The sequence below is a fragment of the Rattus norvegicus genome, chromosome X (genome assembly GCF_021556685.1).
Source record: "Rattus norvegicus strain SHRSP/BbbUtx chromosome X, alternate assembly SHRSP_T2T, whole genome shotgun sequence".
NCBI classification, from domain to species: domain Eukaryota; kingdom Metazoa; phylum Chordata; class Mammalia; order Rodentia; family Muridae; genus Rattus; species Rattus norvegicus.
The window spans coordinates 111465149-111609327 of NC_141554.1; the positions used below are offsets into that span (position 1 = coordinate 111465149).

Here is a 144179-nt window from a genome sequence, read left to right on the forward strand (position 1 = left end):
TCCCTCTCCCCTTCTATAAGGGTGTTCCCATCCCCATCAACCCCCGCTTATTGCCACCCTCCCCCATATTCTCCTATATTGGGGGGTCCAACCTTGGCAGGACCAAGGGCTTCCCCTTCCACTGGTGCTCTTACCAGGCTATTCTCTGCTACATATGCATTTGGAGCCCTGGGTCAGTCCATGTATAGTCTTTAGGTAGTGGCTTAGTCCCTGGAAGCTCTGGTGGTTTTTATAGGGTTGCAAGCCCTTAAGTCATTGTTTGATTGAACATATAAAAATCGTATGTGTGTGGGGGGGGCTACCTAGACATAGGCTTGTTTTTATTATTATTAAAGTTATGATTTCTACAAAGTTTGTACTTACTCATTTTATGGTTATTTCTTTTGTCCCTCTGTGTTCAATATCTAGAAAAAATTGTCAAGAGAAATTACCAAGTAGATCAATCCTGTTTGTTGGGAGACACCAGATAGGCCACAGTCTGACAAAGGATCTGTACACAGAATATATAAAGATTTCCTACACATGAACCAAACTTATATTGTCACTGGCAAATAAACCCGTGACTAACTTTTTAAAAAGTAAAGGGAAATGGCCAATAAATAAAGCAAACACACTCCTATCTCTCTCATTTGTAAGCAGAGAATTACAGATTCAAACATAGACATGTCATTTTACACCCATTGGCTTGGCAACAATTTTAAAGTTTGACATTAGCAAGTGTTGGGGATGTAGAACATGGGGGGGGGCGGGGGACTCTAACATAACACATGGAACTGGGAATTAGTACAACCTCTTTGAAAGTCCACTGGACCCAGCAATACTGCTAGCTTCCATGTCCTGAATCCAACAGTCCTATACCTGACATCTACCCTGAAGTTTGCTTTCATACCAGGGAATTGGATTTATTCTTTTTTGAAGATCTCATACTGTCCCATTTATTTTTCCATTTATTGAAAATACATTTTTTCTTATGTAATAATCCTGATTATGGTTTCCCCTCCCTCTACTCCTCCCAGTTTCTCCCCACCCTTCCTCCCATCTGGATCCACTCCATTTCTGTGTCTCAATAAAAAAATAACAAATAGGCTCCCAAGAGATATAATATAATACAACATAAAATAATATAATATAAAACAAAAAAAACCCCTAATACATCAGAATAGGATAAGACAAACAAGCAGAAGAAAAAGAGACCAAGAAGAGGCACAAGAAAAAGACATAGGGGGTTGGAGATTTAGCTCAGTGGTAGAGCACTTGCCTAGCAACCGCAAGGCCCTGGGTTCGGTCCCCAGCTCTGGAAAAAAAAAAGAAAGAAAAAGAAAAAGACATAGACTTAGAGACCCACAGACGTAGCCTTTCTAGGCCAGGTTGCTGGTTCACATCTGTAATCCCCACAGTTTCAATCATGAATGAAGAGGGTTACTGTGACTTCTAAATTAGCTTGTGCTTCATAGTATGTTCCAGGGAAGCTTGGCTTGCACAGAAAGACATTTATAGCTATAGCTATGGCTATAGCAAAAAAAAAAAAATTAACTTCAGGTAATGTTCTGACATTGTTAACTCTTAAGGTACATATTACATCTGCACATATTTTATTAAGGAATGAACTTGTACAATGAATAAGTGGCAGACCTAAGAAATGTGTAGTGGCTATAATCAAATATGTCAACATCTTCTCATATGGTTCACTTCCAACATAAAAAAATAGTAATGACCTAATATGGATAGTCTCCTACCTACTTAACCATCATGATTATGCTTACTAGTCTCCTGAAAATTTCTATTTAAATGTTTTCTTACATTAAAATTTACTAATGTGAAAAAATGAAATTTTGTTTCTGGATTTTGATTGGCTAATAATTGCATAATCTCTGGGGGTTTTAATCTGGTATGTTGTAATATTTAGTGACATGGGCCATACAATACACTTTCCATACATTTTTAGGTAATTACTTGAATTTCAGACAACTTCAAGAGAGAGAGAGAGAGACAGAGACAGAGACAGAGACAGAGACAGAGACAGAGACAGAGAGAGATTTTGCATCTCTGTGACTCTAGAGAACTACAATAAAATGAAAACAGAGAGAGGGAAGTTTTAAGATAAAAAACGTGCACACCAACGTCAGAATAAAAATATCAAGGACAAAATGGAAAACATCCCCCAATGGCTGGTCAGAACCACAAGATTAGTGTTCCTTTCAGTCTGCTCTCCCTCAGTCTCAAGTAACTCATTTTTCTTACATTTATCTTGAATTTAACAATTGACTCCTGTGCAATGGTCTGGGAAAATCTGAATCTCGGAAACTTTGTTTATTCTATTTTATTTTGATTCTAAGGCTCTCTTATGTCTTTTTGTCCCATGATGCCAGCCCTTGTCATGCAGATTGTGACAGGTACCCAAAACCACGTAGGTAGGTGTGCAAAATAGACATGCACCGATTGAATTATTAAAGTGATTAAGCATGTGAGAAATGAGGAGAATTGACTGACTTATTGGATATAAGACATAAATATATCATTGTCTTACTGTATCTAAGACATATAGGTCTAGACATGACCCTTGATTAAATATCTTGACAATAACTGTTGTATTTAAACATCAGAATTTCTTAGGGATTCTGCTTATAAATCTCTAAGAAGTTTTTAAATCTTTCCACAGGGTATAGCAATAGATATAATTAACAATCAAAATAATATTCCCTTGAAATGAAATCTTATATATCTATTTGCAAATGTTAGTGTACCTTTCTGTGTTCATTAATAAGAACATATTTCTATCTATTCCAACAAACACAGCAAGCACTGAAATATATGTATACGAATAACTTTAGCTATATAAAATTAATCTAGGATAAATTGATTTTCTCTTTCTGATTTGGTATTCTTCACAACATATAAAAAGATTGGAGAATTTTAGTACACTGAACCTAATTATAAAATATAGAACACAAAAAGTATGCTGAAGTATTTTTATTTGTCTTTTCATAAGGAGAGAGATTTTTAAATTAATTTCTAGCCATCTGGAAACTGGCAAAGATATTTCACATGTAAGCAAACACCTTGATAATTTTACGATTCTAAATTTGGGTCAGATCAGAAGGAAGAGAATAAGAGAGATTATTAAAGGAAAGTGACTACTCAAATAATGTGAACACAGACAACATAGAGAATAGACTAGATGTTTATGGCCGTATCACCCTGAATGTGCCTGACCCTGGAAGCTGAGCAGTGCTGGCCCTGGCTAGTAATCAGATGGGAGAAAGGAGCAGTTTTATTTGTGGCCTGTGGTGACAATATGAAGATAAACGTGACAGAATGAAGCACAAAAACAAAATTTTAACTTTTTGTGAAATGAATCTATTTGCATATGTTAACATTAAAGGATATATGTTAAATTTGGTACATTTAAAATTTAAACACATGGAAGAGGTCAAATATTTCATCCATTAAGATGAGAAAAAGAAAAATAAATATGATCTCATGAGAATAAATTATATATTCTAAGATTATTTTCACTTTAATTTGAACCCTCTTATCCCATTGTCATTAAAATATATTTTACATTACCTTATTAATGTATTGAAACATATAGACATATAAACACAGACACACTTAAGTACAGGTTTAAATAAATTTCAATTAATTTATTTGTATGTGTATGGGTGTTTTGCCTGCATGTATGTCTGTGCATCATGGGCATGCATGGAAGCCAGGAGAGAGTACCTGTCTCCTGTGATTAAAGTCAAAGATAATTGTGAGCCACCATGACGGTGCTGGGAACTGAACCTCAATCTTCCAGAAGAAAAATAACTGCTCTTAAATACCAAGCCATCTCTCTAGCCCCTAAATATAAATATTAAGCTATTATTATCTTAATATAGAAGACAATACATATAAAATAATGATTTTAACTTGGGCTTCTAAAAGGAAATGCTGTTAATAAAGGTGTATGTATGATTGTTTCTATGTGACTCAATATACTTGATGCTATGTGTTTATAAGTTTTTACACTCTTGGAAATTTTCTAGATACAAAAAATTTCACTTTATATTCAAGGCTTTAAATATACTTGAAGAACTCAGAAATTAAATTTAGTCTGGTATTAAAAAAATAGAACCAGCAATAAATATGAATAATTTTGGCCTTCTAATATTACATTACAAATGGAATAATTTTATACCCTATATACCTTATTGTATTATTTGAAGTTTTTAACAAACAAATCTTTCTCAAGACTTGGCATATTGAGGTTCAATTTACCCTTACCTTAAGCACTTAATGGAAAATTTTAGCCTTTCTGAGGAGTGAACTGAGTAACTAGGAAATTTAGATTATTCGTTCTGCGATGATGACCCCAAACCTTGCAAATACAGGAGAAGACAAACGAGAAGACTTCCATTGACTACAAGGCCTATGTTTTCATGTATTTGCCTTGCTTGGCTCTAAAGAATTTCGAAACTCATCCCCAAACAATTTGACTTTTATCAAATATGTAATTCTATGAAATAGTAATATTTAATTATAGAAATTTAAACATATATAAATCGAAGTTTATAAAACAAATAACAATGAAAAGAAAATAAACTCATGTTTACAGCCTATGTTCTGTATTGGATGGTCTTATGTACTCTGTGGAAAAGTAAGAGCTTTAGTGGAGGCCATTTCTTCTCTATGATGTACAAATGTCCTTTTGCTTCTGAAATCTTTAACCTGTTTTCCATTTACCTCTCTGATATTTAGCCTTTGGCAATGGTGTCAAACGGCTTCAAAAATATTAGTCACAAATTCCAAGATTCCTGTTATCACCATTGTATGAACCTGACACTTTTTTCCTTACCAATATTGGTATTTACAGTATCACCTGTATTGATGTTTAGTTTTTTTTAAACACTTAATTTATTTTCTTAAAGATTTATTTTATGTATGTGAGTACACTGTCACTGTCTTCAGACACACCAGAAGAGGTCATCACATCCCATTACAGATGGTTGTGAACCACCATGTGGGTTCTGGAAATTGAACTCAGGACCTCTGTAAAAGCAGTCTATGCTCTTAACCACTGAGCCATCTCTCCAGCCCCTAAACACTTAACTTAAAAGAAAAAAATAGTTTCAATAAGAGCTTTAAAACAAGGCACCTCTTCAGAAAAGAACCCCTTTGTTCTAAATAGTATTATCTGTCAAGGTCTTGTGATTTTCAAAAACAAAGTTTATCAGTTCTCTGATTTTAGTCAACAATGCTTCTTCGCACTATGTCCTTGATACCCATTAGGAGAACTGCTCTGACACTTTCCCAGGTTCCCATGAACAGAAACTATTTCTTAAATTTCATTATGCTTCAGTTTATCTGGCAGTCCGGGGAAAGGATGACACCTGATGTACATGGAGGTCAGAGAACATCTTGCAGGAATGTGTTCTCTGCTTTCACAGTAGCATGATGTGAAGTTTACTGTGTCAGTGGATCTTTAGCATTTCACCATACACAAAACATAGATTTACAGTTGGCAAGATATCTGATGAAGGCGCTCGCTTAAAACAATAAATCTGAGAAGTGAAATGGATTTTTTTGTTACAGAGCATCTATGGAAAACTCCATAGCTAACAGTATACACACAGGGATGCTGGTCAGACTGGAACCAACAAAGTGATCCAGTAGGTAGCACTGCTTGCTGTTGAAGCCTGATAATCTGAGTTCAAATCCCATAGCAGAAGGAGAAAACTCTCTAAGATTGTCCTGTGAATTCCACATATGAGCCACGGAAAGGACACACACTCACATTCACACACACACACACACACCACCACCACCACCACCACCACCACCACCACCACCACCACCACCACCACAGCAAATACTAAATGTTCAAAAAAAATTGAAAATATTTATTGTTATTTTTTGGGGGTGTGTGTGTATGTGTGTGTGTGCCACAGGATTATGTGTGTGAGGTTCAGATGATAACTTCTGACATCCATTCTCTCTCCCTCTACCTGAAAATTAAAAAAGAGCTTGGGGTATTTTTATCTGATGATTTACATTGCAAAGCATATGTCTACTTCTTGGTGATTGTTGAATTTGGCTTATAATGGTCTTAACGGCTTCTTTAGAAAGTCTCTCACTGTACAGACATCATGGATCTCCCTAGTGTAGTGATTGCTTGCAAAATATACACCACCATGCTTCAGGGAGCCTTATTATATTTTATACTTTTTACTGAAAATGCATTTTTCATACAACATATTCTGCTCTAGTTTTCCTCTCTCCCAAGCCCTCTTAGATCTCCCCACCTACCCAACTCCAGGATCTTTCTTTCTCTCTCATTCCCTTTAGAGAATAAAAGGCCTTCGCCCTTACTGACTGGTCTTATTGTTGATGCATATATTTCTTTCTAATTTCAGTATAATCAGACACGGATGGATTTTCTTTAGAAATTACCTAATTAACTAATGTAGTCAAGTCACCTGTAACCACACTGGTGAGAGTAGGACAGGGAGATAATGAATTTAAGATCGGTCTATGATGTATCAAGAATCTCAAACTCATACAAGAGAAAAAATGAGGGTGGGGAAGGAGGAGAGAAGGAGGAACAGAGAGAAGGGGGAGAGAAACAAACACAAAAGATGGCCAGCAAAACAACAACAACAACTACAAAAATGAAAGAAAAAAAAAAAAAACAAGGAACAGGCAAAAACCGTGAGGACTATTTTAACTACATCATTATTATATGAAAATAACAGCTGCCTCTTTATTTTTTCTTTTCCATCGGGAGTCACTCATGTATTTGGACGGAAATTGAAGGTATATTCGGGACCCACACTGTACCAAAATCTTTAAAAGGAAACTTGCTTGTGCCATGCATTGGTTTTAGTATTTTTTTCCCCAGAGCAAGGGAGCCCTCCTGTTCTCCCCCTTTCCCGCAAGAAGAGGCGGAGCATCCGGGGGCGGAGAAGAAGTCAAGAACGCCCTCAGTGGGCGGGGTGGAGCTGCTCTTATACAGGCTCCTGAGGCGCGGGCGGCCACTCGCTCGGGGCTCGCATGGGATACACATTTTTTCGTGAGGTTCAGACTGCTTAAGGGAGAGCCGCGGTGGCCAAGTGGCGGCAGCGGCTGCGGCGGCGGTGGCTGCGGCGGCGGCGGGCTCCAGAGGCTGCGTCTTCAGGCCTGTCCTGGAAGTAGGTGTTTTTGGAGATTTGTAGAAGATTTCGGTGTGAAAGGTGAGAAAAGTCGGGGCTGAGGGGTGAAAGTAAGAAAAAGAGGTGTCGCTTTGTGCGGGTCGCCTCTATAAGAGAAATGATAACTGAGCTTTGTATTCCAGATTGTTCTTTTAAAAGTCCAATGGGAGAGGGGTGGCGATCATATTACACCTGAGGAAAAATAATTCTTCACGAGGTCGCAAACACTAACTTTTGAATGGATCATTTGGTATTTCAGTCAAAAAGCTGTGGTGGCTATGGTAAATGTCTAGAAAAATCTTCGCGAATTAATCTTTTGTATTTTGAAAGAAAAGTTTTGATGTCGTAAATGAAAATTTAAAGTCTTTGGGATGCTGGCTTTCAGCTTACTATGTGTTGTGTTTGCCACAGATACTAATGTTTTTGGTGAATTCTGATTAATAGAATACAATAAAGTATAATTTGCAAATTCAAGTGCTTCAGGGAGCTCGAAATGTGGTTATTTGTCAAAGAAACTCAGTGTTTTAAAAGATTCAAATTTTTAATAATATGTAAAAGATGATCTCTTTCTACATCTCTGCTTACCTATCAAGAGGATGAGTCCTGAATGGTATAAAAATATAAAAGGTAAGAGTGAGAGGCTGGCATGGGGGTGGTAAAAGCCTGGATTCCCAGTGCTTGGGAGGTGGGGTGGTGATCAGCAGTTAAAAGCCAGCTTCCAATACTTAGTGGAGGCTACACTAGGCCTTGTCTCAAAACCAAACCCTGAGCGATCATAAAAGCAATAAACAGTCATTACAATAAACAGAATAAATGGTACATCTAATAATAAAGGATGCCTCATATCAAAGAACATCAAAGGTAGTGCCCGATGTGTTTTCATGTTTCACTGAGGATGTAGGTACTCCATCGGCCTAAATTAACTGAAGAGAGAATTTCAAACGACAGGGGGAAAAGCTACTTGGGAACTGTCTATGAGGACTGAATACATGTAATTTCAAGAAGTGCATTCAAGTGTACATGTGGTGAAATAATACAATCAAAAGTAGTAAACAACTCAGGCAGAGCATACTGAGCACTCAGGGTTTCATTAGAGACTTTCATGTAAGGACTTTTGCACTCAGATATAAAAATGGAGGCGAAGGGGAATAATTTGTTTTGTTACAGGTGCTTGAACAGATGCCCACATGCATTCCATTGTCTTAAGCTACAGCTGGATCTTCCTGTGGATCTGAGAAGGCTGCTTACCCAATTCCCTGTGCTTGCTTAAAATTCAGCCAGTTCCGCTATAGTCCAGACTGCTTCAAAGAGGAGATAGTTATATACTCTTGAGAAAGTATTTAGAAAATGTTCAGTATACAGGAGATAATATGCAGGCTATCATTGAACATTATTTAGTTGTACAAAGAACAAAGTGCCTATGGCCTGGCCAGATGGCTCAGTGGGTAGAATCCATGTGGAGATGGAAGGAGAAAATTGACTTTACCTCTGACCTTCACCAGGACGTGTATACTGAGCAACTACACATGCACCACCTCAGTCACACACACACACACTTAATAAAAAAAAGTGAAATAACTCTAAATGTGATGATAATAGGTTTAAGGGTCACGCTAAAATTAAGGACGTTTCAGAAACTTCTGTATATTATACTCTCAAATCATTTACAAAAAAGAGTATTGTATGTTAATAGAATGGGTATAAGAGAAAAATGAATATACAAATGGTAATTTTTTTAATTGGGAATGTAATCAGTTAGGGAGAAAAATATTTCAACTTATATACATATCTTCAGTTTAAAAATAGCATATTTGAGTTTTCATTAGGAGAAAATTTAAAATCTAGAGATATGGAAGTCTTTAAAATAGTTCACCAATGATAATGCGGAAATTATTGATATGTAAATGCCAAGTATATTATTGAGGAATAGACAATTTCAAAAATATTCAATTATAAGTATAAAACATATAGTAATAGGTCAAGCAAACTGTCATATTTTGATCACTATTGTAATACAAGTCTAAAATAATAAGCATTGGATATTTTATAACCTAAACCCTAGAATGAGAAGTTTGTGATCCTGTTTTTGTACAGAACACCGAGAGACAGAGACAGAAAGATGGCGAGACAGAGAGAGACTGAGACAGACAAAGAGAGATAGAGAGAAACAGAGAGAAAGCCAGAGAGATGACAGAGGAAGGAGATGTTTAAGCTGAGAATGATAATTCTGGAAACTCGAGAAAACCAATAGTTGCTCCCACTGTCCCTCAACTGATTGTCTGCAGTTCTAGTGTTGGTCAAAAGATGGCACTTCCCAGGTCTCCTAAATGTTTTCCAGGCAATCATTTTTATAAAGTGGACAAACAAATGAATTGTTTTGTCTTAGCAGACAACACATTTGCACAGGATGTGATTGAAAATATCTGTTGTATATAGTATGAAAACTCCATACAAAGAGAGTGAGTGCTGTGAGAATTTACAATGTACCCAGAGTGACAACAAAACCCAAAGTAGATTGATAGAATGCAGCTAACAGAGCAAGCAAGGAAACTGTTGGGTCCCTTCTTTTATGTCTCTACCTCATAATTTTCTGGATGGAGAGTCTTTCACCATGAAACAAATCCAGGGTTGTTCTAAAAACCATTGCAACGTATATGAATAAGCGGGAAAATGAGCCTATCATGAGACTCCAAGGGATGTGCATTCCTGTGCCTCATGACAGCCAGAGTGTGGACAGGCAGTTTCTCTGCATTTGTCACTTTATTGACTTTATTTTCTGTCTTCCTTTTGCCTAGTCCTGCCTTTGGTACCACTTGTGACCAGAAAAGCAGTGCAGCCGTACAAGGACCCAGAAGGGTGAGGGCTCTGCTGGGCAAACAGCTAAAGTGTGACTCAAAACAGCTGGACCATAGTGTCAGACTACCAGAGAGCCTGTGACAGAGGGTAAGACACTTCCGGTTTCATCAGACTTCTTACATTTAAAACATTTTGAGATCGCAAAGGTTCATTTATTGTGGATCTGTAGTATTTTAAATTGAAAACTGCCTTTGTTTCAGAGCAGGTTTCAGTTGAAAATTTGGGGTACAGCTTATTTGGCTCCCTATTTGGAAGCCAGGAGCTGTGGAATGAAAGTTTGAGAAAGCCCCTCCTGTTTTAAAGAGAAGTCATGGTACTGGCCATCCCAAAGCCGGCCTGTAAACCGGAATAGCGAGTCCTTGAGAACTGCTGTAGGTTGTTATCTCCACATACCACAGGCACAGTTACTAGGGTTTCTTAAGATCTGCTTAAAGGCCCCAAGGCTTTCCTTAGAAGGAAATCTGTGTGCTTTCCTGCATAGTATTCATAGTGGCTTAAGGCACTCACTTCTTCTCTGGCAACCATCACCAATCTCCCGACTCCAGAGTTTGTGCTGTGTTGTTGAAGTTGAGTCCTCTGTCTTTTGTCCACGAGATTTTCTTCAATTATCTTGGATAAATGGGACAGCAGCAGCAGCAGCAGCTCAGAAATCATTAAAACCTACCATTCTCCAGTAGAACCAAGAGATGCCCAGAAGTCTCCAGTCATCCTGGAATACAAATAATGTCCCCCACAGTGCCAAAGACCCTCCTACTCGATTCCCTTTCTTCTTTTACAACAGAAGAAAAAGGCTAAAGATAAGGGATCCGGTTTCTGTTATCTTAGTCCTTCCTGGTCTTGTCCATCCTGCCTTCTTCTGATTCTGTTTGCTTTTCTGACCAGCACCCTGTCTCCACTCTCATTGTCCACCCACCTTTCTACTTGTCTGAGTAAGCTTTTTATCTAGTCCCCTTTCTTTGGGGTTATGTTTTAATCTAACCCGGTTCTCACTCATTGAAAATATTTTCTTTAAGCTACCTTGTGAATTTTCAGGGAAATGAAAACCAGGCTAATAAGATAAGGCTTCTTGGAAAACACTACAGGGGGCTGCACTTTTTTATTATCACATCATGAAATTGTGGTTACTGTTTGATATTGAACAACCTAGGTTTAACATTAGAGGTCCGTGTGACTCACTCCTCTTTGAACAGGCTATCTGGGGTGTGGAGATGACAACCTAAATTTGTGTGGGAAGAAAGGTAATAAAGATTTCAAAGCCACAATCTGACTTCCTATTTGAAAAACATTACCGTAGTGCTCCCCTGTACCATTGCAAATCCTGACATTGGAGCCTACCGACAGAGACCGCCACCTCACCAACAAACCCTCTATTCCGTTTCCAAAGCGGATACAGAATCACTTTGACATTGTCTGACCTTTCTGCTTAGGATCTCTGGAAGAATGATGGCTTCTTTCTGTGGAGTTCCCAGTGCAAACAGTTTTTTTTTTCTTCTTGTTCCCGTTTGTTTATTACAGGAAGAGTCTTGCTAACGGTCCCGCTCTGTTTTCTCTGTTCATCATTGTTAAAATTGTCAGGAGATTATTCATGTTACCTGTTCTCTCTGTTAATTAATGGGATCTTATAATAGCTTAGAATTTTTGGTTTTAAACATAGCATAGCATTATCTTAAGGGATGTAAACCTCAGAAGTGTTATCCCCAGGCAGTGTGGGTAAGATAAAGCTCTCCCTAGGAACTACCACATCAGAGTTAAAGCTCAGGAAGAAGGGATGGCTAATCATTAATAAAGCAGAGTGAAATGAGCCTTTCCCTGCCTAAGTTTATGGCATTCAGTGTTGTTATCACAGGAACAGGTAGCTCTGAAAGCAAACTGACCACCAAGCTTCAGCTTGCCATACGGGCTCTAAGGTTAGGAGGATGTTGTGATTTATGCCAGTTATGGTCAGCACAAAGGCATGGTGCACCAAAATATGCTAAGACAGAGACAATATTAAGGGTGGCAGCATCTTGCTAGTGTCTTCAGCACCAGGGTTGTGATGTTGAACCACACTCAGTTTCAGATTACAGTCACTGATTTCCTCAAAATCTAAGAGTAAACAATATCACCTCGCATTCTAGCAAACAGGCACACTGCACCCTGGTGCAGGGATAGGGAGAGAATGGTGATGGGGAGAGAAAGCATATTGTAAGCAGACAGACTTCCTTTGACTTTAAATTGATTGTTAAACCTTTTCTGGGTTTATAGCAGGACTGTGATTCTACCCCCTTGTAATCTTACCAACTGTTGATTTTACAGTTTCTTTGCTGCTTTTCAGTCAAACTGAGCTTTAAAAAATGACTAAAGTCTTAGTTACATTTGCATCTTTTTCATGATTAAAGTCAGTGGATATATTTCGTATGGCCCTCTATTTTTATGTTGAGTGTTTGGGTTTTAAAGAACGCCACTGAATAAACTGATAGAAAACGGAGTTGGACGGGGACGGGGACGGGGACAGAGACGCCAAAGTGTAAGTAAGCTCTAGTACAATGGTAAATTGCAGAACACCGATAATGGTAAAAGTCAAGTGGGCCTTATAAGAAAGCACCAAATTTAAGTAAATACTGCCAAATTGGTTTGAGGCTTTTAGCAGTACAGGGACAAACATATTTGGAACGGCTCGGCATGGACCTGCTTACAAGGAAGCAGAGCATTCCCCTAGAATTTCATAACCTATTAATGTCCTTTTGTCCTTTGTCCATTTATTTTTACTCTGCTGTTTATTTCTAATTAACATGTAAGAGCTACCTTAGGCTGCCTTGAAGGTTGATGTTTCGTCTCATTTTTCGGTGGGTTTTGTTAGTTTAGTGTTTGAGGTAGGTGCTTACTCTCTAGTCCAGATTTTCACTCTGTAGCCTAAGCTCCCTTACTGCCCCCCCAGCTACCTGCCTCAGTTTCCCCAATGCTGGGATTATAGGTGTAAGGCGCGCAGCACCCACTTTAGAAGAGAGATATTTTGCCTTGAAAACAAACTTGTACCAAGTTTGTCAAGTTTTCCCATTTTGGCGTACTATTTTTTACTATAAGGTCTCCCTCCTTGGTTTCAGTATATTCACATACACATTTCTTCAAAGAATTTAATTAGTGTTTCATATTTAGAAATGACTAAAATGTGTGAAAGTTTTAGAAGGATGAATAAGACCTAATTATATATGCACACACAGAAACATCACACACACTCAAACACCACGCACACAGGCACGCACGCACATGGGCGCATGCGGAAACACACACACACACACACACACACACACACACAAACACACACACACACCACAGCAAGTGGTGGAGGGAGCATAATATAACAACATCAGGACCAGGAAAACTAACCTTTCAAAGACTTAATTTCCCCCTAATAAGGTATTATTAATTCACCTCAATCACTAAGCGGGCCATGGCAAATATTTTTAAGACATTTTGAGCAGCTGGACCTCAATTTAGTTTGCAGAAATAAAGTGGCAGAATAGGCAAAACAAAACATTTTGTGTGTTGCAAAAGATATTCTTATCTAGGTCTTTAATATATGTTAAAGATATTTCTGCATTTTTTTCAGGGAGGGAATCATCTGCCCTGATGCTTTGAATGCAAAGTAAAGGACACATGTTGCCTTTCTGCTTTCTAGCTTAAAAAAAAAAAGCCCATGTTTTTCCTTTGCAGACTGTAACAAGTCTGAGTCTGAGTTGGCTTTCGCCCCTCCCCAGGGGCTCTTCCCTGCAGCCCCCAGCACGAGAAGGGGCGGAGCTTATGCCTGCTGGTGGGAAGCGCGCAGCAGCGCTCGTCCTGGGGGAGGGGTTGCACTTCTCAGGCGGCGGCGGCAGCAGCAGACTAGGAGCTAGGAGGTAATGGCTGTCTTAAAGCCCGTTATTTTCTGGCAATTTCTTCGCGTTTTGGTGGGAAGGTGGAGAAAGAAAATAGAGAGTATTGCCTGGGAGAGGTGGGAACGCAATAATGTTTTGATAGATTTGTCGTAACTCGGATGGAATTAATCTTTAGGAATTTGGGGTTTTCGGATAATTTGAAAGTCCGTAGTGTGGGGAGAGGTGATCAGATTGCAGCTTCTAAAATAAGACTTCAGTGAGGCATGCCGTTCATGTTCATTTTCTTACGTGGCATTCCATGTTTGTGTCTCTGGTAGTTTTTTTTTTTTTTAAATCGGATTTTGTTTTAAACATTTGCATTCTGCCAAAAAAAAATAACTGGCAGAAAACGCAAACATTAAATGAATGATATAGAAAGGTACATGAGCTTGGAACGAGATTTAGATACGCTGTGGAGTGATATCACTTGTAAAAAAAATGCGCCTTTTCCTAACGGGGGCGGGGGCGGGAAACTAGACTCCTTGAGTCTCCCACTGTTTGGGTATAGTTGGTGTTGGCAGAAGTGAAGCAAAACCTTTTCTTTTTATGTGAACTGTTCCCAGCATTTTCAGAATTGCTTTATTCCTGGATAATTTTTTTTTATAATTGGAAAGCAAAATGATGCTGAGACAGCAGACTATGTTATCTCAAACACACTTGAGCACTCACACACACACTCACAGACACATACATAAGTACCCACAGAGATACGAGCTCTCATAACCCTTTGCTTTTGCTGAAAGAGGATTTTTTTCCTGGACCCAGTCAAACAAGGAGCCAAGTTGTGTAGACTTACAACCCTGGGTGTTTCCTGCTGGTGAGGACTCCTCTCAGGCCACAGGTAGAGAAAACAGTGATCTGTAAGAACCATTATGTTTTTCTGTGTTATCTCAGTTTAAAAGTGAGATAGGGGACTTGGTTTAATTCTCTAAGCAGTTTTAAAAGTATTATGCAGCACGATACTTCAATCCTATGGAATGTTTCATAGCTGCCAAATAAAAGTGAAGCTGTAGTGATTTGAAAAGCTGTCTGCAAAGTAGAAGTCAGTGGAAGAAAAGGAAGTTTAGAATGGCCTCAGTGTTTTAAGTCATTTAAGCAGAAAAACTATGATTAACAAAGTGTGTGTCACCAAAATCAGGAAAAAGGAGTGTTGATTTTCTAATGGAATTTGTATGTGATGGGGTAGAAGCAGTCTTACCATCTCTGTTTTATAGCCTCTTTCTGTTGGTTTGTTTTGTTCTGTTTTGTTTTGTTTGAGACAAGTTCTGTATAAACCAGCCTCCCCTGGAACTATGCAATTCTAGGCTAGTGCATGGCAATCCTCACGCCTCAGCCTAATGAACGATGAGAATGTAGGCATGAACAAATGTGCTGGATTTAAAATCATCTCTGACCTGCATTTAGTCATTTTCTAGTAATATTGAAAAAAAAAAACTTGATATAACATGCTTCAAAGTTGGAGGGTGGAGGGATAGAATTTGAAACAGTGCATTATTATGAACCAAACCATCAGGTATGGTGTCTTATATCTGTAATCCAAGTATTCAAGAGCCTAAGGCAGGAGGATTGCTTTGAGTTTTAAAGTTCGCTTGAGACTGCAAAGTGATTTCCAGATCAACCTGGGTTGCCAAACAGCACCCCTGATTCAAAGAACCAAAACAAACAAGAAAAGCTGGTTTGTAATAGTACGGAATCATGTGTGTATATATGAATATGTAAAGTATACAGGCAATTTTTAGTAGTTAGTCTTTCTAAAATTATACTTTTTTGTAGCTTTCCCATATTTGATATTTTCAGTAAACATGAAATTTATAGTAAAGACTTTTGTAGGTAGAGACATTTGGATTCCACCTTTTCTGCAATGCATAATAAAGCTCTGGTTTTTCAGCCTGGTATATTCTAGAAGCCTAAGCTGCTGACTGGCAAGATATAGTTCCCACTCTTCTCCAAGGGCATGATAGTTCTGCTTCTGGACACAAGAGGGCGCTTACCAGATAGCCTAATTTTTCTCCAGACAAGTGTTTTTTATGAAGTGAGCAAACAAAACAGAGAAACACATTTTGTATTAGAAAAGTGCAAGACAGCATGTAGTATATAATGGGAATTCATTTGAAAAAGTCTGTGTGTAAGGAAGACAAAGCCCCATCCAAAACTGATGTGAGGACTCTAAACACTTAAAATGGAGTTCATACGGATTGGTTCATAGTAGACAGAAAGCTCTGTTATTTCCATTCTCTTCTGTCTCTGCCTGGTAATGTTTGCTAGCAAAATGGCATGAGTACAAGAGTTTTGATGGGGAAGTTTATTTATGATTTCTAAAACCCATTTTATTAGTTTGATTCTCTGTTCCTTTTTGGCACCACCTCAGTTAATAGCACATTTGCAGCGTACCTGTGATCCATCAGAGCACTAGAAAGCCAGTGCAATTGCAGACGTGCCCAGCAGAGTCAAGGCTCTGTTGGGAAAGCAGCTGGAGTGAGAATCAACACAGCTGGATCACAGGGCCAATGCGGGTCATGTGACAGGGGGTAAGGGCCTTCCCATTTCATAAAACATTTCATATGAAAAACATGATGTTGAAGATTTGGCTTCTTTGGTTTCTGGTTCAGTAGTCATAGCATAACAAATTAAAAGATCACACGTTGTAATTCTGGTAAAGAAATAAGTACAGGTGGTTCTCCGTGGCCAATGATTTGATTTGTTTTCCTTCTACTTTATTATGGTTCAGAAAACACTGGACCTCAGTAGAAGTAATGCTTTCAATCTGTATTTCTTTTCCTAAACTTGTAGTATGTAGGACCACTCAACTTTCTAATCAATACAGGGTAGCAGCAGTGAGCCACAGCTTTCAAATTACTCAAAATGCTGTTTCCCTTTTGGCACAGGCTCCATTAATATCCCATTTGCAAGTGATACAGGCAGTGTCCTGTGAGCCATTTTGAGTCCCCAAAAGGCAATGCAAATGTAGACATATCCAGCAGAGTAAAGGCTCCGCTGGAACTCAGCTGGAGTGAGAATCAAGACAACTTTCAGTCATGTGATCATGACAGGAAACAGAGCTGTTTGGTCCAGTGCACTGCTGCCAGTGCTCTTTTTGTTTGTTTGCTTCTTTTTTGTGTGTATGGGGTTTGTATGTGCGACACCTACGTGCAATACCCTTGAAGACAAAGGAAGGTGATGATGCTCTGGTACAAGAGGTAAAATGGTTTGTGAACCACCACGTAGCTGCTGGGATTCAAGCCCAGGACCTCTGAAAAAGCAGCCGGTGCATTTAACCATTCCTCCAGCCCCCTGTGGTTTGTTTTTTTGAGATAAGGTCTCTATAGTCCAGGCCAGCCTGATACTGGCTACGTAGACTAGATTGGCTTAGAATTTACAGCCCTCTGCCTGTCTCTGCTTCCTTAGTGCTGGAATTATATGGAACCACAGCCATCTCTACTAGTGATTCTGGAGTGAGAGAGAGGGCTGTGTGTGTGTGTGTGTGTGTGTGTGTGTGTGTGTGTATCCTAGTATGTCCACAGAACAACTGAAATGCTGTTAACTGTGATGTTTTCAAAGTCTAATGAGTTCCTCTGTATATGATTCTAAGTTGAGGAAAATGCATGTTAAAACTCTACAATGATATTAGAAAAAATGTTCACAATGATAGCTACTTTTGGAAGTCCTGTCCAAGCCAACTGTATGCCTCACAAGAAAACCTTGGAAAGCATCATGACAATAAGTAGCTATGTCAGTCTTTCCAAACCTCTGACTGTCATCCTCTTAATGATAGGTTACTATGTTATCTGGGCCAGCGGAGGAGACACAGACGCTGAATTCTATCTGGTTGATAGGGGTAGATAAAGAGCTCTGGCAACTTACCCAAGTTAAAAGAGCAATCCCTAGACTAAACTGTGAAAGCCCCAAGACTACTAAAGTAATAATGGAAATGGTGTCCCTGATGGACTCCCTGCTCCCCTTGCCTGTGTCCCACTTGTCAACAGCACACATACTCACTCCCTTCATACAGTGACTGCAATAAGGACTATGTCCTAGGACGTTATAAAAGTACCTTCGTAAAATAATTTAAATAATCTTCCAAGCCACAGTTGTATATCTTGACCTAGTGCCTGTAACTTTTTCTTAAGTTTTAAAGATTTATTTGTGTGTGTGTGTGTGTGTGTGTGTGTGTGTGTGTGTGTCTATGGAGGCCAGAAAAGGGGTGTTGGATTTCCTAGAGCTGGAGTTCTAGGCAGCTGTGAGCCTCCTGGTGGTGTGCTGGAAAATGAACTCTGGTTAGCTGAAAGAGCAGCGAGCATTACAGACCGCTGAAACATTCCTCTGCCCTCCCCAACTCTTTTGATAAACAGCCATCTTCTAGTTTTATACATTCTAATTACTTTCTCAAGCTTTTTTATTGGATTATGTATATGTTCGTGGGGGTGGCACATGCTCGGGTGTATTTATATGCTCCTCACATGTTTGGAGGTAAGATATCTTACTGAGCCTGCAGTTCCCTTGACTTGGCTAGATTGGTTAGGTCCAAGGATCTTCTGTCTACCTTTCCAGAACTGAGATTTCAGGCACAAGCTCAGATCTCCACATATGGCAAACATATTACTGACTGAGATAGTTCCCTGGCCCTTTATTTAAGCTCATTGTAAGTTTTTAGAAGCACCTACACAGGCATCTAAAATGATCGCTTCTCTGGTTAAGCCAGGTAATCAAACATAAACTCCTGGAACCTAAAGGCTTTTGTGAATGATTAAAAGCTTACTGAATGATTCCTTGCCTAAATCTAGATGTACTAATGAGGCATGTCCATATTTAGACCTTCTGTGGTTTATACTGAACACTTTTTTATCACCTTCTTCTTGGTCAGTGTGTACCTGGTGTTGTTCACTTAGGCTGCTGCTGATCTCTAAAAGGTATTTATGATGTGGAATATGTTTTAATATCAGACAGTACAAGTTGCCCATTCAGTCTGCTAATACAGTTAGAACTGGGTTCCAAACCCATGCTTTAAATATTCTATCGAAGCACCTTGCCATAGCACCTGCCTGAGAAAATTGGTATTTAGATATTTGGTCTACTGTCTCTCTTATGGCCTCAGCAAAATATTAGAATCAGGGTGATAAGAATAAGTCTGGTCCTTCCTAGATTTTTCCCTATAGATGCCGCAGAGTTATGAGGAACACATTTCTTCAAGTTTCCAGTAGTGGATTCTAGACAGGTCTTTCAGTCTGTTCCTTCAGTGAGGAACAGCACCGTCTAATAGTCTGGGCATATAATAGAGCTTTGTTTATATATGTGTTATGATGATGTGTTCTGAGGCCCTGGTGTCCTTTTCTTGGATTTTATTCTTTAAAAGGTTTCTCATTACACAATCCACAGCCTTCACACTGAGATCCTCTCTATTGGCATTCTGTAGATTTCCATAGTCATGATGGTATGCAGATCTGCTTAGTTTTTGTTCTCTCTTTTTTAAAGCTTTTGTGTCATGCTACATACATTTGATCAAAGATTATTGAGTTTTTTCTCCCTGGCAATGATATACTACATTGGAATACTGTGTTATGTGTACCTCAATGCTAAGGGTCACTGAATAGTTTGCATGTCCTTTGAAGGTCTAAGATTATTTTAACAATGTCTTTAATAGTGTACATTGACTTCACAATGGTCTTTGAGCATATTATAATGCACAAAAATACTGATATGTATAATGTAGGTAAGCTATCTCTTCGGGATTATGAAGCTGCTTTTCTAGGGGAATACATGAGTAACCAGCTCTCCCATCTTGAGTCATAGAATTTGACTACTCTTTTTCCCCATCTTTCTTACCTCTTCTCTCTCCTTACAGCTATATATTTGACTGGCATGGAAGGCCTTCAGGATAATTAAAGCTGAGCCAAAGAGAGTAAGTTTCGTAAGCTGTAGGATACTAGCATCTTCAAGTTTTTTTTTGACATTTGTATTTTGCTAACTCAAAGGAAGAGCTTGCCATCAAAGGCATGAACGCTTACAAGGCTTACATAATCATATCAAAAGTTACATGTCTTGGAAGCCTCCCAAATGCTTTAAAAATTAACACAGTAATAAAATATTATTGGAAATTAAAATAATTTAATAGAGAACAGGTTTTGTTCTGTATTTAAAAGGATATTTTTTCCATCTTTATTAAATTGGGTATTTCTTATTTACATTTCAAATGTTATTCCCCTTCCCAGTTTCCATGCCAACATCCCCCTAACCCCTCACCCTCCCCTTCTATATGGGCTTCCCCTCCCCATCCTCCCCCCCCATTACCGCCCTCCCCCTAACAATCACGTTCACTGGGGGTTCAGTCTTAGCAGGACCAAGGGCTTCCCCTTCCACTGGTGCTCTTACTAGGATATTCATTGCTACCTATGAAGTTGGAGCCCAGGGTCAGTCCATGTATAGTCTTTGGGTAGTGGCTTAGTCACTGGAAGCTCTGATTGGTTGGCATTGTTCATATGAGGTCTCAAGCCCTTAAAAGGATATTTTAATTCTTACTTTTGGTACACACAGCCTTCTTTGGTAGTCAGTTAATCTAAAGAAAAACTCAAACTCCGTGTATTCTCATTACTATCAGAGTAAAATGTAATTGATTTTATGGGTTATATTCTAGTTGGCGGATGCTCTCTTCTTTTGAAGACTCACATTTATCGAGGCATACTTTGCATAGTTAAATTCACTCTTTTATAACTGTACATATTGATGAGCTTTAACAAACTTAGTCTCAAAGCAATACAATAGGGTGATGGAATGTTTTGTTAACTCCAATATGACATTCAGACCTCATTGTAGCTCATGTACTGTCTCTATCCTACTTCCTGACAATCAGCAACGTACTTCTGTCTCTGTGGACTTTCTTTTCCTGAGATGTTATGTACATGGAACAATAAAGTAATCTTTTGATTCTAGCATTTTTCACCATATTCATCAACAGATAGATAGTATTCTATTTATACATGCAATATTTTTATGTATAAGGAGTATTGAATGATATGGATATTCTATAATTTGTGTAACTATTCATTAAGGGATTTAATGATTATGGCTAAAGTAGTTAAAGAATTCAAAGCAGACCCTTGCCAGACAGGGGGGTGGTTACCTTCTCTTGAATAAATACTTCAGAGTGGAATTATTGGCTTTGAAGGATTAAGAATGCTTAACTACATTAACAACTTCTGGGCTATTTCTAAAGTTATGTTTGATATTTTTTCAATATATGAGCTACTCTGCATCATTTTCTGAAATCTCTCTTGTCAATGTTTAGTCTCTTTAATACCAGCCATTATTATAAAGGTGTTAATGATGCCTCATTATCATTTCCTTGTAAGTATTTACTAGTGGTAATGAACATATTTTCATGCCTTTAATTGCAAATTGTGTACCTATTTTGAGATGTTAGTCTTAGTAAATTCTAAGAACAATTGTATATCCTGGACATAGTCTATAAGAAATATATGTTTTGCACATATTTTCTACAACTCTGATTTTTTTCATTTTAGTTTTGAAAAAAACTTCAAGCCAAATTTTACTATTTTTTAATGCTTCATGGTTTTTTTCTGGCTTTTTATTTTCTAATAAAACTTTGGCTCATCCAGGTGTTCAAAGACATTCTCCTAGTATTTTATAGATTTGGCTTTATAGAAATTTGATTTCATATAACTGGCTCATGACACATTTTGAATGATTTTGTTTATAGTCCTACCTAAGGGGTCATGATATAAAAAATATGCTTAAAGTGTTCCAGTAAAATGTATTGAAAAGAACTTTTCAAAAACTGATAGGCATTATTTACTAGTTTATTTGTGACCTGTTGGCTATATATGTCAACCTTACATCAATAGTATAGAATCTTCATTACCATAGTCTTGAGCTCAGATAATGTGAGTCTTCCACCTTTTCTATTTCCTACTCAGTGTCATTCTGGCTCCTCTACTTCTCCAAACATATTTCAGAGTTATTCTTTCAACTTCCACAAAAGGTCTGCTGGAATTTTTATTTAAGTTATAGTGACAATAGATATATATGGAGAGATACACCCTAAAATTAGTGTTTCTGTCAATTCACATGTTACATATATCCCTGTTTATAAAACTTAATTATTTGCATCAGCATATTAAAGTTTCCAACACACTTGTTCTTGCCCTAAGTTTTTCTTTTTTGAGATGGAGTCTCTCCTTGACCTGAAACTTGCCAAGTGGGTAAGTGTGGCTGGCCAGCGAGCTCTGGGGAATCCATCTGTGTCTGCCATCCAAGTACTGGGTTACAAGCACAAACCACAACACCTGGCTTTTTAAATATGGGTCATGGGGATCCAATTCAGATCGGAGTGCTTGCAAATGCAAACACTTCATGAACAAAGCTGCCTCCGAGCCCCGCTTCTTGTATTTTTAAAATAAAATTATACATAGAGTTTTAAAAGTTAAGCTTTAAATCTTTGTTGTTAATCTTTGTTTAGAAAAACAGTCAACTCTAGATTGGTTGATTCATTAGAATTCTCTTTATAGTTCATTCATGTCATCTAAAATGCAATTTTACTTTTACCTTTCCAAGACATACACAATTGGTTTTCGGGTCTTACTCAATTCACTGAGGCCTCTAATCCAATGTTGATTAGAAATGGTAAAAGCAAATATATTTACTGTGTTTCTGGTTTTAGCAGAAAGGCATTTCGTGTATCACCACCAAATGTAATGACTGTGGGGCTTTTGTAGATGTTGGTGATCTGATTGAGGAAGATTGATGTGTTTTATAATGGGATCATTTTTCTTTCCTGAATATCTGGGATATTGGCAGATACTCTGCCTCAGTTACTACGATGTTTTCATCATTTTCAGTCCTCTAGCGTGGTAAGTTGAATTGACAGATTTGGGAATGCTGAACAATCTTTACATTCCCAAGTATGAATTTCACTTGATCACGATATATCTTTTATCTACGCCATTGCTTTGAGCAGTGGCATTTGATGAGGATTTCTGCATCTGTGTTTTTAAGAGAGAGTAGTAAGTAGTCTGTGGTTTTCTGTACTTTTTATTGTGTTATTGGCAATATCAGGCAAATGTCAGTGTCATAAGACTATGTTCGATGGTGTTCCTTGTATTTTGTCATCTTATTCTTACTGGCTTGCATTATTGGGTTTTTAAGTAAAGGCTGATGCACTACACGACTTTTTCTGCACAACTGTTTACCCTAAAATGTCATCAGCCCCAATATACTTGTACCACCAGAAGGGAGACTGTCTATTTTCATGCCCATGCCCTCCCTTTTGCACAGCTGTCATTATTAAGTACTAGTTTCATGATGACACAGGAAGTAGTGTCCTGAGCAGCCTCAATGTTGGGAGGCATCTTAGGACCTGGCCCTTGAAAGTTAGACCATTCTCAGCACTCTTTCCTTTCTCCATGGTAGGTAACCTCAAATTTGAATATCTGAGTGACATATGGAAGGCAGCTATGCTGACCATATACCATAAGGCACACACATGTGTATGAACACACACACACACACACACACACACACACACACACACACACACACACACACACACACAGGAGAGAGAGAGCCTCAAAGCCTTTCTTCATTGACATACTTCCTCCAACAAGGCTATGCTTCCTAATCCTTCTAAAACAGCTCCACTCCTGGTGAACCACCACCACAATCTAAAGACTGTATTGTATCACCTCCTCCATGATTTTCTTGTGCTATCATTTTTTTTTATTAACTTGAGTATTTCTTATATACATTTCAAGTGTTATTCCCTTTCCCCGTTTCCGGACAAACATCACCCTCCCCCCTCCCCTTCCTTATGGGTGTTCCCCTCCCAAACCTCCCCCCATTGCCACCCTCCCCGCATAGTCTAGTTCACTGGGGGTTCAGTCTTAGCAGGACCCAGGGCTTCCCCTTCCACTGGTGCTCTTACTAGGATATTCATTGCTACCTATGGGGACAGAGTCCAGGGTCAGTCCATGTATAGTCTTTAGGTAGTGGCTTAGTCCCTGGAAGCTCTGGTTGCTTGACATTGTTGTACTTTTGGGGTCTCGAGCACCTTCAAGCTCTTCCAGTTCTTTCTCTGATTCCTTCAACGGGGGACCTATTCTCAGTTCAGTGGTTTGCTGCTGGCATTCGCCTCTGTATTTGCTGTATTCTGGCTGTGTCTCTCAGGAGCGATCTACATCCGGCTCCTGTCGGTCTGCACTTCTTTGCTTCATCCATCTTGTCTAATTGGGTGGCTGTATATGTATGGGCCACCTGTGGGGCAGGCTCTGAATGGGTGTTCCTTCAGTCTCTGTTTTAATCTTTGCCTCTCCCTTCCCTGCCAAGGGTATTCTTTTTCCTCATTTAAAGAAGGAGTGAAGCATTCACATTTTGATCATCCGTCTTGAGTTTCCTTTGTTCTAGGGATCTAGGGTAATTCAAGCATTTGGGCTAATAGCCACTTATCAATGAGTGCATACCATGTATGTCTTTCTGTGAGTGGGTTAGCTCACTCAGGATGATATTTTCCAGTTCCAACCATTTGCCTACGAATTTCATAAACTCGTTGTTTTTGATAGCTGAGTAATATTCCATTGTGTAGATGTACCACATTTTCTGTATCCATTCCTCTGTTGAAGGGCATCTGGGTTCTTTCCATTTTCTGGCTATTATAAATAAGGCTGCGATGAACATAGTGGAGCACGTGTCTCTTTTATATGTTGAGGCATCTTTTGGGTATATGCCCAAGAGAGGTATGGCTGGATCCTCAGGCAGTTCAATGTCCAATTTTCTGAGGAACCTCCAGACTGATTTCCAGAATGGTTTTACCAGTCTGCAATCCCACCAACAATGGAGGAGTGTTCCTCTTTCTCCACATCCTCCCCAGCATCTGCTGTCACCTGAGTTTTTGATCTTAGCCAATCGCACTGGTGTGAGGTGAAATCTCAGGGTTGTTTTGATTTGCATTTCCCTTATGACTAAAGATGTTGAACATTTCTTTAGGTGTTTCTCAGCCATTCGGCATTCCTCAGCTGTGAATTCTTTGTTTAGCTCTGAACCCCATTTTTTAATAGGGTTATTTGTTTCCCTGCGGTCTAACTTCTTGAGTTCTTTGTATATTTTGGATATAAGGCCTCTATCTGTTATAGGATTGGTAAAGATCTTTTCCCAATCTGTTGGTTGCCGTTTTGTCCTAACCACAGTGTCCTTTGCCTTACAGAAGCTTTGCAGTTTTATGAGATCCCATTTGTCGATTCTTGATCTTAGAGCATAAGCTATTGGTGTTTTGTTCAGGAAATTTTTTCCAGTGCCCATGTGTTCCAGATGCTTCCCTAGTTTTTCTTCTATTAGTTTGAGTGTGTCTGGTTTGATGTGGAGGTCCTTGATCCACTTGGACTTAAGCTTTGTACAGGGTGATAAGCATGGATCGATCTGCATTCTTCTACATGTTGCCCTCCAGTTGAACCAGCACCATTTGCTGAAAATGCTATCTTTTTTCCATTGGATGGTTTTGGCTCCTTTGTCAAAAATCAAGTGACCATAGGTGTGTGGGTTCATTTCTGGGTCTTCAATTCTATTCCATTGGTCTATCTGTCTGTGTCTGTACCAATACCATGCAGTTTTTATCACTATTGCTCTGTAATACTGCTTGAGTTCAGGGATAGTGATTCCCCCTGAAGTCCTCTTATTGTTGAGGATAGCTTTAGCTATCCTGGGTTTTTTGTTATTCCAGATGAATTTGCAAATTGTTCTGTCTAACTCTTTGAAGAATTGGATTGGTATTTTGATGGGGATTGCATTGAATCTGTAGATTGCTTTTGGTAAAATGGCCATTTTTACTATATTAATCCTGCCAATCCATGAGCATGGGAGATCTTTCCATCTTCTGAGGTCTTCTTCAATTTCTTTCCTCAGTGTCTTGAAGTTCTTATTGTACAGATCTTTTACTTGCTTGGTTAAAGTCACACCGAGGTACTTTATATTATTTGGGTCTATTATGAAGGGTGTCATTTCCCTAATTTCTTTCTCGGCTTGTTTCTCTTTTGTATAGAGGAAGGCAACTGATTTATTTGAGTTAATTTTATACCCAGCCACTTTGCTGAAGTTGTTTATCAGCTTTAGTAGTTCTCTGGTGGAACTTTTGGGATCACTTAAATATACTATCATGTCGTCTGCAAATAGTGATATTTTGACCTCTTCTTTTCCGATCTGTATCCCCTTGATCTCCTTTTGTTGTCTGATTGCTCTGGCTAGAACTTCAAGAACTATATTGAATAAGTAGGGAGAGAGTGGGCAGCCTTGTCTAGTCCCTGATTTTAGTGGGATTGCTTCAAGTTTCTCTCCATTTAGTTTAATGTTAGCAACTGGTTTGCTGTATATGGCTTTTACTATGTTTAGGTATGGGCCTTGAATACCTATTCTTTCCAGGACTTTTATCATGAAGGGGTGTTGAATTTTGTCAAATGCTTTCTCAGCATCTAATGAAATGATCATGTGGTTCTGTTCTTTCAGTTTGTTTATATGATGGATCACGTTGATGGTTTTCCTTATATTAAACCATCCCTGCATGCCTGGGATGAAGCCTACTTGATCATGGTGGATGATTGTTTTGATGTGCTCTTGAATTCGGTTTGCCAGAATTTTATTGAGTATTTTTGCGTCGATATTCATAAGGGAAATTGGTCTGAAGTTCTCTTTCTTTGTTGGGTCTTTGTGTGGTTTAGGTATAAGAGTAATTGTGGCTTCATAGAAGGAATTCGGTAGGGCTCCATCTGTTTCAATTTTGTGGAATAGTTTGGAAAATATTGGTATAAGGTCTTCTATGAAGGTTTGATAGAATTCTGCACTAAACCCGTCTGGACCTGGGCTCTTTTTGGTTGGGAGACCTTTAATGACTGCTTCTATTTCCTTAGGAGTTATGGGGTTGTTTAACTGGTTTATCTGTTCCTGATTTAACTTCGATACCTGGTATCTGTCTAGGAAATTGTCCATTTCCTGAAGATTTTCAAGTTTTGTTGAATATAGGTTTTTATAGTAAGATCTGATGATTTTTTGAATTTCCTCTGAATCTGTAGTTATGTCTCCCTTTTCATTTCTGATTTTGTTAATTTGGACGCACTCTCTGTGTCCTCTCGTTAGTCTGGCTAAGGGTTTATCTATCTTGTTGATTTTCTCAAAGAACCAACTTTTGGTTCTGTTGATTCTTTCTATGGTCCTTTTTGTTTCTACTTGGTTGATTTCAGCTCTGAGTTTGATTATTTCCTGCCTTCTACTCCTCCTGGGTGTATTTGCTTCTTTTTGTTCTAGAGCTTTTAGGTGTGCTGTCAAGCTGCTGACATATGCTCTTTCCTGTTTCTTTCTGCAGGCACTCAGCGCTATGAGTTTTCCTCTTAGCACAGCTTTCATTGTGTCCCATAAGTTTGGGTATGTTGTACCTTCATTTTCATTAAATTCTAAAAAGTTTTTAATTTCTTTCTTTATTTCTTCCTTGACCAGGTTATCATTGAGTAGAGCATTGTTCAATTTCCACGTATATGTGGGCATTCTTCCCTTATTGTTATTGAAGACCAGTTTTAGGCCGTGGTGGTCCGATAGCACGCATGGGATTATTTCTATCTTTCTGTACCTGTTGAGGCCCGTTTTTTGACCAATTATATGGTCAATTTTGGAGAAAGTACCATGAGGAGCTGAGAAGAAGGTATATCCTTTTGCTTTAGGATAGAATGTTCTATAAATATCCATTAAGTCCATTTGGCTCATGACTTCTCTTAGTCTGTCTACATCTCTGTTTAATTTCTGTTTCCATGATCTGTCCATTGATGAGAGTGGGGTGTTGAAATCTCCCACTATTATTGTGTGAGGTGCAATGTGTGTTTTGAGCTTTAGTAAGGTTTCTTTTACATATGTAGGTGCCCTTGTATATGGGGCATAGATATTTAGGATTGAGACTTCATCTTGGTGGATTTTTCCTTTGATGAATATGAAGTGTCCTTCCTTATCTTTTTTGATGACTTTTAGTTGAAAATTGATTTTATTTGATATTAGAATGGCTACTCCAGCTTTCTTCTTCTGACCATTTGCTTGGAAAATTGTTTTCCAGCCTTTCACTCTGAGGTAATGTCTGTCTTTGTCTCTGAGGTGTGTTTCCTGTAGGCAGCAGAATGCAGGGTCCTCGTTGCGTATCCAGTTTGTTAATCTATGTCTTTTTATTGGGGAGTTGAGGCCATTGATATTGAGAGATATTAAGGAATAGTGATTATTGCTTCCCGTTATATTCATATTTGGAAGTGAGGTTATGATTGTGTGCTTTCATTCTCTTTGTTTTGTTGCCAAGATGATTAGTTTCTTGCTTCTAGGGTATAGCTTGCCTCCTTATGTTGGGCTTTACCCTTTATTATCCTTTGTAGTGCTGGATTTGTAGAAAGATATTGTGTAAATTTGGTTTTGTCATGGAATATCTTGGTTTCTCCATCTATGTTAATTGAGAGTTTTGCAGGATACAGTAACCTGGGCTGGCATTTGTGTTCTCTTAGGGTCTGTATGACATCTGTCCAGGATCTTCTGGCCTTCATAGTTTCTGGCAAAAAGTCTGGTGTGATTCTGATAGGTCTCCCTTTATATGTTACTTGACCTTTTTCCCTTACTGCTTTTAATATTTTTTCTTTATTTTGTGCGTTTGGTGTTTTGACAATTATGTGACGGGAGGTGTTTCTTTTCTGGTCCAATCTATTTGGAGTTCTGTAGGCTTCTTGTATGCCTATGGGTATCTCTTTTTTTAGGTTAGGGAAGTTTTCTTCTATGATTTTGTTGAAGATATTTACTGGTCCTTTGAGCTGGGAGTCTTCACTCTCTTCTATACCTATTATCCTTAGGTTTGATCTTCTCATTGAGTCCTGGATTTCCTGTATGTTTTGGACCAGTAGCTTTTTCCGCTTTACATTATCTTTGACAGTTGAGTCAATGATTTCTATGGAATCTTCTGCTCCCGAGATTCTCTCTTCCATCTCTTGAATTCTGTTGGTGAAGCTTGTATCTACAGCTCCTTGTCTTTTCTTTTGATTTTCTATGTCCAGGGTTGTTTCCATGTGTTCTTTCTTGATTGCTTCTATTTCCATTTTTAATTCCTTCAACTGTTTGATTGTGTTTTCCTGGAATTCTTTCAGGGATTTTTGCGATTCCTCTCTGTAGGCTTCTACTTGTTCTCTAAGGGAGTTCTTCATGTCTTTCTTGAAGTCCTCCAGAATCATGATCAAATATGATTTTGAAACTAGGTCTTGCTTTTCTGGTGTGTTTGGATATTCCGTGTTTGCTTTGGTGGGAGGATTGGGCTCCGATGATGCCATGTAGTCTTGGTTTCTGTTGCTTGGGTTCCTGTGCTTGCCTCTCGCCATCAGATTATCTCTAGTGTTACTTTGTTCTGCTATTTCTGACTGTGGCTAGACTGTCCTATAACCTGTGTGTCAGGAGTGCTGTAGACCTGTTTTCCTGTTTTCTTTCAGCCAGTTATGGGGACAGAGTGTTCTGCTTTCGGGCGTGTAGTTTTTCCTCTCTACAGGTCTTCAGCTGTTCCTGTGGGCCTGTGTCTTGAGTTCACCAGGCAGGTTTCTTGCAGGGGAAAAATTGGTCCTACCTGTGGTTCCAAGGCTCAAGTTTGCTCGTGGGGTACTGCCTAAGTCCTCTCTGCTGTGGCAGCAACCGGGAAAATCTGTGCCGCTCCTTCCGGGAGCCTCCGTGCACCAGGGTTTCAGATGACGTTCGGTGTTTTCCTCTGGCGCCTGGATGTGCACAGAGTGCAGTCTCTTCTGGTTTCCCAGGCGTGTCCACCTCTCTGAAGGTTCAGCTCTCCCTCCCACGGGATTTGGGTGCAGAGAACTGTTTATCCGGTCTGTTTCCTTCAGGTTCCGGCAGTGTCTCAGGCGCAGGGGTCCTGCCGCTCCCGGGCCGTCCCCTACGGGAACCCAGAGGCCTTATACAGTTGCCTCTTGGGCCAGGGATGTGGGCAGGGGTGGGCAGTGTTGGTGGTCTCCTCCGCTCTGCAGCCTCAGGAGTGCCCACCTGATCAGGCGGTGGGGTCTCTCTCCCACGGGGTTTGGGAGCAGAGAGCTGCTGCGGTCCGGGATCTGCTGGTGTGGGACTTCCGATAAACACAGGAAGTGCCCGGCCTTAGAGGAATTTTGCCTCTGTGTGTCCTGAGTTGCAAGGGAAAAGTTGGTCCTACCTGCAGTTCCAAGGCTCAAGTTTGCTCGTGGGGTACTGCCTAAGTCCTCTCCGCTGTGGCAGCAACCGGGAAGATCTGCGCCGCTCTTTCCGGGAGCCTCCGTGCACCAGGGTTCCAGATGGCGTTTGGTGTTTTCCTCTGGCGCCTGGATGTGCACAGAGTGCAGTCTCTTCTGGTTTCCCAGGCGTGTCCGCCTCTCTGAAGGTTCAGCTCTCCCTCCCTCGGGATTTGGGTGCAGAGAACTGTTTATCCGGTCTGTTTCCTTCAGGTTCCGGCAGTGTCTCAGGCGCAGGGGTCCTGCCGCTCCCGGGCCCTCCCCTACGGGAACCCAGAGGCCTTATACAGTTGCCTCTTGGGCCAGGGATGTGGGCAGGGGTGGGCAGTGTTGGTGGTCTCCTCCGCTCTGCAGCCTCAGGAGTGCCCAACTGATCAGGCGGTGAGGTCTCTCTCCCACGGGGTTTGGGAGCAGAGAGCTCTTGTGCTATCATTTTATAACTTCTGGAACATCAGCACTGCTAATTTTTTCACTATTACTGTCCTATTATTTTGGAAGTACCATAAATATTAAATCCTATAGTGTCCAGATTCTAAGTGGCCCACTCCATTGTGAAGTATCTTCCCCTTATGTGAAGGCTGTACCTTGTTTGCAATTAGCATAATTTGCCAAATATGAGGAATTGTCACTTACTACCATGATTATATATGAGACTGTTTTAGCCAAATGGTGGAGAAGTAGGAAAGGATGGGAGAGGAGAAAAGGAGGCGGCAGGCTAGATGCAGAATCAGGGACAATAATTTTCTTTTTAAGATTCAGTGACTCTAAGCACATAATTCATTAAGATTCATTATATTGCACAGCTGTTCATCCCACCTGCAGGTATAGACCATTTTTTATTTACAATGAGGGATTTGCACTGTGTCTTGGTGATTACAAACATGAACTCTGGAGTCAGAGTACCTAGGTCCAAATGCCCTGTGCCAAAACACTGTGAACATTTTTATAAACATTCCATGATCTCTCTAATGCCTTATTTACAAAATGAAAATGCCAAAAATGCTCACTGCTTTAGTCTATTATAACAGGGTACTCGAGACCAAGAAATTTCTCCGCAATGGGCAGATATTTAGCTCACAGTTTTGCAAGCTGAAATTTTCAAAAACTGGGGAACCATATCTGCCATGGGACTTCTTATTATATCATAAGGCCACAAAGAGTAGCATATAGTGAAAGAAAAAAACAGGAGAGAAAGTAAGAAGGAACGAAGTTCATCACCTTTTTCTGGAACCCATCTCCACAATGACTAAACCACTCCTGCAATCTGATATTAGGAGATTCACTGGAGTTTTAATCAACTCATAAAAGTCTCTCATCTCTTAACACTTATGCACTAAGGATTTAAATTTCCAAAACATAAACTTTGAGGGATATGTAGAACCTTGCTAACAAGAATGCTTGGCATGTGGTAAGAAATCACTGGCATGTATCCTTAATATTAATACTAGTAATTTTTAAGTAGGATCCAATGAGTTAATACCTGGCTAATAGTGAGTTACAAGGCATGTAAAAGTGATAGATATTATATATTATTTTACACCATCTACTTCATAATAATAAAGTACAATTTTAGCCTTTTTCATTAGCAGTTATCATTCTTCTCATCCTTCTGAAAAATGGTAAAGGTAAAAACAAGTCCATGGAATTTGTCTAAGATTGGCTAAGTTGTGCATGCTATGGAAAATAGACAGGAAAGTATAGTTTGGAAGTGTAATAACTATTTTATGTGCACTTGGACATTCAAATGAGTAGGTAAAATGATATAAGGTATATAATCAAATAATTCTTTTCAATTAAATAAAGTCATATATCATATCTCAGCCCAGGAATCCTCTTTAGATTAAATAATAATTAGTATTCTATAAGAATGATTTTTTTGGTTATTAGAAAATCATCTATTTTTGTGCTGCTATTCTAAAGACAGGCAGGGAAATACAGGGATATAGCTAAGATATAAGTTGTTCCATAAGTTGATATCAAAATATGGTAGTCCACTTAGGGGCTTATGATCAATCGTCCATTTCTAGTGAGTTACATCATTTTTCTACTTCATTTCTTAGCTCAAAATAGCTTTCCAAAGTGTACCTATCTATTGTGGTCAACTTCTAGTGAACATGAAAAACAGGGAAAGTGAGGTAGTGCATCCAGGCTCGTAGTTTATCCTGTTTTGGTGCCATTGCCTTTAAAAGCTTCACAGATATGCAGTGAGACAAATAAAAAAGCCTTCCTGTGGCAGAGAGAGTTCTACAGCAAACTCTTCATTTTCCTCCGGAATCACAAGGAAACTACATTCCCTAGGCGCTACTGTAGTTTCCACTCAACACCTGAGTTCTGGTTAGAGGCCACAGGCCAGTGGTGGTATTTGCTAGAACTAGCCCTTAAAACTGTCCACAAGACTGTCCAACATCCCTTTCAGATATCTAACCAGACACAACTTATGTAACCAAAGGATTCCAGGCTCAAGAAGATAGTAAAGCCGTAGGACGGAAGAAGTTTGGGTCCCTTAGTGATGGCCTAAAACAGAGCATTCTCCTTTCTGGTGACTCGATGACCTACTTTAAAACTGTTTGGGAAGTGAATGTGTGAGATTTGTGACTACCACAAACATTGTGTAATTTATTTATTAGCACCACCAACAAAATCCCAGCCTAGAGAAGACCTTTATTAGTCTATTAGTATTTATTACCCTGACACTAAAGGTTATATAAATGTGATTTAAAAAACATACATTTAATATGTATACTGTATGAATAATGCCATATAATGTGTTATACTGAGGCAAACAAAATATCTCACTTCTCAAGTTATCAATTGTAATTTAAGTATAATTATACTTAAACTGGCTTTCTAATTTAAAATTACCATAGAGATATTCTGAGGAACAAAGGACATGCAAAATAAAAACAAAGTCTCCCAGCATTGAATTTCCCAAGCGTGAAACAAAACAGAAAGTACTAGAAAAAACAACTTACTGTTACAGACTGGGATACACAGAAATGGCTAGCTTCGTTCCAAAGAAATGATTTTTTTCACCTTCTAGTCAGAAGTAAACATGTATATGAAGCAATCGCTGAAGGCTTTCCTGAAGAATGTAAGAGAAGAACTGAGTCAAAGTAGAGGTATACCATGTTTTTGGGGACAGAAAAGAAAAAAAATCTTATTGAAAATAATGTAAAATTGTTGTTCCATCCCAATCAATATCTTTCTCATTCTACTTTAAAAGACATTTAGCAGCATGGAATTCCGAGCTATATATATATATTTGGCTTGCAAGTATTTATTTATTTTTTTTTCGGAGCTGGGGACCGAACCCAGGGCCTTGCGCTTGCTAGGCAAGTGCTCTACCACTGAGCTAAATCCCCAACCCCGCAAGTATTTATTATTATTATTTTTTAGAAATTTTGTATCTGTCTTCATCTGGGAATTTGGTTTATGGTTTTCTTCGTTTGTTGTGTTCTTATCCTAAGTGGAGTGTGTGGGGTGTGGGTATATTGTGGTGCAAGTGTGGGGGTATGCTTGAGAAGAGGAAAGGAACCAGTGAGAGTGGGAGTGGGAACAAGGTAAGGCAATGGAGGATAAGTAGGAACAAAGCATATGATATGTGCATAAAAACGTTCAGAATGAAGCCCATCATTTCCCAGTACTAGTAAAAAGAAAAGAATCACCTATAGACATAGGATGGCCAAGAAGGCTACTTAAACTATGTAAGAAATATTCAAACTGGGGTTTTCTTACTATGAGATAAAGTGTTTTGCAACCTCCTCAAGAAATCGTCCACCCCCAGGGTTTGAATGTGAATTACCCAGACCCTTGCTCCTATTACACTGTAAAGTTCTTTAAAGGGGAGCATTTCCTCAGCTCCACACTTCAGCGGTTTTTCTTGGCAATTGTCTCTCCTGTAATTCAGGGAGTGGCCTTCAGCTCTGCGTCACCGTGGAGGCCGAGCCTTCTTTGAGCAGCGCCTGTGAGTTCTGGCTTGCCAGCCTCGGGGGAGGAGCTGCATTTTAGCAGGCTGCAGCTGACAAGAAGCTTCAAGGTAATGTCTGACTTAAATTTATTTTCTAGTAACTTCTCGGAGCTCTGGGATAAAAATAAGGAGAGAGGAAGGATGATCTTGGGGTGGAAGGAATGGTTTGTGATTTTAAGAGAATTGGTAGCATTTTGAGGACATTAATCCTCTGGAACTTTTGTATCTCCCAAGGTTTTTTAAGTCCACAGAGTAGAAAGGGTGATCAGATTACAGCCTCTAAATTAAGGCTTCAGGGCAGCATGGCTGTTCATGCTAATTTCCTAACTTGGCAGACCTTGTTGATATTACGAGGTGTTCTGTTATTCTATGAAGTTTCAGACATTTATTCATTTACACAGAAATACAACTGATAGAAGTATTCAAAAACAGTGTGGTCATACATCTGCTAATTGGAATACACTGAAAAGTATGGCTATGTTACATACATATGAGTACCCGGAAGGGTCTCAAATGTGCAATTGAGAGAAGACATGGACACAATATATGCATGTATATGTATATGGTTGGAAAAATGTGACAGAAACTTCTGTGTTAGCATTCAGCATTTTGGGGTAGTCAAGCTGCTAATTTTAATGTGTAACCAATTTCAATATCAAAAGACTAGCTGACCATGTGATTATTTGTATAACTGAAAGAAATGAAGCTCGAACAGCTACCCATTTTCTTTAAATATAAACATTCAAAAAACTCATGTACATATACTTCCACAACCATACTTAATTTTTTTCCAGTAGTGGAAATTTTCCTAGACTTGGTCACATAAGTAGTATGGATGCTGTTCTGATTATAACTCTGTGTGTCCTTCTTGCAATTCATTATTTCAGGTCATGCGTAGAGCCCTAGTTGCCAAAAATCATTTTCTGCATCATCTAAGTGTACAGATAAAACAAAATATTTAGTTTATTCCTGTAAGCCATTTAAAGACTATTATATGGCATGATACATGCACGCTCTGTAGTATTATGTGTCTGATAAATAGAAAACATTAGCCTCCACCTGAAATAATTTGAAAGTTTCTGAGGAGAAAGTACATGGTAAAGAGAGAACAACAATTACATATGCTATCTCAATATATGTGTGTTAGTATAATGTATGCAACTAAATCTGAAAAATTTATGTGTATTCTAACAGAAATACATATAATCTATATAGTTAAAGAATCAGGGACTGCTTTAACAGTCTATAATTTAAAGTAGTAATTCATTTTTATTGTTTTTTACATCTTCAGGGAAACATAGAGATAAAATATTACACGCTTGGGAAAAGCCTAATTTAGTAAGTTATGTAAACTCATGTGGAAAACACTTATTTATATAGAATTATGTTCAAACCATACTGTAGAGTGGGGTTCATGAACCTGGTTTGAAATGGGCATTCATTCCTCTATCTATGTAAGCAAAATTGTAGAAGGAAAATATTAATGGTCGAAATTTGTGTTAGGTTGTACGTAACTTCTATATGCATATGTATTTTGAATCATTTTAATTCAATAAGCTTCTGGATCAGAAGAAATGCTGTGGTAAAAACATTACCCTATTTCTACCCTGTACTATAAACCCTTAAATGTCTTATTTAATGTTCCTAAATCTTCATTTGGTACTAAGACTCGAACCCAGGAGCTTAAGTGTGCCAAGCAAACACTGAGCCACATCCTTAGCCCTTAGTGCTTATGTTTAGCATAAAGAATTCTCAAAACCCAAAAATGCTCTCAAATTTCTAGTGCAGCTTCTATCCTTCTTCCCTAAGACAGATCTTGTGTTAAGGCCCTGCCTATATATCACCAACAGGCTGCCATTCTGGTACTGGTCACAAGATGGCTAAAGCACCAGAAAGCCTGAATTTCCCTCAGAGGACCATTTTTATGAAGCAGGAAAACAAAACAGTGATACTGTTTTTTCTTTAATTATTAAGACTATGAGACACCGCATGCCACATAACTCATTTCATTGAAAACAACTGCACTTTTAACCAAGGAATCCATATGAAGATTAATGGGTAGATTCTATCAGAAAATCTATATTGTGATTCATAGGAGACACAAGCTAATTTGTTACCTTCCTCTCCTCATGCCTCACCTCCCACTTCTCTAGAGTGAGATCCATTTCAGCGTGAATGGTAAAGAATATTTCATCTTGAGAGAACACAGGAGAAAACAAATATGACATCTGCATTAATGACTATGTCTCATCTCCTCCCTGTATTGCACAAAGGCATGCCTGCTAGTTTGGGTAGGCAGGGTTTGTTTGTTTGTTTGTTTGTTTTAACACTTCTTCCCTTTATTGATTGGATTTCCTGTCTTCCTTTTGTACAACCTCGGTTAATAGCAGAGGTGTCTTGAGATTGGAGTGACTCCAGAAAGGCAGCGTAACTACATACGTGCCCCACAGGGTGAAAGACCTGTTTGGAAGTCAGCTGGCGTGAGGGTCACACAGCCAGACTACCTACCAGTGTACCAAACAGAGGTAAGTAAGACTCTCCCTGTTTCAGGAAATGCTATACGTTTGAAAACATGCTGAGGCCTTAAAGGGTACTTGATTTCGCTTCCTGCTTTGCATCTGTAGCATTTGAGTTTCAAAGTAACTTTTGTATTAACATAATTCAGTTAAGAGTTTGAAGTAAAGGCATATGTTCAACTCACACATTGCCTTTTAGTGTTAAGGAAACGTTGGAAGCATTTAACCACGTAGAAGAATTACATTCCTTTTAGCTCATTTTTGAACTTCTGAATAAGACTTTGAGAATGGAGCTGAAAATTCAGTGAGGCCCCCCATATGGTCCTCATGAATCCTAAATTTGAAGATTCAGTACCACAGGAGAAATACCAGGAATGTGAGAGTATTGAAGTATCCAGTAACATAAATAAATTCCCTAGCATACAACTACTACTGATACATATTCTTCAGCAACATTATGAGTTCTTTAATTGGGATTAGTGCGCAAGTTTATTTCCTGGTATTATCTCCTTATTCATAAAACTGCAACGAGAGACCTCTCTTATCTTTTCAGTTTGTCTCTTTCAAGTACATTAGTTTGACTTGTACTTCAGCAAGATACTTTCATTTGTTAATAGTGTTTTCCCTATTTCAGTATCTTCCAGAGTTCTCTTATTCAAACAACATGTTCAAGTATCCTGGGGACATATCTGTGGAAGAAAACGGTGCACATAAGCTATAAACTCTTTGTGGTTCTAAATCAAAAAGAAACGTTACTAAGACTGGTGTTTTGATAGCACTTGTATTTGCAGCCACAAGGCTAGCCAATCTCTTTGTCTGTAATACTAACTACTTGGCACATTAATCTAAATCATAATGGATGGTGAATATGTCCTATGTAGTTGGAAAGACCAATTATGGCCAGCCAAAGTTTTAGATAGGTCTGAAAGTCCTTCAGACAGTAAGAGGAAAAAGACATTGTCTGTAGAAGTTGAAATACTTTCACTGGATGAGAAAATTACCGTGGAAAGCAAAGACACAAAAGTCCTAACCAAATCTGCTGTCGAAGCCATTATGTCCTCTCTAACAGTGCAGTCAGAGGTCAGCTTTACACCTACGGAGGAAACTGCCTATGAAAGATCACTGAAAATGGCACTGGAAATCGTGGAAGAAAGAACAAATCAGAGCCACGAAAGCATGGCAGAAGAGCAACATATGGCTACAGCATCTGAAAATGTGCCACAGCAGCCGCCTGATTCGCCTCCTCATAAAAAGTTCCGGAAACTCGAAAGCAACCTCCAGGAAGACTCGGCTTCCATGTTGCTGTGCTCCGAGAGTGATGATTCCCTCTCCGACGAGAAGTTGCAGGTGCACACAACCAGTGAGAACATGCCAAGTGAAGTGGAAATGAAGTCAGAAAACTTAAGCTGCTGCCAAACGTACCCTTCCTTTTCAGATGATGATGATAAAAAAGAAGAAAAGAAAAAGATTGACATCTCGGCGATCATGTCTGTGAATTTATCGCTCAAAGAAGAAAGCGAATTTATTAAAGAAGAAAAGTTTGTCCCCTCATCAGAAGATCTCGCTGTACCCAAAGAGGAGTCCCAAGACATCCTCCCAGATGCCCCGGCTGTTTCCTCTGAATGCTTTATTGTCTCAGAGAATAACATGGAAGATCCTGGAGAGGGCCCATCAAATCAGAATCCAGGTTCCTATGGCAGCCAAAGTCAGTCTACTGTGGAATCAGATGTAGGTGCTGAGACATCCACTGCAGGGTGCTCAGGGGACTATCAGGTTTCCCTTCCTGCCCGTGATACAGTCAACAGTGATCTACTACTCCAGAGACTGGATTTAGAAGATCTTGAGGAAGAAGCCCGAGCTTCTGGCAAGCTTTTGTCTCTAAATCCTGCCTGTGCGGCTGCGTTAGAAAATGATGATGAGGACGACGATGAAGACCTTCCACGTTTCATCCTCCGTTATGAGACACGTGCATTTGAAACCGGCATGATAGTGTGGTTTAAATATCAAAAATACCCATTTTGGCCAGCAGTGATCAAAAGCATCAGGCGGAAAGAGAGGAAAGCGAGTGTGCTTTTGGTTGAGGCAGACATGAATCCTCAAAAGAGAGGCGTTAGAGTATCTTTGAGAAGGCTGAAAAAATATGACTGTAAAGAGAAACAGGCACTAGTGGAGAAAGCCAGGGAGGAGTACAAGGAGAGCATTGATTGGTGCGTGTCGCTGATTTGTGACTACCGAGTTAGACTAGGCTGTGGTTCTTTTACTGGTTCATTCTTTGAGTATTACGCTGCTGACATCAGTTACCCGGTCAGGAAAATCATCAAACAAGATACGTTCAGAAATATATTTCCAAAGCTATACAATGAAGACGCGGGGGAGCAATTGCCTGTGGCATCTCACGCCAAGAGAGTATCTTTCCGGAAAATTCTCCCTGATCGCATGAAGCCTGCTCGGGACCGAGCTAACAAGAACCTTGTAGATTTCATTGTCAATGCAAAAGGAACTGAGGACCACCTCCTGGGAATTTTAAAGGGCACAAAAAAATCCAAGTGGCTGAAATCATTTCTGAATGCAAAGAGTTTCACACCCTGTATTGAAACCTACTTTGAAGACGAAGATCAACTGGATGAAGTGGTGAAATATCTACAAGAAATTTATAAGCAAATTGACCAGAAGATGCTGACTCTGATAAAAGATGACAAAATTAAGTTTGTCTTGGAAGTTCTTCTACCCGAAGCAATTATTTGCTCAATTTCTGCAGTTGATGGCTTAGATTATGAAGCAGCGGAGGCAAAGTATCTAAAGGGACCATCCCTTGGCTATAGGGAGAGAGAATTATATGATTCCAAAATCCTATTTGAAAAGAGGCGGAGGTCATTACCAAATGAAGGTCGTTAATTATGCCAAGAGTTGAAACCAAAATGGAAACTAGATGAAACTTTGGAAAAGTAATCTTCTAAAAGTTCCAATGCATAAATATTTGCTGAAAATGAAGGGAGGGTCCTTGAATTCTAAGTTCTTTTATTTTTTGAAGATCCATGTGATCCGCAAATACCAATACATCCACCTTTATTTTCTTGTGCTTTTTCAGATTCAGCTTTATCAGTATATTTTTAGCAGTTTTTCTAATATATTTTGGAATGCATAATTCTTAGGCAACTTTAGGGGGAACTGTTACTTTGTTTTATGATATTTTGGTGTCTTTGCTGTATAGGTAAATACATTATGTACATTCAGTTCAATAAAACTGCACTGGTGTTAGATTTTAAGCAAGAGAATTAGAAGAGATGTCTAAAACAAATACCAGTTATATATTTTTTTGGTCAATTTTTTTATAAAGTACTGACTTTTCTCTTAAGATAGCCAATTTATTTTTCCTGCCATGCCTATTTATTTTTGGGAAAAAATATCTCTAAATCATAGAACCAAAGATAGATTAAAATTTGCCACATATATACAACTAACCACAATTGCTTCTGCAAGAAAACAATCTAAAATTAAAAAGTAAATGGGTTATCCACATGTAATCTATCTGAGTGTACGTATGTTTATAACACCTCAGCATGCAGAAAATGATTGTTCATTGTACACTTCTCTGAAATTCTAGTTTGAGGAGTGTCTGTCGTTCAGTGCTGAATAATTTCTAAAACAGATAAACTTCTGGCTATCTTCATTATCATGAGTAGATCATAATATAGCAATTTGAGTACATGTAGAAGACAGTTAAAATGAGCGTGTCAACAGTCTAGCCACCCTACAGTCCAGGGTTGCTGCTTCATATCCTTCTAGTTTGATATAAAGTAAGAAAAGCAAGCACTGTGTTCAGTCCTTTCTCCGAATATAAAGTCATTTGTCTCCAACCAAGCAAGCTTTAGCATCTGGCTTATTTCTAGAACGGTTCCAATTGGTTCCAGTAACATAATTGCCAACTGGTTAATCATTCCAACATACTAGATGGACCAGTATCTGGGAAATTGGAAAAATGTTACAGCAAAAGTTCTTTACTTGCTACATGTGGCCGTTATTCTGTATATGGTTATGTATACAAAATTAGTCGTTCTTGTAACTTGAAACAAGATTTTTTTTATAAGACTAAATCTTAGAAAAGCTAGTATATTTAAAAAAAATTAATGTGAAAAGGTGTACTAAGGGCTTAACACAAACCTATCTCCATTTTTACCTCACAGAGTGAGGCAACTTTCACTCTTGGGCTCTTTTGTGTTCATCTCACACAGCTCTGTGTTTATGTACAATTTGCAGAATTTTGGTATTTGATTTATAATAAAGCTCTCATATCTTTCACTTTAGATGTTCATTTCACTTTAGATATATAGAGACATTGTGGTGTTTGTGTAAATGAATATATGTACAAGCATATATATCTACATGCACACACAATTCATTTAAAACTTGTAAGTGTTGTCATCATTTAACTCTTGTTATAAGTTGTCATTCTAAATAAATGCCCACTTTCAGGATTGAATTTGTATTGTTTTAAAAAATCTTCCAGATTATTTATGCTTTGTGTCTTAACAAAACTATTTTTAGACCCCACCCAAAACTTCCTTTATTATGCATAATCTGTCAACCCCCATAATTTCCATATAGCTTTGAAGAGTGCATTATGACACACCATACCACACAGTATGTCGACTCTTTGATCTGGGAAAATGCATTATATTTACACCATAATACTGTGTCCCTCAGGTTCCAACATATTGCCCCTTCAGTATTCCTGGGAAACTATTTCTGTAATCCTAAATCTGTGTTCTAATATATTTGTTGAAGTTGTGTTTAGAGACAGGGTTTCTCTGTGTAGCTCTGGCTGTCCTGGAACTCACTCTGTAGACCAGAGAGATCTGCCTGCCTCTGCCTCCTGAGTGCTGGGATTAAAGATGTGTGCCGCCACCACCACCACCACCACCAAAAGACTCTCATACACTTTTATCTCTTAGTATTAAGGTTATAGATTGCCTGTATTTGAAAATGAGAGCCTCAGATTTCCTCACATTAGTTAATGGTTGGGTATTCTGATGTAAAGACCGAGGCACTCGGTCCCTTTCGAGATGTCATTTTTCTTTTGCCATATCCTGAACTGAGACACCTCTGCCCTTTGCATGGGTCATCAACTGGTATTTGGTCTGTGGAAAACAATGAACTTAACTTCTTCACAGTGCTCCTAGACTATGTGGCTGCTGCAGCTCTTATGGCTGTTGCAAGCTGTAAATTTGTTCCAAGATGGACCCTCAGCATAAGATTTTAATCTGAGGGAAAAGCCTGTTTTGTCATCTACCCCTAGCTATTGTTTAAAGGTGACCCTCATCTCCAGTTAAAAGAAGAACACTCAATTTCAAAACCAGATTTTACTTAGGGGTTTGCCAAACTGCATGAAGATCATGTACAGTATTCAAAGGGTTATACATCTGTGTGTCTGCATCCAAACAAGGAAAGAATGGAATGCTGAGACACGGAATTCCATAAAGATGGAAATGCTAAACATTTTGAGGCACGTTTTCACACAATCAACACTGGCCTGGAACTCAAAATGTATTTCAGACTCACTGTGAACATACGATCTCACTGTTCTTCATGTATGCACCATCTTGCCCAGCAAACACGAGAATCTTGAATATCTAAAATCATCTGAACTTTCAGCCGGACACTAGCAGTAATTTGAAACTGCTGAAAGTAGGTGTTCAAGCAGCTGGAAATTTAGCAATGAGCCAGAGAAATATCCTCTTTTAGGTTAAATAAGAATATATTTATATATGGTTAAATACAGACAATGCATAGTTAAAAACCAAAGCCAGTGAATTGGTAATCCTAAATTGATGTGAGCTTTTAATAAAAAATAAATGTTAGCAAAGCTAATGCTCATATAAAAAAATCAATGCTTAGGCCTAACCACATTTTCAGCTGTTTGTGTGGTTCATCTGAACCTCATTTGGGATACCATACATACTCAGTGTAATGACTGTATCAGCTTAATGTTTGTCTTCTACTGGGAGAAGGGACTAGTTTTCTTTCCCATGCCCTTCACCTTACAGAAGCTCTCTTTAATGAAAATTAAGTTGTATTTCTTATTGAATGAGTGCCTCCACATTTTCCTCTTATTTAATACACTTGTTTGGAGAGGGTGACAGAATCAGCCAGTACCAAAGGACATTAAGTGATACATTATACACATTTATGATGTCAATTTTCAGGAATAATGGAGACGGAATGGACTTGTTTGAGTAGGCTCTCTGAAGCTTGACTAGGGAACATCAATGACAAGGCAATTCACGGAAGCAATAGACATGGTGGAAAAAAAATTCTCAAAGTTAATTCTTTGAGAATACTGGGTGTAATGAAAAACATACAGTTCAACCAAGATGTTTATAGTTGGATGGGTGGATTTTAAAAATCTGATACATAAATCATTTAACAATGAAGATATGCTCTTGAAAATATGTTACCAGGCACATTCATCATTTTGAAAATGACAGTGCAGGCTTACACAAACTTCGATGCTCTAGCTCTGCTACATCCCAAGGTTGCATGCTGTGTTCGATAGCTCGCACATCATAAATCTCTACAGCATGCTCCTTCACTGAATACAGAGGGAAACTAAAGCAATGGCAAGTATCCATGTACCTGAACAGAGAAAAGCTACAGCAGAGCCACAACATGGATAGCTAAATAAATGCTGTCTGTAAGTAATACCAAGAAAGAAGCTTTCAGGAGTAGAAATTGCCCTGGATGAGGGAGTGCAAGTCAGTGGCAAGGGAATGCAAAGGCCTCAAATATTATACTGCACTCCTGTAATATTTTTATACACACTGTGTGCTTCAGCTAGTGGCATTTATATAACCTGTGTTTCTTACCTTAAAAATAATCAATGCTAATATAAATTTAATCTTAAACTTTGATTCTTTCAATTTTGTGAGCCTTGTAATAATGCTTATTAATTAGCTATCTCTAATCTCTTATTATTATTCCCAACAATTATCTACTGCTGACTATCCTAATATTGACACTAAATCAAAAATACAGAATAGAAGGGTTGTGAGAGCCAGAGGCAGTGGACATACGCTGTGAAAAACTATTTGCCAGTTATGATAGCACCATTGTACACACAAACTCTCATTGGCAGTGGCTGCATACACAAGGCCTACGTAAGATCAAACTAGTCGGGGTTGGGGATTTAGCTCAGTGGTAGAGCACTTGCCTAGGAAGCGCAAGGCCCTGGGTTCAGTCCCCAGCTCCGAAAAAAAGAACCAAAAAAAAAAAAAAAAGATCAAACTAGTCACCCTAGCTGTTCCTAAAGTTCCACTCTGGCTGAGACGCTATTGATGTTGATGGCTACTTGTGGAGAGTGAGTTTTCTTCAGAGATAATGCTCCTGAGAGCCATTCATCCCCTTGAAGGTGCTTCTACATCCATGTCTATACAAGCAGTACTTAGTGAAGTCAGTGTATCAAAAATAAGAGCGCATGAGATTCAGAGGGAAAATGCTGAAGAGGAGGGGGAGGAGAGAAAAGGGAGGAAATTTGATCAATACACATTGTGTGCTTGTATGAGACTATGGAACAAAAGCGTAAGGACTGGAGAGAGAGCTCAGTGTGTAACAGCACTTGCTCCTCTTGCGGAAGATCTGAGTTTGGTTCCCAGCATCCACTTCTGGAGGTTCTCAGCTGCCTGTGATACCACATCCAGGATGTGTGATGTCCCGCCCTCCTCAAGCACTTGTCTTCATGTTCACATACCAGAAGCAGACACACGACCATACATATAATTAAAAGTAGTAAAAATAAATTTAAAACAAATAAATAAAATTTAAAGAAACCCATAAACATCCTTATTACACTGCTTGCCTCAAGGCTCTGAGATCGTCTTGGAAGGAGAGGAGAAAAGACTATAAGAGAGGTAATGAGTGACTATATGAAAACAGTGTTTTCTAGACACATAAGATGTTTTAAACACACACTTAAGTATTGGCATGCACAACATCTTCAAAAGCTCAAACCACACAAAAATCCCATTACAGAACTCAAGCCAGTAGGCATGAATTTTCACCTCTAGTTAAGGAACTGTTGGCATCTAATTGTTGCCAGGAAGAAGAAAATCAGTTTTCTTTGAGGGTGTGACTTCTGGCAGATCAATCACACTCCAGGGCCAGCCCCCATCCTCAAGAGTATTTAGGCTGCACAAATGGGACTCAAAGAGTTAAGAGTGACTGCCTTGTCAAAATAAGAAGTTGAGTGAGTAGGAAGGTAATGGGGAGGTCTGAGAGGAGTTGGTGGATATGGTTATGACTAAAATACAGTGAATGAATGAAAATATACTGCATGAAATTCTGAAAGAAATGATAAAGATATTTAAAGCCTGAAACAAGACACAGTTTTTAAAGGTAACACTTTAAAGGTCACAATTACTCACATAATGATAAACAATTCAATTAAAAGACTCAACAGTAATAAATCACAAATTAATATAAAAGATCTGCAAGTTTCAGGACACCAAGTAACTATTAGTGTAGAATATCCAAAGAATTCTAATATCATTTTAAAAAATTTAAAGCATCAAAACTAACAGGCCCAGCAAAATTCAATATATTACTACAAAACATGAAGCAAAAATGATGCCGAAGATTATCTAATATAGAACATGTTATAATTCCTACATGGAATTAAACGGTAAATGGGGAAAGGAAAAAATCAGTGTCTTTCAACAATAGAGTATGTATTTATCACAGCAAGTGTCTTACCACAACAGTTAACTAAGAAGTTGGTATGAGAAGTATGTTTTTGCTATTGCTGTGTCAATCTTGACCATGTCCTTTGGAGGAATTTGAAACACTTGGGCCTTCTCAAATAGAAAAGAGTTTACCACTACTATAAAATTACTGATAGCCTTAGCTTCCTGTCTCCAATTCTATGCCTCTTAAATTGATCTTATCTAGGAGATCCAAATAACTATGTACCCACAGATTCCCACTTCCACCTCCCCATGTCAAGTCAAATGATTTCCTATACCTTAGACTATCTTATAATCTATCCCTGTGAAATAAGGGGTGTGTCAGTCACACTTAAAGTCTCAGTCTTTTTTCTTGCAGTCATTCCTACATCATAGTTCTCTAATTTGAGCACAATGAAGTATGTTTCTCTCTAATAAGCCAATAATCTGAGTTCTTGTAGCTGATACGACATTTAAATGAATCAGAAACCAACAATGGCACCCTTCATTAATGGACAAATTTTGTCCCTGTATGTCCTTATTGTTACCATCCTTCCACCACCCATGAGCCCATTTGAAAATAATCTAATCAACTGAAGAGCACTTACAGCTAATAGTTTAGTCTCAGAAATGGAAAAAAGGTGAGAAATGATCTCCATAGGAGTCAAAGAAGCCAAAAGCTTTATCAACAGCATCTAAAAGCTAAAATATGGTTCAGCTATGCCCTGATGCTTCTGTGAAGCAAACAAGTTGTTTTAAATCTGTGGAAGTATTAATACATTATGATGGAAGCCTGTGTATAATGTGCAGTACATCCTTAACTTACTAGCAATGAACTAGTAATCCAGGTAGGGTGTTGCAAACCTATAAGCCTAACATTTCAGAGGCAGGCAGGATGACCATGAATTCAAGTCTGCTGGTACTACAGAGTAAGTTTGAAGCTAACCTACGCTATGTAGTAAAAGCACTAGTATTATACATGTTTAAACATACATGACACACGTTTAACTAGACATTAAAATTTATTCCTGGAGCTGGAGAGATGGCTCAGTGGTTAAGAGCACTTGCTGCTTTTTCAGAGGACCTGAGTTCAGTTGCCAACACCCTTTTTTGGCAGTTCACAGCAATCTATAACTCTAGCTTCAAGGTATCTAATGTTCTCTTCTCCACAGGTACCTAAACATATATGACATACACACATACACATGACTAAAGATAAAATGAAGATTTACTTCTCATCCATCTAAGCACATACATAAACATTTGTAAAGTCTGTAATTCACTAATTTTTAATCATATAGGATCATTCTCTATGAACATTAACCAGTCATTTTTAGTTAATCAATAACGCATAATTTTTATTGATTGTACATGGTAAATTAAATCAAAACAACTCTTGTCAACAAGCTTATCATCTCAAATGGGGATTCTCATAATCTACCAATCAGTGTGAAATCAGAAACTCCTTTAAGGGTTTCTATACCGAAATTATAAATGTAACATTTCAAGACCACTTAGTTAAGACTCATAAAATGTTCCCCCTAAATGTAAACAACCAGTATCCCACGATCATAATGGTGTCATGCATGGCTGTTTTAGTTTTTGTTTTTTTTAATGGGAAGGATTATGAGATCCAGGACAGCCATCAAAACTTTAACATAATCTATCACCTTATAGCTGAACTTCAAAGGAATATTTTATACAAACCATAAAGTACTAACTCATCCACATTTAATGGACAAAACAGCTTTACAGTCAACACTTACACAAGGGCACCTCATACACATACAAACATAGCACATGTTGGTTAATTTTTGTCAGCGTCACACACAGGAAGAGGAGATCCCAAGATATTGCCTCCACCAGACTGGTCTGTAGGCAAGTTTCTATAATTAATTGATTTGGAAAGGTCCATCCCAATATGGGCAGTGCCAGCCCTGGGCAGGTGTTCCTGGAGTATCTAAGAAAGCACACTGAGCAAGCTATGGAGAGAGAGCAAGCCCTGTAGGCAGCATTTCCCCATGATTCCTACCACTGACCCAACATGGGTTCCTGCCCTGACTTTCTCAATAATGAACTGTGACAGGGAAATATAAACCAAATAAAGCCTTCCCTCCCTAAGTCTTTTGGTCATGATGTTTAATCCCAGGAACACATAAACTGACAGGACACATATTACCATACACATATAGAATTAATCTTGTAACCCTCTCAGACCTGTTCCCTCAAATCTCTAAATTCATTAATACATTCTTATATTAACATTATATAAACCTTTATGTTAATAAATATCTCAAATAAGAAACTGTAGAAACACAGTCCAAGAATGGAGTCGTGGAAGGGGAATTCTGAGTGCTTGTGAGAAAATGCCAAGAAAACCAAGAGTGAACTCAGTTTCTTCAAAACACAGGATCGTTCTTGGAATGAGATTTCATGCACCTCCCAGGTGTAGCTGATAGGGGTGAGTTTATTTCTGCTGTTGTTATTCACGTGTCTCTATGGAAAAACAAGTCTTTTTCCTGTGATTCTTATTAACCCACAGAGTATAAATTGTCTGATGCACTGAAAAAAATTTGGCTATTGCAAGAGACTTCAGTCTACCTCACCTTCAGGCCCCCACTCTCCCATTTTCCTGCTACAAATACGAACAGTAAACAAGAAATATATATTCATTAATTGAGGATAATCCTATAACTACCACATTTCATTATGACATTAATAAGAAGCATGTTTTATCCCAATTCTTATAAGCATTTTATTTTTGTTTTGTTTTGTTTTTTGTTTTTGAACAAGAATCTCTCTATGTAGCTCTTGCTGTCCTGGAACTCACTATGTAGATCAGGCTGGTCTCAAACTAACCTGTTTCTGTCAGCTGAGTGCTGGGATTAAAGGTGTACACCACCACCGGCTTATAAAGTATTTTAACTTTATCTAGATAGTGAATATAGCTAAATATATAAACAAAAGCATGAAAATAGCCACATGCATTTTTTTCTAGCTCCATAAACATATATGTTTGTTCTTGTCCTTTATAATTAGTTTCTAGTGAGATCACACATGGAAGCAGTTATATTCCAGTAAAAATTCTCTCTAGTTCAGTTTTTCTCAACTGTCCTAATGCTGCAACCCTTTAATACAGTTCCTCCTGTTGTAGTGACCCCCAACCATAAAGTTATTTCATTGCTGAAATTTTGCTCCTGTTAAAAATTATAATATCTGATATGCAGAGTATCTGATATGCAGCCCCCAAAAGGGTTGAGACCCATGGGCTCAGAATCACTGCTCTAGACCATACTTATTTAAAAGGAACAGTCATGGAGCTCATAGCACAGCCCCACAGGCCAAAGCAGTGTTAAGAAATAAGCAGGAAAGACTGATAGTACTCTGATTAGGGATGGTAGATTTGTGCAACCACCAGAGCCACTATAATTAGCCCAAATTAATAAAAACTGGCCAAAAGTATGTTTTAGAAAGTTTGGCTAAACTATAAAAACTACTTCTAAAGTAAAAGTAAATTAATGTAATTCCAATGTGCCTGACTATGCAATGGCCAAAAAACAAACTGTGCTTTCGTCAGAACACAAACACACACACAGTACAAACATCTTCCCGCTCTAGATTTTTCCGGTTTAAATGTTTATTTTTTTAATCTTTAATTGTCTGAAGAGACATGAGGCCCAATCACACATTAGCCTTGGCCTACACAGAGTAAGGATCATCACTTCCAGTCTTCCTCCTCTACTTGTCTCAAGGAAATTCTTAGGACACAGTAAAATGCAAGGACCCCTTATGAGAGCAGTGCACTGACCTTGGAGCTATTCTCTGAAGTACTTGTCCGAAATTGTTCAGCACGTTAATGATTTAATAAGAACAAGGAATATACTCTAAAATAATGCTGAAAACATATTGACTAGAACATTGTTCGACCATAAAAAGAATACACTCCTCTGTCACATGCCAAAAAAGAATGATGGATTTCAAGACAGCGTAAACCAGAGGCTGATTCTGCCCATACACATGCAATCTAAAGGATTCATCCTTGTAAGTGAAGACTGAAAGTGACAGAGGCTCAGATGGGGAAGGAGGCAGGTGGTTTGTTTCTCTGATTTCTTTCTTGCATTTTATGTTGTGATTTTCTGTTGGGCCTGCGGGCCGGAGCAGTCAGTACCCATGTGTCACAGCATGCGTCCAGAGGTCGAAAGACAAGGTGCTGGGTTCAGTGGGCTCCTTCCACTATGTGGAACCTGACAAGGTACCTTTTGCGGGCTGAGCCAAGCCATATTTATTAACAGAATTACACTTTAGCCAGATTAAAATTTTCTGGAGATGTGTTTCACAGCATGAATGTACTTCATAATAATGAACTCTACATTTGAAAATGGTTAAGGTAGTCATTTTGTGAAGGCTTGTTTTAAACCATAATTAATAGAGATGCAGAATCTATATATTACCACCAAGGGAGTCCATACAGAAAAAAGGAAGCTGCTGCATCGTTCTAGATTATTGACTTATTATTGCTTACTTATCTACGGTCCCTTAATCCCCAGGTCAGAGCTGACCTTGAGATGTCCATGCACATGACTGATAATACTACAAGAATGTCATTAACAGTGCTACTCTTTATGAAAGAGAGAGCAGAAGGGGGAGTGGAGGTTGTACATTTCGTTCTCTGTGGCAAATCCATGGTGGATTTGCTTTTAATTCCCTCCCTTAGAGCTTTAGGATTGGATAGCCCCCTAGTAACATTTGCCAGCAGCATTAAACACAAACAACCCACTGATTGGTGACAGAAATGATGGACTGAGACTGAAGAGATAGCTAAGGGTTAAAAGGCCCTGCTGCACTTGCAGAGGACCCAGGATTTGCTTTCTAGCATACACAAGGGCTTACTACCATGTGTAACTTGTTCCAGGGCATCTAGTGCCCTCTAGTGGCCTTTGAGGGCACTACACACGTGTAGTAACATGTACAGGCAAAACACCAATACAGATAAAAAATCATTATAAAATATCCCAACAGACTAATTACCAGACCCCCCCCACCAAAAGGAGATGAGGCAAGACTGAGAAAAATAAAGTGCTTTCACTTGTTATGCTTCAGACCCTAGAAGATGCCGATTTACATGAGGCTAGATCTCTCTCTCTCTCTCTCTCTCTCTCTCTCTCTCTCTCTCTCACACACACACACACACACGCACACACACGCACACACACGCACACACACAAAGATCAGACTCAAGTCTTTACTTCTGCTTGATCATAAAGTTTCAAGTAGCAAAACCTAAGCTTGAGTTATTGGTAACATGAATAAATGGAGCAGTACAATGAGAGTCAGTGGACCATACTATGAGAGGAATCCTTACCCTCCTGGTCTTTTTTCCTTTTCTATCTTTTCATTGCTTTTAAAGACTTTAAAAAATTGTCAAAGCACAAACCTTCCTTACAAGACTTGTAGAAAAGAAAAAGACTTCAATGACATCATGATAAAACATATAATGCATTACCCTTTATAAAAATAAACAATAAAAAATCATTAAACAATCAAATACAATTCACAACAGCAACCCTGGGAAGGGAAAGGAGAGCTGGACTGACTTGGTTGTCAATTGTGTTGGTTGTGGTTACAGAGTTAGAGTGGAAGAAAGAAACAAGAGGTCCACCACAACAACGACAATTAATAATAGTGTATTCAGTATTATTTGTGAGATGAATAGACTATCACTGACCTCACTACAGTGAGGAAAAGTAGGTAATTATGTGAGATGTGTATATTAATTTGTCTCATTAGAGTAAGCACTTTAATATACAAATGTAGAGATGTTTCTCTGAGAGTAACAGAGTTATTGTCCTGTTAAAACTGATGAAACCTGGAAATATTGTAATTTGGATGTACATTTCATGTCCCTTATTTACCATGTATCGTAACATAGCAATGCAAGCCACTCTTGCATACCATCTGGTTCCTGTCATATCAGGTAGGTAAGAGCTATGGTTCACTGCTACTTTCCAGCACTGAGAGGATTTTGCCATATAACATTATCCTAGGAGAAGGTAAAGTTTCAAAATATAAAATATGATTTCTATGAGTATATATTACTCATGCACTGTCCCAAAAAGTTGTGAGGCAGGAGCCATATGCATCCTATCATTTTATACTCTTTTAGTATATATAATAGGGGACTGGAGAGATGGCTCAGTGTTTAAGAGTGCTGACTGCTCTTCCAGGGTTCTGAGTTCAAATCCCAGAAATCACATGGTGGCTCACAACCATCTGTAATGAGATCTGATGCCCTCTTCTGGTGTGTCTGAAGACAGCTACAATGTAATCATATAAATACAATAACTAAGTCTTTATATATATACACATATGTATATATATTAATATGTATATTTTAAAAATAAAAACAATTGTCCTTTTAAAATTCCTGTACTTATAAATAGTACTTATCAAAAAGGAAATTCACTGCACATGTGATAAGGCCATTTTCACTGCAATCCAAAGCCAGAAAAAAATAACAAACAAAAAATGATATACTAGTCCTTTATAGATGTGAAAATTCTCAAGATATATAGAAACTATATAAGATTATGTTTGTATATGTAATATTTTACAAAGGTTCATATATTAAATGCTTAGGCCCTATCTTGGGATAGTTTGGAAGTGGTAGAAAACTATGAATAGTATATACACTAGAAGGTACTCAGGTCATTGGACACAGGTCTTAGAAGACTATAATGGGACCCAATTTTTCCACTTCCTCTACTTTTTATGTCCTGGTAATTAAGGGAACAGGTTTGCTCCACCACACCCTTCTTATTATGAGGTGACAATACATCACTAAGGTAAACTGAAAATCAAAACAGTCCTGGATTCATTGTAACCTAATTCTCAGTATTAACACCAGAGGACACAGAAACAATACCCAAATTAACAAAATCAGAAAGGAAAAGGCAGATATGATAAAGAAACCAAGGAAATTCAAAAATTCATTAGATCCTGTTACAAAAGCCTAGAAAGCATTTGATAAAATTCAATACCCCATGTTAAAAGTCATGGAAAGATCAGGAATTCAAGGCCCATACCTAAACATAGTGAAAGTAATTTATGGCAAACCAGTAGCTATCATCAAACTAAATGGAGAGAAACTTGAAGTAATCCAAATAAATTCAGAGACTGGACAAGGCTGCCCACTCTCTCCCTACTTACTCATTATAGTACTCGAAGTCCTAGCCAGAGCAATCAGACAATGAAAGAAGGTCAAAAAGGGGATGCAAATGGAAAGGAGGAAGTCAAAATATCGCTATTTGTAGATGATATGATAGTGTATTTAAGTGACCCCAAAAATCCCACCAGAGAACTACTAAGCCTGATAAACAACTTCAGCAAAGTGGCTGGGTATAAAATTAACTCAAACACATCAGTAGCCTTCCTCTACTCAAAGGATAAACAGGCTGAGAAAGAAAGAAGGGAAATGACACCCTTGACAATATACTCAAATAATATAAAATACCTCGGTGTGACTCTAACCAAGCAAGTGAAAATCTATATGACAAGAACTTCAAGTCTCTGAAGAAAGAAATCAAAGATCTCAGAAGATGGAAAGATCTCCCATGCTCATGGATTGATAGGATTAATATATTAAAAAATGGCCATCTTGCAAAAGTAATCAACAGATGCAATGCAATCCCCATCAACATTCCAACTCAATTCTTCACAGAGTTAGAAAGAACAATTCTCAAATTCATCTGGAAAGGCAAAAAACCCAGGATAGTGAAAACTATTCTTAACAATAAAAGAACTTCTGGGGAAATCACCATTTCTGACCTCAAGCAATATTACAGAGCAATAGAGATTAAAACTCTATGGTATGGTACAGAGACAGGCAGGTAGATCAATGGAACAGAACTGAAGACCCAGAAATGAACCCACACACCTATGTTACTTGATTTTTGACAAAGGAGCCAAACCATCCAATGGAAAAAAGATAGCATTTTCAGCAAATGGTTCTGGTTCAACTGGAGGTCAGCATGTAGAAGAATGCAAATTGATCCATTCTTATTGCCCTGTACAAGCTTAAGTCCAAGTGGATCAAGGACCTCCACATCAAACCAGATACACTCAAACTAATAGAAGAAAAATTGGGGAAGAATCTCGAACACATGGGCACTGGGAAAATTTCCTGAAAAAAAAAAAACACTAATGGCTTGCTTATGCTCTGAGATCAACAATGGACAAATGGGACCTCATAAAATTGCAAAGCTTCTGGAAGGCAAAAGACACTGTTGTTAGGACAAAACGGCAACCAACAGATTAGGAAAAGACCTTTACCAATTCTTTATCTGATATAGGGCTAAAATCCAAAATATACAAAGAGCTCAAGAAGTTAGACTCCAGAGAGCTGAACAACCCGATTAAAAAATGGGGTACAGAGCTAAACAAAGCATTCTCAACTGAGGAATACCAAATGCCTGAGAAGCACCTAAAGAAATGTTCAACATCCTTAGTCATCAGGGAAATGCAAATCAAAACCACTCTAAGATTCTACCTGATACCAGCCAGAATGACTAATATAAGAAACTCAGTTGACAGCAGATGCTGGTGAGGATGTGGAGAAAGATGAACACTCCTCCATTGTTGGTGGGACTGCAGACTGGTACAACCACTCTGGAAATCAGTCTGGAGGTTCCTCAGAAAATTGGACACCGTACTACTTGAGGACCCAGCTATACCACTCCTGGGCATATACCCAAAAGATGCCCCAACATATAACAAAGACACGTGCTCCACTATGTTCATAGCAGCCTTATTTATAATAGCCAGTAGCTGGAAAGAACCCAGATGCCCTTCAACAGAGGAATGGATACAGAAAATGTGGTACATCTACACAATGGAATATTACTCAGCTATCAAAAACAATGACTTCATGAAATTCGTAGGCAAATGGATGGAACTAGAAAATATCATCCTGAGTGAGGTAACCCAATCACAAACACACACACACACACACACACACACACACACACACATACACACATGGTATGCACTCACTGATAAGTGGATATTAGCCCAAAAGCTCAAACTACTGAAGAAATAATTCAGAGATCATATGAAGCTCAAGAAGAAGGAAAACCAAAATGTGGATGCTTCAGTCTTTCTTAGATAGAACAAAATACTCATGGGAGGAAATACAGGGACAAAAAGTGGAGCAGGGACTGAAGAAAAGGGCATCCCGAGACTGTCCCACCTGGGGATCTATCCCATATGCATTCACCAAACCCAGTCACTATTGCTAATGCCAATAAGTGTTTGCTGACAGGAGCGAGATATGGATGTCTCCTGAGAGGCTCTTCCAGAATCTTACTGATACAGACGAGGGTGCTTGTAGCTAACCATTGGACTGAGCACCAGAACCCTAATGGAGGAGTCAGAGAAAAGATTGAAGGAGCTGAAGGGGTTTGCAACACCATAGGAAGAACATCAATATCAACCAACCAGAACATCCAGAGCTCCCGGGGACTAAACCACCAACCAATGAGTACACATGGAAGGACCCATGGCTCCAGCTGCATATGTAGCAGAGGATGGCATTGTCCAGCATCAATAGGAGGAGAAGCCCTTGGTCCTGTGAAGGTTCGTTTCTCCAATGTCGGGGAATGCCAGGGTGTTCGTTGAGCTGGGAATTGGCTGTGGTGGGAGTGGGAGAATCCTCATAGAAGCAGGGGGAGAGAGGGAAAAGGGATAATATTTGAAAAGCAAATACGTAAAATATCCAAGAAAATAAAAGAATTTTCAAAAAGCAATGTAATACACCCATTAATGGACTAAAAGGAAAAAAATCAAAAGGTGGGGAAAAATCATCTGATGATTTCCAACAGCCTTTCGAGATTAAAATCAAATACACCACAATCTAATAATACACTCCAATGGAAGGAATCAAAAGAGTTCAGAGAGAGTCCATGGAATAAAATATTTGTAAAGTACATATCTGCTAAGTGTTAGTATTCAGTACATAAAGAAAGCTAAAGGAACTTAGCCAGAGTGCCTGTATATGCATTTATCAAAAGAAGACACAGAAATGGCGAAATGGCATATACATCATATATACATATATACATTTACATGCATACATATACATATATGCATTACATATACATATACATTTACATATATATATTCAACATGTGGCTCATCATTAAGTCAACAAAAAGTTAAACATTTAGCATCACATAGCATAGGTTAGTTACATCCCAAGGAACAAGAGATAATGTGTTCTGATGCAAGTATGAATGAAAGAAAACCTTTAGTTTTCATTAATTATCCTAAATAACTGCAAACAGATTACCCTATGATCTAGCAGTCCTATATCTTAGTGTATAAGCAAGGAAAACAAAATCACTGCCTCAAAGAGACAGATATCTACACATCTATATTCACTGAAGTATGATTTATTATAGCAAACAATTAACTTCAGTGTATCTCAAAGGAGGCTGAATGGCTAAGCTGTTTAGAGCACTGGTTGTTCTTGCAGAGAAACCAGGTTTGATTTCCAACACCTACCTGGTGGTTTACAAGCAACCATAGCTCTGGTTTCAGGGATCTAATGCCTTCCTCTGGCTTCTGCAGGCACCAGATTTCGGAGATACACATGGAGTGCATACACACATGCAAACCAAAGATGCATACAAAATAAAATAATCATTCTAAAAATACTTTCTAAAAAAGGAATCTCTTGAAAGATGAGTAGATAGTGAAAAGATGATATGGTGTGTGTGAGAGAAGTGTGTGTGTGTGTGTGTGTGTGTGTGTGTGTGTGTGTGTCACTATGGTCATCAGCCATAAAAAAAAATGATACTATTCAACCTTTAAAAAGGAAGAAATTTTTTTAAAAAATGGAAGAAACTCTTTTAAAACAGCATAGATGAACCTGTTGGCTTGGCCACTGCACTATGAAAAGTAAGCAGAGTGTGGCAGAATAAGTACAATTTACATTAGCAACATATGTAGTGAAGATTTTTGGTTTTTTGTTTTGTTTCTTTGTTGTTGTTTTAAAGGTTGAACACATAGCAAAAGAGAATGGCAGTTGTCGAGGATGGAGGCAAGGTACTCAGGTGTAATTTCTTTGTGAAAGGTCCCAACTTTTCAGATATAGAGGATTAATGCATTCTGGAGATTCACTGTATAACAGTTATGTCATGTATTATATGCTTTAACACTGCTAAATGCCAAAATATTAATATTGTTATCACAAAGATTAGTGACCATTAGATGTCATGAATAGGTGACTATTCATTTAACCATACACATGTATATAGTGAAATATGTCCTATTTCTGCTTCTGCTGGATCTTAATAAATCTGAGACAAAAAGTTTAAAAGACCAAAGAGGAGTTTGGAGTGATGCAATGTAAAAAAAGACTCTACCTGTTATTTCTGGTTTGAAAATGAAGGAAAGAGAAGCTAAATAAGAATTCAGGAAATGACAGGAAACTGGTTTTCCATCCACAGTCTACAGAAGAGAATGAAATAGTGCAATACCTTTATTTAGTACAGCAAGACACATATCATACTTTTGAGATACAGAACTGTAATATGATTAATTTGTTTTGTTTTAAAAAGCAATATGAGAGTTGAAAATAATTTCCTCAATGCGATAAGGAATCTAAGGAAAACCCATAAGTAACAGCACATCACACAGAGTGATGAAAAACTGCAAGATTTCTAAGATCAGAAACCAGTCAGGAGTGGGCGAAAATACTTGCTGGGAAAGCCTTATGAATCGAAATTTCCCCCATATTCCACTGTGGAAAGAGGTAAAGGATTTGGGAAAGTTATATTCTGACCTCTACATGTATACCATGAAACACGCATGCTTCTCCTTACACATAATAACAATAAACAAAATAATTTGCCTGCCTTCACTGAGTCTACAAAATATCCAAATTAACCAAAGGAAAATAAGGCAATACATTGATAAATGGGTCTTCTTAACTAATCTACAGATGTTTGCATAATATGGCTCCATAATGGACCTATGGAAATGGAATTTTCCTTCTAACATTCATGATTCTGCATTACATCTTTGATAATAGTGAAACTATAGTTGTATTCATGTATGCTCCAGTATTAGATACTATACGTTGCTCTGCCAAAATTCCTGAGTAAAGCAACAGAAAGAAGGTCTATTTTTGCTCTTAGTTCAAGGGTCCAGTCCACCTTGTCAGAGAAGTCAAGGCAGTGGGAGCTTGAGGGAGCTAGTCACACTGTAGACACGGTGAGGAAGAAAAAAGATGAATTCTGATACTCAGCCCTCATTGCCCTTTTTACTCAATCTGGACGTCACACCCTGGAAATGGTGCTGCCTATAGTAAGGGTGGCTCTTCAGACAACAGTTCACTTACTATAGAGTTCACTAAGAGGTTTGTGTCTTAGTGATTCTCAGTCTGTCCAAGGTGACCAGTTAAACATCATATCCCCTTTCATCAAATACCATACAATTGTTACTATGACCTTTGCCAACACCTTCTTTGTGTTCCAAGATAAAAGCTTGGCACAGGACAAGTATCTTAAAATCTGTACATTTATTTTCAAAAACGTATGAGCAGATATTAGTTAAACAAATTAAATGAAGGAATACTATCTAAACCAAATCTCTTAAGTCCTGCTCTTTACTTGCCTGTGAGAAAGTTGTCACTTGACATCTATGATTTCTGAGCCACTGACATCACATACTAACTCTAGTAAAAGGTTTTCTAGAATGTAGCACCTGAATTAAGTTGATGGAATCCAAGAATCTGGAGCACTTTGGCAACATTAGAGAAAGCAAGTAAATATGATGTGTGCTTTTAGGGTTTTAATTAAATTTGGAACAAGAGCAAAAATGGGTTTTATTAATTCCCTTGGAATTGATTCCTTCATTTGGAATTTATCAGAGGGACAGAGATGTCACCCACATTTGAGGCATCTCCATATTGATGTCATTTTATGTGATCTAGCATTTTTAGAATCACTGGCACATGCTATTACACAACATAGATAAACTTTGGATGATAAAAAAACAAAACTCAGAACAAACACATGGCACATACAATATTCAGTTTAGAGACTGTAAGACTGTGTTTGTGAATGGGCATCTGGCTCACATTTATCTGGGGAACCTAGCTTAGGAGAGAGCACAGAGGCCAAACAGTTTACTCAATTCATGACTTTACTGCCAGAAAAAGAAAAGACTCAAAAAAGCAAAGTAAAAAGTTGAAATATGCAGAAAGAAAGCTATCTCCAATAAGATCCAGCCAGAGAATATATAACTACATTCTTGCTTTCCCATCTGGTTAATTCACAGTTAAGTCACATATGTTTGAAGAACAAAGGCCTGGAGGAGTATTGGAATAGAAACTATGAGATAGATACAGATAATTACTAATGGAGTGAAGCTGGGACCTCTGTGGTTGAATTAGGAGAAAGCTAGAAGAAGCCAAGGAGGAGGGCAGTCCCATGGGAAGACCAGCAGTCTCAACTAACCTGGATGAGATCTCTCAGATGCTGAGCCACCAGCCAGGCAGCATATACCAGCTGATACAGGAGGTTTGGTGGGGTGGGGGTTGGGGGTGGGGACATCCTCTTGGAGACAGGGGTGGGGTGTGGGGAGGAATGGGATAAGGTACTGTCAGAGGGAGGACTGGGAAAGGGATAATGACTGGACTGTAAAAAAAAAAAAGATTAAAGAGGGGCTGGAGAGATGGCTCAGCGGTTAAGAGCACTGACTGCTCTTCCAGAGGTCCTGAGTTCAATTCCCAGCAACCACATGGTGGTTCACAACCATCTGTAATGGGATCTGATGCCCTCTTCTGGTGTGTCTGAAGACAGCTACAGTGCACTCATATACATAAAATAAATAAATTAATAAAACAATTAATAAATATAATTAATATATGATAAATATAAAATTAATAAATATAATAAAATAAATTAATAAAAAGACAAATGATCGATGATGATGATGATGATGATGATAACAATCAACTAATAATCCCTAGTTTCCTTGTCTGTGGAAGAAAGGTCTGAATTGAGAGTAATACTTTTGATCTCATCTCTCTTCATAGTCCTCCCTTCCTCTAGAGAATGGTTGGCAGGCTTTATAAACTTAGGGGGAAAATTACATATGATGTTATCAACTCTTTCTTTTTTCCTTTGGTTGTGGTTGTGCATGGTGAATATTCATTCTGGCTTTCTCTAGGCCATAAATTAATGTAGACCTGTCTTGTGCTGGAACTTGGTGAAGGCGTCGATTTTCCAGCAAACTCGGAAGCTGTTTTAATAAATCTATCTAGTTTAGGCAGGAGTAAAGGACTTTAACTCTAGATTACCAGGGAAAAACTGATCCCACATCTTATCTTTTAATTAGTTCTGATCAAAGAAATATGAATAACAAATCATTTATGTTAATCTCACAAAGAAGGAAAAAGTTAAAACTAAATACAATAGACACATTCTACAATAAATGTAAAAAATAATTTTAAGAGTCATCCAATTTCTGATACTTTGGACAATATTTCAAATTTTGAAAATTAAAAATTACTTAAAGCTGATCATGGTGAGGAACTCATTAAGCTGAACCAGGAGGATGGTAAGTTTGAGATCAGCCTGGCTGCATAGCAGAATTTTGTCTCAAACACACAATAACCCTAAGACTACATTGTCAATTCTGTGTCATTTTCCTTGAGAGGCTGTTGTCAATTTTGTTCCTTGGTGAGCAAAACAAACAGAAAAACAGCTCTGGGGACAAAGGGGTTGGGGTAATATAATATTCCATTAGAAAAGACCTTGCTATGATGTGCCACAAAAGTATGAAGACCTGAGTTTGACGCCCAGTCTCCACATAAAATGCTGTGTGCTGGTGAATATCTGTGATTTCAAGGCTGAGGATGCATAGACAAGTGGACTTGGTGGCTATTTATCTACCCAAAGCCATGAGTTTCGGGGTCAATGAGAAACCTGGTCTCAAAAATGAAGGTGGCAAAAATAAAAATGAAGAAGACAAACTAATTCTACCTCTGGTTTCCAAAAGTTCCAAACTCCACCCCACCCCCACACACATGCTCACATAGACCATAAAAGTAAACAATGAGTGATTTCACTCATATGTATAATAGGATAATAATTGATCTCATAGAAGTAGAGAAGAGAATAGGAGCTCCAGGGGTTTTATTGTTTGGAGGGGAGAGAAGTCAGAAAGATGTTGAGCAAAAGATAATTTGTTCTTGTGGATTCCTAACAGTGGGACACTCTGACAGTTAGTCACAATGAAGTGATGTCTCTGTCCCTTTTTATCTGTTCTTGGGACCCTCTTCCTCTTACAGGGTTGTCTCAGACAGTTTTAGTATTAGGGTTTGGTCCTAGTCTTACTGAATTTTGTTATGCTATGTTCAGTTGATATCACTGGATGGACTGCTCTTCACTGAGCAGGTAAACAGGAGGAGTAGTGGATCTGGGGGAGAAAGCAGGTGCAGGGAGGGACTAGGAGGAGGGGAACAAGGAGGAATGGTGATCAAGATATATGAGAGAAGAATTAATACTAGGAATAATAAGAATAGTATCAAAACAACAGTAATCACAATAAAAAAGAGTCTAATATCAAAAGACCAAAAGTTTTACATAGATTAATAGGAAGATAGATGATACACAAGAAGAAACAGGTGTCTGACTATAATTGGCTATGAAATTATTTTTGTACTTAAAAATTGATAGTGGCGGTTTGTGCAACATTGTGAGTAAATTAAAAATCACAGAATCCAATATTTCAAAAGGATGACATACATATTAATAAACCCCATTTGACAGTGATTACTTTCAGATGCATTTTATATGTCCCTTTTCAATAAATATGCCAATATATTGCAAGGAAGCTGGCTCTCTGTTTCTATTGCTGTGATAAAATATCATGGCCAAAAGCAACTTGCAAAGGAAAGGGTTTTATTTCATATTACACTTTGTAGTCCATCATCTAGGGAAGCCTGAGCAGCATCTCAAGACAGAAACCTAGAGGCAGAAACTGATGCAGAGACATGGAGGCCACTTAACAGCTTGCTCCCCTGGCTTGGTCAGTCTGCATTCCTATGGCATCCGGGACCATTTATTGGCCCAGGGCTGGTACCACTCAAAATCAGCTAGGCCCTACCACATGGATCTCTAAATAAGAAAATGCACAACTGGCTTGCCCATGCGTCAGTCTGCTGGAAATTTTCCTCAACTAAGGAGCCCACTTCTAGCTTGTGTCAAGTAAATATAAAACTAGCCAACGCAGAAGTACTTCGTGTTATTTTTCGTTTTAAGGAGCCCTCCTACTTTGCTTCTCTAGTCTTGCGATAAAATCCATGACCAAAAGCAACTTGGGGAATAAAGGATTTGTTTCGCTTTCACTTCCACATCACTATCATGTGAGGTAACAAAACAGGAAGACAAGCCAGGAACATGGAGGGAGAAACTGCTACAGAGATGAGGATGTGTGCTGCTCACTATATGACTCTCCATGACTTACTCAGCTTGCTTTCTCTCTCTTTTTAGACAAAAATTTCATTATGCGGTCCTGGCTGACCTAGAACTATGTAGACCAGCCTGGCCTTGAACTCACAAAGCATCCACTTACCATTGCCTCTTGAGTCTGAGATTAAAGGCATGTGCTACCATGCCTGGCTATCTTGTTTTCGTATATAAAGTAGGACCACCTTCTCAGGATGTCACTGCCCACAGTTTGGAGCACCATTCTACATCAACCATAGATCAAGAAAACGCCCCCCAACACACACACACACACACACACACACACACACACACACACACACACACACACACAGACCAATCTGATGCAAGCAATTCTTCAATAAAGGTTCCTTCCTCCCAGGTGACTCTAGAAACTTGACAAAACTAACAAGCACAAGCACAAAGATAAATTACACAAAATAATGCTTTTAAATCCTCTTTTAAAATTAGAACGTGAAATGGTTGTTTACATAGAATTACATGAAATATAATTAGCATGAACTGAGGTTGCTCCTAAATAATGGACAATATTTTATACATCTTTACTTAGCACAATTTCTGGCATCTTGTGGCAGCCATGGTTATTTGCTTCCAGGTCTAAATACAGAAATTCAGTTCTGGTACAATGGAGGTTCTTTGTGGACTATGCTATGTGTATGTTTGCAAGTTTCTTGGAAATATGAAATAAGAACATTTCCCCGACTCTGCTGCTGACTGTGGAAATTGAGCAAAATTCATAGGGCATCTACATAAGGCCTGAGATGGAAATTATGGGCAAATTGAGAAATTTTATAAGTTAAGATTTCAAAATAGTTTTTCTGTCCCTTGTTTTTTCATTCTTTTAACACTGTCCCTTGAGGAAGACACATGTAATTTTGGCAATGTGAAGTTTATCTATTTTTTCTGTTATGACCCATGCTTTTATTATCAGATCCTAGAAAAAAACTGGCCACAGAGATGGCCTCCAACCTATTTCTAGGTATTCTATAATTTTAGGGTGAACACTTAATTTCATAATGCTTTTTAATAAAATTTTGTGTGTGACATGAAGTATAGCAAAAAGAAAAATGTCTGTACTCTCTCAGAATGTTGGGCATCCCCTTCTCCTTGAGCCATAACTTAAGGGCTTCCCATTTCAAACTCTAGACATGTAATAATTTCCCCCTTTATCTTTTAAGTATCCCATAAAAGCCCCACCTTTATAATTTTATTGTTGTCATGTCAGGTCATTGTATTGTATTGTATACCCCCTGAAAATTATCTGAATAACTACTCATTCTATATAAGCTGCTAATGTAAATAATAAGACTAGGGAATTAGAATTGAAGAATGGAACAGACAGTGAAAATCACTGTGATGGTTTCTATATGCTTGGCCCAAAGGGTGGCACCTGTTAGAAGGTGTGGCCCTCAGCCAAATTTACTACACCCAGCAAAACTGTCAACCACAAAGATTGAAAATCAAAGATATCCCATAATAAAACCAGATTTAAGCATTGCCTAATTACAAATCCAGCTGTACAGATGGCACTATAAGGAAAACCTCAACCTGAAGAGGTAAATCACACTCAAGAAAATACAAAGAGTAAAAAATCTCAGACCAGCAAATCAAGAGGGGGTGAAACCCATATCACAACAACAAAATAACAGGAATCAACAGAAATGCTCATTGATATCTCTCAACATCAGTGATCTCAATTCTACCAATAAAATATACAAACTAGCAGAGTGAATGCAAAATAGTAACCATCCTTCTGGGGCATCCAAGGAACACACCATAACATCAAGGACAGACACTAGCACAGGCTAAAAGGGAAGAAAAGATATTGCAAGTAAATAGACCTAAGGAACAAACTGATGTAGCTATTTTAATATCTGACAAACTAGACTTCAAAACAAAACTAATCCCAAGAGATAGGGAAGGATAGTATATACTCATCAAATCCACTAAGATATTGCAATTCTAAACATCTATGCACAAAATACAAATGCACCCAAGTTCATTAAAAGCAACACTACTATAGTTTCAATCAAATATTGACCCTTACACAATGATAGTGGGAGACTTCAATAATTCACTCTCCCCAATAGACAGGTCCTCAAGAGAAATGCTGGAGCTAACTGGCATAATAAACTAAATGAAGTTAACAGAATATTCTACCCAAATACAAAAGAGTATACCTTCATCTCAGCAGCTCATGGAACTGCTGAGCTCATGGAGCTATAAAACTGACCACATATTTGGACACAAAGGAAGTCTCAACAGACACAAGAAAACAGAAATAACACCCTGGATCCTGTGTGACCACCACAGATTAAAATTGAATATCAACAACAATAGAAACAACAGAAAACTTACAAATTCATGGAAACTGAACAACTCACTAATGAATAAAAATGGATCATGAGAAAATTAAGAAATTAAATCTTGCCTAGAACTAGGAGAAAATGCAAACACAGAATACGCAAAGTTAAGGGAAACAAAGAAGGTAGTTCTAAGAGGCAAGTTCATAGCATGAAGTAAAAAAATTGGAGAGCTTTTTTATGAGCAACAATGGCACACTTAAAAAATCTAGAAAAAGAAGAAATAATTCCCAAAAGAGTAGATGACAAGAAATAATTAAACTTGGGTTTTAATTAAAAAAACTGAAACAAAAATATAAAAAATTAATGAAATGTAGAGTTGATATAGGAGAACATCACTAAGATTGACATACCCTTGTCCAAATTAAAAAGCAAGGTGTGAAGATCTAAATTAAGAAAATTAAAATTAAAAGCAGGGGCATAACAACAGACACAAGGAAGGAAATTCAGTGAATCATACAGGCATGCTTAAAAAATCTATGCTCTGCCAAATTCAAAAATCTAAAAGAAATGAATAATTTTTGACATGTACCAGTTACCAAATTTAAATCAAGACCAAATAAGCAATTTCTACAGACCTATAACCCCAGTGAAATAGAAGCAGTCATTAAAAGTCTCCCAAACAAAAACAGCCCAAGGCCAGATTGTCTTAGCATAGAATTCTACCAGACTTTTAAAGAAGAGTTAATGTCAATAATCCTCAAATTACTCCACAAAACAGAAACATAAGGAACATTACCCAATTTGTTTTACAAGTTCACAGTTACCAGGATACCTAAACTACATAAAGACCCAACAAAGAAAGAATTACTAGACCAATTTCCCCTGTAAACACAGATGCAAAAATTCTTGTATATAGCATCTGTGGTGGGTAAGAAGGAGGCTATCAGATTGGGTAAGAGTAACAAGGACAACATCTTAGAGCCCAAATATGATAAAGGCATTCATTTATAAAATACCATCATGAAGTCCAATATTTTGAATGCAAACTAAAAAATAAAAATAAAAGGGATAAAATATTTTAGCAATAGAAATATTTGTTCTTAATTCAAAGTACACATAATATTACTTTTAACGATGATAAATATTCTGCACAGTAGACCTCAGGATTTATTTATCTTATAACTGAAAGTTTGACCTACATCTCTTTATTTCCCCCACTAGATCTGTAGTAACAGCTTTTCTAGTCTCCTTCTGTGTGTTTAACTACTTCTGGCCTCTCTATATATTTCAGAACACATATTTGTTTTTGTTGTGTTTCACTTAAGATAATGAATGCCATGTAAGTTCAGTCTCATTGTCATAAGTCAGTATTTCCTTCTTCCTAAGACTGAATCCTACCCCCTTTGTTTCCTTTAGCCATGCATCTGATTTTTATAAAGAGGCCAGAAATATACACTGGAAAAAAATAGCATCTTCAACAAATTGGGCTGGTCAAACTGGATGGTTGCATGTAGACTAATGCAAATACATACATACCTATGGAAAACACAAAACTCAACCCCAAATGGATCAAAAATCTCAACATGAGACCATATGCACTGAATCTGATAAGAGAGGAAGTAGGGAATGGTTTTGAACTCATTAGCACAGGAAACAACTTTCTGAATGGAACACCAATAGTACAGGCACTAAGATCAACAGTACATGGGACCTCATGAAACTGAAATGCTTCTGTAGGACAAAGGACACTATTACCCAGACAAAGCAGCAGCCTACTGAATGGAAAAATGTTTTTGCCAACTCTACTTCCAATAGAGGACTAATATCTAAAATATATGATGGACATGAAAAATCCCAATTTTTAAAAAGTGGAATATACATCTAAGTAGATTAATTTCAAAAGAGGTAATATAAATGGTTGAGAATCCCTTAAATAAATGATCAACATCATTAGTCTACAGGAAAATGCAAATAAAAACTACTTTGAAATTTCATCTTAAACTGGTCAGAATGGCCATGGTAAATAAATCAAAACACAGCTTATATTGGCCAGGATGTGGAGTAAGAGGAATACTTTGTCATTGCTGGTTGGAGTTCAAAATTCTGGCCACTTTGGAAATCAGTGTAGTTGTTTTCCAGAACTCTAGGTAGATAGATGTATCTCAAGATCATATACCCAAAGGACTCTACATACTACTATAGAGACACTTGCTCAGTCACGTCCATTGTTGCCATAAGCAGGCTACAATCCATTTGGGGGTCTATGGAAACCTAGTACAGAAAAGGCTTCCTAAAATATAGACACATAATGATGATCTATATAGAATCACAAAATAACTGGAGAGTTGGAGCCCCAACTGAACAGTTCTTGTCACCAAATAAAGACTCCAGTTCTAAGAATGGTTTATGTTTCATTGAGGTTTTGGTCAAAGAAGACTCATGGGAAGACCCTTGGCTAGTGCCAAGGCTGATATTTGCTGGACAACACCTACACAACTCATTGAATATGGAGAAAATAAGCTGGTGCCTCCAAAGAGCCTCCACCTTGCTGACTAGTGTTCAGGGTACCGGAGGGTACTCTGCATGCTACCAAAGGAAAAAGGTATAAATCAACCCAGCTACATAATCTCCAATCTACAATGGTGGCTAGCATACAGGAAGTGCTATTGCGATAGTGGCACAACGCTTGTGGGACTAACTGATCAATCCTTGAGTGGGTTTAACCCCCATTCTATGAGATGAAACCAAATATTACTATTTCCTAATGACATTATGCTTATAGATATGTGTCCTGGTCAGCCATCATCAGAAAGATTCCTTCCATAACAGAGATTCACAGCTGGACAATGTACAGAGATTGAGAAACCTTGGAACACTTGGTCCTAAATCAGATGTCACCATCAAATCCCTCCCCTCGGGCCTCAGGGAACCCTTCAGAAGAAAGGGCAGCAAGATTATAATATCCAGAGGGGGAGGACACCATGTAAACAAGCCCTTCTAAGTACAGCAGAACTAATGCACATATGAACTCACAGAGACAGTGGCAGCATACACAAGGCTTCCAAGCCAAATGGGGTTCCACTGCTAAAAGTAGAGGTAGATAGAAGCCTCCATGCCTAACCTCCACATAATATCCAATTGATAACCACTTCTCATAAAAGAAAAATTATTGTTATCTAACAGAGTCTCACTGGGTATACAAACAATTATTTGGTCAGACCCCATGCCCAGTAGATGGACAACACAAAATGAACTCGATGGTATTTTTGTTATTGTTGTTATCCTATAGGTCTTTTGCTTATATAGTGGGGTTCCAAATTTTGTGTTTTTCATGGAATTTCTGCGTTTGCCAATGTGAGTGTCTCTGTGTCTATATGTGTACCTTAAAGCTTGATTTCTGTTCATTTTTTGTTTTCTTTTGTCCTATTCAGGTTTGTCTATGTTTATATTTTCTCATTTTATTTTCTTCTTTTGTTTTTTGTATGAGTAGGTATGTGGATTTGGAGGGGGGAGTTTGGGAGCTTGGGATAGCCTTGTAGGACTTCAGGGAGGAGGAACTACAATCAGAATATATTGTATGAAAAAATCTATTTTTAAAAAGCATTAGTATTTTGCTTATAATATGTTGTGGTTCTAGGATATCAATTTAGTTATATCCATTATACCACTTCCTATCTCCAAACAGATATTGAAAAGTAATATTTAGATGCCTATATGAACACAATTATTTATATAAAATATAATAAGTGAAAGATAATTTTCATTATCAACATCTATGGTATTTCATTGTTTCTTATAACACACACACCACATGCACACACACACACACACACACAAAGAGAGAGAGAGAGAGAGAGAGAGAGCACACCTTTAGATAAGGAATTGTCTCACAGAATTAAGAGGGAAAATTCCAAGACTTGATGTAGATAAGTCAGAAACCTAGGAAATCTGTTGGTGCAATTGAAGTCCATGTCCCAAAGTCTGAAATCCTGAAGAAAGGATGGTATAGCATTCCCATTAGAACCCAAGTCTGAAGGTGAGAACAGTGCCCCAGCTTATATAAACTGAGACCAAGACTTTGTTTTTATTTAGTGTTTCATACTATATAGTTCTCCAATACACTGAACGATGACCACTTGTGTAAGGGAGCAGAATCTGCTTTACACAATTTTCCTTATTATATTTGATTTCCTGGGAGCTGGAGAGATGGCTCAGAGATTAGGAACACTGGCTGCTCTTCCAGAGGGATTAGGTGCAATTTGAAGCACTGAGATAGAATATCCAAATTAATAAAATTATGAATGAAAGGAGGGAAATAACAACAGATACCAAGGAAATCTAAAGAATTATGAGGACATAATTTGAAAACCTGTACTCCACAAAACACAAGGAAAAGGAACATTGCCCAATTCATTTTGAGGCCACTGTTACTCTGATATCCAAACCACATAATAACTCAACAGACCATTTTCTCTCGGAATACATATGCAAAATTAAATCAATAAAATTCTTGAAAACCAAATCCATAAAACGCATCCACCATGATCAAGTAGGCTTCATTCCAGAGATGCAGGAATGGGTCAGTACACAAAAAATCCATCAATGTAATTCACTATGTAAACAAACTGAAAGAAAAAAATCCCACATGGTCATTTTATTAGATGCAAAAAAAAAGGCCTTTGACAAAATCCAACACTTTTACTATTAAAGTTCTGGAGAAATTGTGGATACAATGGATATACCTAAACATTATAAAAATAATTAATATCAAGCATATAGCCAACATCAAAAAGAGGGAAAAATCACAGCAAATCCATGAAAATCAGGACTTAAAAAATGTAAAAAGTTGTTCATGCTTTGCATATCTACCTATTCAATCTAGTCACTGAAGTGTCAGACAACACAATAAGACAACTGAAGGAGATCTAAGTTTCTCTACACATTCAGTAGGCTGTAGGACTAAATGCAGAATCTGTTTTCTAACATGACAAAATTCTGCCTTATCCAAATTCATGTTCTAACCACCACTATCCTACATCTGCAATACCCACCCCCCCACATATTCCCCAAACCTCTATGTAAAGTTTAAAAACTAAAATCAGTTATTTCATACTGCACAGTCTCCACATTTTATCTCACTTTTAGAGGCCTTCTGATTTTATACAACTGCCTAAATTTCTCTACACACTCATTATTGAGCCAACTGAATATCAATTACCCACTGTGGTTACAAAAAGCTTTCACAAGCATCATCTAGAGCTCAAAAGGTAACTGAATAGCTAAAATAATTATTATGCCAGAATATTTTAAGTGGCTCCTATATTATAATGCAATAACTTGGCTATATTTAGGAGATATATGTATATACAGCCTCAGTTTTCCAAATACTGTGCCATTTGGAATGAATGATTTAGAGACATAGCTTGTAATTTGTGTGGAGGCTAATAGTTATCGAATTCATTACAAGAATAATTTTCTGCCAATTGGCCTCTGTGTTGCTAGGGAGAATCCTGTGAAAGGTTTGTTGCCTGGATTTTTTTTCTTTCAGGCACATGCAAAGCCTCTACTTGGTATAAAGTCTAGTAGAATATAAGTCCCAAATTTGTATTCCACTATTGTATTACTCTCATCAGAATGACTAAAGCAATTTTGTTAGCCATTGTAAAATCAGTCAATTTAATGTTATAAATAGCGAATTTCAAACTACCTCCTTATTTCTTGATTTGAAATAGTAAGGACAGAAAAGGGGGGGGAGGACAATTAGCCTGTGGCATTAGGAAGCTGACATGACACACACAGAGATGATCGAATTTCCTGTTCTAATTTATAAAGTCTCTGGTAATTCACAAACAGTTGGAAGATTAGAAAAAAGAATGTTGAGAAAGGGAAGCAGGGAAGGAGATCAGTAAGGAGGAAAGAAGGGAGTGAAAAGGAAATTCAGAAGGAAAAAGAGAGGGACACAGAGAAGATCATACCCCCTGACTTTCTTCATAGTTTCTTCCCTTCAGGGGTTTCCAAGGTACTGAATTATGTCTACTGAGGAAGCTGTGTGCACTACTTCAGTAAGATCACCCTTCCTCAGAAGTCAGGATCTACATTGATGAGATCTACATTCTGAGATTTAGAGGCTTCACACTAGACACGATGCTCCACACTGCACAGAAATAAGAGTTTGACCTTGATTTACCTGCTCTGAGTCTCTCTAGGAGGTCTTGTGGTGTGGTGGAGCATCTTTTGGTATATGCCTAGAAGCAGTATAGCTGGGTCTTTAGATAGAACTATTTCCAATCTTCTGAGAAACAATAGGCCCAACTTGAAACCCATCCCACGTGTAAAACCAATCTCTGACACTATTAATGACACTCTGTTATGCTTGCAGACAGGAGTCTAGTATGACTGTCCTCTGAGAGGCTCTACCAAGCAGCTGACTGAGACAGATGCAGACACCTACAGCCACACATTGGACAGAGGTCAGGGTCTCTTATGGAAGAGTTGGGGAAAGGACTGAAGTCCCTGAAGGGGATAGAAACTGCACAGGGAGACCACCAGAGTCAACTAATCTGGATCCCTGGTAGCTCTCAGAGACTGAATTACCAAAGAGCCTACAGGGTCTGGACTGAGGCCCTTCACACATAGCAAATGTGCAGCTCAGTCCCAATGTCCCCTAACAACTAGAGCAGAGAGTCCCTAAAGCTGTAGCCTTACTGTGCAATCTGTTCCCCAACAGGGCTGCCATGTGGGAGAGGATGCACCTAGTCTTGCAGAGACTTTAAGTTCCAGGGCAGGGAGATGCTCTTGGGGGCTACCCTCTCAGAGGAGAGGACGGGGAATGGCGGTAGAGACTCTGAGACGGGGAACTGGGAGGAGTAGCATTTGGCCTATAAGTAAATAAATAAATATTTTAAAAGTACCAGTAGGAAGCCTCCTTTCCTCAGAGTACTAAGCATTTTCTTGAGGGGGGAAATTACCCCCTTAGAGCACTTAACATACAGTCTTTCCTTTGTTTTCCCTGCTTCGGGGGTAAAAAGAAAGTTTACCTTTCCCTGTCTACCAAGGTGTCCATCACTTCTGTACGTCCATTTAGGCATTCCAAGCCTGTTTAACCAAGTCTCTCTATTTAAACAATCTTACAGTGTGTAGTCTGCTTTCCTTACTCTACTCTGATCCACACGCTGTGTTTCTGAGAGTGTCGTGTATCACACTGCATTTCTTTATTCCTACCATACTTGTCCATTTGACTTTACAATATCATTTCTTGAGTGTGTTGCCTGACATTCTGCATCAATTTTGGAAGACACTTTGAGCCTTTTGAGCCTTTTTTTTTTTTTTGGTTCTTTTTTTCGGAGCTGGGGACCGAACCCAGGGCCTTGCGCTTCCTAGGTAAGCGCTCTACCACTGAGCTAAATCCCCAGCCCCCCTTTTGAGCCTTTTAAATTTTGTTTTGACTTTGATTGTTACTTCCTCCTCTTTTTTTTTTTTCTACACTGGGTCCTGGAAATTTTTTCTTACACTATCTTGTGGCAGAACAAGTTGTCTCTGTGCCTTCTTTGAAAGTTTTCTTTTTATTTGTGTGCATATAAAGGATGAAGTGTTAGTCCTTGGGAGAGAAAGTGCCTGTAGGACCTGGAGGGGCATCAGGTCCCCTGAAGCTAGACTTACAAGAGGTTGTATACCGCCCTAGGTGGGTGGTGGGAACAAAATTCTGTAAGGGACAGTATGTGGTCTTATCTGCTGAGCCATCTCATCAGCCTCTTAATCAGCACAATTTTTTTCTAGAATACATTGTTCTATTCACTTCATTTACTTTGTTATTTAAAACCCTCAAATTCTATATTTTACATTTCAGTGCATTTTTACCAATTTGAATGTATTATTATCTCTATGTAATTCTATTAGTTTTGACATTTTTATTTGACCTACATTTTTAGCTATGTGTGATTTCTCAATGAATAGCTGCAGTGATCAATGTAAAATGTACGTTCTTAAAGACTTAATTTGATTTTATTTCCGTGATTATAATATAACTGCATCATTTCTCCTTTGCCTTTCTTCCCTTCAAGCCTTCCCTATGCCCCTGTTTGTTCTCTTTCTTTAAAATCCCTGCCCTTTTAGCCATGGATTATTGGGGTGTGTGTGTGTGTGTGTGTGTGTGTGTGTGTGTGTCTTTGTGTGTGTGTGTCTTTGCGACTGTGTGTTTCTGTATGTCTGTGTGTTTCTCTGTGTATGTGTCTATGTCTGTCTGTCTCTCTCTCTCTCTCTGTGTGTGTGTGTGTGTGTGTGTGTGTGTGTGTGTGTGTGTGTGTGTGTGTGTGTAGACATATTCCTGTACTGGCTAGTCTTATGTCAACTTGGCACACCAACTAGAGTTATCTGGAAGGAGAGAACCTCTACTGAGAAAATGCCTCTATAAGATCTAGCTTTAATGCATTTTCTTAATTAATGATCAATGGGGGAGAGCCCAGCCCGTTGTAGGTGGGGCCATCCCTGGGCAGGTAGTCCTGGATTCTATAAGAAAGTAGACCAGGCAAGCCATGGGGAGCAAGCCAATAAGCAAAATCTCTTTCTTGGCCTCTGCATCAGCTCCTCCCTCCAGGTTCCTGCCATGTTAGGGTTCCTGTCCTGACTTCATTTGATGATGAACAGTGATAGGGACGTGTAAGCCTCCTCACTTGCTTTTTAGTCATGGTGATTCTTCACAGCAACAGAAACCCTAAGACAATTCCTAAATACAATTTGTTTGGTCCTTATAATATAACTTGTATGTATGTTGTCAGGGCTGACCATTTGGTACAGAGCACATGGAGTTGGGGGGGGCAAAATATTAAGGAGATATGGGAGTAATTGGAGAGAACAGAATGTGGAATAGATTTGATCAAAATCCATTATATGCACGTGTTAAATTCTTAATGAAAAGTATTCTTCAGGAATTCTCTTTAGCATTGTGTTAATACTGACTTGTCACTCACTTAGATATATTCTCAATATACATATTTCATAGCTCTTGATTGCTTTTCAAAGAATATTATTTATGTGTGTGAGTCAAATAGAAATGTATTCTTCTAGTTAAATTCCATAATTTTGATTGTAATACTTTAATTGTCTCTATTCAACATCATCTGGATACCCTTTCTCTTAACTTATTTCTTATTAAATTAATTTTATCTATTTTGTATATGAGATCTTCTGTAGCTATATATATATATATATATGTCTCAAAGTCCTTAGAGAAAAATATAGTATATTTATTACTTGCTGTGTATATAAAATAGAAATGATATAATTTTACAACTTTGATACATAATCTAATTTTTCATCTGATTAGTTTATCTTTATATATTAACATATTTAAGTCCATTTAAGTTGATCACTTGACTTACATTTCATTTTATTTTAGACTCCCTATTATTTTATTCTACCCCCTCAGATGCATTATTAGTAATTAATATGATAAAGAATCTCATGACAAATATTTGAGCAGAGCATAGAGATATTAATAGATGATGAAACAATCACACAGCCAGTTCATATACCTACAAGTTTCTCATTATAAAGGATCTTTGTCATCAAAGATGCACCATTAGATTCTGGACTCCAGACCTTATTTCTTAGTCATTTAAAATCACAGGGACTTCATGAAATCTCCAGTCTATCAGGTACGAAAGAATGGATAAATGAGAATAATAAAAGACTTTTTGCGTGTTGAATAGATGAAAGAGAATAAAAAAATTGTGTTGGCCTATAGAATTGTTGTTGATTGATCGTGAGTTTTCTAGAGAGGACAGTTTAAAGTGCCTATTAAATTGAAAAGATTCTCTATGAAATATTTTTTTAAAAAGCCTGTAAGTGAAACAACAAAGAATAAGAAACAGTGGGGATTCGCTGAGAATAATGCAGCTCCTAAATGGCAAAGCTGGGATTTGAGCCTCACACATATTCCTAGCTATCTTTCTGATTAATATGCACAGCTATGGATGACCCCAATGAGAGAGAAAAAATATAAGATACCCAAGTAAAATTGAATTTCAGACATACCACATTTTTAATTTCTTTTATTGATAATTTCATATATTTTCATTATATCCACTCGTCCTTCCTCCTCAACTCATTCTGTATCCCCCATACACTGCTCTCAAATCCCAAATTCCTGTCCTTTTCTTCTCTAAGTTACATGCACATGTGCACACACATACATACACACAATATGTATTATATGTTAATTATATATTATATATTTTATATGCTATATATTAAACATTATTATATATAATATATTATGTAGTAATATATTATTATATTATATATAATATCCTGTACTGGGTCCAATTAGTGCTGGCCATATCTGAGTATAGGTATAACTTGGGCATGGCAACCTATGAGGGGTCATGTCCTCTGAAGAAAACTGAGTCTTCCTCCCTCAGCAGCCATAGACTGCCTATAGCTCTCCAACTAAGGGTGGGCCCTTTTGTGCCCTTCCTCAGTTTATACTGGACTGTTTACTGATATATTCTTATGCAGGTAACTATATCATTGGAAGTTCATGGGTGCCACCTCCTTGTTGTGTCCAAAAGACATTATTTCACAGCAATCACCCTAGTCCTCTGGCTCTTCTAATCATTCTTTTCCTGCTTTCAACACATTCCCTGATCTTTGAGTGCAAGGATTAACAGATTTTAATGTGAGCATATCTTATTGAATGTCTTTTGTATGTTTGAAATTGAAATTCAACTGACCATTTTGCAATACTACCAATAACCATCTCTTGTCATAAAATACAAAGGATGCAGTGTCTGTCTTTGTTTTCTTCCCCCATTTTATTCTCAAGGAAAGGAATGTCAAAGCATTTTTTCAGTTAGTAAGTGTTTGCCTTGCACATCAAAGTGCCTGAGCTCCAACCTCAGATCGTATGTGAAAAAGCCAAGCATTGTAACCTGTATTTGTATTGGGGAGGCAGAGCCAGGTGGGTTCTTGGGCTCACTGGCCAGTCAACCCAGCTTGCTTGGTAAAATCCCTACCAAAAGATCCTGTCTCAAAAAGCAAGGTGAATGATCCCTGAGGAATGAATTAGTCTTAAGGTTAACCATTAGCCACTACATGCACATATTTGGATATTTACAAACCTGCCTGCTACACCCTGTGGATTTAAGAATGTTTAAAATAGGTTCGTGCTGCTTCTGTGATTCTTACAAGAGTATCTTTTATTGTTTCCAAGAAATAAAGTTATAACGTGAATAACCATGTACTACTAAAAACAATGAGTGTTTGCGTAGTAAGTTTCTGTAGTCATCATAAACATGCCAAAATGTCATTGTGTAAAAGAAATTCTACCATATCATTGCTGTAAGCACTTGCCTATGAAAAGATAATCTATAGTACACGTAGGTTTCATCATTTTTTTATGGACTGGCAAGCTCCTAAAATTATAAGATCATATTTACCTTTTTCATAAGCTCTCTTGTATCAGAGCACAGTGATGTATCTTATCCATTTTGTGAAAAAAATTGAATTAAAAAATAAAAAAACATTGTAGATATAAAAGGTACAAATATACATCAATTAAAAATTACTACAGATTAACATAGCCATCAACACCCACTCTGCCCATAAGATCCGCAGAACATCTTCATAGTATAATCTAATCTTTTTCACCCTTTGACAAATATTTCTCCCTTTATCTCAGCCCTTATCCCTTTGTAAGAAAGCTACTGTTTCCATGAGAACAACTTTGTTATAAAAGTGAGAGCATATAAGATTTAACTTTTTGTCTGTGGCTTTTTTCACTTAGCTTATTCTAATTATTTGCTATGGATCTTGGTATGAAAAGTGATTTTTTTTCTTGTTGTCATTTCTATTTTGAGACAGAGTCTTACTAAGTATCTTAATCTGACCTCAAACATGTGACTCTTCTACCAAGCATACCAAATTCTGAGACAATAGTTATGTACTACCATTCTTGTCTTCCAGACTGATTCTTGACTCAAGCCTAGATATTTTTTTAATTTTTTTATTAACTTGAGTATTTCTTATTTACATTTCGAGTGTTATTCCCTTTCCCGGTTTACGGGCCAACATCCCCCTAACCCGCCCCCCTCCCCTTCTTTTTTTTATTTTTTTTTATTTTTCCCCCTCCCCTTCTTTATGGGTGTTCCCCTCCCCATCCTCCTCACATTGCCGCCCTCCCCCCAACAGTCTAGTTCACTGGGGGTTCAGTCTTAGCAGGACCCAGGGCTTCCCCTTCCACTGGTGCTCTTACTAGGATATTCATTGCTACCTATGAGGTCAGAGTCCAGGGTCAGTCCATGTATAGTCTTTAGGTAGTGGCTTAGTCCCTGGAAGCTCTGGTTGCTTGGCATTGTTGTACATATGGGGTCTCGAGCCCCTTCAAGCTCTTCCAGTTCTTTTTCTGATTCCTTCAACGGGGGTCCTGTTCTCAGTTCAGTGGTTTGCTGCTGGCATTCGCCTCTGTATTTGCTGTATTCTAAGCCTAGATATTTTAAACATCATGTTTGGACATTCTTTAACATATAAGTGACATTTAGTTTCAATAGGCAGCCTCTCTATTTGGGCCTAACTTGAAGGTCTCAGGCAATCTTTGTGATCTTGATCTTCAGTGACAGATAAGTGCTCAGAACTCTGGCCAGTGTTACCTCGCTCACTGTGTTCTGTCTCCACTAAATTCCCACTGATCTTAGAAGGTGCCTCCTCCTGTCTGTCCGATGACACTGGGTCAGAGACATTGCCCCACTACGTCTTTGTTGTGTTTCCTGTTTGTCTAGTTTCCTTTGGCCAAAAAGACAAAACTTCCCTTACATTTTTATTCATCTTCTATACTTATTGGTACTTCCTGGATATAGGAATTTTTAGAACTGAGGCAAGAATGAATACACATCAGATAATTCTGAGGAACTCACAGTGGTGGTGTCTTCATTTCCTTGAACTGACAATTTCATCCATCCACTTCGGAGTCCTTTGATGATTAATTCTTGAATTATGTCGGTGGTATTTAGGAAGAGGAGGAAGAGAAGGAGGAGAAGAAAGAAGGAAGTGAATTTACACCATTTTGTCATATACTTAGATGTCAGTTTATCTTTTCTGAAATCATTGTAATCATATCATTTCATTAAGATTTAGCTAACAATGCACCAAGATACTTAGCCCAGACAAGTTTTCAGCAATTAGTGGCCCAAATACTGTATCAGGAGGACTAATACTAAGCTTTCTCTTCTTTATTGTTCCTTAATTAGCAAATATCCCTAAAATATAGCATCATTATACTCCTGGTCATTCCTATCAGCAAATGGTCCATTACCAACAAAGATACCAGAAAAGAGGAAATCTCATTCTCACATATTAAACAAAGCACATAATTACCATGAATGCCCAAATTCTAACTTTTTAAGTTTCTACCTTATCCATTTATTTAGCTTTGGCATCATGAGTCATATGTGAATCACTGAGCTGTGATGGAAATTCCTGACCCACAGGATGAATTTCACATGCCATAGAAAGAATGTGTTAATCTTGTGAGCGTCCTTACATTCCTGCGAATGGGTTATTGTGGGTTCTGAAACAGATGTATTAATTCTGAGATTCTTTTCAACACTGAAATCAGTTATTTCAGATTCTACCATGATCTGAAACAGAGATTGACTGAGTCCAGGTTTGGAGGGACTGAAAGGAGGGTTAACCAGCCTTTCTTTCACACTAATCCCATTGTTTATAGAGCATTTTATTTCATTCCAAGAAATGTTTTGGGAAATGACAATATGATCTGTTCTATTATTCTGAGGATGAATTTGTACTTCTTAATTTCAATGGAAAGCTAATGTAACTCTATTTTTTTCCTCTCTGGTTGCTATGACAACTAGGTTATGCTCTCTAATGTCAAGAGGTAAAACCAGTTTGCAAGGATATTATTAAGCATCTAAAACAACTTTTTGGTATCTAATGATCACCGAAAGAGAGAGAAAGAGAGAGAGAGAGAGACAGAGACAGAGACACAGAGAGAGAGAGACAGAGACAGAGAGAGACAGAGACAGAGAGACAGAGACAAAGCAGACAGACAAACTCAGAGAAAGACAAAGAGACAGAGAGACACACAGAGACAAAGAGAGAGACGAAGAATATATATCCATGTTTCTGCCTTTCCTTGTTTGAGTCAGTGGAATATTTTGTTGGCAAATCTGATTTTGATCCCTTCCCTCATGTCCCAAGCCCTGTTCTAGCTGAGTAACTTGGGAACACTGGCCATTCATGAGAAGAAATGTAGGCCGCAGAGCTGTCAGTTACTCAGCCATTTCCCCTGCTTCTGTGTCCTAAAATAATCCCACACCTGTGCAGGGCAAGCCTAATTAGCCTTTGACTCTCGACATTGGACTCTGGCTGGAATCGGAATATACTTTTGGAAAATGTAAAAGGTGTTAGATGAAATTTCTAATTTTAAGAATGTTTGCAGTAAAATTTAACATTGTGGCATTCTGGTTTTAAAATTCCCCTAACAAAATGGTGACTACTGAGGAAAAACGAAAATGTTAATAAAGCCCTAAATTCTCCCTAAGCTGTCTTAGAAATCCGAGGCCAAAATCATTATCAAAAGTTTGATAAAGAAACAAAGACTGAAGGAAGTGACAAAAAAAAAAAAAACCTTAACTGTTTTTATATTTAAACAGAGCGAAACAGTTCTGGAAAGGTAACCAGTATGTGGGCTGGATGAAGGAAGATAAGACTCATTTCAATAGGGTCTGTTTGTACAGAATTCTCTTAGCTGTGATTCCTCAATGAAGAATGCTGGTTTTGCTGGTAGAAAGAGTATAGCTCTGACATAAAAGGTTAAGTTTTCTGACTGCAGAAAAAAAGTGACTGGTTCCAATGTTCCTGTGGCTGCTATTTCTCAAGTGCCTTTCCCTTATTCTGAGGTGGGTACAGGCTTCTAGTGTCATAGTCTGCATATTTCTTAATCACGTGATATCATTATGAACTGTGTATTAATTATAATAAAGAAATGTACTTGCTCACATGAAGCATAAATTTCATGTGGCCATTCTTAACTTGCCAAAGATTATATAGTAAAAATAATGATTTAAATGATATGAACTATAGGGAAAAAATGACAATAATAATCTTCCATCTGTGGGGATGTCTGTTAATAGGGGCCCCATTCTGATTTAACGTCATTCTCGCCTGTGTTCCATTAGCCTTTCTATTTCTCCCTTTGCCTTCTCTCTTAAGATCACTACCTCCTCAGGATCTTCTTCCACTTTCGTAAGCCACAACACATACACAAATAAAGAGAGAAAGAAAGAGGGAGTATTTTAAGTTTTTTTTTTAAATGGAACTGTCCCTGAATCCATTGCCTGCCTGCCTGTGGATCCCATTCCTCTAACTGGGCTGTCTTGTCTGGCTTCCGGTGGAGAGGATTCACCTTGTCTCTCAGAACTCGATGTGACAGAGGAGCATGAGGAGGGAGGAATGGGCAAGGATCTGCATGAGTGGGTACTGGGAGGGGTGGCTGATATTAGTATGCAAAATGAATACGTAAATAAATGAATTTTTTAAAATGGAACTGTCCTGTCATTCCATGGGTGTATTTCCCTTGTCATCTATTTGTGTACACAAATACTTCAAGCTATCTGTGTTTTTTATTTATAACTCTGCATATTCATGTAGATGATATTAACTTAGTAAAATGTGAGATATAATAGGATAGTATAAGCATGCAGTCATATGTCTACACTTCAAAATATGCCTAGCAAAATTAATTTTCAGTCTATGCAATGAATAAAGTAAAGGCCAAATGTACAAACAAGTAAATGAAAGAATGAACAGTAGTACGAAATCTCAGGGCAGGAATAAAATGACATTAGAGGAAGATTCTCATTAAGCTTCGCCAAAACTCTGTATCTCTTACCAAATGTCTTGTGAGTACTCTAGTGCTGTGAAAACACCATGATCACAGAAACTCTTATAAAGGCAGACATTTAATTGGGGCTTCCTCACACTTTCACTGGTTTAGTCCATTAGATCATATATCAGGGAGCATGGTGGCTCACAGGATGACACGGCGGGTAGGTGAGGGGGGAGAAGTAGCTTAAGAGTCCTACATCCAAATTAGCAGGCATCAGGAAATGAAGACAGACATAGGACACAGCTTGGGCTTTTGAAATCTCAAAGCCCACCTCTAGTGACACACTTCCCCCAATAAGGCCACACATACTCTCAAAAGGCCACATCACCTAATTCGTTTCAAGTAGAACCACTCTTTGATGACTAAGTATTCAAATGCAAGAGCCTACAGGGAGGGCATTTTCATTCAAAATACCACACCAAAAATGAAGATTTTTCTATGTACATAATAAAGGTACATAGAAACGAGGCTATTCAGTGGTCCAAGGTCTATGATTGATTTCAATTAATTTGAAAACTCTAACTGCAATATTTATCATTGTTTGATTTTTCAGAAGAAAATAGTAATTTAAAAAGATTGAGTAATAATTTACAATAAAACACAGAGGTATTAGAAGATAAAGTTTTAAAAGAATGAATGCATAATGAATTTTTAAGAAATGTTGAGTATCTGATTCAGTTATGTATAAAAAATAGAGATTGGAGTTCCTCAATTCTGACCTGTAATAAACGTGAAGCCTGGCAAATTCATTCCCCACAGGGATTCTTAAGACTCTAGACAAGTATTAGGGAACAGGTTTCAGATTTTTCAGCATTGCACTACAGAACATCCAGAATGGTATCCAAGTTATTAGTTATCAGCAGTGAAGGTATTGTTGTATATGCTCACTGGCCATTGATTTGCTGTTTCCCTATTTAGAACTGAGGAGGCACAAAAGGCCCATTTTGTGTTCCCCATGCATGCTGGGACAAATGTTACATATGCATGTAATTATCTGCAGGCAAATTAAATGCTCACAATTACAGGCTCGGATGCTCCCACCTATAGACCAGATGTGGCTCCTGTAAGCAGAGATTACCTTCAATTTTTGACCAGGTACTTATTTCTAAATCCCAGGTAAACCAAGGTGTCCTTTCTGTCCTCCAACCAAAGATAACATGGAGGAAATGTTGATATTTTGTGTGTCTCAGAAAAGCAGAGTGAAAGACAGAGAGAGAGGCTGAGGTAAACACTTATCTCCATTCTCCCCTGAAGTAGCAGAGCCATGCTTAATCCCCAATTGCCATTCCAAATGGTTCTCTGGAGGGAAAGGTTACCCAGGAAGCTGCACCACTAAGCACTGAGGAGAAGCTGAGAGGCAGGATGGCGCTGGTGGACCCACCTCGTTTTCTGTCTACAGACAAAGGCTGGTAAGTATTGTACACAAGTATACACCACGCGTGATGGGAAAGTATTGTAGACTCTGTTTGCATACAAGGTGCTGTCCTGGGCTGGGTTTCCCGTGTATCCCACGAAGAAGGTGGTAGAATCTCCTGTGTGGTAGTTACTTTTCTTAGTGATGTGAGCAAATACTTGACAAACTGAAAGCATCAGCAGCTGAGGTACTCCCCAACAGTTAGTGAAAAGGAGAGGCCATGATTTGAGGAGGATGGGGAGGGGTATGGGGGAGGTTGTGAGGAGGAATGGGCAGGGAGAATTACAGTGATTAAATTATAATCTCAAGAATAAAAGATTACGATAAGAGAGGAAAGAGATTCATCCTCCCTGGGAGTACAGAAGAATTCTATACACTGTGGTAATGAAGTCACAGTAGAAGGAGCAGCAAGGTCTATGCTGCAGCAGGGGAACAAAGAAGTGTGCACAGCTGGCTTTTCCCTACTCCTCCTCCTCTCCCTCCTCCTTCCCCTCCCCTTGCTCCTACTCCTCCTACCCCTTCTCCTCCTACTCCTCTTCCCCCTTCACCTCTTCCTCCTACCCCTTCTCCTACTCCCCCTTCCCCTACTCCTCCTCCTCCTTTTCCACCTTTCTCCTACTCCTACTCCTCCTCTTCCTTCCCCTTCTCCTCCTTCCCCTTCCTCTGCTCCTCCTCCTTCTCCTCCTCCTCTTCCAATTTCTACTCCTCCTCCTCGTCCTTCTTCTCCTTACACTTACATTCTTCTTTTTCTCCCTCTGTATTTTTTGGACACTGTTGTCTTACTAGACAGGGTCTCTTAATCTGTAGCCTTGGCTGGCCTAGAACTCAGTGTGAACCCTGTCTAGTCTTGAACTCATAGCAATCTTCCTCTCAACTTCATGGCTGATGGAGTTACAGGTATGGGCCTGTTTGCTCCTTTCTTGTGTGTGTGTGTGTGTGTGTTTTTTTTTTTTTTTTTACTGGAAAGAGGTGATAAAGTACTTCATGTCAGCCTGGTAGGCAACATGGTCACTATGTAGCAAAGGCTGGCCCAGAACTCTCCATCCCTCTGCTTTCTTTTGCCAATCTTTAGAATTACCACGTTTCATGAGGCCAACCTACTCTCTCCCTAATCATTCAGACTTGGACTGCATCCAACAGTAAGTGCCTTTCACACTCAAGAGTTGCTCCCCTGTCCCACCCCCCAGTTAAACATCTCTCAAAACATTCTCCAGACACCCAGTGACTCACTAATGCCAGAGGCAACTTTTAATTCAATCAAACTGACAGAGTTCTCCATCATAGGCAAGAGAGGAATAACTAGGACAATCGTCTCTGCTCTTGAAATCTGGGAGAAGTGGTTCTTAAGTCTACACTGAATATACTCATGAACACAGATGCCTGCCTCCCTGCCTGGTGCTAGTACTGTAAGGATAAAATTAATGCCATGGATAAGAATTTTCCACCTTGTAACTCAGGCTATGACAATTTGTCCATCCACTGCCTCACTGATTTGTGTCAGGATCTGCACAGCCCAGCAGTGAGCAGAGCGAACTGGATCTGCTGTGTTTGATAGGCCATTGCCACGTTTCCCCTGACAAGTTAGTCAGGAGGAGATAGGTTCTGCTTGGCCAGTGGTGACAAACAACAGACGTCCCTTGTCCCAGTAATCACTGAGGCACGGAATAAAGGGAATGTCATACATTACATTTTGTATTTCTTTGGCATCCTCGGATCTGAGTGTGGGCTATGTCAACCATCAGCACCAAGTCAGAGCTTAGCAATGCTGTTATCATTTTACTCTCAATCAGGGAGAATGTTGGGGGCAAGTCCTTCCCAGGAATGAATTTGAAGGGCTATAGGAGCGTATGGGCAATTCTAAACTGACTTTATATAGTGTCTGAAAAGTCTTGTCTCATAAAAGGCCACAACATACATATAACTCCTGTATTCCTTTGTGTGGTGCCTCATATCTTGACTCGGTACTGCTCATATCTTGCCTTGGTACTGCTCAAGTCTTGCCTTGGTACTGCTCATGTCTTGACTCCGTACTGCTCAAGTCTTGCCTTGGTACTGCTCATGTCTTGACTCCGTACTGCTCATATCTTGCTTTGGTACTGCTCAAGTCTTGACTCAATACTGCTCATATTTTGCCTTGGTACTGCTCAAGTCTTGACTCAGTACTGCTCATATCTTGACTTGGTACTGCTCAAGTCTTGACTCAGTACTGCTCCTATCTTGACTTCTTGTACTTCTCCTATCTTGACTCGGTTCTGCCCTTATGTTTGACAGCTGAGTAATGATTCTGTCCCTGAGAAGGAATTGCACAGACCCCTCAACCTGTACTCACAGTGCCCTAATGGAGGAAACACACAGCAGGTTGGTGTTTATGCCGGCTCTTTATGAGGCTGTGCTCTGAGAACTGGATCAGATGTGTTTAGAGGAGCAAACTTTAAAACAATGAATCAATTACAGACCTACAGGGAGTCAGTGATGTTATTGTGTCTGTGTGAGTCTCTGTTTGGCAATTGACTTATGAGTTTTCAGATGCAGGAGCTTGCTTCTTCTTGTGTGGGAGAGAGACTCTGGCAGCTCCTGCTGAAAGCAGCCTGAAAAGGCTGAGTCACCATCAGTGTTTTCCCTTGCTTGATTTTCTGAGTCAAGGTGAGAGGACTACAATGTTCAGGAGCCTTTGCGTGTCTGCTTTCATGGATCAGAGGTCTCTGAACAAACATTTAAGGATGTGTCATGAGGCTGTTGTGGATCCAGTGGTTCACTGGTTGCCTACCTTGTGTGTGACCTTAGATTCATTCCTCATTAATGAAGAATGCAACTAAATCGAATCATAAGTCACTGACATTTCAGTAGGCATGATAATCCTTATGTCAGGTTATGAAACACCTTTTAATTAATGGTACACACCAGAAGCTGGCATACTTTCTAGTAGTGCGGCAGCTAGGACTTATTCACTTTTTGAAAATGATATAGTCTCCTTCGTATTTGCTTAGCTTTTCCATAATACCTGATAAAACAGCCAAGGCCGCTAAGAAAAAGATATAAAGATAAAAAAGAATATTGCCACTGGGCTCCAATCTATTCAGTTAGGGAAAAAATAAAACACGTGGCAGCCAGACAATACTCTGTTTATCATTTATTGAGCATTATTGTAAAATATTAGGGCTTGCAAAACATTAGGTACCCAAATATTTGGAGAATTCTTGCTGTAACCGTCTGCTTTCCAATACGTTATGATTTATCATTTTGAAAACCTAAGTTCATTTTTAAAAAAAGACACCATGCTGTGAGTTTATCAGGCTTAAACTGAGCTCTGTGTGTGACTTTCCTAAGCTTGTGGCATAAAGTACAGGATTCCTAGCAGAGGCTCTTCCTGTTCAGCAGATATTCTGGTGGATGGTGGTAAGAACGCATTGTCCTGTTGGCTATGTACTAAATATGCTTAATGAGAACCAGATGGTTCTCGGAAGAAAAGGTTATCTGATAGATTCGTTCAGCATTCCTCAGATGCTGTGTCTGCCTCCCACGTCACCCTCTCTACTTGACCCCTGACTCTTTCAGTTTGTTCAGTGATAATGCCACGGGGCAATGGAGCCCTAACAGGGAAACTGCACTTCCCATCCTGCTTTCCTTTACTGGCTGCACGCTACTTCTGACAAAAACATTTTTTATGGCACTGCCCTATCGTTCCCATAAGCACAGGAAAGATGTGAGGATGCCTGCGTGTATGTCCAGGGAACCTGTGCTTCCAGTCTTCACAGATAGTCCAACAGCAGTAGCACATAGGGATCTTCCTCTCCTCAGAGACAGAACTCAGCCTCTCGGATAATCTGTTATAAGATCCTGAGGCTCGCTAACAGCCAGTAAACCATGCTTCCTCAGGGAGAAGGTCGTTAGAGAATCTATCACCATCCCTTTATATGTTGCTTCAGGTCTAACAGACCTCTTGTCTGTTGTTTGCTTCTATGACTTTGTGTCTCTGTGTTCTCTGCAGAGTTACTGTAAACCCCAGGCTTTCCCTCTACCTTGCTCATTCAAATGGAATCCATTAGTTCATGCACCTTTGCTCTAAGTAAATGGATTATGTCCTTTCACTGAAACTTGGCTATTTTCCCCAAGAGTTGTGATCCATTTCCTTCTACTGCATCCAAGTTGTCAAAGACTCAACCTCCCCGGCACACATATGTTTCTGAGTAGATCAGCCTTTGCTGTTCAAGATGGCTTCTAAGGTCTGTGACAGGCAGTTCCCATAGTTCTGAGGAATATTACTGTACCATTCTATTCTCTGATATTTCTTTCTTCCATTCTATCCCTTTCTGTTACTTGGAATCCAATTTCACATCTTTAAATTTCCATTGTGTTGGCAGGTCTTTGGGGCATACCTCCTATAACTTTATCTAGAGAAGTACTTTCCTTGCCTTTCTTTTCCTGTCTCTGAGTCACACAAAAATAGTTTGTTTCAGTAAATGGACCGATGTGGTTACTGTAGGTATGCTTTGATTTCCTAAAAATCTTTGTTTGTAAAATCTATTATGTGCCAGGTTTAGGGTGACTCCAGGGACATCTCCTGCATCTCAGAGGAGAAGGGTATGGGGAAAGGGGTTGTGTGAGGGGTAGATGTGAAGAGGAGGGCTGTGATATGGATGTAAAGAGAATACCTATGTTTTTTAAAATAGAATTTTGTAACATCTCTGCATTTGTTTTACAAACTTGTGCTAATTTCTCTGTCATCACTGTAGCCCTGCTTTTCCTGGCGTTGTAACCCAGACTACCTTGTCTTATCTCCATATGTTTTCAGAAACTTGGGTTTCATTACATTGGTACTATCACTGAGCACACATATTTGAATAAAAGAGCCCATTGTATAAGAATACTAAAAAAACAAAGTTATCATTTGAAAACAGAAGAGGCATACATGAGTGCATATAATTACAGCCATCTGATAGTTGACAACGGTGAGGGTGAAAATAGATGTCAATACGTATGAGAATGAAATTAAACTATATGTATCATGTGCCGCAAAATCAACTCCAAAAGGATCAAAAAACTTAATATGAAATACAGATACAACTGAAAGAAAACATGGGTAAGATACAGGTTTTCTAAAGGCCTTTCTATGTAGGGCTGCCTTGCTTTGAGAAAGGAAGGCAAAATTGACAAGTAGGAGGACTTCATATAACTAAAAAGCTTCTGTGCATCCAAGAACATAAAGAGGAAGCTAAGAAAGGATAAGAGTCTTCGCCAGCTAACTATCTGGTAAAGGATAAAAATCTAGACTACACAGAGAATGGAAAAGCCATAAAATGAATAAATAACAAGTTATCAAAAATAAATGACCCAATTAAAAATGGCTGTGTACCTGAAGCAAGAGTTCCCAAAGGAAATACATACAATAAAAATGACTAAGGAATGTCTTTAAAAGTGTTCAATATCCTTAGCGATTAAAGAAATGAATTTACAACTACTGTGAGATTTCATCTTATCCCAGTCATGATGACTAAGGTCAAGAAAACAGCTGAGAGCAAATGATAGTGATAATATAGGTAAAGTGGACCATTGGTGCACTACTGGTCACATTGCCAACTGTGGTAGCCACTCTAGAAACCAGTGTGGAGGATTCTAATAAAACAAAGGGGGTTAGACATCCTACTGTACAGGTGTTTCTCCGCCACTTTTTTTTTTTTGCCACTCACAACAGATAGAAAATGGAAAGAACCTAAGCCTCTTTTAACTGAATAATGAAAATAGTGTACATATACACAAAGGAATTCTATTTGACTGTAAATAAAAAAAAGTGAAAACAAGAACTTTTCACATAAATGGGTGGAACTAAAATACATTATATTGAGTGAGGTAAAAAAAAAAAAGACACAGAAAGGAAAATGCTGCATGTTCTCCCTTATTTGTAGAGCCAAGAAAGTAGAAAGGGACCATGGCAGGAGGTTTGTATAAGGAGCATTACAGAAGGAGAAAGTACAGCACAAGTTCTATAGAGAAAGACATGGGGAAAGTGGAGAGGACATAAACTAGAGAGATGGGAGGAAGGCAATGTGAAGGGAAATAGAGAAAAGAAAAATATACGACGCTGAGGATGCTTTTAAAAACCATAGAAAACATTATTTTATAACACATCTATGTAGTATAATTAGAGATACGCTCCACAGGGTGCTAATGTCCCTCCCAAGTCTCATAGATTATCAAAAACAACATCCCCAGGGCTGGCATAAGAAACATACTTTCCTTCTATGTGTTGCTCAGCAGAGTTCAAGACAAGTCCAAAATGGATAAGCTATTGTTGTTGCCTCCCAGAACCTATTGTTGAGGACACAGGAAGAGTCAAACTGGAACTGACTAGAAGCTTCTTTCTGAGGACCAGCTCTCACAGCATCTAAAGGTACTATGTCAGTCGCAAATGGAAAAGCAAGCAACTTAATATTCCCTCACAGCTATAACCCCTATAAACTACAAGAATGATGATGAGCCCAGCAGGATATTCTGAATGGTGCCATCATGATGTATTTATTTTGTGGGTAAGCAAAAGCTGCTGAGTTGAATTTAAGGCCTATTTGATAGCAGGAAATTCATGCTTGGTATTGTAAATCTTGCCAACTCCCCAGGGTCATAGATCTTGAAGGAGAACCTACTGTTACCATTTCCCTAGGCCAATATAATTTCTAACTGAATTCTAAATACCCTTATACAACAAATAAATGCAATTCTCGCTCTTCACCAAAGAAGCATCTTTTTGTGACAGAAAAGGAGACCATTACAGAGATCTGGAACTTGTCAAAATACAGAAAATAAGTTATTGTGGGGTGTTGAACACCCCACAATACCTCCACAACACAACCCTGACACCTAAGGCTCCAGGAAAATGGCAGGCCTCATCTATCCTAGGTAAGCTCTCTACCACAGAGTTACATATTCAGACCCATTTTGTAATTTTATAATTTACTTGATTGTTTTATTAATTTTTTTAAAACATTGAGATAGAGTCTCACCAAGTTGTCCAAACTGGCCGCAACTGTGTTATCCTCTGTCAACCTCTGATACAGCTTGAACTGTAGATGTACACCATCATCCTGGTTAAACATGACATCTGACATTGATGACTGTATTCTATGACTATTACATATATACAATACTTTGAATGTTTCTATTTCCAGTATAAAAGATGTTTTCACATTTACTAATTTACTTATTTAATGATTAAGTAAAAGTTGAAAACTATGTTTAATATTTTTATTCAAAAAATAAATTAATCATTGTAAGCTCAGGAATCAGAGATTCTCTATAAATAATTGAATCTACATGTCTCTAGATTTTAATTCTACCTATGTGTTTCTAAACAAATACCAAATTGGCATCAAAAATTATGCATATTTAATATTTGCTAATATTAATATTTAATTCCATATTTTCCCAGTAAGTTTAATATGCACGTATAGTATGGTTAAATTCTGATGAAAAAAAGCAATGTGTGTTTGAAAAAAACAAACACAAAAAATGTATACTAAACCATATAATTTTGCTGTTCCCTTACAAAAGTAAATAAAATTTTACAGAATTTTTTTTATATATTGTGCTAGTAGAAATACCTCTTTCCTTCCTCTAAATAAGCAGAGAAATAGATATGGATGATAGAAAGGGGCCTAAAGATATACAAATATTTATCATACTTTCCACAATAGTATCAATACTATGTTAATCAACACTGTATTAAATATTATCATTACTATATTATTCAATACTATATTAACTAGTATCAATATATATTAACAACACCATGCTTCCTAGTTTTGTTTCACATTCCTGCAGTAAAATACCCTGTGACAAAATAAACATGATATAGTCTATTATATCAGGGAAGTCACAGCAACAAAAGCTTGAGGGAAAGGGTCACATTAAATTATGTCCTCAGCATAAAGAAATGAGCAACTGATGCACATGTTCCCCCTTTCTTCCCTTCTGCCCAGTCCAGGACCCATACCCAAGGGATGGCACAGGATTTTAGGTTTTTTAGGTTTTAGGCTGGACCTTCTCATATCAGTTAAAAGTATTTAAGACAATTCCCTGAAGACATACGCACAGGCCAACCTGATCTAAATGATTGCTCATGCAGACTTTCTTCTGAGGCAGTTCTACATCTCGTCAAGTTCATAGGACTACCATTTTCCAGTCCCCACGGCCCCTTTTACTTGTTGGCTTTCTGAGCTTATATGGGGTTTTATACTCACACTTGAAGTTTTGCAACTAGGAGTCAAAGATGAGAGCAAATGAGATCCTGGCCTTTCTGGATCGGGATTATCTCTCTCAATGTGATCTCTTCGACTTCCACCCATTCATCTAAAAATCCCAAACATTTTTTCTCAAACAAAGGAAGCTTAAGAAGGAAAAAAAACTAGCAATAACCATAAGACATTCAACTGCTCCAAAGATCATGTGTATAAAAACACTTTGAATATCTGTGTCTAGAATCAAATCAAATGGCATCTATAAAATGGAATTATTGTCCACCCTGAAATCTAGAGCATAACAATCAATAGTAGACCATAAAGAAATTGATTCAAAGCATGTGTAGTAAGTAGTTCACATCTATAGGCCTGGTACTTTTCAACCTGCATAACATAGTGAGTTCTAGCATAGGCCACACTGAGACATTATCTCAAAATACCAAATGTATTTATTAATACGCCTTTCAAATTAAATAGTTTTCAGGTTAAAGTTCTTGTTAACTTTGGGTATATGACATTTACTCACGAACTGAAGGATGAAAGAGTCAAGTAATTATATAGAAAGTAATTTTGATTTTCCAAGTAACAGCCACAGTCTCTGGAGAAATGATTTTAGCTCAAAGTGGTTAGCTCCTTTCCCAAGTGATGATTTATATCATTTAAAGAGAAAATGAAAAGGAAAAGAAAGGAAAGGAAAGGAAAAAGGAAAGGAGAGGAGAGGAGAGGAAAGGAAAGGAAAGGAAAGGAAAGGAAAGGAAAGGAAAGGAAAGGAAAGGAAAGGAAAGGAAAGGAAAGGAAAGAAAAGCAATCTTTTTTTGAGTCGCTGGCCAGGGTTGCCCAAAAGACCTCTAAAAATGCATCCCATTACTTTAGCCTTTAGTCACTCCCCAGATGTGGAGAATAAATCCCCATTGCTGAAGACACCATGCACTTCAGAAACAGGGTCCACAGGCTCCAGAACTGGAACTGACCTGAAATCCACCTTCCTGAGAACTAGACTTCATGACACCGGAAAGTTCCCTGCAAGTTTCCACAGGAAGGAAGAACTCAACACTTCTACCTAGCTATGATGCCTATGAACTACATCAATGACCAGCATGGCACAATAACACACAGGGTACAGTGCTGGCAGTAGCCCACAGCTCCCTAATTTGACATAAGGCCCACTTGATAAGAGATCCTTCATGCCTGGAACTGGAAACCTTGCTAACTACTCAAGGCTCGTGAGGTCATGGTTATTGGAGGAGAATCTATCATCTCTAATTTACTAAACTTGCACAATCCCTAAATTTGCTATGAGACTGTCTCCTAGTAATGTCAGGAACTACACCCATAACGTCTTATCAACATGATTGTCCAGAAACGAGGTGAACACAAACAGCACCAATGGGCATGTCAAACTGAATGGGGAAGATCCCACAAGGCTTCAGCCTGATATAAAGAACTATGAGCAATTGAGGCATGCTGGGAGCAGGAGTGTTGCTTTTCCTCAGAGACGAGCACACCAATTGCTTGTTTAGTTACAAATGGTCAGCCCTTAAAACATATATGAGTAACAATATATAAAGTGAACAAGTGGTTATACTTTGGAAGACAGACAGACAGATAGAGATAGATGATAAATAAACAGAAATACATCCACTAACAATTAATTAAAGAAAGAGGCCATGAATTTTAAGGACAATAAAAAGAGGTATATGGGAGGGTTTCGAGAGAGGAAAGACAAAGGAGAAATGTTATAATTATATAAGCTCAAAAGTAAAAAACTTTTAAAATACCATAATTTTTTGATATAAACCTTGTTACAACATCCTCCTGAGATAATTTTCATTTTTTCCACTTTGACCCCAATACACTTTCTCTACAATTATTAGCTTTTTATTATAGCTTCTTTTAAGCTCTGGGGTTCATAATTTCTAAATCTCTAAAAGGTATTTTTAAAATATGAGTCAGAAGTATCCTTTATTAAAATAAATTGGTTTATAAAACTGCTTTTTTATTAGATATATTTCTTTACTTACATTTCAAATGTTGTTCCCTTTCCCAGTTTCCTGTCCATAAGCCCCGCTCTCCTCCCCCTCCCCCATAATGGTGTTCCCCATCCATCCCCCTTACTGTCAGCCCATATTCCCCTGCACTGGGGGTCCAACTTTGGCAGGACCAAGGGCTTCCCCTTCCACTGCTGCCCCAACAAAGCTATTCTCTGCTACGTATGCAGTTGGAGTCCAGGGTCAGTCCATGTATATAGTCTTTGGGTAGTGGCTTAGTCCCTGGAAGCTCTAGTTGGTTAGCATTGTTGTTCTACAATATATCTCCCTGATAAAAGATATGTCATCAAAGAAGTCCTCACTATTGGAGCAATGCTTTTGTAAAGAGTATTTAAGTGACATTTTATAGAACTGGCATCAGCTTTATACTGAGAATATTTTTAAAATTTGTTTCATACATTGACCCAACCTTGCATCCCTGGGAAGACGCCTACTTGACGGTGGTGAATGTTGATTTTGACGTGTTCTTGGATTCAGATTGCAGTAATTTTATGGTGCATTTTTGCATTGATATTCATAAGCAAACTGGTCTGAAGTTTTCTTTTTTTGGTTGGGTCCTTATGTAGTTTAAGTATCGGAGTCATTGTGGCTTCATAGAATGAATTAGGTAGTGTTACTTCTGTTTCTATTTTATGGAATAGTTTGAGGAGTGTTAGGATTAGCTCTTTGAAGGTCTGGTAGAATTCTGTACTAAAGCCATCTGGCCCTGGGCTTAGTTGTTATTGTTGTTGTTGTTGGAAGGTTTTTAATTACTTCTTCTATTTCCTTAGGGGATATGGGCCTGTTTAGATAGTTTACCTGTTCTTGATTTGACTTTGATACATAGTATCTGTCCAGAAAATCAACCATTTCGTCTAGATTTTCCAGTTTTATTGAGTATAGGCTTTTGTAGTAGGGTCTGATAATTTTTTTTAATTTCCTCAATTTCTGTTGTTATGTCTCCCTTTTCATTTCTGATTTTGTTAATTTGAATACTGTCTCTGTGCCCTTTAATTAGTTTGGCTAAGGGCTTATCTATCTTGTTGATTTTCTCAAAGAACCAGCTTTTGGTTTTGTTGATTCTTTGTATAGCTCTCTTTGTTTCTATCTGGTTGATTTTGGCTCTGAGTTTGACTATATCCTGCTGTTTACTTGTACAGATGATAAACCATTTCAGCAAAGTGGCTGGATATAAAATTAACTCAAATAAATCAGTAGCCTTACCTTATACAAATAATAAATAGGCTGAGAAATAAATTAGGGAAACAACACTGTTCACAATAGTCACAATAAATAATAGTCACATAGATAATATAAAATACCTTGGTGTGACTCTAACCAAGCAAGTGAAAGATCTGTATGACAAGAACTTCAAGTCTCTCAAGAAAGAAATTTTAGAAGATCTTAGAAAATGGAGAGATCTCCCATGCTCATTGATCGGTAGAATTAGCATAGTAAAAATAGCCATCCTTCCAAAAGCAATCTAAAGATTTAACACAATTCCCATCAAAAGTCCAAAACAATTCATCCAAGACATAGAAAGAGCAATTCTCAAATTCATCTGGAAAAACAAAAAACCTAGAATTGTGAAACAATATTTAGCAATAAAAGAACTTGTTGGGGAATCGCCATCCCTGACATCAAGCTATACTACAGAGCAATAGTGATAAAAACTGCATGGTATTGGTACAGAGTCAGACAGATTCATCAATGGAATAGCATTGGAGACCCAGAAATAAAACTGCATACTTATGGACACTTGATCTTTGACAAAGGAGGCAAAAATATACAATGGGAAAAAGAATGCATCTTCAATAAATGGTGCTGGTATAACTGGAAGTCTGTGTGTATAAAAATGAAAATAGATACATATTTGTCACCTTGCACAAAGCTCAAGTCCAAGTGAATCAAGGACTTCAACATAAAAGCAGTTATACTGAATCTAATAGAAAAAAATGGGAAAGCACATGGAACTCACTGGCACGGGGAATGGGAGCTAGGGATTCCCAAAATACAACTCCAATGGCTCAGACTCTAAGATCAAGAATGGATAAATGGGACCTCATAAAACAGAAAAGCTTCTGTAAGGCAAAGGACACGGTCAAGAGGACAAAACAGCAACCTACAGATTGGGGAATAAAACTTCACTAACCCCACATCCTACAAAGGGCTAATTACTCAAAATATATAAAGAACTCAAGAAGCTAACCATCAAAGAAAACCGAACAACCCAATCAAAAAAAAAATGGGGTATAGAACTAAACAGAGAATTCACAACAGAGGAATTTCGAATGGCTGAGAAACACTTAAAGAAATGTTCAAAGTCATTAGTGACCAGAGAAATGCAAGTCAAAATGACCCTGATATTTCACCTTACACCAATCAGAATGGCTAAGATTAAAACCTCAGGTGACAGCACATGTTGGCAAGGATGTGGAGAAAGAACAAGACTCTTCCATTGCTGGTGGGATTGTAAACTGGTATAACCACTCAGAAAATCAATCTGGAGGTTTCTCAGAAAATTGGGAATAGATCTACCTGAAGCCCCATCAATATCACTCTTGGGGATATACCCAAAAGATGCCCCAGCAGGCCACAGGGGCATATGTTCATAGCAGCCTTATTTGTGAGCACCAGAAGCTGGAAACAACCCAGATGTCCCACAAGAGAAGAATAGCTGTGGTTCATTTACACAATGGAATACTACTCAGTTATTAAGAACAAGGGCATCTTGAGTTTTGCAGGCAAATGGATGGAACTAGAAAATAGCCTGAGTGAGATAACTCAGACCTAAAAGGACATGCACAGTATGTTCTCAGTAATAAGTGGATACTTGCCAAAAAAGTACAGAATAACCAGGACATAATCCACAGAACTCAAGAAGGTTAACAAGCAGAAGGGCCAAAGTGTGGATGCCTCAGTCCCACTTGAGAGGGAGAAGAAAGCAATCATGGTGGACAGAGGGAGGGAAAGACCTGAGTGGGAGACAGGACAGGGAGAGGTAAAGTGAAATGGGATCAGGTAATGGGAGGGGGAAACAGGAATGCAAACCTGAAGGCCAGCAGAAAGAATGGAAACAGGCAATCTTGGGAGGAGGAGGTGGAGGTGACCCTCTAGAATGTTCCAGAGACCTGAGAGGTGAGGTATCAAAGGGAGGTACCTTAGATGAAATGCCCTACAGTGGGGAGAGGGAACTCATAGAGTCCACCTCCAGCAGAAAGGCAGGGCACCAATTGGAAGAATGGGAGTTTTTCATGGTTTGAATATGGTTGGCCCAGGGAGTGGTAGTATTTGGAGGTGTTGCCTTGCTGGAATAGGTGTGTCACTGTGGGTGTGGGCTTTAAGACCCTCATCCTAGCTGCCTGGAAGTCAGTATTGTGCTAGCAGCCTTGATGAAAATACAGAACTTTCAGCTCCTCCCACAACATGCCTGCCTGGATCATGTTCCCACCTTGGTGATAATGGACTGAACCTCTGAACCTGTAAGCCAGCCCCAATTAGATGCTTTCCTTATAAGAATTACCTTGGTCATGATATATGTTCACAGCACTAAAACTCTAAGACAGAGTTGCCATCCTACAGTCAAAAACTCTGACCAAGAATTGCTCCTGTCTAAAAGAACTTCAGGGTCAAAAATGGAGACGAGACTGAGGGAAAGGAGGTCCAGTGACTAGTCCAACTTGGGATCCAGCTCAAGGGGAGGCTCCAAGGTCTGACATTATTACTAATGCTATGACATGCTTACAGGTATGAGCCTAGCATGGCTGCCCTCTGAGAGGCCCAACAAACAGCTGAAAGAGTCAGATGCAGATACTTACATCCACCCAATGGACAGAAGCTAGGAACCTCTGTGCTTGAGTTGGGGAAAGTCTGGAAGATCCTGAGCAGGAGGACCACCCCATAGGAAGATCAGCATTCTTAACTAACCTGGACTCTTGAGATTTCTCAGACACTGAGCCACCAACCAGGCAGCATAGACCAGCTGATATGAAACCCTGACACATATAGAGCAGAGGACTGTCAGGTTTGGCCTCAGGGAGAGAAGAGGCACCTAACCCTTGAAAGAGGTGGGTGGGGACAATCTCTTGGAGCTGGGTGAGGAGGTATAGAATGTGGGACAGTCAGAGGTTAGACTAGGAAGGAGATAACGACTGGACTATAAAAAAAGATTAGAGAATAAAAAAAAAGTTTGTTTTTCACTTTCCCAAATTATATCCTATAACCATAAAAGTACATATTCAAATGACCAAATTCTCAATACTCAGCTGCTGAGTTGCACTAAACTGAGTCAACAAACCTGTTCTTCTAGTACACACTTGCAAGGACTTTCCTCTTAGAAAACGAAACGCAGAGTACTCCGGATCACTAGACTAATTCACAATTCACCTTTAGGGAGTTTGTTTCTTGAATTATCCTGAGTAATCTCTACTTCAAAGGCCAATACTCTATCACACTTAGGATTATTTCTCCAGTCTTACAGGCCAACATTCTTTCAAAGTTATTTTTACCTTTTGCTCTGGAGTACTTTTTAACAGTGGAAGTATCAAATATTGCTTGTAACTGTAATAATTGCGTGTTCTGGGGACTGGAGATACGGCTTAGCAGTTACGAGCTGCTCTTCTAGAGGACCCAGATTTCCTTCTTAGCACCAACAGCAGAAGCTTACAACTGCCTGTAACTCCAGCTCAAGGGGAACTGACATCTTCTGTATTTTGAAGACACCTGCACACATAGACGCCTATACATAGATAAAAATAAAATTAAATCTTTTTTTTAAAGCACACAGTACTTTGGATTAAGAGGTAATGGTAACTGATATTTGCAGTAGTGAGATCTCCGCAGTTGCTAACATTCAGGTGACTAACATTAAGAAAGAAAACAGCATATTTCTTTCTTAATTTAATGATAAACTTGTGTTGTTGTGATAAACTGTAATATAATAAGCCATTGCATTGTAATGTATCATAAGAACAAAGAATTAGATACAACCAACCTGTTATGCATGAGACAGACTGAACTATCTCTATTCTAAACCAATATGAAGTTATTTATCAATGTCAAAGATTAATGTGGGTCTTAGTATACTAAAAATATGCAACTTTAAAAGCTTAAAACTCAATTTAGGCAACAATGTAATATATATAATGTAGATTATATGCCCGTCAGCTCTGAAATCAAACACATTAAAGCAATATTATATAGACTGACAACATATTTATATATTTAGGATATGTATGTGTAAATGTGTGTGTGTGTGTGTGTGTAAGAACAATTAAAGAAAAAGAAGTCATGAATTTGAGCGAAATCAAGGGGATACATGTGAGGGAGTAAAGAAAGGAAAAGAAGGGGGAAATTCTGATATATATATGTATATATATAATAAAAATAACAAATATATATATGCTGAGCATGGGATACATGCCTTTAATCTCAGCACTGGTGAGAGAGAGTCAGGCAGATCTCTTGTGAATTCCAGGTCTGCTTGATCTGCATAGGGAGATCCTATTGTAAAATAAAAGATACCTATGAAAGACAATGCTATATATTATTAATCCAACATAAAAATGTCAGTGTCCTGAAAAGTATAAAAATATGATCAGAGATACATAGTAAACAAGAAGGGAGCAAATATGGAAGTGGACAATGAAGCAGACATGATTTAACCCTCAGTACTATGAAGGGAAATGCATTTACATATGTGTATGCTTTGGTTATGACATAGTTTCAGGAACTATAAAACACCAGATGTAAGTTTATAAAGGTAGAGTTATCATGAAAACATTCTATCACACAAAAGAGCATGTGAGGAAAGATCTTTGAAACACTGTTACATTAATAATTCACATTGATCACTGATTGTGTACCTAATCACAAAAGTGATATGCAAATTAGTGCCAGGAGAGAGCCTGGAGAAGCAGAATCTTTAAAGGGAGACAATAATGAACAATAGCAAAATTTCCAATTGTAACTTTCACTCGGGTAGAGAGAAACCAATACATGTCTCCTAAACATACCTACCTGCAAACACAATAGCCAAACTCCTACAAATCAAAGTCTAATGAAAAACCTGGACAAAGTCAAAATCAGACATGATTAACCATCTTCCATTTTTTGAAAAAAAATCATTAAAAGCTAAATATTATTATTTGGAGTCTTTTGAAACCTCAAAGCCTGTACCCAGTAGCCTTGTTGGACAACTTTTCAAAGATCTTTCCATATATATATATATGTATGTATATATATATATATATCAAACATAAATATCATATATGTATATATATATGCTGAGCATGGGATACATGCTTTTAATCCCAGCACTGGGAAATAATAATAATAATAATAATAATAATAATAATAATAATAATAATATATTATATTAGGTACCTCTAATATAAAAGTGATTCCCTATGTCTCTTTCAACCATCTTTAGTTGTTATTGATCCCTCCTCTCTCACTCTTTTTCTGTTTTGCCAGCCTTCTTGCTTCCCCAGTTAGAGCTCTGCTCCCTCCTCACTCCCTAGTTAAAGCTCCTCTCCATACTCGATTCCCAGTTAAAGTCCCCATATACTACTCCTTGCCAAAAGGACTTGACACCCTACTCCACAAAACCTGTTCAGCCATGTGCATTGCTACTCTAGTCAAAATAGCTAGAAAAGAGAAACAACTTAAATGTCCTTCAGTTGGTGGCTGGATAATGAAACTGTGGTACTCATACACAATAGAATTCTAATCAACTGGAAAGAACAATGAAATAATGAAGTTTTGGGGGAAATAGATGGAAATCGAACATATGTAAAACAAAGAGAGGTAACTCAGACTGCGAATAATGCTATATATCTCTCTTATTTGGGTTTCTTAGCACTTACTTGGAGATGTTAGTCTGTAAGCTGGAGCAACAGCAGAAACCAACAAACTAAAAAGGGTCCACAGGGGGGTGGAGAGCTGTAAAGTCAGGGAAACAGCAGGACACGGGAACCTTGATATTTCTTAAGGAATTCAAAAAATAATACTCTTGCATGGTAGGAGTTATCTGAGGACATAGAAACAGAAAAAGATAGCAGGTGACTCATAACTTCAGACTCTCTGTGGTATAAACTTGCAGACAATTCAACAAAGCAGTAAGGTTTACATCCTCTAATATCTAAAAAATATAACTTACACACACACACACACACACACACACACACACACACACACACACACAGCTCATTAGGTCATATTTTTGCTGTTTATCCTTTCTAGCCTGGAAACAGCTTTGTTAAACCTTTCTTCCTTGAGTATAAAGTTGACATATCCTGGTTGCCATAGAAACCAGAATTTCATTAAAATTTCTCCCTTTGGTGTTACCTTTCCAGGGAAACCAGGAAATTCACATAAATCCTCATCTTACTGGAGTCCTAAGCCATAAGGTCAGGCTCTGAGTTCAAATGTTCACCTACATTTATAAAAAAATGACGATATATAGAAAGACGCAGGCAAAGGAGATTTTTGTTTTAGATTTTTGCAAGAATTGGGAAAAAGACATTCTTAGTTTTGCTATACCTTGCCTAAAGCAGTTTTATAGTTTGCTATAATTTACAGAAAAACAAAGGACATGAAATATGCACCTGTAGATTTACCTTTGAGCCCAAATTACCAGAGAGAAATGGCAAGTCTTTCTCCTGGGAGATCAGTAACCTCTCTGGTGCCAAGCTGGAGGACCGGGGTATCAGACAAGGGACCTACGTGGTGGAAGGAGAGAAACCTACCCCATCACGTTGTCCTCTGGCTTCCACACCCTCACCTGTGTACACAAAGAAACAAATAAAAGTATTTTTGAAGAAAAAAATATAAAGATAAAATGTGTGGACCTCAGAGGAAGAAAAACCAACAAGCAGTTTTGCCAGGGCCAGAGAAAGTTGAGGCTGCAATAGGACAGATATTCCTTTGAAAGTTTGTGGGGACAAAATGGTTGCTGAGAGCATAAACAAGCCCGACAAAGTACACTGTGCTCTTGAGTAATAAACAGGTGAAACTGAGCATATCATACTTGGGAATCTGCTCAACTAGTTACACTAAAAACATGCCATCACTGAATAATGTTTTCAGAACTCATATTTATAAAACTACATTAAAAACTTCAAAAACAAATCAGTATGTTTGCAGAGATAGAGCGTAAACAAGCCCAGAGTTTGTTATACATAGTCACTCACATTAGGGACATATTGTGACACGGCACCTCCTGCTATGTATAAGCTAAGATGCCATTCCTGTGTGGGCAGTCCTATACAAGGATAGGAAAATAAAGAGTCCTCAGAAGCAGTGGCACACAGTTCTGATTTGGACTGTTTACCTAGGTTGTCAACTACCTGTTTGTATTTTAGCTACGAAGATAATGGCACTAGACCCTCACTTGGAAACTTCAACAGAAAATCAGCTCTAATATGTTTTTTTTTGGGGGGGGGGTTTCCTTTCTTTTTTTTTTACATTTTATTTTTTTTATTAACTTGAGTATTTCTTATATACATTTCGAGTGTTATTCCCTTTCCTGGTATCCGGGCAAACATCCCCCTCCCCCCCTCCCCCCTCCCCTTCCTTATGGGTGTTCCCATCCAAACCCTCCCCCCATTGCCGCCCTCCCCCCACAGTCTAGTTCACTGGGGGTTCAGTCTTAGCAGGACCCAGGGCTTCCCCTTCCACTGGTGATCTTACTAGGATATTCATTGCTACCTATGAGGTCAGAGTCCAGGGTCAGTCCATGTATAGTCTTTAGGTAGTGGCTTAGTCCCTGGAAGCTCTGGTTGCTTGGCATTGTTGTACATATGGGGTCTCGAGCCCCTTCAAGCTCTTCCAGTTCTTTCTCTGATTCCTTCAACGGGGGTCCTATTCTCAGTTCAGTGGTTTGCTGCTGGCATTCGCCTCTGTATTTGCTGTATTCTGGCTGTGTCTCTCAGGAGCGATCTACATCTGGCTCCTGTCGGCCTGCACTTCTTTGCTTCATCCATCTTGTCTAATTGGGTGGCTGTATATGTATGGGCCACATGTGGGGCAGACTCTGAATGGGTGTTCCTTCAGTCTCTGTTTTAATCTTTGCCTCTCTATTCCCTGCCAAGGGTATTCTTGTTCCCCTTTTAAAGAAGGAGTGAAGCATTCACATTTTGATCATCCGTCTTGAGTTTCATTTGTTCTAGGCATCTAGGGTAATTCAAGCATTTGGGCTAATAGCCACTTATCAATGAGTGCATACCACGTAGGTCTTTCTGTGATTGGGTTAGCTCACTCAGGATGATATTTTCCAGTTCCAACCATTTGCCTACGAATTTCATAAAGTCGTTGTTTTTGATAGCTGAGTAATATTCCATTGTGTAGATGTACCACATTTTCTGTATCCATTCCTCTGTTGAAGGGCATCTGGGTTCTTTCCACATTCTGGCTATTATAAATAAGGCTGCAATGAACATAGTGGAGCACGTGTCTTTTTTATATGTTGGGGCATCTTTTAGGTATATGCCCAAGAGAGGTATACCTGGATCCTCAGGCAGTTCAATGTCCAATTTTCTGAGGATCCTCCAGACTGATTTCCAGAATGGTTATACTAGTCTGCAATCCCACCAACAATGGAGGAGTGTTCCTCTTTCTCCACATCCTCGCCAGCATCTGTTGTTCCCTGAGTTTTTGATCTTAGCCATTCTCACTGGTGTGAGGTGAAATCTCAGGGTTGTTTTGATTTGCATTTCCCTTATGACTAAAGATGCTGAACATTTCTTTAGGTGTTTCTCAGCCATTCGGCATTCTTCAGCTGTGAATTCTTTGTTTAGCTCTGAACCCCATTTTTAATAGGGTTATTTGTTTCCCTGCGGTCTAACTTCTTGAGTTCTTTGTATATTTTGGATATAAGGCCTCTATCTGTTGTAGGATTGGTAAAGATCTTTTCCCAATCTGTTGGTTGCCGATTTGTCCTAACCACAGTGTCCTTTGCCTTACAGAAGCTTTGCAGTTTTATGAGATCCCATTTGTCGATTCTTGATCTTACAGCGTAAGCCATTGGTGTTTTGTTTAGGAAATTTTTTCCAGTGCCCATGTGTTCCAGATGCTTCCCTAGTTTTTCTTCTATTAGTTTGAGTGTGTCTGGTTTGATGTGGAGGTCCTTGATCCACTTGGACTTAAGCTTTGTACAGGGTGATAAGCATGGATCGATCTGCATTCTTCTACATGTTGACCTCCAGTTGAACCAGCACCATTTGCTGAAAATGCTATCTTTTTTCCATTGGATGGTTTTGGCTCCTTTGTCAAAAATCAAGTGACCATAGGTGTGTGGGTTCATTTCTGGGTCTTCAATTCTGTTCCATTGGTCTATCTGTCTGTCTCTGTACCAATACCATGCAGTTTTTATCACTATTGCTCTGTAATACTGCTTGAGTTCAGGGATAGTGATTCCCCCTGAAGTCCTTTTATTGTTGAGGATAGCTTTAGCTATCCTGGGTTTTTTGTTATTCCAGATAAATTTGCAAATTGTTCTGTCTAACTCTTTGAGGAATTGGATTGGTATTTTGATGGGGATTGCATTGAATCTGTAGATTGCTTTTGGTAAAATGGCCATTTTTACTATATTAATCCTGCCAATCCATGAGCATGGGAGATCTTTCCATCTTCTGAGGTCTTCTTCAATTTCCTTCTTCAGTGTCTTGAAGTTCTTATTGTACAGATCTTTTACTTGCTTTGTTAAAGTCACACCGAGGTACTTTATATTATTTGGGTCTATTATGAAGGGTGTCGTTTCCCTAATTTCTTTCTCGGCTTGTTTCTCTTTTGTATAGAGGAAGGCAACTGATTTATTTGAGTTAATTTTATACCCAGCCACTTTGCTGAAGTTGTTTATCAGCTTAAGTAGTTCTCTGGTGGAACTTTTGGGATCACTTAAATATACTATCATATCATCTGCAAATAGTGATAATTTGACTTCTTCTTTTCTGATCTGTATCCCCTTGACCTCCTTTTGTTGTCTGATTGCTCTGGCTAGAACTTCAAGAACTATATTGAATAAGTAGGGAGAGAGTGGGCAGCCTTGTCTAGTCGCTGATTTTAGTGGGATTGCTTCAAGTTTCTTTCCATTTAGTTTAATGTTAGCAACTGGTTTGCTGTATATGGCTTTTACTATGTTCAGGTATGGGCCTTGAATTCCTATTCTTTCCAGGACTTTTATCATGAAGGGGTGTTGAATTTTGTCAAATGCTTTCTCAGCATCTAATGAAATGATCACGTGGTTTTGTTCTTTCAGTTTGTTTATATAATGGATCACGTTGATGGTTTTCCGTATATTAAACCATCCCTGCATGCCTGGGATGAAGCCTACTTGGTCATGGTGGATGATTGTTTTGATGTGCTCTTGGATTCGGTTTGCCAGAATTTTGTTGAGTATTTTTGCGTCGATATTCATAAGGGAAATTGGTCTGAAGTTCTCTTTCTTTGTTGTGTCTTTGTGTGGTTTAGGTATAAGAGTAATTGTGGCTTTGTAGAAGGTATTCGGTAGTGATCCATCTGTTTCAATTTTGTGGAATAGTTTGGATAATATTGGTATGAGGTCTTCTATGAAGGTTTGATAGAATTCTGCACTAAACCCGTCTGGACCTGGGCTCTTTTTGGTTGGGAGACCTTTAATGACTGCTTCTATTTCCTTAGGAGTTATGGGGTTGTTTAACTGGTTTATCTGTTCCTGATTTAACTTCGGTACCTGGTATCTGTCTAGGAAATTGTCCATTTCCTGAAGATTTTCAAGTTTTGTTGAATATAGGTTTTTATAGTAAGATCTGATGATTTTTTTAATTTCCTCTGAATCTGTTGTTATGTCTCCCTTTTCATTTCTGATTTTGTTAATTTGGATGCACTCTCTGTGTCCTCTCGTTAGTCTGGCTAAGGGTTTATCTATCTTGTTGATTTTCTCAAAGAACCAACTTTTGGTTCTGTTGATTCTTTCTATGGTCCTTTTTGTTTCTACTTGGTTGATTTCAGCTCTGAGTTTGATTATTTCCTGCCTTCTACTCCTCCTGGGTGTATTTGCTTCTTTTTGTTCTAGAGCTTTTAGGTGTGCTGTCAAGCTGCTGACATATGCTCTTTCCTGTTTCTTTCTGCAGGCATTCAGCACTATGAGTTTTCCTCTTAGTACAGCTTTCATTGTGTCCCATAAGTTTGGGTATGTTGTACCTTCATTTTCATTAAATTCTAAAAAGTTTTTAATTTCTTTCTTTATTTCTTCCTTGACCAGGTTATCATTGAGTAGAGCATTGTTCAATTTCCAAGTATATGTGGGCATTCTTCCTTGATTGTTATTGGAGACCAGTTTTAGGCCGTGGTGGTCCGATAGCACGCATGGGATTATTTCTATCTTTCTGTACCTGTTGAGGCTCGTTTTTTGACCAATTATATGGTCAATTTTGGAGAAAGTACCATGAGGAGCTGAGAAGAAGGTATATCCTTTTGCTTTAGGATAGAATGTTCTATAAATATCCGTTAAGTCCATTTGGCTCATGACTTCTCTTAGTCTGTCTACATCTCTGTTTAATTTCTGTTTCCATGATCTGTCCATTGATGAGAGTGGGGTGTTGAAATCTCCCACTATTATTGTGTGAGGTGCAATGTGTGTTTTGAGCTTTAGTAAGGTTTCTTTTACATATGTAGGTGCCCTTGTATTTGGGGCATAGATATTTAGGATTGAGAGTTCATCTTGGTGGATTTTTCCTTTGATGAATATGAAGTGTCCTTCCTTATCTTTTTTGATGACTTTTAGTTGAAAATTGATTTTATTTGATATTAGAATGGCTACTCCAGCTTGCTTCTTCTGACCATTTGCTTGGAAAATTGTTTTCCAGCCATTCACTCTGAGGTAATGTCTGTCTTTGTCTCTGAGGTGTGTTTCCTGTAGGCAGCAGAATGCAGGGTCCTCGTTGCCTATCCAGTTTGTTAATCTATGTCTTTTTATTGGGGAGTTGAGGCCATTGATGTTGAGAGATATTAAGGAATAGTGATTATTGCTTCTCGTTATATTCATATTTGGATGTGAGGTTATGTTTGTGTGCTTTCATTCTCTTTGTTTTGTTGCCAAGATGATTAGTTTCTTGCTTCTTCTAGGGTATAGCTTGCCTCCTTATGTTGGGCTTTACCATTTATTATCCTTTGTAGGGCTGGATTTGTAGAAAGATATTGTGTAAATTTGGTTTTGTCATGGAATATCTTGGTTTCTCCATCTATGTTAATTGAGAGTTTTGCAGGATACAGTAACCTGGACTGGCATTTGTGTTCTCTTAGGGTCTGTATGATATCTGTCCAGGATCTTCTGGCCTTCATAGTTTCTGGCGAGAAGTCTGGTGTGATTCTGATAGGTCTGCCTTTACATGCTACTTGACCTTTTTCCCTTACTGCTTTTAATATTCTTTATTTATTTTGTGCATTTGGTGTTTTGACTATTATGTGACGGGAGGTGTTTCTTTTCTGGTCCAATCTATTTGGAGTTCTGTAGGCTTCTTTTATGCCTATGGGTATCTCTTTTTTTAGGTTAGGGAAGTTTTCTTCTATGATTTTGTTGAAGATATTTACTGGTCCTTTGAGCTGGGAGTCTTCACTCTCTTCTATACCTATTATCCTTAGGTTTGATCTTCTCATTGAGTCCTGGATTTCCTGTATGTTTTGGACCAGTAGCTTTTTCCGCTTTACATTATCTTTGACAGTTGAGTCAATGATTTCTATGGAATCTTCTGCTCCTGAGATTCTCTCTTCCATCTCTTGTATTCTGTTGCTGAAGCTCTTATCTACAGCTCCTTGTCTCTTCTTTTGGTTTTCTATATCCAGGGTTGTTTCCATGTGTTCTTTCTTGATTGCTTCTATTTCCATTTTTAATTCCTTCAACTGTTTGATTGTGTTTTCCTGGAATTCTTTCAGGGATTTTTGTGTCTCCTTTCTATGGGCTTCTACTTGTTAATTTATGTTTTCCTGGAATTCTTTCAGGGATTTTTGTGTCTCCTCTCTATGGGCTTCTACTTATTTATTTATGTTTTCCTGAAATTCTTTCAGGCATTTTTGTGATTCCTCTCTGTAGGCTTCTACTTGTTCTCTAAGGGAGTTCTTCACGTCTTTCTTGAAGTCCTCCAGCATCATGATCAAATATGATTTTGAAACTACATCTTGCGTTTCTGGTGTGTTTGGACATTCCATGTTTGTTTTGGTGGGAGAATTGGGCTCCGATGGTGCCATGTAGTCTTGGTTTCTGTTGCTTGGGTTCCTGCACTTGCCTCTCGCCATCAGATTATCTCTAGTGTTACTTTGTTCTGCTATTTCTGACAGTGGCTAGACTGTCCCTATAAGCCTGTGTGTCAGGAGTGCTGTAGACCTGTTTTACTGTTTTCTTTCAGCCAGTTATGGGGACAGAGTGTTCTGCTTTCGTGCGTGTAGTTTTTCCTCTGTACAGGTCTTCAGCTGTTCCTGTGGGCCTGTGTCTTGAGTTCACCAGGCAGGTCACTTGCAGCATACAAGTTGGTCTTAATCTTACCTGTGGTCCCGAGGCTCAAGTTTGCTCGCGGGGTGCTGCCCACGGGCTCTCTGCAGCGGCACCAACCAGGAAGACCTGTGCCGCCCCTTCCGGGAGCTTCAGTGCACCAGGGTTCCAGATGGCCTTTGGTGTTTTCCTCTGGCGTCCGAGATTTATGTACAGAGAGCAGTCTCTTCTGGTTTCCCAGGCTTGTCTGCCTCTCTGAAGGTTTAGCTCTCCCTCCCACGGGATTTGGGTGCAGAGAACTGTTTATCTGGTCTGTTTCCTTCAGGTTCTGGCGGTGTCTCAGGCGCAGGGGTCCTGCCGCTCCTGGGCCCTCCCCCACGGGAGCCCAGAGGCCTTATACAGTTTCCTCTTGGGCCAGGGATGTGGGCAGGGGTGGGCAGTGTTGGTGGTCTCTTCCGCTCTGCAGCCTCAGGAGTGCCCACCTGACCAGGCGGTGAGGTCTCTTTCCCACGGGGTCTGGGCATAAGTTTTTCTCTGCGCTAACTCTAATACAATATTCTTTATACAATGGGCCTGTGAATTACTAAGCTCAACAAACTACATATCGATGTCACTGAAGGTCATACTGGATTAAATATATAGCTATATGAAATCAACAGGAATGGATGGCTCTCAGAGCAAATCACATGTTATCAACATGAGATTTTCCAGTTTAAGGAAGGGATAGTTAACCTCTTAATATTCAAGAGATCAAGAGATTCTGGACAAAAATATGCAGGTCTGAGTCTGTCAAGTACTGCTCCATAAGCTCAGCGATTTTAAATGATCTAGAAAACGTCATAATCCAGTAAGTTAAACTGAATGACAATGGCATGAAGGAATGAATATTAACCATGAGTTCTTTTTCTGATAACATAATTTTTGTATTGAATTATAATGGATTTAAGTTACTATTGTGAGTGAATAGATTTGAAATAACATTATTTTCAAAGATATGCAGACAGGAGTTGCATAAGTAAAAACTGTTGGGATTCTTCATATCAAAATATTTCAAGACAAATAAACAAAAAACTGATACGTAATTCAGGAAGGTGGTCACAGATCTGTGTCAAAGTATCCATCTTCCAAAGAGCAACTACCTCTTAACATTTCTTTCTGGAAAGCACAGTAATAGATTTGACATTTCTACACAATAATAATACACATAATACACACAGCAATAGATCATAGTGAGAAGTCCAGTCAGCATATCCAGGTGGCAAGAACCACCAACCAAAACAGTTCACAATCACAACCCTGTGACTCAGAGGATCTATACTGCTCACAGAAAAAGAATAAGGCAATTATGTGTATCACCATATCTGCATGGTGATTTTCCTAGATAATAGCTTGAACTATATTTCATACTTGAATTAGTTTGCTCATGAAGCTTCACATCATTGAAGGTGCTCTACTTCACATTTTAGAGGCTGGGCTCACCTCCATTGTGTGCATCCATGTGCACATATTTCCACTATATACCCCATAGAGTATATTATGAGCATTCCTCTAAAAACCTGCTTTCTGAGGGTTTGTGGGAGTATATGAAGGGATCACCTGTTTAACAAGAAACCAGAGATAAATCAGGGAATATTCTCCAGTCAGATGTTCTGGAGTAACTAATGGAGTACAAGGCTGACTTGTGCCTGTGTGTCCCTATGTTGATGTTTGAACATAAAATGATCCCCAAACTCACATATGTTAAGGACTTGGCCTCACTCGGTGGAATTAATTTTAAGTATTGCATATTTTAAAGATGGGGCCTACCTGAAGGAAATGGGTCACTTGTGGGCATGCTTGTAGAAAATTATTTTGTCCTTGGCCCCTTCCTAAAATGTCTTCTGTCTTCATGATGCTATCAGCTGTGAGTTCCATGTTCCAGTGCCAGGAAAGTAGGAGGGTCAGAGGAGGCTGAAGGTCAAAGAGATTGTGAGGAGCTACATGAAGATAGGACACAGTTTATTTCCTAGAATGGGATGCTAGGCAGACAATGGCCTGCAGGTATCCACACATATGGCCAACACACATGGGCCACATACATGCTGGCATAGATGCACATGCAAACTGGCACACAGGCTTAGAAACAGACATACAGGCAAGCTGGGAGGGCAAAGGTTAAAACTAAAGCTCAGACTAAGCCTAAGCCTCATGGTTTTAAGGTCACATTTATATAAAACCCACATAAAGGTAGGATTTTGCCAGAAATAGCTATATGACAGATTACATCACTGTTTACCTTGGGGATTCTCAGAACATCTGCTGCCAGCCACTTTGTAATGACCAAGAGCCTCCTCCCCAAGACGTTCCACTTCAACATTTGTTTCATATCAGGTCTCCAACCTGTGTAAAACATAAATTGTTTCTTATAGCCCAATGTTCCCCCAAAGCACCATCAGTCACATGCTTTCACCCTCATTGGATTAGCTTTGCCTCATTTCCGTAGTGATAGATCTGAGCCAACCTCATGATCAAACCTCTGAAAGAATGGGCCACAAAACATCATTCTTCCTTGCTAGCTGTTTTCTCAAGTGTTTGCCACAATGCTGAAAAGGTTTGACTGTTACAGCTCCCCTCAAAAGTTATATAGACATATTCATCTCTTCATTTTCCCAAACAGGGAAGAATGAGGTTCCTTCAAAATTTTAACTTTTGCTCTACAGAGTTATAGTAAACAAACTTCTCTCTTCCTGTCTTCTGTTCTGCCCATACTCTTATTTTATGAAGTTTGTGAGTCATCATTTAAAGCCAGCTCATACCACATTTACCAACCTGAAGGAACTCTCATTTGTCTTTCTTCAGGGTGAATCACTAAACACTAAAACAAGGTACACTCAGGAGCTGTGGAAAAGGTAACTTGAGGGAAGGGTATGTTTTTCAACAAAAGAGATTAATCCATTTCAAAGATTGGCAAGCACCAGGGGATTCTCTCAAACCATCCCATGAAGCTGCCCTGTCACCTCATTTTGCAATTCCTTTTGAGCTTCAGTACAAGTTGATATGTTTAGGTTAATGGACATGGCTCAAACAGTTTAAATCCATCCCCGAATTCTCAGAGGTCCTTGAGTTTATAAAACTACCCAGCATTTAAAAATATTTTTAAAATACAAACTCGAACAATCCAAAAATGAATAGTAAGGTCAGAATTCACTGCAAGCATTTCTTCCATTGCAAATTCACAGGCTAGTGAGGTTCATCAATAGAATAAGGGTCCCAAGAAATTTCATAATATTTACTAAACTATTCTCATGACATTGGAGTTACCTATTTTTAGCCATGGTAGCAGCATCTTTATATATTATTAACATATATAACACTTGGAGGCCAGAGATTGGCAGTGCATTTTCTAAGAGGAGGCCATGAACATTTATGAAAACAAACTTCTGTGTGTAAAATTCCCTTTCACATTAGCCAAATTTCATAAGAATGTATTTATATAACTTATGGAAGACTTGGTGAATGGGTATGTGGGATTAGGGAGCTGAGGGTGACTTGCTGAGCTAAGGTTAAGGGATCTCACTGGGATTCTCTATGTGTAGAATTCTCTCATTGTATTTGATCAAGTGACTTTACTGGCATGATAGGATGGAAGCTTACTTGTACAAAGCTGCCAATATCATCAATTTTTCGTGTTGTTTCCTCATTAAACAGTTTCTGTTCTTAGCAATGCATAGTTTTGATCCTGTAGCAAGAAATATCAGTTAACTTGAATTTCATTGTACTTCATTGCATTCATCATCATTAATGTAATTAATAATGCATTACTGAAATAATTATTACATTAATAATGTAATTCATTAACATTGAATTCCATGCTATAAGAAGTGTGTGACTTATTCTTTTCATTATTTTTTTACTCTTCAAATTCTTATTTTTTATTTTTTATATATTTATTGAGAATTCCACAAATGACTACTATACTTAAACCATTTCTGCTGCTTCCTCCCTCTTGTTCCCCTCTTGCCCCTCACTGGCTCCCAAATTCATGATCTCTCTTTTTAAATTATTATCATAACATGGATATATAAAATTAACCTACTGGGTCCATGCAGGGATTTTTGTATGTAAATATGCTTGAGGCTGACCACTTGGGGATGAATAATCTATCCAGGGTCTCATCCATGTAGAAAACTGATTCTCCCCCTCTTAACAGCCATTAATTTCTTATGAATCTTCAATTAGAGTTGAGGCTTCGTGAGATGTCTCCTATCCACACTGATGTGGCAATTGGTGTGGTCATTGTGCAGGTCATGTTTAGATTATCATAGTGTTACCATTTCGTGGGTGCAACTCCTTATCATATAGAGAAGATGCTATCATGTTGCAAATGCCCTGGTCCTCTGGCTTTTATCTTTCTGCTCCTACTCCCTCAATGATTCTTGCGCTTTAATAGTAGCTGGATCAAGCAGGGTTGGCACTCCATGGTCTCTGGTTCTCTGTATTTTGACCAGTTATGGATTTTTGTAAGTTTCAATGAGGGGTAAAAGATATATTTATCTGTATAGATAAGGATATGTATTTAGAAGACAGTTCTCAATTATGTTGGCTTAGAAGAGAGGTACTGGCAGGTTCTATGACCTTACCAGCCAAGGATAGATTTACAGTAGAAGACATGAATTACATGCAATTAAATGTTCCTTAAGTCACATTAGACAGCTGTTTGTTACCCTTAGTGGTATTTACTTATGCATGTTTTTACCATGCTATTCATTGTTATGGGTCCTAGGCTATACAGCTTTGTGAAACTTGACTATTCTCCCATGGCACATTACAAAGCACCTTTGGATTCTATGAGAACTTGTCTTCAGGGTTGAAACTTCCAGGTTAGTTTCATTCTGCCTCCTCTGAGTCCTTTGCCTGAAGTGTGTGGTATATTAAGTAATAGGTCTTACCTTCAGGTTCTGATAGGTAACCAAGGACATTGGCCATAGTTTATTTGGGGGGGGGCATCTCTTGGACTTCCAAAATGATTGAATTCTGCAAAGCTATGAAGAAAAAATAAAATGATGAAATTTACAGACAAATGGATGGGACTAGAAAATGACACAGCAAAAGGAAACCCAGACGCGCAGAAGGACAAAGCCTGGAAGTAGTTTCTATTTGTCTATTCTAGCTGTGAAACTTTAGATGTGATTTTTATAACCTAACCACAGAAACCAGGAAAGTGAAAATGGGACCATGGGGTTAGATCTCTAAGATAATGGGACAGCAGGACACAAATGTTACTGGAAAGGAAATGGGAAAAGTGGGGGAAACTGTAGGGGTGGTTCTGATGTTATTGTCCTGTTCCCCAATTGGTTCTTGATCTGTCACTAAAGAAGCCACAGCCAATTGCTGGGAGGAAGAGATAGATGGGATGACTTCTACGTCCCTGGAGGCAAGCAGAGAAACACAAAGAAAGGAAAGCAGAGTTCATGATCCTTCTGATAGAGAAAGGATGACTAGGCAAGTGAGATCTCAAATGGAGTGGCCACACAGGCCACTCCCACAGGCAGGTGATCAGGGACTACATGTAACTCAGCAACTACAGTTTAGGGCAGGTAGAGAGGTGCAGAGATAAGAACACTAATAAGGACACACTTTTCCAGGTGGGAGATAAGTAATACCCAGCAATTGTGTCAAAAGGCAAGTTGAAATTGAACAACTGTGGGTGTCTGTATCTGTTCTCCATGGATTCAAGGAAAGCTGGGTGGGGGCTGGTAGCACAGCCTCTTTCTGGAGCTTAGGCAGGGTAGCAAAGCTACATGCAACAGGGAACTCTAACTGAAGAGGCAAAGAAGGCAGTACAGAGAGAGAAGAAGGGAAAGAGCACAAAGAATGATTGAAGATGCCCCAAGGAAACGTATCATTTTACTTAAATATATATTTAATATGGATAATATATTTAAGTGCATGTATATATGTCTATAAATGGTTTAAATGAAATATGCTATTTGGAGAAATAGTGCTCCAACTAAATGCCATAAACTGTCTAGCAAAAGCCGTAGAAATCTCCCTTTGAGTTCATATATGGTTTTTAATAATTTTTGAGATTATAGTATAATTACATTTCTCTTTTCTCTTTCTTCCTTCCAAACCTTCCCATGTGCTCCTCCTTGCTCTCTTTCAAAATCATGGTCTCTTCTTTTTCATTAATACTGCATGCATATGTGCATTTACATATATATTCTTAAATATAGCCCATTCTGCCTGTATGCTACTCATATGTGTGTTTACAGGGCATACCACTGAGCACTGGACAAACTAATGGTGTGCTCCTTCCTGATTCTTGCTTATCTCAGTTGCCTGCAGTTATCTGTGGAGAGCTGAGGCCTTGTGGAATTTTCCCAGTCTACTGTGGCATGTCCATTGGTGTCATCCTTGTCTACCTTCTATTTGGGCAGTTATGTTGGTGAGATTTTATGAGTGGAGCTTCTGACGGTACTGGAAGACACACACTCATAGTAAACACTATTTAAACTATTAAAGAAGTAGCAAATATCGACATCTTGTTTTGATCTTAAGAGGGAAGTTTAGAGTCTGTCACCACTTACAATGGGGTAATGGACAACTCTTTTTGGAAATTCCGTTTACTAAATACATTTTCCACTTTCACTGAAGCTGCTAGCTATCGTATTAAAGCAGTATTTCTCAACCTTCCTAATGCTGTGACCCTATGATATAGTTCCTCATGTTGCAGTGAACCACAACCATAAAGTGATTTCATGGCTGCTTCAGAATTGTAATTTTGCTACTGTGATGAATCATAATGTGAATATCTGATATTCAAGATGTCTGCTATGTGATCCCCAAAGGGGACATGATATATGTATATGTAGGTGTATGTGTATAGTGTGTATGTATATATATGTATATGTACATATGTATATGACTGGAAAGACTAAGGGATTAGGAAATGAATTTTGGGAATAATGATTGACAGTCCATGAGACCCCTGGCACATACCAGCAACATAAATAATTTCTCCTGGTTTTGGTGATTTGAGACTGACTGACATCAAATCTTCATATGCACAGTTCTTGCCTTTGTTCCATTATTCAAAAACAAACTGTTAACTCCCCCATGATTAAGTCAGGGATGAATGAGAGGTTCTGTCTCCTCTGTTCCTAAAAAAGTCATGCACAAATTCAGTTAATTTCTTTCCACATATTACTTTATTTTGTCTTAAATCACAATGCATTTGAATGGGAAGCCAGAGTTTTTGTTAAAATGTACACCTAGAAGACCATTCTCTATGGTGTCTTCTCCAAATTAAATAACATATGGACCCACAGGGAAGAATACCAACTCTAACTTCCAAAATAGTTACAATGCACTTCTTGTGTTCAGTGTCCCACTCTTACCTAATAACGAAGAACAACTCTCTATTTCAGTACAGAGCACATTGGCCTATTTCAAAATGTTTGTTTTGCTAGTTGGCTTTTTGGTCAACCTGATAAAACCTGGACACACCTAGGAAGAGAAAATCTCCATGAAAGAAGGGTATCCATGAGACTGGCCTGCGGGCATGTCCACAGGGGATTTTCTTGATTACTAATTGGTATAGGAGGCCCCGCCCACTGTGGGAAGTGCCAAGCCTACAAGGTAGGCCCTGACTCTATAAGAAGGGTAGATGTACGAAAGAAGTGGGAACAGAGACTGAATGTAGGGCCATTCAGAGCCTGTCCCACCTGAGGATCCAGCCCATATGCATACAGCCACCAAACATAGACAATATTGATGAAGCTAAGAAGTGCATGCTGACATGAGCTGTCTCCTGAGAGGTTCTGCCAGAGCCTGACAAATACAGAAGTGAATGTTAGCAGCCAGCCAGAGAACTGAGAACGGGGTCCCCATTGGAGGATTTAGAGAAAGAGTTCAAGGAGCTGAAGGGGCTTGCAACCCCATAAAAACAACAACATCAACCAACCAGAGCTCCCAAGGACTAAACCACCATCGAAAGACTATACATGGACTGACCCATGACTCAAGCTGCACATGTAACAGAGGATGGCCTTATTGGGCACCATTGTAAAGATAAGCCCTTGGTCCTTCCAAGGCTGGACCCACCAGTGTAGGGGAATATCAGGGTGAGGAGGCAGGAAGGGGTAGGTGGATGTGTGTGGGAACATCCTCATAGACTAAGGCGCAGGGGTATGGGATGGCGGCTTATGGATGGGAAACCAGGAAAGGCGATAACATTTGAAATGTACATAAAAAATATCCAAGAAAAAAAAGTGGGAACAAGTCATTATAAGCAGCCTCTCTGTGTTTCTTTCTGCTTTATGTTCATGCCTTGAGTTTCTCCCTTGGCTTCCCCCAGTGATGGGCTTATAGCCAAATAAACTCATTCTCCAAACAAACTGGTTTTGATTAATATTTTATAATACCACAAAAGTAAACTTGGGCATTGTTTACCAATGCCTTGGAACCTAATTTCCAGAAACCATATGGAGGTAGGCCAAAAATTTGGAGTCACAATGGAAAGGAAATACATAAGTAGAAATATTATGATGGTAGATAAAATAAAATTTAAGCGTAAACTTATAAAACATACAGACATGTTAAAAATTTTGTACCACTCTTTATATAGAGATTTTTTTTTAATGCAGCAAATAGCACCACAGTCCGAAGAAATGCTTTTGATCTTTCTTTCAGGTTCTCAATTAAACAGCACTGGCCTGGTGCAGAGAGCACCTTGGTTGAGATGGCAACAGTAGCAAAAAAGATGCAGGAAGGGACCTGTTATCGGCTCCACTCTCCCTATAACATTCGCGATCAAACTGAAGCAGCAGCCAAAGGAAAAATGGTGACATGAGAAGCCAAGATGAGGCAGCAGAACATGAGAGGAATAGTGGATTTATATATTCAAATATGTCCTCACTAATACCTGATTGTCAGTAGCATAGTTTATGTACAGACCACAAGGGACAGAGAGTCTTAATCCTATCACTAAGAACAGCTGGTGGCATTCATGAAAACTAAGACAAAAGATCCTTTCCCAAGAAACCTATAATGCTACAAGCACAGAAATGTCATAGAAAGGTCTAATTCAGTGACTAGAAAACACACAGAACTCTACTTTCCAAAGTCATACACTACAATGGCAGAATAAATAAATACAATGATTGGAATATTCTAAGGAAGAGGGCTAACAACAAAATTCACAAATGTTTTAACATCCAATCTTTTACAACGTAAGTCAACAAATGAATTGAGTGTGCTATTTGGATTGTCACGGTTTATTCCCTAATAGAAATGTATTGGAGCTTAGTGATCCTCAATTTCTATTTTTATATACTGCCAGTATTATGGCGGAGTTGAAAAATTGGGGGAAATGTACGACTTTTTTTAAAAAGCAATAGGCAAGTTAGGAACACAATTTGAATAATTCTATTTGAAGGGAAGTACCCTCTGTGTAGAGATAATATTGCTCTCAGAAACCTCTGTTAGGAAACAAATTCCAATGCAAAGTGGCCATATAGGTATTTCAGGAAGGAGTGCTGTGAATTATTGTATTCAAGATATCATGTAACTATTGTGCTCATGAACACACAGTCATAGTAGTTAGCTGTGGAGCCACCATCATTCCATCATAGATAAGGGAGAGGCTCATGCCTTAAGCATCCCTGAAGAACAGCCAGTTAATGGCTACTGGGGTGGGGAGAGAATCATATTTCCTGGTGATACAGTCACCTTTAAGTTTATCCACCTATGTTCATGCAACTGAAAGCAAATGCAGCAGGCCACAGAAAAGACATGAAAATAGATGAGGAATGATTCAGTAAGAAGGGTTTTGTGGTTGTAGAAGGAGAATAAGAGTATAAAGGGGGACTTGTGAACAAGGTACATTATACATTACATGAGAACATTGTAAAAATGCCCTACTACAGTGCGTTTTAGCAAACCTTCACTCCATTCACTTTCACCAAATTCCTCCCCAATCATTGCACCACAATTGCCTCGAACGCCTATGTGCTGTCCTTAAACCCACTGAGTCTGCTTACCGTAATTTTTTAATTAATTTTGTTATACAATATATTTTGGTCATATTCTTTCCCATACTGCCTAGATCTGTATCTACCAAACTTCATGTTCTTTCTCTCTGCTGTCCAAAAAGAAATAAAAATACAAGCACACTTAAAAAGAATCTTAGTAGAACAAAAAACATCAAAACAAATCTAAAAGTACACAAAAATCATCCAGTCCCTTTGGTGTTAGCTAACTATGCCTTAGGTTAGAGCATTTGATATATGCAGAGACACATCATTGGGGAAACTGATTTTATCCTTTCCAAGAAAGTATTAATGACAAATATGTAATTTTAAAGTAATGTTTTAAAATTTATTATTTTAAGAAGATAGGAATAAATCCTATCTGGTGTACCACTGATAAGTGTGCCACATTCTCCAGTGGAACATTAAGAATGAGTGGTTTCTGAACCTGTCGTGAGGATTATTATACCTACTGTAATTTCAGTGACATGCTGCAATTTGGTAGTATTCTTCATGAATGAAGAATGAATCTAGGGACTCACACATGCTAGGCAAGCACTCTGCTAGTGGATACACCCGAGCCTTCTGACATTTTATACATGCTACAGGAAAAGAAAATAAACCCTTGTGGGGATAAAGGATAAACATATAGATGTTTAGAAAGATCTGATCCATGAAAGCAGACACTCAAAGGCTCCTGAACATTGTAGTTCTCTCACCTTGACTCAGAAAATCAAGCAAGGGAAAACACTGATGGTGACTCAGCCTTTTCAGGCTGCTTTCAGCAGGAGCTGCCAGAGTCTCTCTCCCACACAAGAAGAAGCAAGCTCCTGCATCTGAAAACTCATAAGCCAATTGTCAAAAAGAGACTCACAGAGACACAATAACATCACTGACTCCCTGTAGGTCTGTAATTGATTCATTGTTTAAAAGTTTGCTCCTCTAAACACATCTGATCCAGTTCTCAGAGCACAGCCTCATAAAGAGCCGGCATAAACACCAATCTGCTGTGTGTTTCCTCCATTAGGGCACTGTGAGTACAGGTTGAGGGGTCTGTGCAATTCCTTCTCAGGGAAAGAATCATTACTCAGCTGTCAAACATAAGGCAGAACCGAGTCAAGATAGGAGAAGTACCGAGTCAAGATAGGAGCAGTACTGAGTCAAGACTTGAGCAGTACCAAGTCAAGATATGAGCAGTACTGAGTCAAGACTTGAGCAGTACCAAGGCAAAATATGAGCAGTATTGAGTCAAGACATGAGCAGTACCAAAGCAAGATATGAGCAGTACGGAGTCAAGACATGAGCAGTACCAAGGCAAGACTTGAGCAGTACCAAGGCAAGATATGAGCAGTACCGAGTCAAGATATGAGGCACCACACAAAGGAATACAGGAGTTATATGTATTTTGTGGCCTTTTATGAGACAAGACTTTTCAGACACTATATAAAGTCAGTTTAGAATTGCCCATACGCTCCTATAGCCCTTCAAATTCATTCCTGGGAAGGACTTGCCCCCAACATTCTCCCTGATTGAGAGTAAAATGATAACAGCATTGCTAAGCTCTGACTTGGTGCTGATGGTTGACATAGCCCACACTCAGATCCGAGGATGCCAAAGAAATACAAAACGTAATGTATGACATTCCCTTTATTCCGTGCCTCAGTGATTACTGGGACAAGGGACGTCTGTTGTTTGTCACCACTGGCCAAGCAGAACCTATCTCCTCCTGACTAACTTGTCAGGGGAAACGTGGCAATGGCCTATCAAACACAGCAGATCCAGTTCGCTCTGCTCACTGCTGGGCTGTGCAGATCCTGACACAAATCAGTGAGGCAGTGGATGGACAAATTGTCATAGCCTGAGTTACAAGGTGGAAAATTCTTATCCATGGCATTAATTTTATCCTTACAGTACTAGCACCAGGCAGGGAGGCAGGCATCTGTGTTCATGAGTATATTCAGTGTAGACTTAAGAACCACTTCTCCCAGATTTCAAGAGCAGAGACGATTGTCCTAGTTATTCCTCTCTTGCCTATGATGGAGAACTCTGTCAGTTTGATTGAATTAAAAGTTGCCTCTGGCATTAGTGAGTCACTGGGTGTCTGGAGAATGTTTTGAGAGATGTTTAACTGGGGGGTGGGACAGGGGAGCAACTCTTGAGTGTGAAAGGCACTTACTGTTGGATGCAGTCCAAGTCTGAATGATTAGGGAGAGAGTAGGTTGGCCTCATGAAACGTGGTAATTCTAAAGATTGGCAAAAGAAAGCAGAGGGATGGAGAGTTCTGGGCCAGCCTTTGCTACATAGTGACCATGTTGCCTACCAGGCTGACATGAAGTACTTTATCACCTCTTTCCAGTAAAAAAAAAAAAAAACACAAGAAAGGAGCAAACAGGCCCTGTGTGACTACTTGGTGACTCATACCTGTAACTCCATCAGCCATGAAGTTGAGAGGAAGATTGTTATGAGTTCAAGACTAGACAGGGTTCACACTGAGTTCTAGGCCAGCCAAGGCTACAGATTAAGAGACCCTGTCTAGTAAGACAACAGTGTCCAAAAAATACAGAGGGAGAAAAAGAAGAATGTAAGTGTAAGGAGAAGAAGGACGAGGAGGAGGAGTAGAAATTGGAAGAGGAGGAGGAGAAGGAGGAGGAGCAGAGGAAGGGGAAGGAGGAGAAGGGGAAGGAAGAGGAGGAGTAGGAGTAGGAGAAAGGTGGAAAAGGAGGAGGAGGAGTAGGGGAAGGGGGAGTAGGAGAAAGGGTAGGAGGAAGAGGTGAAGGGGGAAGAGGAGTAGGAGGAGAAGGGGTAGGAGGAGTAGGAGCAAGGGGAGGGGAAGGAGGAGGGAGAGGAGGAGGAGTAGGGAAAAGCCAGCTGTGCACACTTCTTTGTTCCCCTGCTGCAGCATAGACCTTGCTGCTCCTTCTGCTGTGACTTCATTACCACAGTGTATAGAATTCTTCTGTACTCCCAGGGAGGATGAATCTCTTTCCTCTCTTATCGTAATCTTTTATTCTTGAGATTATAATTTAATCACTGTAATTCTCCCTGCCCATTCCTCCTCAAAACCTTCCCCGTACCCCTCCCCATCCTCCTCAAATCATGGCCTCTCCTTTTCACTAACTGTTGGGGAGTACCTCAGCTGCTGATGCTTTCAGTTTGTCAAGTATTTGCTCACATCACTGAGAAAAGTAACTACCACACAGGAGGTTCTACCACCTTCTTCATGGGATACACGGGAAACCCAGCCCAGGACAGCACCTTGTATGTAAACAGAGTCAACAATACTTTCCCATCACGCGTGGTGTATACTTGTGTATAATACTTACCAGCCTTTGTCTGTAGACAGAAAACGAGGTGGGTCCACCAGCGCCATCCTGCCTCTCAGCTTCTCCTCAGTGCTTAGTAGCAGTTCAGCTCCCCGGAACTCCACTATTGTTTGTTCAAGAACCTATGAGAACACGAGTCATAAGCCTCAGGAGGAGAACCTACAACTGTTATTCTGATATCCTTATTTTTAAGTGGGGGTGGGTCTGGAAGAATTAGGACCTGCACTTTTCCCACCAGAAAAAATTTCGATTGGCAATTAGGGATTAAGCATGGCTCTGCTACTTCAGGGGAGAATGGAGATAAGTGTTTTCTTCAGCCTCCCTGTCTCTCACTCCACTTTTCTGAGGCACACAAAATATCAACATTGCCTCCATGTTATCTTTGGTTGGAGGACAAAAGGGACACCTTGGTTCACCTGGGATTTAGAAATAAGTACCTGGGTCAAAAATTGAAGGTAATCTCTGCTTACAGGAGCCACATCTGGTCTATAGGAGGGAGATCCGAGCCTGTAATTGTGAGCATTTAATTTGCCTCCAGATAATTACATGCATATGTAACATTTGTCCCAGGATGCATGGGGAACACAAAATGGGCCTTTTGTGCCTCCTCAGTTCCAAATAGGGATACAACAAATCAATGGCCAGTGAGCATATACAACAATACCTTCACTGCTGATAACTAATGGCCAGAAATTGGATACCATTCTGTACTTTTAAAACATATTATAATTGTCAAATCAAACTGCAGGTTTCAGAGTTTGCTCTGTGGGTAAGAACACTGTGTGGTCATCCCAAGGTCCTGGATACAATACCCAGCAACTACCTGGAAGACTGGTTCCTGGTTATCCTGTGCTCCCTTTGGCCTGCTTTGGCAACAGGCACACAATGTGTCACATGCATAGTCAAGCATATAGGCAAAACAGTACATACATAATTTTTTAAGTTTCAATTAAGAACTTAAAAGAACTGGGCCATTGTTGGGCCAAGAATCTATAAGTACACAAGAGTGAAAATGATCAAAACATATTTTATAAAATTTTACAAGGATTAATAACAATATATGTAAAAAATATAAGCACAAATGAATACAGATGTCACAAAAAAGGCATCATTATCCTACCAAGAAAGTATATATGTAATATTTTGCTCTTATTTAATTACTGGTTTCCCCCTAGACTTAGTATTATTTCTAACTTGTAATAAGCCTATGTAAAACTATTTAACACAAAAGCTCGCCTATAGATGGTTAACGAAGCCCTTCCTATAGCAGTTCATTCAAGTCAGTATTCTACATTCGTAAGTCTTTAAGTCAGTATCCCAATAAATTTGGTCATGAATATCACTATTATTTGTGGTATTTACCTAATGATTTTCCAACTTGGAACATTCCCTAAGTTAAGTTGCACTTACCATGTGAACACTTCATTTTGGAAAGAAATCTAATGTAGGATGTTTTTTCTAATTAGTTAGTAACTTTTCATGAAAGTTTATAAAGATTTGGGGTTAGACTTTGTGGCTACTGCCTGAGGCCATGTTGATGTTTGTGGCCCTGGCTGCTGCTGGTGGTCATGTCTGGGTCTGTGTCCTGTTGTGGTTTCCATGTTCTGTGTAGCCTGTGTTACCACTGAAGGCCATGGAAATGTCTGGGTAGGTTTGCATCCATGGCAGTGCTATAACCAGCAGCTGCATAGATGTCTATGGCCCATGTGAGCACTGAAATCTAAGTGGATGTCTGTAGTCTGTGCGGCTGCATGAAGCCATGATAATGCCCCTGAACCATGATGCTGCCAAGGGGCCACGTAGATGTGAGTAGCCTGTGATGCCCCCCAAAGTCTGTTGATGTCCATGGTCCATAATGCTACCAAAGGCAATCTTGTTGGAGTCCATGACCCCTGTTGTCCCAAAGGCAATGTTGATGACCACTGCCTGTGTTCATGGCCCATGCTGCTGAAGAGGGTCATGTTGATACCTGTGATCTGTACTGCCATCAGAGACTAGCCTGAGAGCCACGCTGATATCTGTAATCCATGCTGTCTCTGGGGGGCATGCCTGGATTCATGGTCCTCCTGGACTTCGGGGCTGCATTGATGTGCATGAACCATGTTACCACTAAAAGCCATGCTATGACTAAGGTCTTTGATTTTCTCTGAAGCCACGTTGATGTCTGTGGTCCAGGCTGGCACTGGGGACCCTGTTCATGTCCATGGCCAGTATTACCACCAGAGACCATGCTAAGATCCATGGCACATGTTGATGCTGGAGGCCTGGTAGATGTCCATACTCCCTGCTGTTGCCAGACACCATGTAGAATTCCATGATCTGTGCTCCTGCTGACCGTAAAGGACAAGGAAGCTTCTTTCGCAGTGTTATAGATGACTGCAGACCCACAGTTGACTGAGAGACATAGAAGGCTTCCGTGATGACCTCCTTCTGCCCAAAAATAACCACCTAGGCAGAAGCCATTGAAGAGAACTTTTAAAAACTGTAACGAGGATGCTGAAGTATAGCTCTCCACAATATGAGGGTACTGAGGGAGTGGGGTTGGGGAAGGACCCATCTTTCTGCAAGGGACTGGCCACCAGGAGGTTGACAATGCTCCAATGGACAACACAAATTGGATTTTTTTTGCCTGAATCATTTTTGGGAGAGGCCACAAGGATGGGGGTAGACTTGGGGAAAAGTGGGAGGTAAGAGTCATCAGGGTGCATTATGTGAAATTCCTAAATAATCAATAAAAATATTATGTTAAAAAGAAAAGATATCATCACATCACCAGTGCTCCATTCAGGCATGACTAGTTGCCATTTTGTGTGGCCACAGGACACAAACCAGGTTTGCATGCTTTCCTTTGAAAAAGATATTAATTTCAGTCACTGTGCTGGTCCAGTTTCTCTAGCAAGTCCTTATTATCAACAGTTAATAGAGGAGAAACTCAATTAATTCTTTCAGATAGACTAATACCAGGTGAAGGGAGAACGAGTGGACTTTTTAAATGCGTAATAAATACAGCTGTATTCTGTCACGTTTAATTTTGGCAGAAGGCATGAAGGGGAAAACTATCTCAGGAAGTCTTAACAATACTGGCAGAGAGTTAAAGGTCAATAGAGTTAGTATCTTGCTGAGGGATACCCCTGGTACTGGCAACTGTGATTGCAACCTTGGTTCTAGCCCATGGAGATAGATAGGGAAAATAGATTGGGATGAAAACACAAAACACACACACACACACACACACACACATTCATACAGACACACACATCTACACAAATACACACATAGAGACATGAACACATACAGACACACGTACACACATATATAAACATACACACATATATAAACATATACACATATACAGGCACGCAATACACACATACAGACACACACACACACCTGTAACCTTTTCAAAATCTTCTAGAAATACAAAAATATTGACCTAATTTAGAGAATCCTCACCTGTTAAACATGAATACACACATGTGTGTACGTGTGTGTGTGTGTGTGTGCGCGCGCGTGTGTGTGTGTGTGAAGGTGTGTTTTTCACCTGTCTCTTCATTCCCTTTAATAAACTTTCTTTGCCCACTCAAATATGCTATCAAATCACTTTTCTAAGGACAATAAAGATATGATATGACTTGTTGATGTGCTCTCTTTCGCTACTGTTGAACCATATGGTTTATAAAGACTGATCATTGGCCTGAAGAATTATAACTCAGTGGTCTAAATCAGTGTAGCATCTTCTGCTCTGGTTTTTAACTTAATAAAAGGCCACGTCTATTTCTTTTTACAAACACTTTTCAAAACAAAAGGAAAATATGTATATTTCTACTTATTAACCTTTTTAAAAATGCCAACAACCCTCACACTGTCTGAAGGTCTCTGAGGATGTATTAGAAAAATCAATACAGCATTTTTAGAACTTGCCTTTCTTATTGAATATGCAAGATGTAGCCCACAGTAAGTGCTCCTGTCAGGAACTATTTATAGGCTCCTAGAGATACTGATAATTGTCTGATATGGTTAGTGTGCCATCTCTATATGGGGCATTCCCCTCTGGGTATTCTGAGCATATTAGTAAGCTAGCTTTTCATTACTAGAATAAAATCCTGGATGCAGGCAAATTTATTAGTAAAAGAGGGTTCGTTAAACTTTTAGACAAGAAGATTTATTAGTTCTACTGATAGCCTTCTTGTTGGCAGAATCCTAAGGAGGCAAAAACTATGGAAAATGTCTATGTATTTCACATTTGTGCTCTCTACCCCTATTTTTTAAAAGAAACTTCTAGCATCCTCTCATGGATGCTTTACTTGATTTTACTCAAACTATGTTAGTCAGTGTTCTATTGGTGTAACTAATACCCCAGATAAATTGCTTTTAAAAAAAGAGCTGGGCTGGAGTGATGGCTCAGCCGTTAAAGGCTAGGCTCACAACCAAAAATATAAAAAAAGAGCTGTATTTTGACAGTTTTAGCGGGTCCAAATGAGATCATTTGACTCTATGATTATGAGCCTATCAGAGTGACAGTATGTGGCTAGGGAAGCCCATCTCCATCATCACCAGACCTAAAAGAGAAAGATGAAAAGGCAATAGCCCAACAACCCCCTTAGAAAACATATAACATCTATAATCTAAAAGTTTCCACTAAGCCGCACTTCTTAAAGGTTCCGCTGCCTCTTGGTTTCTGAGGGACATTCCAAGGTACAGGATAAGTGTAATAAGTCCCAGAATTCCCACCTCTTAACATCACAGATCACTTACATTCCCATTTTCTTTTTATAAAAAGGTTTGTTTGTTTTGTGTATGTATTGAAATCTATCTAAATGTGTGTGTGCATGTATATAGCTTATTCTTATTAACTGAATATAAAATTAATAAAAATGTTGTTAACCTTCTGGAGTCAATTTTTTCAACAGTAATTATAGTTAATTCTTCCAAATGGAATATTCCCCCATCTACTTTAGAAATATAATTCATAATCCAAGGCTGTGTTTATTAGACAGTTAAGAGCTTCGCTCAGAGAAACGTCCATGTGACAATAGAGTATGGCATATGCCCAGGTGATTTTAAAGTTGGACCAATACGGAAAGGACACATATCTAATACTGACTATAATGTCCTCTGCATTATTCCTATAGAATGTGTTTGTATAAATTAGCATGTTCCTCCATTGTATTATGGTGATCTTCTGAACAGTCCTTCCTTATAAGACATTATTCACAATATTTTAAATAATGCTTTCCAGATTATGTTGTTTCCCAGACTTAATGGAAGCTTTACTAAGTACTAATTATGAACAATTTTCTCAACAATATATAATATACTGCTGTATCTGTAAACATTTAGGTTCCAAAATTCTAGCAGTCCTTGCTAGGCAGTGTTCCTTCCTTGGCCTTTGCTATTAGTTCTCACCTGCAATTAATGCAAGCAATACCATTATTGTGGATCACAGGAATCCAAAATAATTGTTGAATAATCAAGTATTGTAAATCAGATTTGGGTTATTATTATTGTTCAGGCCTCCATTCAAACACTACCTTCTTGTGTTTTATTAGGATTGGAGTTAACAGAATTCTCACATATGCATTATACATCCTCAAAAACCTAAAAGAGCAAGCTACTAATTTCTAAGGGTAGGCAACAATAGTACTTTAATTTTAGTTGCAGGTGTAACATATTATCAGTGCTCGCCATTCATGTTATTCCTAAAATATCTTCTTTATATGCTCTTTAATTTTTACTGGCTATTTCAGCCAGCCTTTGTGTCAGCAATCCACTTGGATAAGTTCAGGTATTTTGCTCTTCATCTGCTGATAGGATCTTGACATCCTCAATGTAACATACTATTACAGTTCATACCTGCATCAAATCCAAGTCATCCTTAAGCAGGTTCTGAGTAAGTTAAATGAATCTGAATGACCTTGAATAAGAATAAGAATATCATTGTAAATTGGGATCTTTCCCACATGAAGGAAAAAAAATGATAGCTATTGTTTTATGAGTAGTGACAAGCAAAAATAATTGCCCAGAATCCTAACTGCTGAAAGTGCTGACACTCCATGACTAATAAATGTTCCTCCCTAAACAAAGAATTGATGTCACCCCTTCAAGGCACAGGTAACATCATGGAAGAGGGGTCAAAGAATATAAGAGACTTGATCTGGGAAATAGAAATAGTTCTGGAAACAACATAGTTGGTGCACCCATGACCTCACAGCAACAGAGGTTATCTACACAAAGGCAGACTCAAGGATGGGGAAAGGAGTTTCTGCTATGCTTTGGAGGGAGAACACAGCAACCATGTGAAGTCTCAGGAGGAGCTTGGGCCTGTGGCCACTACTACAGGTGGGTGGCCAGGAATGTTTGACAAGGGCTAGGTCTGACTAGCCCCTGAAGTTTAGGGCAGTTGGAGAGACTGAGTAATAAATTGGTAAGGACACACTTCTCCAGGTGGGAGATAATCAGTGCCCAGCAATTATGCCAGGAAGGCAAGTTGTAAAAGAACAAACTGGGTGTGTGGGTTTTGTCTGAGGATTCAAAGGAAGCTGGTAGCTCAGTCACTTCCAGGAGCTAAAGGCGGATAGAGCAAAAGGGAAGCTGGATGGGGGCTGATAGTGTGGCCAGACTGGGAGCAAAGGTGGTAGCATATTCACTATGAAGTTACCCTTGCTCAAAGAATCCCCCACCCACGCTCCTGCAAGCACGGGTCTAAGTAGGAAGGGACCTGCTGGAAAGGAAAATGGTTTCAGCAGGAAGGCAAGAGCAGTGAGGAGCAGTTGGTCATGGGGGATATATACATACATGTACAGATAATGTAGCTTTGTTTGTTGTTAGCCTCCATGAGCCTTGTCACTATCCCCACAGCACTAGCACACCAAGAATTTACTGGAGGCAATACTCTCACATCATTAATTAAAGCAATTACCTATTTTTCTCCACTAGGAATTATGTTCGTTATCACTTTTAATTGAAATCCCAAGTAGATTCTATAGGTTCCTATTTAACATATTTTGTTACTGAACCAGGGTTGGCTCAGGAAAATTCTGTGTATTCCTACACTGGATAGATAAAAGTGTCTCACTCGAGACATGAGATTCACTTCAGTATTACATACAAAGAAGATACAGCTACTTCACATAAAAACCTGCTCAAACATTTCAATTTTCATCAAAACATTAACCTTAATTTCAACAGTAATTATATCCTCATATGCTCCCAATACAATAGTGTCAATCCTATCGCTGCTGGTTTATTCAACCCATTCCTTAATAACTATTTCAAGATTCCCACTTCACTGGAGTAATCTCTTGACAATTCCATTTTATTTTTATCTATTTTTAAAGCAAATCATTATCATTTCTGTAGCATCTGTGAGACCCCTGGAGGAAATTGAATTAAACAATTTGATTCAGCTTCTTAAAGCACTGCTTGATTTTTGCAAGATTGAATGGAGTAAGTATGCAAAATGTGTCACGAAATGACAGCATTTACTCTGAACTTGCTGAGAGGTATAAATTGGGTAAACATTTAGTCTTTGTAAAGCCAATCCAGCATGGATGCTATATTCCACACATCAGCTGCTTCATCCTGATGGGCACTTCCAGTTATCATTTTTAGGACTTTTGTTATGTTTATCAATGTTTGGCCTGCATGTAAGCCTGTGTGCCACATGCATGCCTTGTGCCCATGGAACTTTAGAAAAGGTTATCAGGTCCCCTTAAATCGGTGTCACAGATGGTTGTAAACTGCTGTTTGGGTGCTTGGAACGTAGTCATTCTCTGCAATAGCAACAAGTGCTTTGAACTGCTAGGTCATCTCTCCAGTGTCTCCAGGCAGCTTTCAAAGAAGGTGAAAAACTCATTTCTATTTTCAGGGCAAATGAACTATAAAGTATCTTTCATTCAGTCTTCAAGATTGGCTTGTCCCTCAGGAAGAATTTGATGTATGTTTACATCATATACCACAATGTTAAGCAGTAGCTCTATAATATTTAAAACCAAAGAGACTGTTCATCCTCACAATCTATTTGTGCGCAGGGTTCTTTGGGAATCAAATGATTTTGATTTTCCAAAGGAAGCAGCTACTTCACATCGTATCGTTTCACTTCCATGACTTCCTGATTTGCTTCCACCTACCACAGGGAGTACCTTCTTGGTGACCACAGAGTGCCATCTGTTTTCTAATATAATCTGTGCCTTTGATAACGATTCTGATCAGACTGGGTGAAGTGAACTACTAGGTTCCTCCCCTTTGCTTTATCTATCATGGATAAAAATAACTAAGAGTTTGTATTTTGAGACTGTTTATTCAATATTTTGCATTTCCTTTTGTATCCAGATCATCAACTACCGTGAATCAATTTTTAATTGACTCTAATCATGTAACTTTTACCTCCATCAACTGACCACATAACAACATCTGTCTCATACAATGAGTGGCCTGGTAGCTATCCGGGCACTGGAAGCTTATCCTTACCCTTTGTCACTCTTGTCCACTTCTCAACAATGAACTCACCATGTTCTGATTTTTAATTTTTAAGATTTAAAATATAATTACACCATTTCGCTACGTCTATTTCATCCTACCCTACCTATGTTCAACCCTCTGTCCCATACAAAATCATTGCCTCTTCTTCCTTAAACATTTTTGTTACATATATATATATATATATATATTGTTACACACACACACACACACACACACACACACACACACACACAGAAATACCTAACACAACCTGATGAATCTGTTCAATGTTGCCTGGCTATGTACGTTTCTAGGGAAACAGTAATACTCCCTCTCTCAGCAGTAGCTAATTGCCCATGTTTTAGTCATCTAGGTATGGTGTCCTGTGAGACTTTCCCTGTGCATGTTGGGATGTCAACTGATACCAGAACTGTTCACACCTTATTATTGAAATGTTGCGGGTGTATATAGCTTTCCTTTTGCGGCAAGAAGGCACTCTCTCACCGAGTGTGCTAGGGACATTCTGAAAAATCCCAATTCTGCTCCAGGATTAGTATCATTAAGACGATACTTAAGGTCAGAGATGTATCTGAAGAACCCAAAGACTTCAAGGAAGCTTTCATACTACACGAAGTTATGATTCATTATATTAAACAAATGCAAATCATTACCACCAAGGAGGAGACATGAATAAAGTTAGGTGCAAGAGAAGCCAGGTTCAAGCTTCCAATTTTCCCAGAGAAGTCACACGTGAACACATCTCATTTTATTAGAAATGATGTATAAGAGCCAGGGATAGTCATCTGATCCTTGAAGTCCAGGAATATCACTTATGACTGAGATTCTAGTCCCCTTTCCAGGAAAGAAACTGTCACTCATACCAAGTCCCATTGATAGAATCAGTGTAAGCAATCCAACAAAACTGGAATGGTTCAAAGGCTAAGAAATACAGAAACAAATGTATCAGAGAGAATAATTGAGGAGTTCAGAGGTTATCTACCAAGAACCAGCCAAGCATCAATAAGAAAAAGGGCATAGCTTAAGCAACTCAGGCTTATTAAGTTCTTCCTCTAATCCCTCAAAAAACTACAAACAATGACTATTCACCTGTCCAAATTGAGGAGCAATAAATTAAATGGTTTCTATTTTTTTCCATCAAAAAGCCAAATGTACAAATAATGAGTTTTACATTTCCATGTCTCTAACAAAAATAAAGATCTATTCTCTACCATTTACACTGTAAAGAGAATAACTAAAGAAAGCATACGTTTCATTTACATAACTTGTAAAAAGTGTTCATTTGGATGCCATATCTTGATATTCTCCACCCAGGTGTTAGTTAACCTGTGCCTAGAGCAAAAAAAAATAAGTTAACTATAGAGTTCTCCCTAAATAAGAACATGATTCTTAATAATAGTTACATGAAAAATGTTTTTCTCAATTTTATTCCTGGACTCCAATAGATATTTGAAACTTTTATCTTGAGGTTTCTTGTAATAAGACTTGTAAAAATATAAATTCCCCTAAAATTTGTAAAGAAAGATAATGCTTTAGTAATAAAAGGACAAATCACAATTGACTTTAATAATAAAATTATTCCGGCAATTTTGGCCCCTTACGGATACAGCATGAATACTTGGATTAGCCTTGTATATTAATAGTAAAATTTAATAGTTATATATATATATACATATATATATTTCATGTAAAAGACAAATTTTTAGGTCTCTGAAAATATTTCAGTTTTATCCCAACAAGTAATAGTCAAATTAAAGGGAGAATCTGAGTACTTACTGTTAAACTAAAAGTATTCTAAGCATCGATAAGTATTTAGTATATTTATTAAATAAAATAAATTCATTTTAGTAAAATGAAAGCACATTAAAATAAATCAGTATAAGAATGATCTCTTATTTCTGAAATGAGAGTACTTCAATGTTCTTTCTAATTTCAGTTACAAATTTTATTCTGTGTCTATCAATTGAATCCAATTGAAAAATGTCACAGCCTAAAGAGCGTTCCACACTCAAATGCCTGGCTATTTTAAGGCACACAGACAAGAGAAATGAATGAGTAACTGGTGACTCAAATACTTCAAGCTTTACCCATGGGGAGCTAACCATTTCTCTGAAGCAAAGGAGATCATCAACACAATTTCTTCAATAAAATATAAACTCTTCAAACACACCCACACACATACATGCAATCAAAGCAATTGTAGGCTTTCAATAGGACTGCTATAGAATTGGGCATGCTATAGCATTCCCCTGTTATCATAAAAACCAGAATGTCAGAATAATAATCACCTCGGCATTATCATTCATTGCAGACTGCAACATACATATAAATCCTCAGAGTGAACACATGCGCACATAGATTAGTGTTGAAAAGATTACGTCAGTAATCCTTAAACAATAATCACTAGGGGGTTTGTTTTTCTAAAGGATAGCTAGGCAAGGTGACTCAATAGGTCAGAGTGCTTTGCAGTGCAAACATACGGATCTGACTTTCGATTTTCAGAATGCACATTAAAATGTAGATATGGCAACAAGCATTAGTATCTCAGTATTAGGAAGGTGAAAACGGGAGGATCCTTCAGGCTTGCTGACTATCCAGTTTAGCCAGGTGGAAGGCCCTAAGTTCGGTAAGAGACAGTATTAGAAAAACATAAGGTAGCCAGTGATCAAGGATGGCATCCAAAGCTGAACTCTAACTTCTACATATATTCATACACACACAGCACTCATATACACATGCCCCTACAACATTCAGATGCACATGCACCTCACACACAGAGAAAGACGGTGGGAGTGGTATGTGAATATGATGTGTTCAATAGACAAAAAGGATAATCAATCACTCTGATTTTTTTCTTGCACCACTAACAGTTTCTGCCTTTGTTTGAGAACTAGAAAACAATATGTACATGTAGCAAAAGGGATCTGAAACTCAATATAGCCCCCTAAACCATGTGTAAACACTTAATAGCAACAGATGATATTTTTTCTGCAAGAGTAACACATTCTTTCTATGACAACTTAAATGTATCATAAGCTTGCATCATAGCTAATTGGCTCACACATGACTCGCAGTGCTAACACTAATGAATGGGTGAGACAGAACAGAATACATTAGGCACTTGGACTTGGACATGACACTAATGAGGACATCGAATCTAGGTAGTATGTGAGAATATCATTATCTTTCCTCTGAGATCGCCTGTTGACTCTCAGAATACCACAGCTGCAGAAAAATCATCATTCATAAAAGATAATTCTAGCATATATTGAATTAAAATTAACAACATTTCACTTTAATTATAGTCTTATTAAAGTTACACTCATGCAAATATCACATTCTACCCAATTTTATAACAGTTCTGGTATCTCAAAATTATCTCTTGTGCCCACTTTCAATCCCTTTTCCTAGCATTTTTTCTAACTATGCACACTTGTTACTTGTTAATATTTCTCATGAATCAAAACACAGCATATGTAGCTTATGTCTCTGTGTTATATGTCCAATGCCATGCAAGGACATATTAACTTTACAAAGCTGATTCAATAAGTATATTGTTCATTAGTGGATGTACATTGGGTTGTTTGATACATTTATTCCTAAGTATTTTATTAATTTTAATGTTCTATTGAGATTTTTTTTTAGCTTTAGTGTTGTTCATGGCTAATGTAAACCAAATTTCTGTCTGAATTCTCTAGGTAAGTCTTAGTGCCCATCAATGTATTATTGTCTGTCCATTCAACCTTCAGGCTTTTAATTTCCTTTTAAATAATTTGTCATCAAACCAAAATAAAAGTATATATTTATCATGTAAATATGATACTTTGAAATGGGTATACACTGGTCAAATTGATCCAATTAATGCATTAATTAGCTTAAAACATCACTTTTTACTTGGGAAATCTTAAAATCTACTCTTAGCAATTTCCAGGGATGAAGCATTATGGTTATTTTTAACATAACAAAAATGGTTTATCATCTCCTCTGCAATACTAAGTCCTTTATTTTTTTCTATTGGATATTTTCTTTATTTACATTTCAAAGGTTAGCCCCTTTCCCGGTTTCTCCTTCAGAAACCCCCTATCCCATCTCCCCCACCCCTTGCTTCTATGAGGGTGCTCCCCCACCCACCCACCCACTCCTGCCTCCTCGCCCTGACATTCCCCTACACTGGGGCATCAAGCCTTCCCAAGACCAAATGCCTCCCCTCCTATTAGTGCCTGACAGTGCCATCCTCTGCTACATATGCAGATGGAGCCATGGGTCCCTGCATGTGTACTCTTTGGTTGGTGGTTTGATCCCTGGGAGCTTTGGAAGGTCTGGTTGGTTGATATTGTTATTCTTATGGGGTTGCAAACCTCTTCATCTCTTTCAATCCTTTTTCTAACTCCTCCAACAGGTACCCTGTTCCCAGTTCAATGGTTGGTTTCGAGACTCTGTATTTGACAGGCTCTGCCAGAGCCTGTCAGGAGACAGCTATATCAGCATGCACTTCTTGGCATCAGCAATATTCTCTGGGTTTGGTGTCTGTATATGATGGGATGGATCCCCCAGGTGGGGCAGTCACTGGATGGCCTTTCCTTCAGCCTCAGCTCCACACTTTGTATCCATATTTCCCTCTGTGAATATTTTTGTTCCCCCCTTTAAGAAGGACTGAAGCATCCGCACTTTGGTCATCCTTCTTGAGCTTCATGTGGTCTGAGGATTGTATCTTGGGTAATTCGAGAATTTTGGCTAATAGTCACTTATCAGTGAGTGCATGCCATGTGTGTATTTCTGACTGGGTTACCTCAGGATGATATTTTCTAGTTCCATTCATTTGCCTAAGAATTTCATGAAGTCATTGTTTTTAATGTCTGAGTAATACTCCATTGTGTAGATGTATCACGTTTTCTGTATCCATTCCTCTGTTGAAGGACACCTATGGTCACTTGATCTTTGACAATGGAGCTAAAACCATCCAGTGGAAAAAAGGACAACATTTTCAACAAATAGTGCTGGTTCCACTGGCGATCAGCATGTAAAAGCTTTATTGTTAACTATAGTCATAGTCATTACATTGTGCAATATATTTCTTGAGTATATTCCTCCTGTTTGGCCAATAATGGCTAACCTCTATTTCCTTCTTTGTTTTAACCCTCCCCTCTGTGTGTGTGTGTGTGTGTGTGTGTGTGTGTAGATACTATGTGAACATATAGAAGTCAGAGGACAATATGCAGAAGTTAATATTCTCCTTCCATCACAAGTATCCCAGTAATCAGATTTACATTTTCAGACTTTGTGGCAAATGTCTTTACCAACTGAGACATGTTGCTGCCTCAATGCTTCTATTTTCTCCTACTTTGAAGTCATTTGTTTTGGGTTTTTTGGTTTTGTGTTTCATAGCTTATACTTTATTTTTAATAGATTCTATTACTATCATACAATATGTGTCTTTTTTCACTACATGGCTTACTTCATGTAACATAATATCTTCCAGATGCATACATTAACACAAATGAACGGATCCCCATTCCCCTGCTGTCCAAATAATATTATGCTGTATTTTTTATCCATTCTCTTCATTGACACTTAGACAAAAGCTGAAACAAAAAATTCCCTAGGTGTTAAATAATATATATGTCTGAGAATACAATGCTGAAAAGTTTAAGATTATTTTGTATATAGGGAAGTAGGAAAATGCCAATAATTCCCTCACTGGAAAGGCCTTACCCCCACACTCCCACACACCCCACCTCTCCTCACCCCACCACTCCCACCTCTTCCATCCACCCCCTCCCCCATACTATACACCCCCAGCCTGTACTCACTACAAGCTGGTCCAGGATCCTGCAGACCCCACCTGTTCCAGACTCTGCTTCATCCTTTCAGCCTGATGTGCACCCAATGCCTGGACACCCTGAGGGAGGAAACGGAAAATAAGGAACCACAGATGGATCCCAAACACACACACACACACACACACACACACACACACACACACACACACACACACAGAGAGAGAGAGAGAGAGAGAGAGAGAGAGAGAGAGAGAGAGAGAGAGAGAAATGCGTGCACAAACATATACAGGCATTTATGCATGCACCCAGTTACACACAGGCATGTATGCAGGCACACTCACAATAAGTGGTTTTTATCCTAGGAACATAACATTAGTGATCATTTGAAAATCTGTCAATATAAATTTGTGACAAAACTCATAGTCTGTAGGGCTATACATAGCAGTATAGAAATGGGCTTCGGGACTGGAACATTTCCTTGCCTTGTGACACGGAGTTCTCATAATGTGTTCAAGGTGTATGCTCTCATTTTATCCCACTGTTATCTTTGTATGTATCATTTTCTGAGTAAGACTATGTATCAAGGGCTCTCAAACATGCATTTGGTCCTCAGCATTTCTGACATTACTGGTCAGGATCCTTTTCTGATACATGCAGACTTTCTGACTATAGGTCCATTCCAAACACATCTGTTATCCTCGCAAAATTAGCATATCACAAGGCGCTGGATCTTTTGAGCATGCTCACACTACCTTTGGTGTATATAAAAACTAAACTGTTAAAAAGATGTGGATGTTTCTACTCTCAGAAACCACAGTCTGATCCATGCACCCCTTTTTATTTAATCTTATTTTTTTCCTGATTGTTTATCCTGGGTACCGTCTAAAATAAAATACAATTTATGATAGTCATAAATAAAGAAAATCTTCAATAATGAAGGGTAGCAAGGTGGCGTGGTCAATAATAGTCTTCCCTTGCAAGCATGAAAATTGAAGTTCAATCCCTAAAATCAACCTTAAAAAAAGTTAGGCATGGTGGGACATGCTCGTACTACCACTGAAGGATAGTCCGAGACTCACCGGGGTTCAGGAGTCACAGACTCTACCCAATTTTATAGGTTCCAGGCCAGTAAGAGACCCCAGGTGAGAGGAAAGATAAATAGCTCCTGTGGAATGATGCTTAAAGTTGTGTGAGGCTGTCTTCCATATATGCACAACACAGGTACACACACACACACACACACACACACACACACACACACACGAATGCACAGGTAAGCACATGCATGCAATACTTCCACATGTTTATCTGTACACAATAAACACACACAAAACCACATGAAGATCTCAAAAATTCAAAATAATACAAATCAAACCACTCTTTAAATTGAACCTACTCAACGAACTAGATATTGAAGAGCAATAGTCTTAGCTGACAGGCTATCCATAATATTAGAATAATATTCATAGTCATGCTGAAGTTCTCTTGCAGGGCCAGGCCATTCGTAGTGGATACACCTGCACACTGTTTAGTTCTTTGGACCTCTATCGGCTTGACTTATTTTTCAGGCTGAAGCCTGCATCTTAGTCGTCAAGCATGTACCTGGAACCCAGAGTCTTCCCAGATCCAGTGATTACAAACACTTAGTGCTCAATACAGCACTGTCAGGTTTTTGACCCTGTGCTCTAGGTCAATGCCAGGTGTCAGTTCAGGGACTAATGCTTCAGGCCCACCCCTAATGCCAGGTGTGTTATTGTGGCTTCAGACACAAACTTGTACAAATTCATTGACAATGAGTAAAAGATGCAATAGAAAATAAAAATTTTAAAATGCATTGTGAAGAATCAAAAAATACAACTAATTCTCCTCTGTGGCATTCAGAGGGAAACTAATAACTGTAGGTAACCACACTTAAAAAAGTAAACAATTTAATTATGATTATGTATATAAATGATATATGCTATTTGGAGCAACGTAATACTCTTTCTCTGCTTTGACAAATTCTATTTCTAAAATTTACCTTACTTATGATAACATAATAAATGCATTTATACATTTAATAATTCTAGCCTTGTGTGCACGCCTGTATTCAACAGTTGGGAAGTAGGAGGATTGGGGGTTTAAGACTATCTTATTTTGCTATTGAGTATGAGGCCACTCTGGCTAATTGTTACTCTGATAAGAGGAGCATAAGTGGGGGAGGGGTATCTCTAAACAAAAATTCAAAATTAAAAGATTAAAAATGAGAAGCTGGGCTTAAAACTACCCAAAGGAAAATAAATAAATATTATAATGAATATAAATAAAACAGACAAATTAAGAGCAAACTCAGATGTAGCTCCCTTCAAGTATCAAATCTCCTCAGAGATTATCTGGTAAGCAATATTCCAGGATTACCCTGGCATCGGAATCTCTTTTCTGACCTTTTTCCCCTGGAAGATATGTCAGGCAACTCCAAGTACTATTCTCCTGGCTTTCACTTTACATCAACATCGTCCTGGTCGTCGTCTTTGTCATCATTATCATTTCTTTTCATGTCTTTGTCATCATTATCATTTCTTTTCATGAGACAGGGTTTATCTGTGTAGCCTCAGCTGTGTAGCCTCAGGAGAACTGGAAGTCCACCTGTAGACTAGGTTGCCCTAGTGCTCAGAGATTCACCTGCCTCTGCCTCCTGCATGGTGGGATTAAAGGCTTACACCACCACCATTCTGCTTTTTTCTTAGGTTTGTAATGCAGTATATTAAGTGTTTTCCATTCATATTTTGATCATATTTGTCTTCCTCTCTGACTTTCTGCCCCAGAGGCCCCATTTACCTCTGTCTTGCCCCCTTCCTATTTCTTCACTAGCCCACTGCTGTTTTTATGTCTTACAGACTTTCTCTTTCCCATTTCAGATTTTGACACCCACACAGGGATTGTGGGTGGTGCATGCCTTTAATCTCGGCACTCAGGAGGCAGAGGCAAGCAGGTATATCTGAGTTCAAGGCATGCTTGGTCTGTAGACTTGAGTTCCAGAACAACCAATGCTGTACTGAGAAATTGTCTCAAAAAAAAAAAAAACAACAAAAACAAAAATTTTTGTCAACCATGGCATGTTTCTCTTTCTGGTTTCATGAATCTCCTTTTTTTTAAAAACGTCTGTCACTTTTTTTTCCTCCATCATGAATCTCCTAAACACGCGCGCGTGCGCGCGCGTGCGCGCACACAGACACAGACACAGACACAGACACACACACACACACGCACACACTCACAATCTACCATGTGTTTGAAAGAAAACATGTATACATGTACTATATTAAACATAGTACGTCATTAATATGTACAGTAAAAACAAACTCTTAAATCTGAGGCCACTTGTGTCCTGAGAGCAAAACAGTCCATAGTTATACATTTGACTGTGGCTTTTTTTGGTGTTCTTATTTGAAAGTGGCCAACCAATGTCATAGCATGCAGGTACACTACAATGCCAACAAGCCTTTCCGTTACAGTCACCTGGAGGCTACTTCTGTACTTTTGCCACCCCCCTCTCGCGCCTCCTGCACTCCCCTGACCTGTGTATCTCTCGTGCTGTGTCCACCTCTTTTAGGACTCTACCCTATGTGGCTTGTGTGGCAAAACTGGTGGAGGTGAAGGACGAGACTGGACCACGAATCCCTTGGAGAAGCTTTGGAGCCTTTGAAGTTGCAGGCCATCGTATATTCGGTGTCATGAGTTTCGCTGAAATGGTCACGAACAATTTTTAATACTGTTAACACATGCAAATGGCCATTCTCTTTCTGGTGTGAGTTTGGGGATTGGTAATAACATATCGCTATGTTTTCTCATGTTAAAAGCCCTTCTGTTACAAGTTGTCCCTAGGAGACTAGGCAAAACAGGCCGATCTCTGTACCAAAGAATCTGCGGTGCAGTAACACTATTCAACAGCTCTGTTGCCACGGTAGAATGGAAGGAACCCGAGACTCAAAAAGAGGCTAGATGTGTGAAGATCCTGATCACTCATTGGGTGTGCGAGTTCTCCGGATGTTAATTTCTCAGCCAATGAGCTTAATGTTCTCGTGGGGGGTTGTGAGCCTTAGGTAGGAATTTTTGCCAGTTCTGCCAACTCTAGAATATCATTGGTGTTCAAATTTGTACCCTTCCGCGTAAAAAAGTAGTCCAGAGTTCACTCCGCCCTACCCCTCCCCCCTTCCCCGTGCTGAGTACAGAAGTCTTCCGGAGGAAGGAGGGAGGACCCCCCACCTTTGCTCTCCCAGCATGCATTGTGTAATCGCCATAGCCCTGAGCAGGTCGAAGGGGTGGGTTTCTCGCTTGCGACTCTCTGCAGTTATCTTCACTTAGTACAGCTCCCAGTTGGTGTTCTTTTGTGCCATGTCTGATAACAATAAGCCAGACAAGGCTCACAATGGCTCAGGTGGTGAAGGTGATGGAAATAGGTCCAATTTATTCGACCGGCACTCCCTGGAAGAAGTTATGCCTTATCTGGAGTGGCTTATCTTAATTGTCGCCACGACAGGTTTTCTGGCGTTCCAGTTAATCGTAGATGCCATTTATGAGGAGCAGTATGAAAGGGATGTGGCCTGGATTGCCAGGCAAAGCAAGTGCAGGTCCCCTCTCGATGAGGATGAAGACGATGAAGATGGCGACGACGATGACTTCTATGACGATGATGATGATGAGGAATTGGAGAACCTAATGGATGATGAATCAGAAGATGAGATGGGCATGGAAATGAGTGCTGGAGCTACCTGCGTCTTTGACTTAGGTACCTGTACAGGTGAGTTAACCTGTGGTCGTTACTCTAGATTCAGGTGGGGTGTATTCTTTACCCACATCTGTAGTAAAGACTACATTGCAGTTGGGGTCATTCCTGGAAGCGATTCCTATCTCTCCTGCCCATGTCTATCCCCTTTCCTCTCTAACTTGTCCTTAGCTGCCTCCTCCCATCCCCCTTCTCCTTGCTCCTGTCCTTCCTTTTCCTGCCTAGCTAGTCTCTAACTTCAGTCCATCCTCCCCCTTTCCCCTTTTCTCTCCTTGCTCCCCTCCCCCTCTGCTCGACTTTTCACGCCTGCTGCCTGCTCCCTGAAACCCTCCCCTTCCTGCTCCCTGAAACCCTCCCCTTCCGGCCTTCTGGTTCCCCCTTTTCGCGCCTTTTCTTTCCCTGATCTCCTCCCCCTTCAAGCTTCCCCATTTGTTCCTCTCCCAGAAACCCTCCTCTTCCTGTTCCCCTTTTCGCACCTTTTCTTTCCCTGAGTCCCTCTCCCTCCCTGTTTCCCTTTTAGCGCCTTACCTTTCCCTGCCCCTCTCCCCCACTGCACTTACATTTTAGCACTTCCCTCCTCCCCCTCCCTATTCCCATTTTCCTGCGCTCCCCTCCTCCACCCTGCTCCCCTTTTTGTACCTTTCCTTTACAGGACTCCCTCCCGCTCCCTGTTTCCCTTTGTGTACCTTTCCTAGCCCCGTTGTGTTCCCTCTCCCTACCCTCCTCCCCATCCTTGCTCCATTTTAGCAGCCTTACCTCTCCCTGCTCGCTGCTCTCCCCTGTTGGCCTTTTTGTGCCTTTCCTTCCCTGGCTCCCCTCCACCTTCCTACTCACCGTTTTGCTATTTACCTCTCCCTTCTCCCCCTCACTCCCACCCCCTTAAACTTTGTTCTCCAGGATCCCCTACCCCCCCTCCGAGTTTCCCTTTGCCTTTCTTGTCCCTGCCCCAGGTACCCCTCCTTTCTTCCCTTTCCTCTCCCTGCTCACAGTCATGCAGCTTTCCTCTCCTCGATGCTAACTTTTTAATGCCCTTCTTTTCCAGGATCCCCTCTCCCTCACTGTTCGCCTTTGTGTACCTTTCAGAACACTGCTCCCATTTCCTTCCCTGCTCCTAGCTCCCTGTCTCCCTTCCCACCTCTCTTTCCCATCCTTCCTTTCTCCAGCCTGTCAACCGTCTTTCTCCTCTTAGCCCCTCCCACTCCCTGCTTCCCTTACCCCTTCCATCTCACTGCTCTCCCCTGCCTGCTGTACTTCCTCCCCTAACCCCAGTTTCCATGCTTCCCTTCACTCTTTCTTGCCTTTCCCTGTCTATCTCTCCACACCTCCCTAGTCCCTCTTCCCTTTCACTCTCCCCTATGTGTCCCTCTTCCTATCTATCTTCCCCTTCCTTTCTGTCCCCTCTTCCCTTTGCTTCCTCCCCCTTTCTCACCCTACCTCCTCCATTACCCTCTTATCTTCATGCCCACTTTCTGTTCTCCCTCAATTCCCTTTCCCACTGTGCTCTTACCTCTTCCCTTTCCCCCTTTCTCCCTTATCGGCTTCTCTTCTATCTCCCCTCGTCCCCTCTCTTGCTTCTCCCTCCTCCCACTCCTCCTTTCCCTTTCCCCTGTGCCCTCTACCCTTTTGATCTTCATTTCACATACCCTTTTGGCCTTCCATCCTGCCCTTTGCCCCCAGGCCTTATGATATCCTGTGCACTGGAAATGGGAGGTCCTTCAGCAGCATGGAGGCAAGAAAAAGAGCAAAATCCCAAAGTTAGCAGGAAAGGCTGGATTATGATAAGGCCAGGTTCTGATAGTTGGAACCCAGCCAAATGGCGCCTGTAACCCTAGGTACTGAGAGAGAGAGTGTTAAAGTTCTTCATCCTTGCTGCTGCTTTTACATATTTGTAGGCCATGCTCAGAGCTTGCCCAAAGTGGGAGAGTCTGAAAACTAGTGACCAGTGTTTTATTTTGGGGACAAATTAGCATTTAGTGCTATTCCCCTAAAAACTATAACAAACAGATTAGGGATTTTGAGACCCTAGAGGTGAGAAATGGAAAAATCGGTCCTGTGAAAGTTTTTTGTTTTTTTTTTTTTTTTATTAACTTGAGTATTTCTTATATACATTTCGAGTGTTATTCCCTTTCCCGGTTTCCGGGCAAACATCCTCCCCCTCCCCTTCCTTATGGGTGTTCCCCTCCCAACCCTCCCCCCATTGCTGCCCTCCCCCCAACAGTCTAGTTCACTGGGGGTTCAGTCTTAGCAGGACCCAGGGCTTCCCCTTCCACTGGTGCTCTTACTAGGATATTCTTTGCTACCTATGAGGTCAGAGTCCAGGTTCAGTCCATGTATAGTCTTTAGGTAGTGGCTTAGTCCCTGGAAGCTCTAGTTGCTTGGCTTTGTTGTTCATAAGGGGTCTCGAGCCCCTTCTAGCTCTTCCAGTTCTTTCTCTGATTCCTTCAACGGGGGTCCTGTTCTCAGTTCAGTGGTTTGCTGCTGGCATTCGCCTCTGTATTTGCTGTATTCTGGCTGTGTCTCTCAGGAGCGATCTACATCCGGCTCCTGTCAGTCTGCACTTCTTTGCTTCATCCATCTTGTCTAATTGGGTGGCTACATATTTATGGGCCACATGTGGGGCAGACTCTGAATGGGTGTTCCTTCAGTCTCTGTTTTAATCTTTGCCTCTCTCTTCCCTGCCAAGGGTATTCTTGTTCCCCTTTTAAAGAAGGAGTGAAGCATTCACATTTTGATCATCCGTCTTGAGTTTCATTTGTTCTAGGCATCTAGGGTAATTCAAGCATTTGGGCTAATAGCCACTTATCAATGAGTGCATACCATGTATGTCTTTCTGTGATTGGGTTAGCTCACTCAGGATGATATTTTCCAGGTCCAACCATTTGCCTACGAATTTCATAAACTCGTTGTTTTTGATAGCTGAGTAATATTCCATTGTGTAGATGTACCACATTTTCTGTTTCCATCCCTCTGTTGAAGGGCATCTGGGTTCTTTCCAGCTTCTGGCTATTTATTATAAATAAGGCTGCGATGAACATAGTGGAGCACGTGTCTTTTTTATATGTTGGGGCATCTTTTGGGTATATGCCCAAGAGAGGTATAGCTGGATCCTCAAGTAGTTCAATGTCCAATTTTCTGAGGTACCTCCAGACTGATTTCCAGAATGGTTTTACCAGTCTGCAATCCCACCAACAATGGAGGAGTGTTCCTCTTTCTCAGCATCCTCGCCAGCATCTGCTGTCACCTGAGTTTTTGATCTTAGCCATTCTCACTGGTGTGAGGTGAAATCTCAGGGTTGTTTTGATTTGCATTTCCCTTATGATTAAAGATGTTGAACATTTCTTTAGGTGTTTCTCAGCCATTCGGCATTCCTCAGCTGTGAATTGTTTGTTTAGCTCTGAACCCCATTTTTTAATAGGGTTATTTGTCTCCCTGCGGTCTAACTTCTTGAGTTCTTTGTATATTTTGGATATAAGGCCTCTATCTGTTGTAGGATTGGTAAAGATCTTTTCCCAATCTGTTGGTTGCCGTTTTGTCCTAACCACAGTGTCCTTTGCCTTACAGAAGCTTTGCAGTTTTATGAGATCCCATTTGTCGATTCTTGATCTTAGAGCATAAGCCATTGGTGTTTTGTTCAGGAAATTTTTTCCAGTGCCCATGTGTTCCAGATGCTTCCCTAGTTTTTCTTCTATTAGTTTGAGTGTGTCTGGTTTGATGTGGAGGTCCTTGATCTACTTGGACTTAAGCTTTGTACAGGGTGATAAGCATGGATCGATCTGAATTCTTCTACATGTTGACCTCCAGTTGAACCAGCACCATTTGCTGAAAATGCTATCTTTTTTCCATTGGATGGTTTTGGCTCCTTTGTCAAAAATCAAGTGACCATAGGTGTGTGGGTTCATTTCTGGGTCTTCAATTCTATTCCATTGGTCTATCTGTCTGTCTCTGTACCAATACCATGCAGTTTTTATCACTATTGCTCTGTAATACTGCTTGAGTTCAGGGATAGTGATTCCCCCTGAAGTCCTTTTATTGTTGAGGATAGTTTTAGCTATCCTGGGTTTTTTGTTATTCCAGATGAATTTGCAAATTGTTCTGTCTAACTCTTTGAAGAATTGGATTGGTATTTTGATGGGGATTGCATTGAATCTGTAGATCGCTTTTGGTAGGATGGCCATTTTTACTATATTAATCCTGCCAATCCATGAGCATGGGAGATCTTTCCATCTTCTGAGGACTTCTTCAATTTCTTTCTTCAGAGTCTTGAAGTTCTTATTGTACAGATCTTTTACTTGCTTGGTTAAAGTGAAGGTTTTTTTGTTTTGTTTTTTTTTAGGCTGTCACTTGGGACCACAGCATTGCTAAAATACTCTTTCTCACATATTCATATTCTCCAGGTTTTCCTGACTCTCATTTAAGGAAGAACGAAATGAAATGTAAGGTGATTTATTTCTTACAGCACCCTAATTTCCTAATGTCTATACCAGTGCACTCTAAGGCAACCATGTGCTGTGGGTGTGAAAATGCTGATGAAGAGGTTGCAATGGAGGAAGAGGAGGAGGAGGAGGAAGAAGATGATGACGATGATGATGACGATGAAATTGAAAACCTGGATGGAGATCCTAAAAATAATCTGGACTTTGCAGATGGCCCCTAATCTTAGGGATGCAGGTACTGGCTTTACTAACTAACCATTCCTAACATTCCTGTAGCTAAGAGCATCATCTGTTTAAAAATACTATTGGTTAGCTAAACATTTGTAAATTTTTTGTATTACTAAATATTAGACTAATACAGTAAGCAGTTTAATAGCCATAAGTTAAACAAGAGTTAATAGTATCTAGATGCTTGTCCCTTAGATTGTAACTAGATTACTTAGTACAGATGAGAAGTTGTTAGACTTAGTAGTGGAGACCAGTAAAGGATCATGCAGTGAAATGTGGCCATGGAAATCACATAGTATCACATATTGTTCTTATAGTACCTTTGAAACAGGTGATAACAGCTGGCAAATTAAGTGTTTGAAGAAATTTCACATGCTGTGGTTCATATGTAAATTATCAGCCTAACTTTAATATTTCAAATGACATGAAACTAAAAAAATAGATTTTGTTTATACTGAATTGGGAATCAGCCATTATATCTTCATGTTCATCTTTCTCTCTTTTTGTTTCTGGTTTTTTTCCATTTCGAGATCTGTGATTTTAAAGAGATGAAAATCTCTTAAAATTTTCTTCATCTTTTAATTTTTTTTTTTTTTTTGAGCTGAGGACTGGACTGAACCCATGGCCTTGCGCTTGCTAGGCAAGCGCTCTACTACTGAGCTAAATCCCCAACCCCTTCATTTAATTTCTTTAACTTTAGTTTTTCATTTAAAATGAGATTAAAATTGTAATTCGATTTTAATTTTTAAATTTCTTAAAGTCTTTTTTAAAAAGATGAAAGTCTCATTTTGAGGAGATGATAGTGGAGTAACTGGGAGGCTTAGGGAATGTGTGTGGTTGGTATATAACCATAAGAAAATTTGTTCTTTGAGAATCAGTCAGAAAGGAACACCAGGCCTTGACGAGTGGTTAC

At 39.0% G+C, this 144179-nt stretch overlaps 3 protein-coding genes across 11 annotated transcripts in view; 2 read left to right on the forward strand and 1 right to left on the reverse strand.

The window, feature by feature from the left end:
- The first annotated feature begins 7015 nt into the window (after nucleotides 1–7015).
- On the forward strand, nucleotides 7016–41140 carry Pwwp3b (PWWP domain containing 3B). 6 transcript variants are annotated; one of them, NM_001434345.1, is made up of 5 exons: nucleotides 7016–7211; nucleotides 9965–10112; nucleotides 34085–34213; nucleotides 36532–36669; nucleotides 37295–41135. In NM_001434345.1, exon 5 carries the CDS (start codon nucleotides 37516–37518, stop codon nucleotides 39553–39555), a length of 2040 nt encoding a protein of 679 aa, NP_001421274.1. In that variant the 5' UTR covers nucleotides 7016–7211; nucleotides 9965–10112; nucleotides 34085–34213; nucleotides 36532–36669; nucleotides 37295–37515; the 3' UTR covers nucleotides 39556–41135. The 6 variants fall into 6 exon arrangements, with proteins under 6 accessions (NP_001421274.1, NP_001102791.1, NP_001421276.1 ...); NM_001109321.2 differs by having other exon boundaries at nucleotides 36535–36669; NM_001434347.1 differs by lacking the exons at nucleotides 7016–7211; nucleotides 9965–10112 and adding exons at nucleotides 13856–13900; nucleotides 19758–19814 and having other exon boundaries at nucleotides 36535–36669.
- Nucleotides 10533–119649, reverse strand: LOC103690886 (uncharacterized). 3 transcript variants are annotated; one of them, XM_087601004.1, is made up of 14 exons: nucleotides 119583–119639; nucleotides 113231–113391; nucleotides 111178–111270; nucleotides 108525–108628; nucleotides 108056–108199; nucleotides 99534–99568; nucleotides 98652–98815; nucleotides 97208–97287; nucleotides 96294–96523; nucleotides 89762–89870; nucleotides 88526–88606; nucleotides 77124–77194; nucleotides 33150–33259; nucleotides 10533–10734 (listed from the first exon to the last, which is right to left on the reverse strand). In XM_087601004.1, exons 3-7 carry the CDS (start codon nucleotides 111212–111214, stop codon nucleotides 98812–98814), a joined length of 324 nt encoding a protein of 107 aa, XP_087457130.1. In that variant the 5' UTR covers nucleotides 111215–111270; nucleotides 113231–113391; nucleotides 119583–119639; the 3' UTR covers nucleotides 10533–10734; nucleotides 33150–33259; nucleotides 77124–77194; nucleotides 88526–88606; nucleotides 89762–89870; nucleotides 96294–96523; nucleotides 97208–97287; nucleotides 98652–98811. The 3 variants fall into 3 exon arrangements, with proteins under 3 accessions (XP_087457130.1, XP_087457131.1, XP_087457129.1); XM_087601005.1 differs by lacking the exons at nucleotides 113231–113391; nucleotides 119583–119639 and adding an exon at nucleotides 109883–109967; XM_087601003.1 differs by lacking the exon at nucleotides 10533–10734 and having other exon boundaries at nucleotides 99405–99568; nucleotides 119583–119649.
- Nucleotides 119650–138058: 18409 nt separating this feature from the next.
- The window catches only part of Trap1a (tumor rejection antigen P1A), a 6582-nt gene continuing 461 nt past the window's right edge, over nucleotides 138059–144179 (forward strand). Inside the window, exons 1-2 of one of the 2 annotated variants that reach the window (XM_087600709.1) lie at nucleotides 138059–138620; nucleotides 143090–143273. In XM_087600709.1, the coding sequence (XP_087456835.1) occupies nucleotides 138215–138620; nucleotides 143090–143259 (576 nt within the window). In that variant the 5' untranslated portion in view covers nucleotides 138059–138214 and the 3' untranslated portion in view covers nucleotides 143260–143273. Of the gene's footprint in view, nucleotides 138621–143089; nucleotides 143274–144179 lie in introns of those variants that run through there. The other variant, NM_001408872.1, reaches the window with a different exon arrangement.

Excerpts from the sequence above, each read along its gene's own strand:
- Pwwp3b (NM_001434345.1), top strand. The coding sequence starts at position 37,516 with ATGGATGGTGAATATGTCCTATGTAGTTGGAAAGACCAATTATGGCCA.
- LOC103690886 (XM_087601004.1), bottom strand. The coding sequence starts at position 111,214 with ATGGCCAATGTCCTTGGTTACCTATCAGAACCTGAAG. Across the intron at positions 108,629-111,177 it reads TTACCTATCAGAACCTGAAG|GTTGGAGACCTGATATGAAA; the intron begins GTAAGACCTATT and ends TGTTTTACACAG. Across the intron at positions 108,200-108,524 it reads ATGTTCTGAGAATCCCCAAG|CCTCCTCTGACCCTCCTACT; the intron begins GTAAACAGTGAT and ends TTTGACCTTCAG.